Below are 123465 nucleotides of genomic sequence, written 5' to 3' on the forward strand. Positions count from 1 at the left end.
GCCCATCTGGCTGGGTTTCCCCAGCCACTCTGGGCAGCTTCCAAAAGAATATTAAAATACTGTGATACATCAAACATTAAAAGCTTCCCTAAACAGGGCTGCCTTCAGATGTCTTCTAAAAGTCTGGTAGTTGTTGTTCTCTTTGATATCTGGTGGGAGGGCATTCCACAGGGCGGGTGCCACTACCGAGAAGGCCCTCTGCCTGGTTCCCTGTAACTTGGCTTCTCGCAGTGAGGGAACCGCCAGAAGGCCCTCGGTGCTGGACCTCAGTGTCTGGGTAGAATGAAGGGGGTGGAGACGCTCCTTCAGGTATACTGGACCGAGGCCATTTAGGGCTTTAAAGGTCAGCACCAACACTTTGAATTGTGCTTGGAAATGAACTGGGAGCCAATGTAGGTCTTTCAAGACCGGTGTTATATGGTCTCGGCGGCCGCTCCCAGTCACCAGTCTGGCTGCTGCATTCTGGATTAGTTGTAGTTTCCGGGTCACCTTCAAAGGTAGCTCCACGTAGAGCACATTGCAGTAGTCCATAACACCCCTCCCCACCGAGATAAGGCGTTAGTTACAAGCGTAATGGTTTCCTTATATACAGCACTACATGTAATGGTTCAATTAGGCACAAAAGCATATCGGTTACATTTCACCTACTTCCATTAGACCAACAGTATTACATGTCCAACAACATAGTCCTTTAAATAAGTTGGGCGCTTGGAAACTCTGCCAGACCACTGGGGACTAGTACCCAGGTTCAGGGGGGGCGCGCCCAATTCTTGCTGAGGCTGTGGCGCGACCCTAGGTGGCGTTGAAACCAAGTCCCCTGGATCCGCTGCTGTGGGTGGAACATCCGCAAGTGGAGTTGGCGGAATGTCAGGCACGGCAGTGGTCTGAGTCTGTGGGAAGTCCAGCAGACTCTCTGAAGCGGCTTGGTTCGGCTCCACACCTGTAGTTTGTGAGAGAGGTGTAGGTGGAGCTTCACCATCTCTAAGTATATGTTCCATGGACTTCCTCTGGCAATGGCGGAATTCCTCTGATCGGGAGGAATTTACTCCATGGAAACAGGGTCTGGCCGCCACGGCGAAGGCGGAGATCCACTAAAAATCACAGGCGGGAGAAGCCTGTGAACCTGGGATTCGGCTGGCACCTTTTGTGCCTCCCCTACTTGCGGGGAGACCCGGTTTCGGGGATCCGGAGCGACGTGGGGTGAGCGGCGCGGTGCTTCGAATTGCGGAGTGAAGCCGCATTGCTGTTGCCGGAGAGCGCTGACTTTTTCCTGCGGACAATTCGATTTTAAACAACTACCCGTGAGTAGAACGGAAAATTGGATCTATAAATGTCTTAATTTGGCACCAAAACGGGAAGGTTTTAAACAGGAAGTCTGCCTTCCCCTTTTGTAAATAGATTGAAGCAAAGACGCTGCAAGCTAAGGTCTTGGAAAGTCTTCCGCAAAGGATTAAACTTCCATCGATTAAAACTATTAAACCCCCCTTGGAAGCAGGAGAAGAGGGGGGAAATTTTGGATCGCGCAAGCCTGCAGGAGAGAGTGTTGAAAATTAAATCAACACTGCTCTGAACCTGGAAAGGGTTCTGCCAGTAAGATTGACGTTTTGAAGTTCATTGGCTGTGAATAGAATGTATCTTGACAGTTAGCTAAATAAGAGAAATATATTGTTTCCATTGTCCTCTTCTGCGTTTAAAAAGGAGGAAAAGTAACTGAAAATTGAAACTATATTTACTGTTTGAACTGTGCTTAAAAGGATTGAAACAAATAGAAACTGTTTCCCTCTAGAGGGAGCTTTTGAAACTGTTATAAGAGCTGTGCTGGGGGAACCAGCTGCAAGATAAGAGACTGCGAGAATCAGGGATTGACCTTGGACTATTTGAGAATGTTGACAGAAGAAGCTTTAGTGATTGCATTATGCAAGATAAGTCACTCGTTGGAACAACTCCACAAGAAGACAGATGTCATGACTACTAAAATTGATAACTTGGGACAAAAAGTGACTAACTTGGGACAAAAAGTGACTATCAATACAGAAACTATTCAGGATCTGATACAGGAATCTACTTTGACAGGGCAAATTGTTGAGAAGGTGAAGGAGAAAGTTGCTGTTGTTGAACCTAAAGTAATACAAGTGGGAGTCCCAGCCTTACAGAGGCAAATTGAGGACTATAAGTTGAGGCCTTTTATGATTGATTTTAGAAAAAGTCAGATTTTGAGGATCGGAGCCCTGCCTGGACTGGAGAAGGAAAGTTGGACAGATCCCTTCATGCAGGGATTTACTGACCTTTGGGATTTGGACTTGGGTCAGGAGGAGATTGGAGCTGTGGGGGCCTTTGGATTTGGAGGAATTTTGAAACATGTCCTGAAATACCTTATGGATTTTAGATTTAACCATGGAGATTTGGTTGACCTGTCGAGAAGGAATAAAAGCATTGCTAGGTTGGAGCTTCCCCAAGATCTGCTCTTCAGTATCAAAGGAAGGAAAATAAGAACAAGATCAGTAGAAGACAAAGTAAAGTGCATGTATAAATATGAAGAAGACCTACAGAAGGGACTTGGAAAAGAGTTAAGAGCCTCGGACAGAAGATCACCAGGTTGATGGACTATTTGGAATTGACGAAAGACTGGCAGTATCCGAGACCAAGGAGAAGAGATGGTGGAAGAAGATTGGAAAAAGTTTTAAAGTTTATTTTCAGAAATAGAAATATTGTAAAATTACTGAGGGTTAGAAAAATGTTGGAATGAAATCTTATGGCTTTAGTTGAAATGTTATAAGGAGTTAAGCATAAATAAGCATTATAGTATTAATGGAAAATAAGGGTAAAAATAAGTTAAGATATTTATATGACAGAAAATAGAGAAAGATGGAAAGGAATTGCTGAAACAATTAATAGAAGTGGAATACAAAAAGGGAGGTGAGAGGAGGTTGATGAAACAAGGGTATGAAAGATAGACTGAAATGGTACAATGTATGTTTTTAAATTGTTTTTGTTTTGTTTTGTTTAGGTTAATGTTGTGTTTTGTATAATTTATATATTGTATTGTATTGTTTTTTCCTTTTCTTGTTTTTTTTTCTTTTTGTCTTTTTTCTTCTCTTTCCTTTTTGTAAGTTTTAAAAGTAATAAATATTATTTTTTTTAAAAAATAAGTATCTGTTCCAGAGCCACGAGTGCAGTTGGGGGCACCTCGGTAGTGTCCAAGTCCCCAACCCTACGCCTAAGCTGGTCTATATGCCAGCACCACAAATGTCCGTTTTCGAGTGCCACCTGGTACGAGCGAGGTCCAGTGACTCCCACTACTGTGGCTGGCACCCAAGGAATGTCCCCCACAAAGTTCCGAGCCTGGTTTCCTGGAACAAAGGACCGTGGCGCGTTGGCACAGCCCTGGGGTTCGGCCATGGCAAAGTCTGGGTGCAGCCGGTTGAGCGGGGACCTGAGGTGGCGGCCCATAAGCAGTTCGGCAGGACTCCGCCCTGTGGCCGCATGAGGGGTGACGTGTTGCATGAACAAGTATTCGGCGACCCGCTCTTGCCAGTCTCCCTGGTCCAGGCACGCCAGTGCCTCTTTTGCCGAGCGCACCATTCTCTCCACTTGCCCACTGATGGATGGATGAAATGGTGCCATTAGGGCATGGCGGATGCCCAGTCCCAAAAGGTACCGCTCAAAAGTGCCTGACGTGAACTGCGGTCCATTGTCGGAGATGAGGACATTAGGACACCCATGCATCGCAGAGGCCTCACAGCACCCAGATGACAGCCTCGGTAGTGGTGGAGGGAATCAGGGCCACCTCCAGCCATTTGGAATAGGCGTCCACCACTACCATAAAGGTCCGGCCGTGAAAGGGGCCAGCCAGATCGACGTGCACCCTCGACCAAGGTGTCTTGGGCGTCTCCCAGGTTTGTCCCTTAGCAGGCCTAGATTCTTGGCACGCTTGACAGATGGAAACCCAGGCAGTGATGGCATCGTCCATGTTAGGCCACCAGATGTAACACTGAGCCAACGCCTTCATTTTGACGATTCCTGGGTGGCCAATGCGCAGAGCCTCAAGGACACGTTGACGGAGTCTTTGGGGAATCACGACACGGTCTCCCCACAGCAGACAGCCGTGATGAGCCAAGAGTTCATGTTGTCTGGTTGCGAACGGCTGGAACTCCAATGCAAAAAGCCCTTGTGGCCACCCCCTCCATGCCCAGTTCAGCACATGGCTGTTGGTGCGATCCTGGGCAGATGCGGAGGCCACAGTGGCCGCCGAAATAAGCGCTGCTGGAAGATCCTCAATCAGGAGGAGCGATAGAGCAGGAGCCGGGTCTTCCACAAATGCTGGAAGAGGGCAATGGCTGAGGGCGTCAGCATGGCCCATCAATTTCCCCAGGCAATGGACAAGCCAGTAGTGGTAGGCAGCCAGGAAAACAGTCCATTGCCAGATGCGCGGCGAGAGGACCGGTAGAGTTGGTCAATCACCGGCAAGGAGGCCCAGGAGCGGCTTGTGGTCGGTGATGAGGTTGAAAGTTCTGCCGTAGAGGTATTCATGGAACCTCTTCACTCCAGCCACAAGTGCCTGTGCCTCCTTGGTGAGCTGGCTGTAATTCCGTTCAGTCGGAGATAGCGTCTTGGAAAAGTAGGCGAGCGATGCTTCTTTTCCATCTGGAAAATGGTGACTAAGGACAGCGCCAATGCCAAAAGGTGAGGCGTCGCAGGCAAGGACCAGCGGCCTGGCTTCACTATACTGTACCAGCACACTGTCCGATGAAAAGAAAGCCTTGACCGCGTTGAAGGCTGCCGTCTCCCGATGACCCCAGGACCAAGGTGTCTTCGTGCTGAGGAGTTGGTGAAGAGGCTCAGCCACCGTGACTTTGTGGGGCAGGAACATGTTATAAAAGTTCAGCAGTCCCTGGAACGCCTGTAACTCCGTCTTGTTCTTTGGGATGGGGGCCTGCTGGATAGCGCAGATCTTGGATGTGGTCGGGTGAAGGCCGGAGGCGTCGATAAGATAGCCCAGGAACTCCACCTGTGGAACGGCGATCTGGCACTTCTCTCTCTTTACCTTGAGCCCAGCCTCCTGGAACCTGGTCAGCCTGGCACAGAGGCACTCAAACAGCTGCTCGTGTGAGTCTGCGGACACCAAGACGCCGTCGAAATACAGCACCACGCCCGGAAGCCCTTGCAGGAGATGCTCCATAAGGCTTTGGAAGATGCCAGGAGCCTAAACTGCAACCGCTGGCAACGGAATGCCCCTCGGTGGGTGACAATCGTCTAGGCTTCAGCAGTGGCATCATCGACAGGCAGTTGTTGATAGGCTTGGGCAAGGTCCAGCTTAGCGAAGACCTTACCCTCACCCAGGGAATGCAGCAGGTGTTGAACAACAGGAACCGGGTAAGCGTGCTGCTGAAGTGCCTTGTTGATCGTGCACTTGTAGTCAGCGCAGATTCTCACCGACCCATCTGGCTTGACAGACGTGACGATGGGGCTTTCCCACTTGGCATGGTCAACCGGCTCCAAAACTCCTTGGGCGATCAGCTTGTCCAGTTGTTCGTCCACCTTAGTCTTGAGAGCAAAGGGAACCCGGCGTGGCTTTAGCTTGATGGGGGCAACTTGTGGATCAGGGCTAAAGGAGATGGGCATACCTGTATATTGACCCAAAGTGGCGTCCAAAACCTGTGTGGGCCAATCATGGGGCAGCATGAGCTGTCCACGCGTTGATCATGCTCCAAGCAATGCTGTCAGAGCTGCCTCCAGGTCCCAGCTCACAGAGGACCAACGCTAGGCTGTAGTTATGTACAAAAGTCTTTATTGAGATTCAGTCTCCATTTTAAAGCCGCAGCGTGCAGCTCTACGTCCCGACCTTAGACCGGCGAAGTCCTGTCTGAGTCTCCTCCCCCTCCACACCAGTTTAAGACTCTCGCTTTGCTCCACCTCTTCCTAAATTCCTTTCTCCTCTGGGCCCTCCTGCCCGCTAGGGTCTCATCCTTCCTGGACTCCTCTGACGCTGACCCTGACGATTCTTGCCCCTCCTTCCGGCGGGCTTTAGGACCTGGTTCCCTATCCGGGCTACCTTCTGTGCCGCTCGCCTGTACCTTTGAACTTGGCGCGCGCGCCCAGCCTGCAACTTTCCTCTTAACCGTTAACTCGCTCTCCGATGGAGGCGTGGTCCACCCTGACTCATCTTCTCTCGCTGGTGGTGCATATGTGGGCTCTGACACCTGGGACTCCTCCCCCCCACTACGCTCTGGTGGGGAAGCTGGTCCTGATTTGCAACTGCTGCTCTGGGAGTCCCCGCTGGCCCCTTGCTTCTGGGGTGTCCCCCTTGGGTCGCCCCTTGCCCTGCCCATCGGCGCCCCCTTCTGTGAATCTTCCGATTCGCTGGAGAGGCTCATGGAATCTATCGGGCTGCTGTCATATTCTCCTACGCTGCCCTCGGATTGCTCCCCCTCGCTTTCCATCTCCTCTCCTCCCTGCGCTCCCGCTGAGTCCCTGACAAATGCCTTTTGCTATGAAATCACCTTGCAATAATAAACTTTCGCCCATGCTCTTATGTGCAAACAACCACCACACTCCTTGGCAGCAAATTCCACTGTCAAACAGCTCTTACTGTCAGGAAGTTCTTCCTAATGTTTAGGTGGAATCTTCTTTCTTGTAGTTTGGATCCATTGCTCCGTGTCCGCTTCTCTGGAGTAGCAGAAAACAACATTTCTCCCTCCTCTATGTGACATCCTTTTATATATTTGAACATGGCTATCATATCACCCCTTAACCTCCTCTTCTCCAGGCTAAACATGCCCAGCTCCCTTAGCCGTTCCTCATAAGGCATCGTTTCCAGGCCTTTGACCATTTGGGTTGCCCTCCTCTGGACACGTTCCAGTTTGTCAGTGTCCTTCTTGAACTGTGGTGCCCAGAACTGGACACAGTACTCCAGGTGAGGTCTGACCAGAGCAGAATACAGTGGCACTATTACTTCCCTTGATCTAGATGCAATACTCCTATTGATGCAGCCCAGAATTGCATTGGCTTTTTTAGCTGCCGCGTCACACTGTTGGCTCATGTCAAGTTTGTGGTCAACCAAGACTCCTAGATCCTTTTCACATGTACTGCTGTCATGCCAGGTGTCACCCATCTTGTATTTGTGCCTCTCATTTTTTTTGCCCAAGTGCAATACTTTACATTTCTCCCTATTAAAATTCATCTTGTTTGTTTTGGCCCAGTTCTCTAATCTGTCAAGGTCGTTTTGAAGTGTGATCCTGTCCTCTGGGGTGTTAGCCACCCCTCCCAGTTTGGTGTCATCTGCAAATTTGATCAGGATGCCCTTGAGTCCATCATCCAAGTCGTAATTCAAATACAACATTAAAATATTGAAATATTAAAATGTAGCCTCATCGCAGGAGGAGAGGAAAGGAAAAAAGAAAGAGAGGGAGGGAATCAAACTGGCTCCAAGCCAAAGGCCAGGCGGAACAACTCTGTCTTACAGGCCCTGCGGAAAGAAATCAGATCCTGCAGGGCCCTGGTCTCATGAGCGTTCCACCAGGCCAGAGCCAGAGTTGAAAAGGCCCTGGCTCTGGTTGAAGCCAATCTAACTTCCTTAGGGCCCGGGACCACTAGGGTGTTGCTATTTATGGACCTTGAGGCTCTCCGTGGGGCATACCGGGAGAGGCAGTCCCGTAGGTACGAGGGTTCTAGGCCATGAAGGGCTTTAAAGGTCAAAAGCAGTACCTTAAATCTGACCCTGTACTCTACCAGGAGCCAGTGCAGTTTGAAAAGCACTGGGTGAATATGCTCCCATGGCAGAGACCCCCTGAGGAGCCTCGCTGCAGCATTCTGCACCCTCTGGAGTTTCTGGGTCAGCTTCAAGGGCAGCCCTGCGTAGAGCGAATTACAGTAGTCATGCCTGGAGATAACCGTCGCATGGATCACAGTGGCCAGGTCGGGGCGGGAAAGGTAAGGGACCAACTGCTTGATGCGGCGAAGGTGGAAAAATGTTGCCTTGGCTGTTGCTGTAACTTGCGCCTCCATGGAAAGGGAGGCGTCAAGGATTACACCCAAACTCTTAATGGAAGGCAATGGCACTAATTGGGCCCCCGCAAGAGAAGGGAGTTGGTCCCTCATCCCCATGCCATCCCGACCCAGCCATAGGACCTCTGTCTTCGAAGGATTTAGTTTCAATCGGCTCCCATGAAACCATCCAGCCACAGCTTCCAAGCATCTGGTCAGTGTGTTCGGGGCCGAGTCAGTTTGTTTTGTTTTTTTTTGTTTTTGGTTTTTTTTAAAGTTTTTATTAAGAGTTTTGTTAATACAATAGAGAAAAGACAGAATAAACAGATGATAGACAAAAAAAAACCAAACAAACATAAAATTTAACATCTTGTAGTACCCATCTTTTCTTCATCCTTTGGACTTCCTCACATCTCCCGCTCTTGCGTTCCACATTTATAAAATTTTAGCCAGCAACTTATCACCATGTTTCAATTCTTATTATACACATTTCCAATGTTTTGTCCCTAACTTTGAATATTTTTATCTAGATCTTAAAACCTAATTTTAACACAATATTTATTCAAAATTTATTTTTCTCATGAAGTTCACTCATTCTCATTGTCGTATCAACTAACTTTATGGGCCCTGAGTTCTGGCGAGGGAGCATGGCGGCTGCAGCAGCAGAAAAGAGCTCCTGAAGCCAGCCAGAGTAAAAAGCTCTGTCTGGCCGATTCCCGGGCTCCCAGGTCTGCTGCTGCCAACACTGCCAACGGAGAGGAATTGGGGGTGCCCGGGGCGTCTTTCAAAGGAGCCAAAACACCCCCCACGACCTTGATTGAGCCGGAAAGGCACCCGACCCCCCCCAACAGCCGAGAGGAGCTCCAAATCCAGGAAGACAGTGGAGCTAACGCAGAGAGGGAGAAAAAGAAAAGGGGGAAAGAAGAAGGGGGGAAAAAAGAAAGAAAGAAAAAGGAGCTCTAACTTTACCGCTGCTGCCCCCATCTCTGCCGACAAAGAAGAGGGGAGGTAGGTGAACACGGGAAGGCAAAAGACGCTGCAAAAAAACACGTGGCTGAGCCGACCGGAGCCTACCCCTCCATGCAAAGCCGCATGACAAAGGAGATCGCAGAAAGGAAGAAACTACCCCCTTCTTTTCTCCTTTTTTCTAAAAACAACAACAAACAAACAAAATCCTTTTTTTAACCCCTTCCTACCCCTCTCCCTCCCCCTTTTTTTTTAAAAAAGAATTTCTTTTTTATTCCCCCCCCATATACATACTTTTATCATTTTTCTTTTTAAAAGAGGGGCCACTGCTGCTGCAGCCACCCTTTATTTGAATCTTTATTTTTATTTCTATCTTTTCTACACACTATTTAAAGACACACTTTCCCACACACACACACCCTCAATTTAAACCTCATTTTATTTTCACCTCAAACTCCCCTCTTAAGAATTAAAATGGCAGTACCCAGAAAACAGCCCTGAACCATCACAGGCCATTCCCTGGGACTGCCACTTCGCCCCAGACTTTCCACTCTCTTTTACCTATCCTCTTTTACCTATACTTTACTCATTTTTATTTTCATTTTTAAATAAAAAGCTCTATCTATCTAAAGACAACCCCCCCTTTTTTTACCTTTAATTCTCATTTTTATCTTTTACCTGTACATTTTTAATTACTTTTTTACAAATAAAAAATAATAACAATAATTAGGGGGAAATATTATTATTTGTTGTTTTTTTTTTAAAAAAAAACCACACATTTCCCCCCCCTCTCTTTTTAAAGCCTGTTCTTTTCTATTTGTTGGCTTGTTCTTGAGGGGGGAATCTTTCGTCCCCAGCTACGACCACCACTCTCTTTTAAAACAAAAATTTCCTCTATATCACTGCTATTGTTATTGATACTCTCCCCCTCAACTCCCCCCTTTTATTTTTCTCTCCCTTTTTGCTCTCCCCTCTCTCTCTTCACCCCTCCTCATTTTTTCTCTTTATCCCACCTTTCATTTTCCATCCCCAATTTTATTTTCTATCCTTTTTATTTTTTAAAATCAACCCCCCCCCCTTTTTAGCCTGCCCGTCAGTTTGTTTTTGAGAGGGGAGCCCTTTCCCCCCCACCCCCTCTTTTAAAATAAGACTTTCCCCCATACCATTGCAGCAGCTCACCCTCCCTCCCTCCTCCCCTCTCCCCCTCTCTTTTCTTCTCCTTCCCTCCCCCACCCTTCCCCCTCCTCCTCTCATTTTCTCTCCCTCCTCCCTCTCTCCATCCCCCCCTTCCCCTAAAGGAAACACATACACACATTCATATCACCCTATCATAATTTGCCCCCTCATACTATAGCTAAAACTACTGCTGCAATCTAATACCTCTGATATTACTGTACTATCTCTCCTCTCTTTCAACTCTCTTTTTGTCTCTCTCTCTCTCTCTCTTCTCTCTTCTCTCTTACTCCAATCTCCCCTCTCCCCCCGCCTCCCCCCTTCTTCTCTCTTTCTTCTTCTTCTTCTTCCCTTTTCTCCCTCCACCCTTTACATATAGCCTATTTGTCTGTCTCCGTTTCTAAGCGCACTCCCAACCCCAATTTCCACCTTAACTGGACCCCAGTACCCCTTTGGGGTATATACAACCCCCTCCTAAACACATATTTCCCCTGGCCCCACGCCTCTAATCTCTTGCATCTCTACCTGCTAACCCCCCTCCCTTTATATGAACTGTCTGTCCGTTAGTCTACCCACCTCTGCTTACCTGCCCTCCCCCTCAGCCTCGGCGGCACCGCTGAGGCAACTACAGAAAACCCAAGAGAAGTTCTTAAAACAGAGGCTAGAAGTGACACAAATGACCGCCTAATCCAAACGCTCTGTAAAAGCCACCAGCCAACAAAGCCTGATCAGCTCAACAACCCAACAATACCCAGGAATCACCACTGGCACAACTCCTAACCACCACACGCCCTACCCCAAGTATCAGGGAGACTGAGATGACACCAACCAGGGAGATGGCAAACAATGCTAAGATGGTAACTCGCCTCCAAGATGATGACCACCCAATAACGAAACGAGATCTGAGGGAAATGGAAGCAAGAAAACACTGAAGGCCACAATGGCTCCCATGCAGGTACTAATCAACAATCTAACCTCCAAAGTGGAAGCTCTAGAGAACAAAAACCAAATGCAAGAAAAAATAATAGAGCAATACCGGGAGGAGAACGCACGTGTGAACAAGAAACTGGACGAACTGGTAAACCAAATGGAAGCAGAACACAGAGAGATGAAAATTAAGCAAGCCAACCTTGAAGATCGCAATAGACGCTGTAACATCCGCTTCCGCAACTTTCCTGAAAAAACAGAGGAGAAAAGCCCAGCAGACCTAATTATACGCTGGCTGAAAAACACAATCCCAAGCCTGAAACTTGAGGCAGATGACTTGGAGAGGGCTCACAGAGCCCTAAAACCTATGCCAAAACCCAGCACCCCCCCAAGAGACATCATTGTATGCTTCACACGCTACAAAAAGAAGGAAGAGATATGGCACCACCTCAGAAACTCAAGCAACCTTCGATATGGAGAAACCCCCATTCTGGCCCTACAGGACCTATCTCAGGATACCCTAAACCGGAGGAAAAGCCTGCGCCCATGCACCCAGCGTCTCCAACAAGCAGGGATCAAATACCGATGGGGCTTCCCCTTCCGCCTCATTGTAACAACCAATACAACACAACACATGGCTACCAACATACCTGAGGCCCTGCAACTACTAAAGAACCTTGAACTCGACCTCCCACCGGAATGGCAACCGACAAACCCACCAAGTGACAGCCCCAACCACGAGGAAACAACAGCAAACAACTGGACGACGGTACAGAGCAAAAAGAAACAACAGAAGTGGCAGAACAACGCAAACCAATACAGGCAAGCACAATGCTCGGAACCGTCCCGCCGGCCATACGACACAAGAAACCAGACCAAGATTAACCAAACCAATTCATCGCAGATGGACAACCCTACAACAACAACAACAACCGCAGCTGAATGAAGCAACCAGGAAAAAAACCCACAAACCGAAGGACTGGTGATTTCTCCCCCCCTTTCCCCCTCTCCCCCCCCAAAACATAGATTTAGTTAACACCATCAACATCCCCCCCAGCCCCGCACCCCCACAGAAACCCCCACCCCAACACCAGTCCAGACGACCTCAACCACATTCCCCATCACCCACACCTTCAACATCCTCATACTCCATACTAAGGAAAAACAACTCCAACCTTAAAAGCACAACCCACAATCAGGCTAAAATCTGATACCCAACCAGCACTATGGTGGCACCAGAGCGTACCAGCACCCACATCCCCACCCCAACACACCAACAATGTTGCTTATAACATTAGCAACATTGCTTACGAACCTTATACCTGACAGCGACGTTACAAAGTCACTTCACACTATCTCGCTGATCACCCCCTATCGCAGACAACAGGGGGGATGGCCTGTCCTTGAACATGGCCTTCCACACCAGCTGAGACCTAGGACCAACCGGCTAAATGCCAGATGGCCCAAAATACCCCAAACAAACACCTATATGACTACATATAGGAAACTCCCTACAACTTACCCCCTACTCTTTAACCCAAATCTCACTTTAATCCCACTAGCCCACCACACCCTAGGTCAGCGCAACCCCACTGGTTCTTTAAACAACACGAAGAGAGAGGCACAAGACAACCCGAACGGGTTGGCAGGGAATCGCCCCACATAATAGATAAGCAAGATGGCTAACCTAAAAGCAATTACATTAAATGTGAGGGGGCTGGGAAACCCCATCAAAAGAAAACGCATCACCTCATACATAAACACCATGAAACCACACATCACCTTCCTACAAGAAATACACAACCCACCCAAAGGCAGCAAACTCCTGAGCGACGCCCGCTTCAGTCAACAGTGGGTCGCACAAGGCTCAGGGAAAGCACGTGGTGTAGCCATAATACTCAGTAGAGACCTGATCTTCACTGCCACAACAGTCCTCAAGGACAAAAAAGGCAGATTCATTTTCGCTAAAGGGACACTAGACGGCAAAATCAAACTGACAATCGGCTCCATATATGCCCCAAACGTGAAACAATTAGAATTCTTCCAGAAGACACTAAACAAATTCCTCTCCTTCTCTGAAGGGGAAGCAATCCTAGGAGGGGACCTCAATCTAAATATGAAAGGTATATCCCTGAAAGATATCCACCCTACAACCCCATGGGCAACCTTCCTCCGAAGGAAACCCCCAACAACTAGGAACTCTTACAAGTTACTAAAAATGCTAAAAAACAGGGGTCTCTACGACATCTGGGGTGAGCAAAACCCGGGAGACATCAGCCATACATTCCAATCGGGACGCAATGATACAGTGTCCAGACTGGACAGCATTCTACTCACACAGGGTCTGATCCCCTCAGTAGAATCAACAAACATAGGTAACATTAAAATCACAGATCACGCCCCAGTAGAAGTCATCCTTAAAATAGGAGAAGGAACACAAACCACCCCATCATGGTCCTTCAGTCCCATCCTAACTACAAACAAACAAATTAGAGAGAGTCTCACAAAAACCCTCCAAAACTACTTCAAGGAAAACGATGTAAACAATATAACAACCCCCCTCCTATGGGACACAATGAAAGCGGTCACCAGAGGAGCTTGCATAAAAGAGAAAACATTCCTTAAAAAACAAACCTCCTCAAAAATTAGCAAAATAGAACAAGACATCACAGCCCTCTCATCACGCTACAAACAAATAGGATCTAAAAAACTCCTCAAACTTATAGAACAAAAAAGGAGAGAACTAGACTCCCTAGAAATTAACAAAACAATGATCAACATTCTATACTCTAAACAACGTTTCTACGAATATGGAGGGAAAAACTCCAGATTACTAGCAAATAGATGTAGGAAAAAAGCACTCAAAACAAGAATACACTGCATCACCAAAAAAGACGGCAACATAACATTCTCCCCCGAAGAAATAACCTCAGAATTTGCAGAATTCTACTCCAACCTATACACCTCCCATAACCCACCAGAGAAGGAAATCAGAACATTTCTAGCAGGACTGACCATGCCTACCCTAACTGATGAGGAACAGGAATTCATGGACAGCCCTATCACCCCAGAGGAAATAGATGCGGTCCTCAAAAACCTGAAACCACACAAAGCCCCAGGCCCAGATGGCTTCACAGCAGAATTCTATAGGAAATTCAAAGAACCCTTGATGCCCTACATGACCCGCCTATTCAACGACATCATAAAAGGGGGCCCCATCCCCAAAACCTGGACCCACTCCAAAATAGTCTCCATCCCAAAACCACTAAAAGACAGCCTCAAAGTAGAATCATACCGCCCAATCTCATTAATAAACCAGGACTACAAGATATTCACATCAATCTTGGCCAACTGCCTAAAAATCTTCCTACACAAGTTAATAGCCCCAGACCAGACTGGTTTTGTCCCTGGCCGCAATATAACAGACCCCATCAGGAAACTACTGAACCTGATCGAACACAGCAAGGCAACCAAACTCCTATTGACAATTATGTCCCTAGACATCCTCAAAGCCTTTGATTGCTTGGAGTGGAAATACATATTAGCAGTACTAACTAACATGAAATTTGGCCCCAACTTCCTACAAATCCTCAAACAAATATACTCCCAAGCCTCAGCAAAATGCAGAACTAACAATATGGAGTCTAATACTATAGCTATCCAAAGAGGCACGAAACAAGGATGCCCACTGTCTCCCTTCTTATTTATCCTGGCTCTGGAACCCTTAGCAATCCGCATCCGAGCAGCCACAGACATCAAGGGAGTGGAAATAAAAGGCAGAACGTATAAATTAGGGCTCTTTGCAGATGACCTAATGGTCACAACACCAGACCCCATAAGCACAGCAACCTCCCTAATCAGAGAACTCAACACATTTGCAGTGGTGTCGGGCCTACAGGTAAACTTCACAAAGTCAGAAGCTATGTGCTTCAACACCCCTCCTCACACCCAAAAAGAACTCACAAAGGTCACCAAAATAAAACTCTGCCACACCAAGTTCAGATACCTAGGGGTACAAATAACCAGAAACCTCAATAAATTGTACCTCCACAACTACAAGCCCCTGTGGCAACAAATTAACAAAGACCTAAAGAGATGGAATAACATGAATTTCACTCTCTCAGACAAAATAGCCATGATCAAAATGATCACACTCCCAAAACTAACCTACCTATTCCAAACCCTCCCAATCTGGATCCCCTCAACCCAACTTCGCAGTTGGCAGAGAAAACTACACTCTTTCATCTTCTCACATAAAAAACCAAGAATAAGCCCCAAATACCTGCACCTCCCCACCTCAGAAGGAGGATGGGGAATCCCCAACATAGAAGCATATTACAATGCCAACCAAATACGCCATATAATCCCATATATACTCAAAGATGAGACAAAACAATGGGTACACCTAGAGAGGGACACAATTGAAAACACCTGCACCACAACATACCCACTCCTCCCAAACAAACTAAAGAAAATTCCCACAACACTTAACAGGTACACACAGACCATGCTCAAAGCATGAAAAACACAAATAGGCAAACTATCCCCAACCCCATCCCCACTAATCCCCCGGCGTACCACCCATTATTCTACCATGCAGCACAAAACCTCCAGACAAAAACCTGGCGAACCAAAGGCTTATATCGCCTAATAGACTTTTATAAAAATAACAAACCCTTGTCAACACAAGAAATACAAGACAAACTAGAAGACACCCAAATGACCTGGTTAACACAACACCAACTACATGCCCTCTTAAACAACCCAACAGTAAAATCAGCAGCAACTAGGCCCCTGACAACCTTTGAAAACCTCCTCCTAACAACAAAGGGAAATGGTAAAGGGACGGTATCCGCAATATACAAAATACTACTCCAAAATCCCGCAAATCCCCTAGACACAATCAAAAAACAATGGGAGAATGACATAGGCTATGAGATTAACCCCACTCAATGGACCAGAATGTGGTCTAAACCCCCCTTTAAATCCATATCAACGAAAAGAAAAGAACTCACACTGAAACTCACCTACAGGTGGTACCTAACACCAAGGAAACTAGCGCTAATACACCCAGGAACCTCACCAAAATGCTGGAGAGGGTGCACCTCCTCAGGCACATACCTCCACATGTGGTGGGAGTGTCCCAAAATTCAACTATTCTGGACAACAGCCATACAAGAAATATGTAAAATAACTAAGCAAGTAATAGACATCACCCCAGAATTGGCCCTACTAAACATCTTCCAAGACAACAATGCCCATTTACACCACAAAGAACTCATAACCCACCTGCTCTCAGCAGCCAGAAACACCATAACCAGACACTGGAGAGACCTGTCAGGAGTAAGCATGGACCAATGGTACCAAATAGTATGGGAAACAGCCCTACTAGAAAAATTAACTAATAAACTGAAACTGACACGGGGACAAACAGAAGAAGACGCCTTCACCCCGGTATGGCTCCCCTTTATCACATACACAGCCCAACAGGACAATGACAATAATCCACCAACAGCATACAAATCAATATGGCTAACCTGATCCAAAACACCCACCCACCTCACTCACACACGAAAACAAAGATCACCACAGCCAATCACAAGCAAACAATCACACCCTAAGCCAACCCCAACCTCTCTCACCACCAAAGGAACACAATCGAACAACACAAGCAACGCTGACACCAAACTCTACATACATTAAACATAATAGAAACACCACCACCTGACCCCACCCCCATCCATCCTCCCTCTCCCCACCCCCCCTTTCTTTTTTCTTTCTGTTTTCTTCTCCCCTAATGCCTCAACAAATGAAACGGATTTGTAAAAACGTTACATGGAAGAAGAAGAAAAAAATAATAATGAGGCACTACACTTCTGTAAAACAAGAAAATCCTTAATAAAAAATATTTTTTTTAAAAAAAAACTAACTTTATGGGCCCTGTTATTTTCAAATCTCTCATCCTTCTTAACACTCATATAATTTACAATGTTTTTGCAGATAGTCCTTAAATTTCTTCCAATCCTCTTCCACGTCTTGCTCTCCCAGGTCTCGGATTCTGCCAGTCATTTCTGCAAGTTCCATATAGTCCATCAGTTGCATCTGCCATTCTTCCAGCGTGGGCAAATCTTGAGTTTTCCAATACTTAGCGACGAGTATCCTTGCTGCTGTTGTTGCATACATAAATAATGTTCGATCATTCTTTAACACCCTCTGGTCAACAATGCCCAAAAGGAAGGCCTCTGGTTTCTTGGGAAAGGTATACCTAAATACCTTTTTCAGCTCATTATATATCATTTCCCAGAAGGCCTTAACCTTAGGGCAGGTCCACCAGAGGTGGAAGAACGTTCCTTCAGTTTCCTTACATTTCCAACACTTATTGTCTGACAGGTGATATATTTTTGCTAGCTTGACTGGGGTCAAGTACCACCTATATATCATTTTCATAATATTTTCTTTCAAGGCATTACATGCCGTAAACTTCATACCGGTGGTCCATAACTTTTCCCAGTCAGCAAACATAATATTATGCCCAATATCCTGTGCCCACTTTATCATAGCTGATTTAACCATTTCATCCTGTGTATTCCACCTCAGCAGCAAGTTATACATTCTTGAAAGTAATTTAGTCTTAGGTTCTAACAGTTCTGTTTCCAATTTCGATTTTCCCACCTGGAATCCTAACTTTTTGTCCAATTTAAAAGCCTCTTTACGGGGCCGAGTCAGTTTGGATGGCTTTGGCGCGTACTGGTTGCGGAGCTTCTCTTGAATCGTGTCCCATGGCGCTGCCTGGACTGCTTGAGGCGTAACCAATGCTTGGGCCGTCTCGACCACCTTGTGCCCACAGAGGCTGAGGAATAGGCCTCGCTTCCGCTCCTGTGATACTTCTGTCAGCTCGTTGGCTTGGAGGTAGCAGTCGAACCGAGCGAGGTAGGAGTCCCATGATTCAGAGGCTGGCGCAAATGGCAGGAGAGGCACAAGTGAAGCCATGATTCCGATGCCGGTGTGAAGGGCGATGGCTGGAAGACAGTACTCTAGCCAGAACAGTCAACTCCAAATTGGTTCTGTTCAGTGATTTCGCTCAATGATTCAGCCAGTGATTCAGCTCAGTTCAGAGGATGGCCACATCTGGCTGTGCTCTGATGTCCATCCATCCCATCCTCATCGCCAGTGTTAACTTGTGGGTGAACATATCAGACGACACAGCGATTCTTCAAACAGCTCTTGTTTATTCACAGGCCAGAACTGAACTGAACTGAAGGGTTCAGCCAGCCTGCTTCTATAGAGCTCCACCACAACGCAACAGTAACCATTTTCTGTAACTATCCAATCACTGAACGCCACTTTCAATCCCTTATTTGCATATGTGGACCTGAGTGAAAACTATCTACAGTATCCCCCTGCTGGCCCAGGGTGAGAACTTCAGTACATAGCAGACTCTGCAAAGGTTGAAAAGAAAGGCATGAAACCGAGATGATGCTCTCGAACAAGCGGCCCCATGAAGTGGCGTGGAAGGCCCCCCCTCCCCGCAGGCCAAGCCGGGCTGCAAGTCCTCCGAGCCCCCGCCCGCCCGGGCTGTGGCGTTTCCTCCGGGAAGTGCTGCCATTCCCAGCCCCGCGTCGACCCCACACTTCTGGGGCACTGGCGGGGGGCGGGGGGCGTGCTGGACAGGCAGCTGGACTCCGGCCCGGGGCTGCGCAGCCCCCAGGGAGACCTGGGCAGGGCCTCCGTCCCTGGGCGGGCGCCTCGCCGCCGGCCGGGCAGCAGCAGCTGCTGGGCTGGCGGGCCGCCTTCCTCCTCCCGCCGCCGCCGCCGAGCCAAGCTCAGCCCTCTTCCCTCCTCCGCCCCCTCCAGCCCGCCCGCCCGCCCGCCGGCCTTTTAACGCCGCTTCCCCTCGGCGCCTCGGGGCGGGCCAGCCTTTCCTCGCCGCCGCCGCCGCCGCCGCCGCGCCTCTCCTTCCTCCGAGGGACGCGATGCTGCTGCTGCTGGGTCTCCTCGCGGTGCAAGGTAAGCAGGTGCGAGAGAGCCGGCCCGGCCGCCGCCGCCGCCGCCGCTCTCTCCCGGGCCGCGCTGGGGCTCCTCCGGGCTCCTCCCGCCGACTGAGCGCGCTCGCTTTGTCCCCGCAGCCTTGCGCGTCTCCGGAGCCCTGCGCCTCCCGCCCGCCGGCTCGTGCGCCTTCGACGGCGGCAGCGCCTGTGGCTACGCGTCCGAGCCGGCGACCCTGCCGTGGACCCTGAGCGGGGAAGGTAAGGAGATGCTCCCGGTTCCCGCTCTGCCTCTCCGGCTCAAAGATGGCAGAGGAAGGGACCGACCTCTCGCTTCTTCCCCCTTGCGAAGCCTCCCAGAAGAGAGAGACGTCTGCTCGAAGCCGGGGAGAAAGCCGCCCCAAGGCGCCTCAGGGACCCCCTGGCAGCTTCCCCGGGGAAAACCCCATCAGCTCTGCTTAAGCCATACAAGAAGAGCGCAGACTAGATCCCATCCAAGGGCTAAGCTAACGAAAATGCTTTGGGAACTAGTCTGCTGTCAGGCAGCTGCAGGTTTAAAAAGTTTAAAGAAAGTTTTCAAAAGCCCTCTTTAGCTGTTCAGTACAAAACACATGAAGGAGCACCCAAGCCTGCTCCAGGGGGCTCGGCCTCCAGACACTGACATACATGGTTTTTTTTTGGGGGGGGAGTATTAATATTTTGCTGAAATAATTTGAATTACCTATAAAGAAGTAAAGTGATGCAGAAAAAAGAGAAAAAGGGGGAAAGTGTAGATTCATGTCAGCTGTGCTGCATCATTTGGAAAGGGAGACTAGTGCATGTGCAGATGCACATAAGTGGGGGTTCCTTCAGCTGGGAGGGAAAGGTTACTGTGTGCACACTGGCATCTAGCTAATGCTTTTTTAGAAGTCCCTTTCAAATGTCTGAAAAGGGTGAAAATGCTTTGCAGAATAAAAAATTATTTATGACATACATACACACAAAGTGAAACCAACAAAACATCCTAAAATCCAAACAGAGAAAAATAAAAGCAGCAGAAAAAATACCACCAGAATGTATACCCAAAACCAGCAATTTGTCACCTTGTTTCCAATCTTATTATACACATTTTCAATAACTTGTCCCTAACTTTGAATATAATCTAAATCTTAAATACCTAATTTTGACATATTATTTGTTCAAAATTTATTATTCTGATAGAATCCACTCATTCTCATACTCTTTTCGACTAACTTTATGGTGCCCTGTTGTTTTCAAATCTCTCATCCTTCTTAACATTCATATAGTTTACAGTGTCTTTGTAAATAGTCCTTAAATTTCTTCCAATCCTCCTCCACTGCTTCTTCTCCCAGGTCTCGGATTCTGCCAGTCATTTCTGCCAGCTCCATGTAGTCCATCAGTTGCATCTGCCATTCTTCCAGCGTGGGCAAATCTTGAGTTTTCCAATGTTTCGCTACATCATCATCATCATTATTATTATTATTATTATTATTATTATTATTACATAACAACCTAGCATCCAAAAAGGATGAGAAGCAATTGTCTGGGGTGGGGGGAACCATTTTGTTGAAAACATTCCATGAGATCTAAAGCTTTTAACTTTCTACAGTGGTACCTCAGGTTAAGAACTTAATTAGTTCTGGAGGTCCATTCTTAACCTGAAACTGTTCTTAACCTCAGGTAACACTTTTGCTAATGGGGCCTCCTGCTGCCACCGCACAATTTCTGTTTTCATCCTGAAGCAAAGTTCTTAACCCGAGGTACTATTTCTGGGTTAGCGGAGTCTGTAACCTGAAGCGTCTGTAATCCGAGGTACCACTGTATTTGAAAGTGTTATGCAACCTGACTGCTACAAAAGTGTTGTTGTCTGCTGTGGAGGGACAAGTTGGTGGTGAAGTTTGGGCTGTTTGGCAGAACCAGTGGGAAAACCAAGTTGGCTCTGTCAGCGCATCCACATGGCCCTGGCTCCTCCTCCTCAGTACCATCCAGGTAGGCCAGGTGTGGGGAGCCTCTGGCCCTTCAAATGTTGCAGAGGTACCCTTCCTAGTATCCCTGGCCACTGGCTATGCTTCCTGGGGCTGATGAGAGATGCAATTCCGCAAGCTCTGGAGGGCTAAAGGTTCCCCACACCTGAGGCAAGCTATGGCAACGCCAGGGTCAGAAGAGTGTGCCCCACCACACTGGCCGCTACTGCTCTTCTGTGGGCAGCCCCCCACCAAGCATGTCAGGGGCTCCATAGCCTCTAATGCTTGAGAAGATGCAGAATCCTTTTCAACCCGAGAGCCATATTCCCCCCGGAATGGGCAACGATTTGGGGGCCACATGGCAGTGGTGGGCTGAGGCAGAGGGACAGGAAGCATCAATCTTACCTTTCTGTGGTAAGTGAGTTCCTATATGTAATTATTGCAGCCTTTTTTAACTTCTTCCAGCAAAGAAGCTCTTTGACGCCTAGTCTCACCCTACTCTCTCCGCGCAAAAGCCTTCTGCTCAAGGAGGGCGTAGGCAGCGGAGGACCCCTACTCTCCCCGCTGGTCCCCGGCAAGGAGTCATGGGACCGCCTCGCCGCTTCCCCCATCTGCCCCCCTTCTCCACTGGTGCTACGCTGATTCTCTTCCCCAGAAGATGGGCTGCCTCTCCCAATCCCGGGACGCTCTCTGGGACCCCTCTGGATTTTGCTCTCTCCCTCCGGCACTGATGGCAGTTCCCTGACAGGTCTCCTTGCCTCAAAAAGCAGCTCTCCAGTGAGGCATGGCAGCAACATGCGGAACACTTCTGTTTAGAGAAAAGTGAGTAAGAGAAGACATGATAGAGGTGAATGAATTGCGCGGTAAGATGAAAGTGCTCTCTCTGTCTCTCATAATACTGGAACGTGGGGACACCAAGAAGGCTGAATGTTGGAAGTATCAGGACAAAGAAAGTGTTTAGCATGTAGCTGGACTATAGAATTCACTCGCACAAGAGGTGGTGATGGCCAGCAGCTTGAATGGCTATAAACGATTAGACAAATCCGTGGAGGATAAGGCTGTAAGTGGCTGCTCCACTTTTGGAGGCAGTGTGATCTCCATAGACCAGGTTCCGGGAGTTGCACTCAGGTTCCTGCTTGCAGGCCTCCCATCAGCATGTGGTTGGTCACTGCACACCGAGTGCTGGACTACATGGGCCACTGGCCTGATCCATATAGACCACTAAGCATTAGCAAGTAGTGTAGCGGTGTAAACAATAAAATTGCAAAAAAGAAGACAGGTAAAAACAGTTTTCCAAAAGACATTTGGTGCCTCCTTGAGTCAACTCATCCTTCTGGGAAAGCCTGTAGAAATAGGAGAGTTGTGTTTCCTATTAATCTCTCAGTAGTATGCAACCATGTCAGAAGCACAGAATCTATACCAGTTACCGTATTGGCCCGAATATAAGCTGCACCCACAACTAAGCCGCACCTTGAAAAATGAAGGGGGGGGGAACCCCACAATACCAAGGCTGCTTCCTGGGGAGGAGTCACACCGCTTTGCTGGCGACCTCCCCGCTTCTTTCCGGCAGCTCAGGGGAGGCTGGGGAGCGGTGGGCGGCCGCACTCCCAGGCTGCTTCCTGGGGGCTGCACAACTCCCCCCCCCCGGAGCAGTCTGGGAGCGCAGGGCAAAGGCGCGCAGCCTGCCACTGGAGATAAGGGGGGGGGGAGCTGCCAGCAAAGCAGTGTGGCTCCCCCGCTTCCCCCCTTCATTTCCACGGCTTTTGGGAGGCTTTGGAGCAGAGAGTAGCCACGCTCCTGGGCTGCTTCCTGGGGGGGGGGGGGGAGCCGCACCACTTTGCTGATGGCATAAGGTCCCGAATATAAGCCGATGCGGGTGGCGCTGTGGTCTAAACCACTGAGCCTCTTGGGCTTGCCAATCAGAAAGTCGGTGGTTTGAATCCCACAACGGGGTGAGTTCCTGTTGTTTGGTCCTTGCTCCTGTCAACCTAGCAGTTCGAAAGCACATCAAAGTGCAAGTAGATAAACAGGTACCGCTCCGGTGGGAAGGTAAACGGCATTACCTCCGAACTGCCAACCTTCCAATCGGCAAGCCCTAGGCTCTGTGGTTTAGACCACAGCGCCACCCACATCCCTTAAGGATATTGCTTAAGGATGTTCAAATACTGAATGAACATAACAAGGCAAATTGTCTTATTATTCTTAAACTTGCACTGAATCGTTCAGTAAAATTAGATGGGCAGATGTGTTTTAAAAACATGACTGATTTTGTTTTGTTTTCTTCTCCAGTCAGGAATATAATCTGAGATCTGCTGATTTGCCAGTTTGCTAGTGCTGGAGATAGGTTGCAATAGATGGGCAGCTTGCAAAATAGACCTTGTGTATTATGCCATACTTACTTCTCCAGAGTTTAGTGATGTGAGCTGTGGGGGAAATTATGTGTTTTGTGTCCTTCTGTGTGTGTGCCTCCAGTTTATGGGCACATCTGCTTGTCCAGGCAACATACTGAAATAATAAAGCCAGCATTATGATTTATAAATAGATTGTAATATTTATAAACATTTCTAAAATAAAAAAGGACTTTGTAAATTATGCTGCAAAATATTTCAATATTGAGTGAGCATTTGTTAGAAAGATTTTTACCAGAACTATTGAATAGACTTTTATTTATTAAGTTTTGAGTTAATGTATAGATGCTTCCAGATAAAAGGTTTGTCGGATGTCAGTTTTTCTTAATTGGTGCACCTGACTCTCAGAAGCCTCTTTGAAAGCAGGACAGTCTTGGTGCTCATTGCAGCTCAAATGGAAGACTGTTCTCTTTGCCCTACATTGGGCAAAAGGTTTCCTGCATTGCAGGGAATTGGACTAAATGACCCTTGTGGCCCCTTCCAGCTCTACAATGCTATGATTCTATGAATACTGCTTTAATTGTGTTTTAAAAAGTGATTTTGTGTTTGAATGTAACACAAGCTCTGGGAACTTCTCAGCTAAAATAGCCTAAAATAAATGCCTAAAATAAACAAATAATACAACTTATTTATTTATTTATTTGTTTATTTTTAACACATTTATATTCCGCTTAATATCTCAGAAATATTAAACCAGGGATTTGTGAAACCAGCACAAATGGGACACTCCAAATGCAGGTGTAGCTCAGAATACTTGAGGGAACTTTTATATTTCTGACTGAAAGTTCAAATGTTAACTTATTCCATCTCTCTAGCCAAAAGAGAAAAAGAAGGGACACAAATGGTCAGATTAAACTGCTGAAGATTCAGAACAGAAAAGGCTAAATTAGTTGCCACTCTCTGAGGATACCACAATGTCTTCAGGTCAGCTTTTTACAGCTAACAGATGCCTGGATTTTGATCTTCCCTGAAGGACTGCTTCAGAAGTTTTCGTGTTCTTATGGCTCCTTCTTTCTCAGCTTCCATTTACATAAATTCATTATTTAGCTCTCCTCCTGCTGCTTTTCTCTCTTCTCTGGACAATCTTGATATCTCCTGTCACTCTGAAATCAGATTCACCTGGCTTGTGCCATAGCCGCGCGCAACGCCTCCTGCAGGGAGAGGCTGCACGGGGCTGTGGCTTCTTTAGCTCCACGCAGCCTCTCCCGGCAGGGAGAGGTTGCGTGGGGCTGAAGGTAAAGGTAAAGGTACCCCTGACCATTAGGTCCAGTCATGACCGACTCTGGGGTTGCGGCGCTCATCTCACTTTATTGGCCGAGGGAGCCGGCGTACAGCTTCTGGGTCATGTGGCCAGCAGGACTAAGCCGCTTCTGGCGGACCAGAGCAGCACATGGAAACACCGTTTACCTTCCCGCCGAGCGGTACCTATTTATCTGCTTGTACTTTGATGTGCTTTCGAACTGCTAGGTTGGCAGGAGCAGGGACTGAGCAACGGGAGCTCACCCCGTTGCGGGGATTCGAACTGCCGACCTTCTGATCGGCAAGCCCTATGCTCTGTGGTTTAACCCACAGCACCACCCGCGTCCCCTGTGTGGGGGTAAAGAGGAAGCCAAAGCAGTGAGCAAGATCCATCCCGCTCGCTGCCTTGGCTTGTGCCATAGCCGCCCGCAACCCCTCCGGCAGGGAGAGGTTGTGCGCAGCCTGTACACTGCTCTTTGGGGCTGGGGGGGGGAATATTTTTTTTATTGATTTCCCTGTCTGAAAACTAGGTGCGCCCTATGGTGCAAAAAATACGATACTTCCACTTTGGTGATCAGTTCTTCCCTGTTGGTGAGAACCAGGTCCAAGAAGATGATCTCCTTGTTGCTTTTTCCACCTTCTGGAAAATGAAATTGTCAGCAAGGCAATGGATTCAAATTCCACTTTGAATTTGAATTCAGGCTGTCAGATTAAAAGGAGAACAGTGTCAGATGAAAAGGAAGAGCAAGTCTTTTTAACTCCTGTGCCAAGACATCCATTGATCCTGACATTTAGCTCCTGGTAAGGCAGTACTCCTCTTTGGCTTTTGAAGACTGTGGAAGCACACCAACCCATTTAAGGCAGCTCCTCCATTATATTTGGCCGTCCCTATCTTTTCCATCAGTTATCTGAGAATGACAAGCAGGAGTTAAGAGAATCAAAGAGAAATTGTACTAAAGAATTTCCAGCTGGGATGGCCCTGTTGGAGTCTAATTACAATGTTGTGTTTTGGGGAGTCTTGATCATAGTACTTTTTAAACATTCTTTGTGGGACAATTTTAATATAAACAATGGGATTTACCTTTGGCTAATTAGCATAGTGTGCCCATCAAAGGGGCATTTTTCCATCTCCGCCATGCTATAGTTGGTCCCTCTCTTGCCCTGATCTTGCCACCGTGATCCATAGGACAGTCACCCCAAGGCTTGATTATTGTAATTCACTCTACGTGGGGCTGCCCTTGAAGCTGACCCAGAAACTCCAGCGGGTGCAGAATGCTGCGGTGAGGCTCCTTACGGGGTCCTCGCCGCGGGATCACATTCACCCAGTGCTATACCAGCTGCACTGGCTCCCAGTGGAGTACAGGATCAGGTTTAAGGTGCTGGTTTTAACCTTTAAAGCCCTATACGGCCTAGGACCCTCGTACCTACGGGACCGCCTCTGCTGGTATGCCCCACGGAGGACCTTACAGTCTGCAAATAATAACATCTTGGAGGTCCCGGGCCTCAAAGAGATTAGACTGGCCTTGACCAGGGCCTAGGCCTTTTTGGCCGTGGCCCCACCCTGGTGGAACACTCTGTCACAAGAGGCCAGGGCCCTGCAGGACTTGACATCTTTCCGCAGGGCCTGCAAGATGGAGCTGTTCCGCCAGGCCTTTGGTTGGGGTTCAGTCTGACTCCCCTTTCCCCCATAAGAACTTGTATGAAAGTGACCTTCCAACTTTTTCTCACAGGCTAATATAAGTTCAGTATAAGCAGTTGGGCCTGGTGAACATTTAAGGTCCCCAAGCCTAATCTGCGGGTTGCTATCTGATTAGATTTTACTCTGATTCTGATTTGATTCTAGGATGCATTTTAATTGATTGTTTGATTTTATCTTGATGTGTTATATAATTGATGTTAGCTACTCAGAGCCTGATTTTGGCCGGGGAGGGCAGGGTATTATTAATAATAATAATAATAATAATAATAATAATAATAATAAATATTTTTATTATTATGATTTCTTGCACAGAAAGCAATTACTCAACTCTTGTTGTTAAGTTGTGGGCGAACATATCAGACGACACAGAGATTCTTCCAAAGCAGCTCTTTATTTGTAAGCTGGAACAGAACTGAACTGAGGAGCTCAGTCAGCCTGCTTATAAAGAGCTCCACTAGAACGCAACAGTAACCATTTTCTGTAACTATCCAATCACTGAACGTCACTTTCGATCCTTCATTTGCATAACTATCTACAGTATCCCCCTGCTAGTCAAGGGAGAGAACTTCAGTACATAACACCCCTCCCCACCGAGATAAGGCGTTAGTTACAATCGTAATGGTTTCCTTATATACAGCACTATGCGTAATGGTTCAATTAGGCACAAAAGCATATCGGTTACATTTCCCATACTTAGACCAACAGTGATACATGTCCAACAACATAGTCCTTTATATAAGTTGGGCGCTTGGAAACTCTGCCAGACCGCCGGGGACTGGTAGCCAAGTCCGGGGGGGGGGGGGGCCACACAATTCTTGCTGAGGCTGTGATGCGACCCTAGGTGGCTTTGAAACCAAGTCCCCTGGATCCGCTGCTGTGGGTGGAGCCTCCGCAAGTGAAGTGGTCTGAGCCTGTGGTAAGTCTGGCAAACCCTCTGAAGTGGCTTGGTTCGGCTCCACGCTGGCAGTTTGTGAGAGAGGTGTAGGTGGAGCCTCACCATCTGTAAGTGTCTCTTCTGGAGCCACGAGCGCAGTTGGGGGCACCACGGTAGTGTCCAAGTCCCCAGCCCTGCACCTAAGCTGGTCTATGTGCTGGTGCCACAAGCGTCCGTCTTCGAGTGCCACCTGGTACGAGCGAGGTCCAGTGACTCCCACTACTGTGACTGGCACCCAAGGAATGTCCCCCACATAGTTCCGGGCAAAGACCTGGTTCAGCCACAGCAAAGTCCGGGTGCAGCCGGTCGAGCGCTGACCTGAGGCGGCGGCCCATAAGCAGTTCAGCAGGACTCCGCCCTGTGGCTGCATGAGGGGTGATGTGTTGCACAAACAAGTATTTGGTGACCCGCTCGTGCCAATCTCCCTGGTCCAGGCGCGCCAGTGCCTCTTTTGCTGAGCGCACCATTCTCTTCGCTTGCCCGTTGCTGAATGGATGAAATGGTGCTGTTAGGGCATGGCGGATGCCCAGTCCCAAAAGATACCGCTCAAAAGTGCCTGACATGAACTGCGGTCCATTGTCGGAGACAAGGACATCAGGACACCCATGCGTCGCAAAGAGGCCTCACAGCACCCACATGACGGCCTCGGTAGTGGTGGAGGGCATCAGGGCCACCTCCAGCCATTTGGAATAGGCGTCCACCACTACCATAAAGGTCCGGCCGTGAAAGGGGCTGGCCAGATCGATGTGCACCCTCGACCAGGCCTCGATTCTTGGCACACTTGACAGGCGGACACCCAGGCAGTGATGGCATCGTCCATGTTAGGCCACAAGACATAACACCGAGTCAACGCCTTCATTTTGACGATTCCCGGGTGGCCAACGTTCAGAGCCTCCAGGACACGTTGATGGAGTCTTTGGGGAATCACGACGCGGTCTCCCCACAGCAGACAGCCGCGATGAGCCAAGAGTTCATGTTGTCTGGTTGCGAACGGTTGGAACTCCAATGCAAAAGGCCCTTGTGGCCACCCCCTCCACACCCAGTTGAGCACACGGCTGATGGTGCGATCCTGGGCAGATGCGGAGGCCACAGTGGCAGCCGATACAGTCGCTGCCGGAAGATCCTCAATCAGGAGGAGCGATAGAGCAGGAGCCGGGTCTTCCACAAATGCTGGAAGAGGGCAACGGCTGAGGGCGTCGGCATTACCCATCAATTTCCCCGGGTGATGAACGAGCCGGTAGTGGTAGGCAGCCAGGAAAACAGTCCATCGCAGCATGCGCGGCGAGAGGACCGGTGGAGTTGGACGATCACCGGCGAGGAGGCCCAGGAGCGGCTTTTGGTCAGTGATGAGGTCAAAAGTCCTGCCAGACAGGTATTCATGGAACCTCTTCATTCCAGCCACAAGTGCCAGTGCCTCCTTGTCGAGCTGGCTGTAATTCCGTTCCGTCAGAGATAGCGTCCTGGAAAAGTAGGCGAGTGGTGCTTCTCTTCCGTCTGGAAAACAGTGACTAAGGACAGCACCGATGCCAAAAGGTGAGGCGTCGCAGGCAAGGACCAGCGGCCTGGCTTCACTGTACTGTACCAGCACACGGTCCGATGAAAGGAAAGCCTTGACCGCGTTGAAGGCTGCCGTCTCCCGATGACCCCAGGACCAAGGTGTCTTCATGCTGAGGAGTCGGTGAAGAGGCTCAGCCACCGTGGCTTTGTGGGGCAGGAACATGTTATAAAAGTTCAGCAGTCCCTGGAACGCCTGTAACTCCGTCTTGTTCTTTAGGATGGGGGCCTGCTGGATAGCGCGGATCTTGGATGTGGTCGGGTGAAGGCCGGAGGCGTCGATAAGATAGCCCAGGAACTCCACCTGTGGAACAGCGATCTGGCACTTCTCCCTCTTTACCTTGAGCCCAGCCTCCTGGAACCTGGTCAGCCTGGCACAGAGGCACTCAAACAGCTGCTCGTGTGAGTCTGTGGACACCAAGACGCCGTCGAAAGACAGCACCACACCTGGAAGCCCTTGCAGGAGATTCTCCACAGTCAACCGGCTCCAAAACTCCTTGGGCGATCAGCTTGTCCAGTTGTTCGTCCACCTTCGCCTTGAGAGCAAAGGAAACCCGGCGTGGCTTTAACTTGATGGGGGCGACTTACGGATCAAGGCTAAAGGAGATGGGCGTACCTGTATATTGCCCCAAAGTGCCATCAAAAACCTTGGCAAAGTCTTGACCAGACCCTCAGTCTCTGTGTTAGAGATGCAGTTGATGCCGGTGACTTCCAGGCCGAGAGCATCAAATCAGTCTAGCCCTAGGAGGCTTGGCCGCTGACCTTTGACCACCACCAGTCAGAGCAGGCCCGAAAAATCCTTGAAGGCGATTCGGAACCGGCCAACGCCTACCACGGGAAGGTCGTTTCCTTGGTAGTCTCTCAGGTGTACGTGGTGAGAGTCGAGTTGCCTTTTGGACACTCTGGGTACCAGTCTTTTGATGGTGCTCCAAGACACGATGGACAGGGCAGACCCGGTGTTGATCTCCATGTCACACGGAGCTCCTTCAATGAGCACCGTGACGTTCTGCTTGCATCACGTAGGCGAGTCAGTTTGGCCAATCGTGGTTCCAGACGGGCAGCTGCAGTTGGTGAGAGCGAAACAGCTTTCCTTGGCAGACTGGATTGAAGACCTGGACTTGCGAGTCGGTGAAGGGGGGTTGTTGGACAGAGCCGATCGCCAGACCTTAGCGATGTGGCCCCTTCTGGAACACTTCTGACAGATGGCGTCTCTGAATTGGCACTTGGCACAGGAATGGTTGCCTCCACAGCCGGCACATTCCGATTGGCCCTTGGACTTCTGTTTGAACTTCCCGTGCTCCTGCTTTGTCTGGTGCACGTCATCGTCTTCACTGGAGAATGCCCCGTCACTGCTGGCCTCTTCGTGATGTACTGGAACTGGCTTCCTAGCAAGACGCGGGCTGCTGGCCTTGCGGATCTCCTGGGCGGAGCATTCAGCAGCTTCTGAGGCCACAGCCTCCTCAATGGCTTTCTGCAGCGTGAGGTCTGGCTTGGCGAGGAGACGCTGTTGCAGATGGATGTCCCGGACCCCGCAGACGATTCGATCCATCAGGGCATCGTCTAAGTCTCGGAACTTGCAGTGCATTGCAGCCTGTCGGAGGGCAGTGGTGTAGTTGTTGATTGACTCCCCCTCTGCCTGGTTCCGGTGGTAGAACGCATGGCGGGCAGCAATGTTGGACGGCTTTGGTGCGTAGTGGTTGCGGAGCTTCTCTTGGATCATGTCCCATGGTGTTGCCTAGACTGCTTCAGGTGCAACCAATGCTTGGGCCGTCTCAAACACCTCAGGCCCACAGAGGCTGAGGAATAGGCCCCGCTTCCGTTCCTTTGATACTGCTGTCAGCTCGTTGGCTTGGAGGTAGCAGTCAAACCAAGCGAAGTAGGAGTCCCATGATTCAGAGGCTGGTGCAAACGGTGGTAGAGGCACAAGTGAAGCCATGATTCCGATGCCGGCGTGAAGGGCGATGGATGGAACACAGTGCTCTAGCCAGAACAGTCAGCTCTGAATTGCTTCTGTTCAGTGTTTTTGCTCAGTGATTCAGCTCAGTGATTCAGCTCAGTTCAGAGGATGGCTGCATCTGGCTGTGCTCTGATGTCCATCAATCCCACCTTCGTCGCCAGTGTTAAGTTGTGGGCGAACATATCAGACGACACAGCAATTCTTCCAAAGCAGCTCTTTATTTGTAAGCTGGAACAGAACTGAACTTAGGAGCTCAGTCAGCCTGCTTATAAAGAGCTCCACTAGAACGCAACAGTAACCATTTTCTGTAACTAGCCAATCACTGAACGTCACTTTCGATCCTTCATTTGCATACAAACTATCCAATCACTGAACGTCACTTTCGATCCTTCATTTGCAAAACTATCTACAGTATCCCCCTGCTGGTCCAGGGTGAGAACTTCAGTACATAACACTTGTGGTGTTGGTTTTTCCTACCATGATAACCAACAATGAATTTCCTGGATAACATGCTGTCAGAGCTGCCTCTAGGTCCCAGCTCACAGAGGACCAACGCCAGGCTGTCGTTATGTACAAAAGTCTTTATTGAGGTTTAGTTTCCATTTCAAAGCCGCAGCGCGCAGCTCTACGTCTTAAAGCCTAGACCGGCGAAGTCCCGTCTGAGTCTCCGCCCCTTCCACACCAGTTTAAGACTCTCGCTTTGCTCCACCTCTTCCTAAGTTCCTTTCTCCTCTGGGCCCTCCTGCCCACTAGGGTTTCATCCTTTCTGGACTCCTCTGACGCTGACCCCCCTGATTCCTCCCCCTCCTTCCGGCGGGCTTTAGGACCTGGTTCCCTATCCGGGCTACCCTCTGTGCCGCTCGCCTGTACATTTGAACTTGGCGCGCGCGCCCAGCCGGCAACTTTCCTCTTGACCGTTCCCTCGCTCTCCGATGGAGGCGTGGCCAACCCTGCCTCATCTTCTCTCGCTGGTGGTGAATACGTTGGCCCTGATACCTGGGACTCCTCCCCCCCACTACGCTCTGGTGGGGAAGCTGGTCCTGATTTCCAACTGCTGCTCTGGGAGTCCCCGCTGGCCCCTTGCTTCTGGGGTGTGCTTCTGGGGTGTCCCCCTTGGGTCCCCCCTTGCCCTGGCCATAGGCGCCCCCTTCTGAGAATCTTCCGATTCGCTGGAGAGGCTCATGGAATCTCTCGGGCTGCTGTCATCTTCTCCTACGCTGCCCTCGGATTGCTCCCCCTCGCTCTCCATCTCCTCCCCTCCCTGCGCTCCCGCTGAGTCCCTGACACATGCATAATTTGATGGCTTCCTCTTTGCTCTTTTTGCATTGGTCCCCCCCCCCCCATGTAGGAGGTGGTTTTCACTGGCATGTGAACTTTTAAGGATAGTTCTGGTGTCTTGGTTGTATCTGGAGATTGTCTAATTGTTTTCTTAGACTCACATAATTAACTGTGGAGTTCTATTCTTATCAGCATATATTATATTGGCTCATATCCTAATAAACAAAAGCAGAATGAGAAAACTACAATACCTTTTTTATTCTAATTTATTTTAGTGTACGTATTGTAAACTGCTATATAACCAAGTCGTGGTGGTGGCTTACAACAGTGCTGATTCAACAGCAACTAGGGCTGATTCATTTTTATACTATGACATTTTAAACGGGCTTTCTCGGTGATAGTGCCCCGAATGGCCCCCCATTTGGAAGTTCAGCTGGTGCTTGTGCGGTTATCCTTTTGTCAGCTGCTTGAATATAAGCCACACCTTTAAAATTGAAGGGGGGAGGGAACCCCCCCAAAAAAATCTGAATATAAGCTGCTCCATTCCTCTCACTCCTGGCTGCATACGTGGCCGGGGGCTTGTGGGGAGCCGAGCTGTGTTGCCGGAGGCCTTTTCCCTTTCTCGCTCTCTCCCTTCCTGGCCTTGGGGGAGAGGACAGGGGACTACGCAAGGGGCAGGCACTGCTTTGCCACTCTCCTGGCACTGTTTGTCCCGCGCTCCTGGTTGCATACCATAAGGTCTCGAATATAAGCTGCACTTTAACTTTTCATGGTTGGAATTGGGGGGGGGGGGAGTGAGGCTTATATTCAGGCCAATACAGTAATTACCGTACTTTTCTGTGTATAACACGTCCCCCTATTTTGGGGAACTGCAATTTCAGAAAATGGCCCAAAGTTGTTGAGCTTTTTTTATTTTTTGGCCATTCTTCAGCAGCCCTTGACACAGCAACCAATCACACACCAATTTCCCACAGCCAACTCGCGGCTGCAACCAATCACCCATCACCGCTACCCACTACCCGTGTAGAAGACGCCCCCACTTTTTAAACCTTCTTTTTGAGTAAAAGAACCTAGTCTTATACATGGAAAAGTACAGTATTTCCCCAGACTTTTAAGTATTGTGATTTTATAGAGCCATCTATAGCATTTTATGGTTTTATGCATTTTAATTGAATCGAGTATTGGTTCTGCTTCTCCCATGCATTATGCTTTTATGTTTGTTTGTTTTCCCATAATACATTTGTACACCACCATGGGATCAATGATGATGAAAAGTGGGATAAAATGTTTCTAAATAAATAAACTATAACTAAAACTAGGAGATTCCCAGTAGCATCAAAGTCCTTTCTTGTAATTTTGATGGCAGTAATAGTTGATGCAAAACCAAAATTTAGAAGCTGAGCAATGAGTGCTGGATGTTGGACCACATTTATTTCAGAACCAGGTCACAAAGGTAGAAAAATTATCTAGGTTGCTTTGTGAAGTCAGTGCATGATGGACTCGATACAGCACATTGAAAGTATTCCTGCTGTTGCTAGCCAGATGTTTGGGAACAATACTGTGTTTACAGATATGAAATGATGATGATGAATATGCTTTCCCCTTCCCAGAACTTGTAACGTTCACATAAATGACCTTTTGGTTTAAAGTCATAGGGTTTTAATTAGCAACTAATCTGATCAAGACGATGAAATAAATTTGACTTGATTAATCATTTGGTTTTTAATAGATTAATCCATTATTTTTAAAAAATACTTTCATAGCACCAAGCCATCAGCACATGTGCCTAGAAAGATTCCCTATTAGGTATACTTATTCCCTTTACCAGAGCAGCACCTTCCCCTTCCTCTGCAAATTTGTCAATAAGCAAAGATAGAAACTGAGCTGCTCTGCTGAACCCCAGCTGCCTTCTGTCCACCTCATTGATCAAATGACTAAAATAATAACTGTCCTGAGTGGAAGTGGCAATTTTAAAACATTTCACCTTCCAGAGGCCCACAGATGAGGAGAGATGAATTAGCTGAGACCTCCCGCCAAGAAGATAAGCAATGGCAACCAGAGCAGCTGCCCTGTGATGGCCTGGGAATCTGATTCAGAAGCTGAATCTGAGGAATCTCAGCCTGCACAGGAGTCCCCACCTCCAGGGCCGGCTGAGCCGGGGCAGGGGCTTGAATCTGAAGGGCCCTCACCTGTGCCGGATCCTCAGGAGCAGGCACCAGATGTATCCGCTCTGGCTCCGGAGGTGATTGAGGACCCATTGCCCCCAGGTCCTCCACTCTCAGCCCCGTCAGGGGAAGAGGAGGTTGCCCCTGGGTCCAGTAACCCTCCAGCCTCTCCTGAGCTGCAGAGGCTCAGGGCAGAGAGGCGGAGGCAACTAAGTTCTCTCAGGAGGAGTGCTCGCCTTAAGGCCAGGGGAGGCGGGTCACCTGTGGTCAGGGGGAGTCCTAGTTTAAAATCTTTGCTAGCTTTAGTAGGTTTGTCATATCCTTGGTTCATCCTCAGTTCCCACCTAGGGGGCCCAATCTGGATGAGTTAAATGGTTAAAAGTCCCTCTATATCCCCAAGTTCTGATTCAGAATTTTGATTCAAATCTGGCCCTTTGCACTGGGAGTTTGTAAAAGCACCTAGAAGACAATGTGTCTAATGCCACATGGATTTGGGCCCTTATTATTGCCTCCACAAGGTTATAATGGAGATGAATAGCATCTGGGTTATTGTTAATTATAAAATGGGAGAAATGTTCTTTGTGATTATGTGAAAATTATGGTTACATGAATTTTTCACTTAAACTGGTACACTTTAATATAAACCAGCTTAGTCTTATTTATTTGAATGCACTTAGGTTAGTTATATGATTTATTTTAAGTTATGTGGATTACAAATAACACCTGTAAGGTCATAGTAATGTTAATGGGAGTTTAGGAATTTGTTCCCATATATATTTTGCAGGTTCATTATTTTTCATAAGAGTGTATTTATGCAATTGAATGGAAACATCAGAGTATTTTTTTTTAAATCAGTAACAGACTGTTCCCTAAATATAGCTACTTTAGTGCTTATTTTAAACTAAGTGTTAAGTCAGGATTGTTATGATTCTACCTTCTATTTTAAAAAGGGCTTTTCACTACAGCTGTCTTATATGGTCATGAAGGCATGAAGAGGTCTTAGTGCATGGTGGTAAAAATAACAGAAAATGAAGCACCATTGTCAAAACTTTCTTTTATTGCTATCCCCTTATTTATGTTTTTACACACCATCTGCTTTGGAGAATGAACAGAATGTCTAATGCTGTGGTCTTCAAACATGTTGCCTCCCATAAACCTTGTCCATATCAATTCATGTGCCTCTGAATAGCTGCCAAGGCATCCAGGGTACCCTGGACCACAGTTTCAAAACCAATGGGCAGATGCATTCAAAAGACTCAGAAACTGTACATGTCAGCAGAAGGCCTGTGCAAGGACTTCCATTTGTACAGTGGGGCTTCCATTGAGCCAGTGTGGTGTAGTGGTTAAGAGTGGTAGTCTTGTTATCTGGGTAACCGGGTTTGCTTCCCCGCTCCTCCACCTGCAGCTGCTGGGTGACCTTGGGCTAGTCACACTTCTCTGAAGTCTCTCAGCCCCATTCACCTCACAGGGTGTTTGTTGTGGGGGAGGAAGGGAAAGGAGAATGTGAGCCGCTTTGAGACTCCTGAAGGGGAGTGAAAGGCGGGATTTCAAATCCAAACTCTTCTCTTCTTCTTCTTCTTCTTCTCCCTTCCTCCCTGCATGCCCCCAAATTAGCTCTTGAGTGGTCTAGTGGAACCCCCTAAATAGTGTGCAGGGCCATTGTTCTGTATGGGAAACAGAAAAGCTAGTCCTGACACAATGATTGAAAGAGATGACGTTGAATTCCTCCTAAATAACATCTGCAAAGAAACAAAACGCCACAAAACGAAACAAAAAGCCGGGTAGGATGATACACAATACCCTGACATGCAACTGGATGACAATTACATCCTCTGCACACTCTATAAAAAATGGAGGAAAAAAATATCCAGTAGCACCTTATAGACCAACTAAGGTTGTTCTGGTATAAGCTTTTGTGTGCATGCACACTTTTTCAGATACAGATACAGATACAGATACAGATAAAAAACTTGTGTACAAATAAAAAAGATTAAATATATAGCTTAAGTTAATCCTATTAGATATTAGAAATACAAGGTATTGTGTGGTCAAACTAGGTTTGACTCCAAGTAGACCCACTGAAAATTAATGAACATGACTGTTAGTTCCATTAATTTCAATAGGTCTACTCTGAGTAACAGTTACTTGAATTTCACCCATTACTTATAGATGGTAGAAGTTCTATTCAAAGAAGATACCAGCTGTAAAGGTAAAGGGACCCCTGACAGTTAAGTCCAGTTGCTTTACAGGCCGAGGGAGCCGGCATTTGTCTGCTCTGCAGACAGTTTTTCCAGGTAATGTGACCAGCATGACTAAGCCACTTCTGGCGCAACAGAACACCAACACCAGAGCAGCGCACGGAAACACCGTTTACCTTCTTGCTGGAGCAGTACCTATTAAACTATGTTCTAATTCCTCACCCACAATTCAGCTGCTGCTGAAAGGATATTTTATTTTTTCCTTTATTCAATAAGCAGAAAAATACTGTCATCTTCCACAAAGTAGATAGAGGATGCTACTTTAATGCATTAAATGGACTTATTAAGTGCTAGTAGTTTCTCACTGGGCCAAGATACAGTAGTTTGAGCATGTAATGCCAGTCCTGGCCTGACTTCACTGGCTGCCAATTAGTTTCTGAGCCCACTTCAAAGGCCTTTAAAGCCTTAAGTGGCTCAGGACTGCAATACCTCAAAGATGCCTCTCCCCATGTGAACCTACCTGCAAAGATCTGAGGCCCTTCTTCATGTGCCTCCTCTGCAAAAGGTCTGGAGGACAGCAACATGAGAAGGGGCCATTTCTGCGGTGTCCCCCCTTGTGGAATGCTCTCCCTAGGGAGACTCACCTGGTGCCTTTGGTACAGATCCAGGTGCCAGGCTTTTGGCTAATGAAGCAATCTATGGCCTTTATACTGGGCAGGAAGTATTGCTTTGTTTGTTACTTTGTTATATATTTTTTTGTTTTTATATTGTAAACTGCCCTGTGATCCAATTATCACACTGAAGGGCACTATATAAATTTAATAAATAGGGGGAAATAACATTAATTGCATCTTTAGTGCATCTAACTGAATGACTGGGGAGAAAGTTTAGTAGTAGTCTAGTTAAAACTTTTTAAAATAATTGACAACTTATTCTTGACTGCATCCAGTAATTTAAGTACACTTAAATACACTTAAATCAGTACCTCTTATTTTAGCCTGGGACAAGTGTTTATTATAAGCAGAGTGTTCAAATGCATGAAGTCATGGTGCATAATTGTATGCAGAACTGGCAAACTAGACTGCATATGAAAATGTGTGGCAGCTGATTCTCATGCAACATTTTCCATCTACAGTGATCACAAGAGTGCTGTAGTTGTATTTGTGTTTAAGTATTTGTGATGAAAAGGGCTCATGTGGCTGAGAGGAGAAATGGCAGCTGCTTGCATATAAAGAAATCAGATTGGTGAGAGAACCCTATTAATTTCAAAGCTGGTTTCAGCAACAAACCTTTCTCCCCACCCTCCGTCCATCCCTCTGCTTTTTAATATGTTAGCGGCAACGCTTTTGGCTTAAGAATACAGCTTCTCCTTTCAGACAGCAAGAAAACTGGAGCATGTCTGTGGTTATAGTTCCAACTGTCTACACCAGTAGGAGTTTGCAAGCAATCTCAGTTTTTCCCAAATGATTTGTACTCTTTTTTATAACCACCAATAAATTAAAAACAGAGTTCCATTTCCCCCCTTTATATTGTTCATTGAACTCTAGTTTTCTGACTTTATTTTCTTTAATCAAAATCCATCGCAGTGCTGATAAAATATGTTTCACCATACCCAAGAATTTTGCTTTTGTTATTGTTATAAGTTTTGTTGTATGGTATGATTTGGTAATGAACATGTTCATTTTGTTGAATCTTTTTTGTTAGCATCCAGATCTTTCTGATGCTTCATGAAAACTTGAGTATTGGATTTTGAAAACACCAAGGTTAGCTTTAAAAAAAAAGGGGGGGGGAGAATGTGTGCCATACATGTTCTATTGTGTGTGTGCCTTTTTAAAAAGCAACAGCAGTATGACCTAATAGTTTTGAAATAGCTGCTTTGTCCATATTGTATTGAGCTCATTGAAGCAACCTTCAAGGTATTAATTACAAAGCTGGCTCATTTTATTTAACCATTGTTTGTTGAAAACAATAGGTAAAGGTATCCCTGCCCGTACGGGCCAGTCGTGTCCGACTCTAGGGTTGTGCGCCCATCTCACTCAAGAGGCCGGGGGCCAGCGCTGTCCAGAGACACTTCTGGGTCACGTGACCAGCGTGACGAAGCTGCTCTGGCGAACCGGCACCAGCGCAGCACACGGAAACGCCGTTTACCTTCCTGCTATAAAGCGGTACCTATTTATCTACTTGCACTTAGGGGTGCTTTCGAACTGCTAGGTGGGCAGGAGCTGGGACCGAAAGACGGGAGCTCACCCCGCCGCGGGGATTCGAACCGCCGACCATGCGATCGGCAAGCCCTAGGCACTGAGGTTTTACCCACAGCGCCACCCGCATCCCCTGTTGAAAACAATAGTTACCCCATTTATGCATACCGAATAATCATTAGATCAGAATTCAAAATGACATTAAAAGATTAGAGAACTGGGCCCAAGCTAACAAAATGAATTTCAATAGAGAGAAATGTCAGGTTCTGCACTTAGGCAGGAAGAACCAGATGCACAAGTATAAGATGGAGGACACCTGGCTTACTAGAAGTACATGTGAAAAGGATCTAGGGGTCCGTGGACCACAAGCTTTTCATGAGTCATCAATGTGATGCAGCAGCAAAAAAAGCTAATGCTATTCTAGGCTGCATCAACAGAAGTCTAGCATCCAGATTAAAGGAAGTAATACTCCCACTTTATTCTGCCTTGGTCAGACCACACCTGGAATACTGTGTCCAGTTCTGGGCACCGCAATTTAAGAAGAATGTTGAGAAGCTGGAACGTGTGCAGAGGAGGGCAACCAAGATGATCAAGGGTATGAAAATCAAGCCTAATAAGAAATGGTGGAAGAAGTTGGGTATGCTTAGCCTGGAAAAGAGAAGAAGAAGAAGAAGAAGAAGAAGAAGAAGAAGAGGAGGAGGAGGAGTTTGCATTTGATATCCCGCCTTTCACTCCCCTTCAGGAGTCTCAAAGCGGCTCACATTCTCCTTTTCCTTCCTCCCCCACAACAAACACCCTGTGAGGTGAGTGGGGCTGAGAGACTTCACAGAAGTGTGACTGGCCCAAGGTCACCCAGCAGCTGCAGGTGGAGGAGTGGAGACTCGAACCCGGTTCCCCAGATTACAAGACTACCGCTCTTAACCACTACACCACACTGGCTCTCCCAGAGGAGACATGATAACCATCTTCCACTATCTCAAAGGCTATCACATGGAAGATGGAACAAGCTTGTTTGCTCCTGCTCTGGAGTGTAGCATTCAAGTCATTGGCTTCAAGTTACAAGAAATGAGATTCTGACTAAACATCAGCAACAATTTTCTGAGAGTAAGAGCTGTTTGACAGAGAAATGAACTCCCTCAAGGGGTTGAAAACTCTCCTTCCTTGGAGGTTTTTAAGCAGAGGTTGGATGGCTATCTGTCATGGATCCTTTGGGTTTCTTCCAGCTCTACAATTCTATGATCGACTTATGGAGACTTGTTCATAGTTCAGTATTTTGTGCAAACACAGCCATTAAGTTTCATCATATTGAGAATGCATCATGTAGGGAAAGTTTTTTGGAAAAATTGCTAACAATATAATAAAATTGTAAGGTGGCTGTCAGGTTGTAGTTCCCATGGCCACCAAGAGGCAGCCATGGCAACCCTAGTGTGATGACAGCCCAGCAGGCAGGTGAGCAAGCGGTATGGGTGGCAGGAGGCCAGGGTGAGGGGGAGGTGCTCAAAGAGCAGATTGGCAAAGCACTGATCATGGTTACAGTGGTGTTTAAAGGAGACTAGGATGAGTTTCAGAAAGCAGCGTCATGAGCTGGCAGGACAGTGGGGAGGAGGAAGAGGGTCCTGGCGAGGGGTGCTGCCGTGACTGGGACACACCAGAACAAGCTGGGGATGGATAAGGAGAGGTTGCAGGCAGGTGTATTTGTGGCATCAGAAGGCAAAAGTACACAAAAGCTTCCACAATCACATAATAAGAAATGCAATTTTTAAAGTCTTGGAGAAATAAAAGGATTTGTTAGAACAAAAAACACCATGGTGGCTTTCCCCACTGGAAGCAATTATCTGTGAAAAAAATAAATATGAAATTTAACTGGGCAACATATACAGTGGTACCTCGGGTTAAGAACTTAATTTGTTCCGGAGGTCCGTTCTTAACCTGAAAGTGTTCTTAACCTGAAGCACCACTTTAGCTAATGGGGCCTCCTGCTGCCGCCGCGCCGCCAGAGCACGATTTCTCTTCTCATCCTGAAGCAAAGTTCTCAAACCAAGGTACTATTTCTGGGTTAGCGGAGTCTGTAACCTGAAGCGTATGTAACCCGAGGTACCACTGTAGAGAGAGCTGTTAACGGAGACAGATTACCAATTAAAATTGAAGGATTTTCAAGAAGTAAAAGGAAAGTTTACAGATTGGTTACAGTATTTCCAGTTAAATTAAATATTTAAAAGTGATAAAAAGAAATGATTTACTTATGAAATTTCAAATTTTCAGAGAGAAATAATTGAAAGTGGTACTAAATTACTATTAAAAATGTATAACTTGCTGTTAGAATGGGAAGCTAAGGATGAAGAGGTCAAGTGTGTTATGATAAAGTGGGCAAAAGATGTAGGACATAATATTCAGATAACAGATTGGGAAAGACTGTGGAAGAATGATCTAAAATTTATGTATCTTACTTAAAGAGAATTATATGAAAATGATCTATAGGTGGTATTTAACACCGGTTCAATTGGTAAAAATGTATAAAACAAGAGAAAATAAGTGTTGGAAATGTAAAGAAATAGAAGGTAAGTTTCATGTGTGGTGGCAATGTAAGGTTATTAAAAATACTGGGAAATAATATATAATGAATTGAAAAAAATGTTAATAATAACCTTTGTTAAAAAACCAGAAGCTTTTTTATTACAGGAATGGTTCTACCTAAAGAATATAAGAATTTGTTTATGTATGCAACAATGGCCGCCTAGATATTGCTAGCCCAACAGAAGAAGAAGTCTCCACTAAGGAAGATTGGCAAATTAAGTTAATGGAGTATGCTGAAATGGCTAAATTAACTGGGAAACTTAGAAATCAAGATGATAACAAATATTTAAAAAATGGGAAATGTTTATTGTATATTTACAAAAGCAATGTATGCAAGTTAATTCTTTAGCAGGATTTTTTAAAAAACACTTGTCATATTATAGATAATGTACAAAAACTGGAAGTATTCAGAGATAAAGATTTTATTGATATACGTGAATGAAAATATTATAAAGGAACCAAGGGAGGGGGTGGAGAAAATTCAGGGGATTCAAGTAATCCCATACAGCGGATTCAATATGGATTGTATATATAGTTGTTTAAAATGTTTTATTTTATGCTTTTTTTCTTTCTAAAAAGTAATGTTTTTGTGAAAATTAGTAATGTTATACAAAAAGAGAGCGAGAGAAGGAGAGGTTGGTGAAGAAAGTACTGATGGGGCGAGGGAGGATGGTGATGGGATCAGGGCCAGGGCACAAGACCCACCCAGCAGCACCCAGAGCCAGAGGGAGCTCATCAGCAAGGGTGGGGCTGTTAGCTGAACAACATTTAGCAAATCCACTTAACTCTGTGATGCACAATAATTACTTAGCTTTTGTAGCTCTCCACTTTTATCTCTCAGTCTTTAGGTTAATAAATATGAAAGAGTAAAGGGAACTGCATGCAGTGACAAAATTGCTTTACAGAGCTAACATAACTGCAGTGCAGAGACTTCATCTGCATTTCTGGTTTGCCAGACAGATGATATAGCTTGGTTCTGATTAAATGTCACATTCAGTTGAGAACAAACACATTCTTGCTGTATTTTGAGAAGGGGAACAACAAATTCTATAGCGGCATTGACATTTAGATAGGAGACCCCAGAGGACACAATTTTAAACAAATGGCTGTTTGAGACAGAGAAAATGCTATGCTGCTTAGAATGAACAAACCATTTAAACCCTGAGGGTGCCACTTAAGATATAATTCTGACTGTGGTGCTGTTGTGAATGTACCAAAAATGTAAAATGTCATGGTTTGCATCTACAGAAAAGCTTTCTCATATGTTTAAAGCCAAAATTCTAACCTACAATTGCAGTATGGATTTCGAAGCATATGCTACTTTGATAATAATATGTTGATCTTGGGTAAAAGCAAGATTATTTTGGAATACTTTGTTTTAATTTGAATGTTAACTGATTACTGCAAGCAGAAATCAATCAGAATTACCTTTTAAAATTCTATTTAGGAATTAAAATACAGTATCTCTTGGCATTTGTTTTTACCTTTTAGGCCCTAACCAGATTTCATACTCTTCACTTCACTCTGAGGAAATAAAATTCAATTGATTTTAAATGGAGATTATATACCTAAGTTAAGTGTGCCTGCAGTTATCAACTTCCTTGGACGTGTGTTTAATAAAGCTATGGGAATAAAGACTGATGGAAGTGTTTCAGTCCTTATGTGGAGGCTGCCAATGAAAAAGGTTTCCGTGTAATGGCGCAGCCACAGGATTGGGACCAAAACATGGTTTGTAGCAACACTGGGGAAGCTTTCCCTCCACCAGCCCAATAGTGTGGAGAGGGCTGCACTTTCAGATGTATTTTGAGATTGATCAAACTGAAATCTGGGGTTAGAATGATCGTGTGGATTCCTGGATGCTTTGTTTTCCTTTGGCTCTCTGATTCAGGCCTGGAGGGAAGCTCTTCAACTTCACTGCTAGCTGGCAACTGTCCCGAGAGAGCCTCTGGGCAGCAAAGGACAGAGCATGCTGTTCTTTGGGATAGGACGTCCACTCTCCACAGCGACACAGTGCCCTAGTTGTGTTGGAAAGAGAGCACATTGTGTGAAGAAATCATTACAGATTTATAGTTTTATCTATCAGGTGACATGATGCCAGCCTCCCTTTGGTCTTGAACTGCTTCAGCTGTTACTCATGCAGTGCAGACTTGGGCCTATTTACCGACAAGCAAGTTCTAGTAACCTCAGTGGAGCTCACAGCTTTGAAGCATGCTTAGTATAGTCATAAACATGTACATGTTCCCCTAGATTGTTTATAAATCTGCACAAATTGCTGGGAAATTACTATTATTATTATTATTATTATTATTATTATTAATTTATATCCCGCCCATTTGGCTGCGTTTTTCCCAACGCTCTGGGTGGCTTCCAACACATAAAACCATAGTAAAAGATCAAACATTAAATACTTCCCTATACAGGGCTGCCTTCAGATGTCTTCTAAAAATTGTATCGTTATCTCCTTGACATTTGGTGGGAGGGCATTTCGCAGGGCGGGGGCCACTGCTGAGAAGCCCCTTGCCTGGTTCCCTGTAACTTTACTTCTTGCAGTGAAAGAAATGCAGGAGGCCTTCAGAACTGGACCTCAAATACATATTTGTGTTCTATGCTGAGTGATACTTTTATGCTGAGTGATACTTTTTACACTTTAGTGTTTGTGTGTCTTTTTTTTTTTTAGGGATGGGGAATTCAGCATATTTTCTAATTTAATTATGGATGTCGCACATAGTTTCTCTGTTACAACTGAATTTTGTTTCTGCATTTCTAGGTCATTATATTTCTGTGGACACCTCACAGGGAACAAATGGTGACACAGCTGTACTCCTCAGTCCTGACCTATATAGCGAAGAGTGGAGCTGTCTTAGACTGATATACCAGATTGCAGCATCTTCAGAGTTACCAGTAGATCCTACTGCCTTAAACCTGTACCTAAGGGTGGAAGGTGAAAGTTTTGACCATTTGCTTTGGACAACCACTGAGCGCTCCGAGAGCTGGCTCATAGCTAGTCTAGATATACGAAACAGTACAGACAAATACAAAGTAAGTATAACATTTGTATGCTTGAATATAGTCTACATGCATTGAACAGATATGGGGGTGGGGAGGCTGTGCCCTCAAGGCAGCAGTAGAGCTGTGGGGATTTCCTGCAGAGGTTGTAGTTGACCTGTGTGTGTGAGGGAAGTGGCAAATGCTACCCTGTGTAAGAGAGGGGTCTGCTGTCTCTCTTGTGCATTCATTGTATCCCAATGAACACCTGAAAAGAGCTACAGGAATTGTATTACTACTGCTGCTGCTGCTGCTGCTACTATTTTATATTTTCTGAGGAAGACAACTGTTGCAGGAGCTACCAAGGTAATCATATTGGAAAAATCAAAGCTTTTTTGTTGGAATACAAACAGGATTCCTTCCCATTTTGACCTCTGACCAGCGGCAGAGCGCATGCTACCACTACCCAGGGGTGGGCATGCAGGGCACGGAGGGGCACGGAGCTCGCTCGCTGTGCTTCCGGACCAAGACCTGGGAGTGGAGCTGTGGGCAGGAGCAAGAGAGCTGCCTCGGCAGCATCCTCGCCGAGGATGGGGTGGCAAAGTTGCCACCGACTTTCCTTTTCTCTGCCCTGGTGGCCCTGGGCCATCGCGCAAGGAAGCTGTCTCCATGGTTCCTTTGTGCGCCAGAGCCAGGCTCTGGTGAGGCAGCTTGTTGTAGGGGTGCCTGGGTGTGCCCCCTCAAAAACATGTTCCCGGGGCCACGGCCCCCTGTCAGCCCCCCCCCCCGTGCTACACCACTGTGACTGACTTCATTTATACGCAAAATGAGATTGTGAAAATGCAGATTTTCAGAGTTTATTTTGTTGCCAAAATCAAATCTTAAATTAAATAGGGCTATGTATGGTATGTCAGTGTGTGAAATCATGAGCAATTATTTCTCTCTTTCATATACATGTAATCTCTGAACAGATATTCAGGGACTGTACTAGGTGAAGGTGTTAGGCATTGCCCTTTGTTAATAATAATTAATAATAATTTTATTATTTATACTCCGCCCATCTGGTTGGGTTTCCCCAGCCACTCTAGACTGTTCTTCAATAGAGTCTTGCAAGGAAAAGAGTCATTGTAGAGTCTTAATTCCAAAACTGAGATCTCTGCTGCTTCCTTAATTTTAATAAATGTTATGAAAAATATTAGCACTAAATTCCTGTTTTTGTCTTATTTTGTAGATTGTTCTAGAAGGCATCTTGGGAAGAGATATTTTTGCCAGCATAGCAATTTTTGAAATTAAGATAACTACTGGCTACTGTATAGGTAGGTGACTCTTGTAATAATCGGCCCTAGTTAAAATGAAAATTTGGTGTTTGTCTGTGAAACTGGGACCATTAACTCACATTGGTATAACATTAACATATTCCTTCAGATTGTTTTTGTAGCAATTTATTATTATTTTTTAAATCCAGAACAAAGTCAAAGTATTGTAACTAACATTTTATTTATCTTAAACTGAACAACAGCCTAATTACTCTCATCTGTCTAGGGAATGTTGCACCAGTGCAAAGTTGCTACAGCAAAATATCTGGGATGTAACATTTACTGCAGAGCAACTTCACGGTGTTGTCATGCAACAAATGAGGATGCAAAATATTTATGGCAGTGGCAAAAAACTTAATAGAGAGAGACGAAATGATTCACATGTGTCTGTAGTTGCTTGGGAGGTCTGGTGATGTTATTGTGGGGGTATCGAACTGCAACAGAACAGAGGGGGGGCTCCTTCTCAGAGGTCACTTTTATCACATATTTATCAATTGAGATAAGCCGTCAAGTTTGGAGGCACTGATCTAATTTACTAGAAAAGCAGATTTGGAGATGAGTTTTACTTTTGCCATTTTGTCTTGCTGAGAATCTTGAACCATGGGCAGAGCTTGTCTGAGGCCCTTGATGGGACTCTTGTTAGAACAAAGTTATAAACTCAAACTAAAAAGCAGCTGGTCCCTGGTGGGGGCCCCTGGCCTCTGAGACCTGGAGCAAGGGTACCCGGCTACCTTTCCATCCCCTGCTGACATGGGCCTGCATGTGGGATTTGGGAAATTTGGTTTCATATCCCAAATCTGCCTCTGATTCCCTGTGTGGTTTGAACCTCAGGGAGCCCTTTGTAATAGTGAGGCATTGTACAAAACTGTTAAATACTTTGTTTTGAAAGCAAAATAATAAACACCAAAGTGTATGGAAATGTGAATGTATAGATTTGCTTCCAGCCATTGCTGCTATTAAGTGAAAATTGGCTATCAATGGTGCATTTGAATTTTTCAAACAACAACTCCTGTAGCACTGGAAAGAAAGAAACCAGCCACATATTGACAGTTTGGTTGAAAGTTTAATGAGTGGGTGATGATGGTAACAGGTGGGAGGAGAGTATGGCTCAACATTTGTATATCTTTGTGAATAAAATAAGAAACATACTTAAAAAAAAATTATTAAAGGACTGTGCTGGTTATCGCTAATGCACCAGATGTTTAGGGATATTGTGCAATGAACGGTTGTGCACCATGCTCTCAGAGTTTCATTGTATGCTTTGCAACTGCAGAATGTAATTTTGAAGAAAACCATCTGTGTGGTTTTATGAATCGCTGGAACCCCAATGTAAACTGGTTTGTTGGTGGAGGAAATGTTGGAAATTCACAATCCATCCTTCCAAGAGATCACACTCTTGATGATGAGTTTGGTAAGCAAGAAAGATCATTTGCTTGTTCACTGGAAAAGTGTTTTCATTTCTTGTTTCATCTATATGAGGGTCCTTGTTCTCATGGGAATATAAGAGCACAATTGATTTTTTAAAAATAGCATACAGCTTTAGAAAGTACACTGGAAGAAAGAGGGAAGGGAGGAGAATATGCAAACTAAATAAGTTAATGGCATTTCTTATATAAAGAGGGCATTCCTCTTTCTGGGGAAAACATCTGTTAACAGTTTTTCATGAAAGTCTGCTCCCTAAAATACTTACATATATGACATACATTAGTGCAACTCTGCTCTTGACTATTTTCCAAGTAAATTGTGACCTACATCTTCACTAAATGTTTTCAGGCTTGTTTTTTTTCAAGGGCTGATAGGTTTTTAATTGTATTCCCATTGAATAAATTCAGATACAGTGACTTATCTAGGCATTTTTCCAAAAACAATTTCTCTGGAATGTTGTCAACTGTGCATATAGTCCAGACTAATTATTAATTAGCACTGCTAATTAATTAGAACTTTGCTAATTCTAGATTCTCCTGTTTTTTAAGGAAGCTGAGGCTTTGTAGTAGAGCACAGGAAGCCAGTCTGTTACCCTTCAGATGTTGTTGGACCACAGTCCCCAGCAGGCCCAGTCAGCATGGCCAGTGGTCAGGGATGACGGGAGTCATAGTCCAACAACACCTGGAGATGTTGGCAGAAGGTCCTAGGTTCAACCCCAGCATCTTCAAGTATAATTGGAAGAGGCCCTGGAGACCCACTGCCAATTCCTATGCTGACCAAAGATGTGAATCCATTTGTACCTTGGTCATTACTTGTTACTATGAAGAAACTCTATTCCATGAACCACACCATTGAGAAAGTGTTAACTGTAACATACTGTGTAAAGAAACATGAACAGAAAGAATATGTAAACCTGTTCTTCATTTCTGTGGAGACTGGCTTTTCTGGGCCATAGTATTGAATAACCACGCAAACTCTCTGGGGCAGGTTGGATCTTCTGCTTTTAGGCACTACAGACACAACTAAGAGATGCCTCAGGATGTCCTCTTGGTTTTAATGTATCATGTGGGATTTACTGTTGTTAGTTGTAAGTTGCTTTGAGTTGCCCTGAGCACATTTAATAAATAATAATTCAATAAATAATAAATAAAAATCCAAAAGCAGAAGTTGCCCTTTACTTTCAGTGAGATGTAGATACAGATTTTTATTGGGATGCATATTCCCATTCTGAAAGGCAAATTAGACATAATGTTAAATGCATTTGCATTTAATGTACACCATCTGCGCTGTGTGATAATTATTGTTATCATACCTGGTAGGGACAGGAAATTTAACCCCTTTCCTGCTGAAGTCCTGACCATCATTGTTCCCAGAAACTGCTATTTGCATTGGGATTAAATGGGTCCACACAAACAGAACCACAATACAATGGTACCTCTGGTTGCGAACACCTCTGGTTGCGCACACTGTGGGTTATGAGCGCCGGTAACCCGGAAGTAGCCGCTCCAGATTGCAAACTTTGTCCTGGGATGCGAGCAGAAATCTCACGCCAGAGGCGCACACGCAGCAGGAGGCGCACTTTCACTAATGGCACCTCGGGTTAAGAGTGGTTTCCAGTTACGAATGGACCTCTGGAATGGATTCGGTTGTAACCAGAGGTACAACTGTATTCACTTGGAATTTTAATCTGTTGGATTACTGGCCATCCTTAATATATAAAATGTACAGCAATTTATATCTAGGCATTGGCTTTGAAAACACATTGAAATACTTATGTTGATTTCAGCAGAAGTTATTTAGATATAAAAGATTGGATCCAGCCTTGAATTGTGTCCCTTGAAAACATTTGGGCAAGTTAGTCATCTCTTACACTTTAAACTGGATTTTTAAATCATTTTGTGTGCTACAGAAAGAAAAAATATGAGGTGAATATAGACTAATAGCACAATCCTAACTTTGTCTACTCACACATAGGGCCTACTGAACTCAATTAGCGCTTTGTTATTAAGCCCATGGCCTTGTTGAACAAAGTTCCCTAAAACTAACTTCCCAACTAAATCCAACTCATAGTGTTGTGTGTATGTACTGGATGGCTCCACTTAATGGATCCAAATGGTTTCCAGAGAGTGGTAGGGGATGTTTAATCCCACCTTGATAGCCTTTCAGCTGATTCCCTGGTGGCCCGCTGGAATGTGGAGTTAACTAGGTCTATTGACTGTTTTGCTCCGAAGCGCCTTCTCTGATTGCATACAACCCGGACAGCTCCGTGGTTTTCCCCAAGGCTGAGGGTGATGAAACAATCGCTGAGACAACTAGAGCACCGGTAGTGGAAAACTCATTTTGAATCAGACCGGACACAAAGTTAGAGCTCAACATCGAGCCTATCAAGTGGCGATAGCAATGATGAATAAGAGGACCTTATTTACCGCCTGTATTGCATCTGCAGAAAATAGCAACAGGAGACTTTTTCAGGTAATTTGCAATCTAACGGAACTACCTTTGCCATCGGGACCCAGTAAGTTTTTTGCCCCAAGTTTTTTGCAGATAAAGTTGCTCAGATTTGGGAAGAAGTAGACAGAGTCCTGTTTAGTCAAGTAGCATGGGATCAAAGGCTAGGGCTAGGGACAAAGGTGAGAGCTATTTCCTAGTTCTGCTGGATCTCTCAGCGGCCTTAGATACCATTGACCATGACATCCTTCTGGACCATCTAGAGGGGCTGGTAGCTGGGGGCACTGTTATACAGTGGTTCCACTCCTTCCTCCTGGGTCGTGTCCAGAAAGTGGTATTGGAGGATGAGTGTTCAGACCCCTGGGCTCTCACTTGTGACCCCACAAGCCTCAGAGTTCCGTCCTCTTGCCTCATGCCTTTTAACATCTATATAAAGCCGCTGGTGGAGATCAGGGGGTTTGATACCCAGCTCAACCTCTCTTCTAAATAAGAACCAGTGAAGGTGGTGAAGGTCCTGCTTGAGTGTCTGGAGGCGGTTGGAGGATGGATGGTGGCTAACAGATTGAGGTTGAATCCTGACAAGACAGAAGTACTGTTTTGGGGGGACGGGGTGGGCAGGTGTGGGGGACTCCCTGGGGTAACTGTGCCCCTGAAGGACCAAGTGTGCAGCCTGGGAGTCATTTTGGACTCACAGCTGTCCATGGAGGCTCAGGTCAATTCTGTGTCCAGGGCAGCTGTCTACCAGCTCCATCTGGTCCACAGGCTGAGACCCTCCCTGCCCGCAGACTGTCTTGCCAGAGTGGTGCATGCTGTAGTTACCTCCCGCTTAGACTACTGCAATGCTCTCTATGTGGGACTAACTTTGAAGGTGACCCGGAAACTACAACTAATCCAGAATGCGGCAGCTAGACTGGTGACTGGGAGCGGCTGCCGAGACCACATAACACCAGTCCTGAAACACCTACATTGGTTTCCAATTCAAAGTGTTGGTTCTGACCTTGAAATCCCTAAACGGCCTCAAAGACCCAGTATACCTGAAGGAGCGTCTCCACCCCCATCGTTCAGCCCTGACACTGAGATCCAGTTCCGAGGGCCTCATTGTGAGAAGTGAGGTCACAGGGAACCAGGCAGAGGACCTTCTCGGTGGCGGCGCCTGCCCTGTGGAATGCCCTCCCATCAAATGTCAAGGAAATAAACAACTACCTGACTTTTAGAAGACATCTGAAGGCAGCTCTGTTTAGGGATGTTTTTAATGTTTGATGTTTTATTGTATTTTTTAATATTTTGTTGTACGCCGCCCAGAGTGGCTGGGGAACCCAACCAGATGGGCAGAGTATAAATAAATTATTATTATTATTATTATTATTATTATTACACGTACATACACATTTGCTATCTAGGAAAGCAGTCTAAATGTCTGCGAGATGAAACTCTTTCAAATCTAGGCTTACTCATGAAGCTCCCTTCATGTGCCCTAAGGGTAAAATAAAACAAATTGCCACCACTCTGAGTCTTTGCAATAAAGCCTGAAACACATCAAAATAAATAGTGAAAGAAGAATATTCTTCCTTTTCTTTTACTAAAAGATAAACATTTTAAATTGAAGCAACTTGACCAGAAGTAGAATTTCTGGCCTCTTTAAACATTCAGAGAATTGTATTTATTGATTTGCCTTTATAAGAAGAATTTGCCACCTTCTGCCATGCTGAGAAGAAAATAGAATATATTTTTGGTTACAAATAATGCATCTACTAAATAAACAGAGCAGTGTTGAGATGCCGGCATTGCAGGGAGTTGGACTAGATGACCCTCGGGATCCCTCCCTCCTCTATTATTCTGGCATGTTGTAGCCCTAAGAAGAAATACATTCACAAAAAAGAAAGTGAGGGCCATGTCATCTTTTCTCCTACAAAAGTTTATATTGCCTGTGAAGTTTGTTTCCTCTGTTTCACAATCTAGGGATGAGACGGCAAATTAGAGGCTTCTTCAGAGATGTTAAACCACAAAGTATTATATTTGTTCACTGGAAAGACTGAGTGCAGCAGATGCATTTTGCTCTAAAACTAGAGCAGATGTCAACTCCAGAGGCTACTTTTGCTCATTCAGCAAATTCTGCTTTTTTCATGTGATCTTTTGATGACAAAAGGGAGTTCCACAGCTACGTTTGCAGAACTTTATTTGGCAGAGGCAAATAATATATGCAACCTTATGTTAGGATGATTCTTTCTGCATTTTTCTTTTCCTGCATAGTTGAGATATACCCTGAACAAACAAAAAAAAAACTTGATTTTTTTTAAAAAAATTAACAAGTAATGACGACTGAATTTTAAATTTTAAGGTTTTTTATGTTTTTCATATAATTGTTTGTATTGTTTTATTGTTCTATTGTGTGTTTTTTGTTTGTTTTTTAAAGGTTTTGTTTTGTTCTTAAGGGGAGGGGTCAGGGCTGCCGGGGAGTGGGTCCCAGCCAACAAAATGGCTGGGGCAGGTTACACATGGGGGGGGGGGATGCACTGAGACAACCAATCTCAGTGATCATGGGTAGGAGGAGGAGTTACGCTGAGACCAGACTATCCCTGCCTCCGGGTCTGGTCCTGACCGGACGGTTACTAGAATCAGCAAGGGATACCCACATGACCTGAAGGTGCTGCTGTGCAATGCCAGGTCAATGATTCATAAGACAACTGCCATCCATGACTTGATCATGGATGGAGGACTTGACTTGGCATGTGTGACAGAGACTTGGTTGGATGAAGCAGATGGGCCTGTCGTTGCCGCTGCTTGTCCACCAGTTTTCTCTTACGCACAGCAACCCAGGCCTTGTGGGCGGGGAGGGGGGTTGCAGTGATTTTTAGGAAGTCATTAGTTTGCACCAGGCGTTCTATTGGGAAGACCCAGTTCTCTGAGTGCATGTTCTGGAAGCTGGGCAATAGGGGCAGTACAGGATTCCTTCTGGTGTACTGACCTCCCCGCTGCACCAAGGATTTCCTGCCCGAGCTGCTTCAGGTTGTGGCAGATGTTCTCCTGGAGACACCTAGTTTGGTTGTCCTAGGGGATTTTAACATCCATGCCGACACGACCTTACAAGGGGCCCCTCGGGATTTCGTGGAAAGCATGGCCTCCATGGGGCTGTCCCTGAATAATTTTGGCCCAACTCATAGCCGCGGACATGCCTTAGACCTGGTGTTTACCTCCATGGATGTTGGTGATCTGACATTAAGTAAAAGCGAAATGAAAGAAGTGCCATGGTCAGATCACTTCCTGGTGCAACTGGACTTCTCTGCGACCCATCCCCTCTGCAGGGAGGTGGGACCAATTCGGATGGTCCGCCCCCGCCACTTAATGGATCCAAATGGTTTCCAGAGAGTGGTAGGGGATGCTTTATCCCATGTTGATGGCCTTTCAGCTGATTCCCTGGTGGCCCGCTGGAATGTGGAGTTAACCAGGGCTATTGACTGTCTGGCTTTGAAGCGCCCTCTCCGATTGCATGGACCCCGGACAGCTCCGTGGTTTTCCACGGATCAGAGGGCAATGAAACAGTTGCTGAGACAGCTAGAGCGCCTGTGGTGGATAACTCATTCTGAAGCTGACTGGACACGGGTTAGAACTCAACGTCGAGCCTACCAAGTGGCGGTAGTGACAGCAAAGAAGACTTTCTTTGCCGCCTCTATTGCATATGCAGAAAACAGAAGCAGGGGACTTTTTCAGGTGATTCGCAATTTAGCGGAACCACCTGCTATATCGGGGCCCAGTACGGGCCACATGATCTCCTGCAATGATTTTGCAAAGTTTTTTGCAGATAAAGTCGCTCAGATTCGGGAAGAGGTAGACTCCACCGTGGGAGCAGGGCCGGGGCCGGGAGAGTGCTAGAGTTCTGTCTAGTCAGGTTGAGTGGGCTCAATTCCAATCTGTGGATGTGGACAGGCTGCTTGGACAAGTGAAACCAACCACCTGTCTCCTTGATCCTTGCCCATCCTGGCTTATAAAAGCTTCTCTCTGTGAGGGAGCCTTCCCAGACCCGCTGAAAGAGGCGGTTATTAAACCGCTTCTTAAAAAAAATATCTTTAGACCCAGCCAATATGGCCAACTATCACCCAGTCCCAAATCTTCCATTCTTGGGCAAGGTGATTGAGTGGGTGGTTGCTGAACAACTCATAGAATCATAGAGTTGGAAGAGACCACAAGGGCCATTGAGTCCAACCCCCTGCCAAGCAGGAAACACCATCAGAGCACTACTGACATATAGTTGTCAAGCCTCTGCTTAAAGACCTCCAAAGGAGACTCCACCACACTCCTTGGCAGCAAATTCCACTGTCAAACAGCTCTTACTGTCAGGAAGTTCTTGTAAGTAAGTTCTCTTACTGTACTGTCAGGCACGCCTGGAGGATGCGGACCATTTGGATCCCTTCCAGTCGGGATTTAGGCCTCATCATGGGACTGAAACTGCTTTGGTTGCACTGGTCGATGATCTCTGGCGGGCAACGGACAAAGGTGAAAGCTGTTTCCTAGTTCTGCTGGATCTCTCTGTGGCCTTTGATACCATTGACCACAACAATCAACTGGAGCAGGGGTAGGCAACCTAAGGCCTGGGGGCCAGATGTGCCCCAATTGCCTTCTCAATCCAGCCTGTGGACGGTCCAGGAATCAGCGTGTTTTTACATGAGTAGAATGTGTTCTTTTATTTAAAATGCATCTCTGGGTTATTTGTGGGGCATAGGAATTCGTTCTTTTTTCTTCTTCTTTTTCAAAATATAGTCCAGCCCACCACATGGTCTGAGGGACAGGGGACTGGCCCATGGCTGAAAAAGGTTGCTGACCCCTGGTCTAGAGGGGCTGGGAGCTGGGGGCACTGTTATACAGTGGTTCTGCTCCTTCATTCCGGGCCGTGTCCAGAAAGTGGTGTTCAGACCCCTGGGTTCTCACTTGTGGGGTGCCTCAGGGTTCTGTCCTCTCCCCCATGCTTTTTAACATCTTTATGAAGCCTCTGGGAGAGATCATCAGGGGGTTTGGGCTGGGTGTCCATCAATATGTGGATGATACCCAGCTCTACCTCTCTTTTAAATCAGAACCAGTGAAGGCGGTGAAGGTCCTGTGTGAGTGTCTGGAGGCAGTTGGAAGATGGATAGCAGCAAACAGATTGAGGTTGAATCCTGACAAGACAGATGTACTGTTTTGGGGGGACGGGGCAGGCAGGTGTGAAGGACTCCCTGGTTCTGAATGGCGTAATCATGCCCCTGAAGGACCAGGTGCGCAGCCTGGGAGTCATTTTGGGCTCCCAGCTGTCCATGGAGGCGCAGGTCAATTCTGTGTCCAGGGCAGCTGTTTATCAGCTCCATCTGGTATGCAGGTGAGACCCTACCTGTCTGTGGACTGTCTTGCCAGAGTGGTGCATGCTCTAGTTATCTCTCACTTGGACTACTGCAATGCGCTCCATGTGGGGCTACCTTTAAAGGTGACCCAGAAACTACAAGTAATCCAGAATGCGGCAGCTAGACTGGTGACTGGGAGCGGCCGCCGAGACCACATAAAGATTAAAAAAAGAACTTTTATGGGGGAAATAGTGCAATGTAGTGATAATCTTATAGAAATCTTATAGAAAGAGAACCATTGTTTTACCTCAAGCAAAGAAATAATGCATTTTCCAGGGATTTTTGACATTTATTTCAGCACTGATTATAGAATTGATGAAGCGCCACAGGCTAGGAGGAGGTGTTTTATTATCATAAACTTCTTCCAGACTCCAAGCCAGCACTCAAGGGTACGCAGTCCTGGCACCTTTTTGTTGTTGCTGTTGTTAAAATGCGTGGCACTTACTTAGGGTTGCTATATCTTAAAGAGCAAAAAAGAGGACAGCCCAAGCTGGGAAAGAGAGGCCCAGAGCCACCAGACCTGTAGCCGCTTTCTTTGGCTGGGGCTGTCAGTGGCTGCAGTGTGCAGAGCAGCCCGAGCCAAAGAAATCCAGAAATAAACAACAAATTTAATCTCCCCCAACACCCAGACATTTCCTTTAAAATTTTAAAATCCCCTGGATGGGCATGTTGGCCCCCCAAGAGGGGACATGTCCGGGATTTCCCAGACATATGGCAACTCTAGCACTGCTCCAAGGCAGTGCTAGAGTTGAAGAGTGCTTGAAGTGCTGCTTGAAGAGCAGGAAACATTAAATGCTCGATGATGCTGAAAGATGAAAGGAATGATTTACAGAGCTGGCTCATAAGTAACAGTAGCCTAACTACTGTTGTCTATGTTCTGGTAACCTCAAGGTTAGATTACTGCAATGTGTTATACGTAGGGCTACCTCTGAAGACAGTTTGGAAACTTCAGCTGGTGCAGAACTCAGCAGCTCACTGGGACAAGACCATTTGAACGTATTGCAACAATCCTGGTCCAACTGCACTGGCTGTCGATTAGTTTCTGGGCCCAATTCAAAGTGCTGGTTTTGACCTCTAAAGCCTTAAATGGCTCAGGACCACAATACTTCAAGGACCGCCTGTCTCCATAAGAACCTACCTGGACCCCGAGATCATCTTCCGAGGCCCTCCTTTGTGTGCCTCCCCCTTGAGAGGTGCAGAGGGTGGCAACTCGAGAATGGGCCTTCTCTGCAGTGGCTCCCCCTCTGTGGAATGCTCTCCCCTAGGAAGTTCACCTGGCGCCTTCACTATACACCTTTAGGCGCCGGGCAGAAACGTTCCTTTTTAACCAGGCCTTGGGTTGACCTGATCAACATCCCCATACCCTTTTAAAATGTGCTTCTTTTGGAGGAGGGTGGTATTATTGGGTAATTGCTTTTATTTTTATTTTATATACTGTGATCCTTTTATGTGAACTGCCCTGAAACCTTCAAATATAGGGCAGTATGTAAATTCAATAAATAATAATAATGACTGCATTTTAAAGACACGTGGAATTATTTGATGTTCTATCAACACACGGTAATATAGCATAGTTCTTTGTCACCTTTTTGCACTAAAAACACATTTTAACAATGAAAAATACTAGAAGTGGGATGTCTCAGGGCTAGTTTTGAAGACATACGGTACTCTGGTTCAGATACTTGATTATAACCTATCAATGCAGTAAATTAGTTATAAAGATCTGTTTATTTACTTTGGGTAAATACTAACAAATTGAGCTCCTGTCTTTGTATTCTGTATGGTCACAGAATACAACTTTCTGTGTATAGAATTAGAAATGGATATTGCAACAAACTCCCATGAGAATGGTTACCATAGAGGGGAAAAGAATAAATAGGTGGTGAGTGAGTTCTTAGAATTCCAGAGAGGTAGAAAGTGGCTCCAGCTCCTTGCCTGGACAGTGGTCACTGGTCACACTTTTTGGTGCTGAGTACACATAGCCCAGACATTTCTAAATCTTTTTTGATCCAGCATTATGCTTTGGTTTTGGACAAAATTGTTCCATTTAATTTGGCTTAGGTTTTACTAATTGGTTGCACCTTTAAAGAAGGGAAAAAAGATGTCCTGATCGAATTATGGTCAACATAAAATCTGTGTTGGAAATGCATTGGGAAGCAGGAGTTTGCCAGCACCATAAAAAGAGGCACCCACTGTAAAGCCAAGCCTTTTCATAATCCAGAAGAGAAGTGGCCAATAACTAAAAGTTAACAGTTTGAAAAAATGAGCCAGTTACTTCCGCTACCGTTGTATAATTCCTCCCTAGCAACAAGTATACACAATACAACAGAAAACTTTTCATGATGAAACATGTTGTTGTTTTAGTATCTAGCGCCACAGTTTTTATGCACGTTAGCTTGACTAATGTCTGATATTTTCCTCTCTCCCTCTTTACCCCATCTCCTCAATGAAATAGTTTTTAAACTTTGAGACTACAAGCAGCCGTGGTACTTAACTAGGTCAGTCTGGCCCAGTATTTTTGTATGTGTGCCTGAGGTGGAAAATCTAAATGGATCGCCTTTCTGCATATGTATTAGTCCATCAACCAGTACCCATGGTCTCATTGTCATGTCACACTAAGCCAAACAATGGTTCAGTGCAAATGTGCTGGCTCTTGAGGAGATGGTAGCTGCTTTGCTCTTCCTTGGTCCTTTCAGGTCAGCATGGTGGGGCAGCTAAACCATAAATTTCATGCACTCTGATACCACTGTAAACAGTCATTGCTGCCCCCAGGGAGTTCTGGGCGCTGTAGTTTGTTATAGAGAGAAGCAAGGACACCCCTGTTACCCTCCCTGAACTACAATATCTCAGAATGATTTAACAATCAATTCCTCTTCATAGGGAACTCTGAGAACTGTAGTACTGTGAGGGGAACCAGGGTCTCTTAACAACTGTCGGCACTTATAACAGCCAACTGTTCCCAGGAAGCTTTGGGGGAACCTTAGTTTGTTGTTTGAACCAGGGATCCTGGTTAAGCTCTCTCCTCATTACCTGTGACCTGTAGCCAAGGTTTGTTTGGATGATATGCTGTATGACACAGAACTAAAAGGATTCCAGGGAGTTCCAGGGTTGTATTTTGGCTGGAAAATCAGGACACAACGGTGGCTACAATGTCTTTATGAACTAAGGTTTATTTACATTGGCTCCCAGTACGTTTCTGAGCACAATTCAAAGTGTGTGGTGTTGACCTTTAAAGCCCTAAATGGCCTTGGTCCAGTATATCTGAAGGAGCGTCTCCACCCCCATCATTCTGCCCAGACACAGGTCCAGCTCCGAGGGCCTTCTGGCAGTTCCCTCACTGTGGGAAGCCAAGTTACAGAGAACCAGGCAGAGGGCCTTCTCGGTAGTGGCGCCCGCCTGTGGAACACCCTCCCACCAGATGTCAAAGAGATAAACAACTACCAGACTTTTAGAAGACATCTGAAGGCAGCTCTGTTTAGGGAAGCTTTTAATGTTTAATAGACTATTGTATTTTAATATTCTGTTGGAAGCCGCCCAGAGTGGCTGGGGAAACCCAGCCAGATGGGCAGGGTACAAATTAATAATAATAATAATAATAATAATAATAATTACACATATTTATACCTGAGCCTTCATGGAAGGAGTGCAGAACATTGCACCTCAAGGTGCCTGTTGTTGCATCTTCCATGGCTTCAGCAAGCTTGGGTCCAGAGCAGAAGCCAGCTATGCACCCAGGTTTCTCCATGAAGCCTCTCCCAGCATCCCACATGGAGTTCTGTCCCTCCTTCCTTCTTGCTCTTTTAATAAAACTCCTGCAAAGGCCGCTGTTCTCTCCTGTGGTTACATCATGTCAACCTCCCCCTCCCAGTTCTCCTGTCTCTGTCCACGCATGGGGGTGGGGACAGTATTTGCATTGTCAATTAATCTTAATGGCCTGTTACTGTTGCTGTCTCTTTGTTTCTTGATGGCACTTCTGTCAGCCAACCTGATCAGGAAAACTGGTATAGCCTGCATTTTTACACTGTGTCTGGCATCTTCCCATAATGCTCCAAATATTTGCACTGGCATTCCTGAAAAACTTGAAGTAGAGTGCTCAGTATTTGTTGTTTATAAAAAATAACACATCCAATTTACTTCCCACTGTTTATATGTTGCAGAAGCCATTTCATTAAGCATTAAAAGAAGCTTCTCTGATTTTTAGGTCATTATATGTATGTGGACTCTCTCTATGTCAAACATTTCCAGGAAGTGGCTCAGCTGGTCTCACCTAGGACAACAACTCCTATGTCGGGCTGCTTGTCCTTTTATTACCAAGTGCAGCAGGAAAGTGGAATTGTATTCACTGTCTACATGAGAGACATAAATGGCTTTTATGAAGAACTTTGGAAAGCAGATGGTTCTGTGAGTAAGGATTGGGTCTTAGGAGAAGTTGACTTCAGTGCACCATATCCAATGGAGGTAAGGCTCCAAATACTGAACTGCACACTTGCATATTCTACAGTTTGAAAAGTACTATCACACGAAAGTGACTTTTTTATGCCATTCTCTTTTCTTCAATATGAATAGTTAAAACTCATACAACTTGAATGTTCCACTTGGAAGTAGATGTCTTCTGACAAATTGCTCTCTCTCCAATATTGCTGTGAAAACTATGTTTAACATGCAGCCATGGAGTGTGTGTACAGACTTGATGCATTAAGCAGTGTATTAATATACTAAATAGAATTTTCTAGAAGATATGATCAATTTCTAGGATGAACCCTAGAAAAATTATGGGTGATCAGTGCAGTTCAGACAGCTTTGTGGAAAGTTCTTCTTCACAATGTTCTGCATGGAATGACCATACGGCTTGTGATGGCTCAGGGTGGGGAGGGGTCTTCCCATGCTGATGGAATCACATGTTGTTTAAGGGTCCGTCCCAAATATATTTTAATAATTATTTTTATATTTATAGCCTAACTTTTCTCCAAAGAGCTCTCTCCTTATTTATTTTCATAACAGCCCTGTGAAGTTGGTTAGGCTGAGAGACTGTAACTGACCCAATATAGTGACACATTGTGGTGACAGTGAGCCTCATGGCAGATTTGAACAATGGTTTCCCAGGTCTTAGAACAACACTCTAACCCTTGTATCAAACTTTCCCCAAAAGAATATTCATACAGTGGTGCCTCGCAAGACGAAAAGAATCCGTTCCGCGAGTCTCTTCGTCTAGCGGTTTTTTCGTCTTGCGAAGCAAGCCCATTGACGGATTAGCGGATTAGCGCTATTAGCGGCTTAGCGGCTTTTAGCGGCTTTTAGCGGCTTAGCGGCTTAGAAAAAGGGGGGGGGAGGAAAAAAAAACCCGCAGGAACTCGCAAGACATTTTCGTCTTGCAAAGCAAGCCCATAGGAAATTCGTTTTGCGAAGCACCTCCAAAACGGAAAACCCTTTCATCTAGCGGGTTTTCCGTCTTGCGAGGCATTCGTCTTGCGGGGCACCACTGTATTGGATTTCTTCTATAAGAAAAACACCTTGAACTTTGATAGATACACATATTTCTATTTATGAGCACAATCAAGTTTAGTTTCGCTACCAACAGTTAAATGCTGGCGAATAGACGCATGTGCAATTGTCACACATTATGCTGTACATATGGTGTGCACTTATGAAATCTTACACAAGCTGATGTATGCACAGAGCAATCTGTATACACTACTGTATATCAATCTGCCTGCCATTGTTGGTCATTAGTTGCCTTTTATTTGAGTTATATGAACATCTGCCCCTGAAACAGGCATGAAGAACCTTGGCCTGCAGACCAAATTAAGCCCGCCAAGGATCTAATTTGGCCCATGAGGCTTTTTCCCAAGCCACCGCCATCTTCTCCACACGTCCTGTCCTCCTGCCAGACACCTGGGGGGTGCAGTTTCAAGCATTCCCTCTCATGTGTGGTATTGGGAGTTACGTAGCTTTGTTGCAATGAAATAATAAAACTATCATTATTAAGCTATTAGTTAATGAATGATTGGTACAACAATGAAGTTTCTCTACTTGGGTTTTGTTTCCAGGTGATTTTTGAAGTTGCTTTCAACAGTGCGAATGGAGGATATATTGCTCTTGATGACATTTCTTTCTCTCCCGTTTTCTGCAGCAATCGGACAGGTATGAATTTCCTCCCTGAGTTTTCTGATTTGCTGTTAGATTTCAAAATGTTGCATGAATTTGCAAGTGCTGTACTTAGATGTATCTTATTTAGTGCAACTTTTTTATTTAATTAGTCGTGTAAATTGGGACCATCAGTAACTCAATAACACAACATTAATGGGGAATAATGGTAATATGTCACCTATATCAAATGACCACTGAGTTAAAAGAACTCTCTCCATTTGTATTTACATTGTACAGTGGTACCTTGGGTTAAGTACTTAACCTGAAACTGTTCTTAACCTGAAGCACCACTTAACTAATGGGGCCTCCCGCTGCTGCCGTGTGATTTCTGTTCTCATCCTGAAGCAAAGTTCTTAACCCAAGGTACTATTTCTGGGTTAGCGGGGTCTGTAACCTGAAGCGTCTGTAACCTGGAGCGTATGTACCCGAGGTACCACTGTATTTCTGTTATGTGTAATCCCAAACGTAGCAAACGTTGGTGATTTGGTGTCAAAATTGCATATAGCTAATCTTTTTAAATTGGGTGGTATATAAGTATTTCAACAGTTTCAAATTTTGCCAAGTTTTGTTAATACTTTGTGCATGGTAGAGAAGGTACCACCTTTTCTATTTTAGTGCTAACATGATCCAGGTGCCATTTATCACAGAAAAATATGAAGCAGGCCAAACTGTGCTCTTGGTATTCTCCATATATGTGGATATATAACAATTCATCTTTATTGATTTTTTACAACAGAAATGCTTTCTTAACATAAGATCACAATATAAAGTTTCAATTTCTTCTTGATGTACAGTGGTACCTCAGATTACATACACTTCAGGTTACAGGTTACAGACTCTGCTAACCCAGAAATAGTACCTCAGAGGCCCCACTAGCTAAAGTGGTACTTCAGGTTAAGAACAGTTTCAGGTTAAGAACGGACCTCCGGAACGAATTAAGTACTTTACCCGAGGTACCACTGTACAACTGTTTCTAAATCATAATAAAGAAAAAACAAAAATATATTCTTTATTCTTTGACTTATTGATGTTCTAATTACCTATGACTTCCCTCCCCTTCTTACTTGGTTCTTTTAGAATTCTTTGTCAAATGTATATCATTGTGAATATAGATTGTTGGTGACCAGCTTATCCACTACTTTTAGATGTTTCTCATTACAATAGTTAATCTAAACCAGGCAAAAATTGTAATTCTCCACAGTAGTCTTTCACTTTGAATGTATTCCAATCTTTGCTAAATTTTTGTTTCGCTTGATCCCTTCTCTGTCCAGTCAATTTATCCATCTCGGTGTATTCAATCAGTTTGATCTGCCAATCTTTTATTGATGGTTTTGTCTCACTTTTCCAGTTATTTAGATCTCTTGGGAGCTCCCTCCCAATAATCACTAAAAGAAATGCCTCAGGTTTTGGGGGAAATGAGATTTTAAACATTTTTTTCAACTCGTTATAAATTAAGTCCCAATATTCCTTCATTTTTTTACAGGTCCATCAGGCGTGATACATCGATTCTACCGCCTCCTTACATTTCCAGCAAAGATCTGAATTATTTTTGTACATTATTGCTAATTTCCTCAGTGTTATATACCAGCGATAGAAGACCTTCATGTAGTTTTCCTTAATAGAATAACAAGCTGTAAATTTAAGGTCTTCCCTCCACAGTTTTTGCCAATCTGAAAGTTGTATGTTATGACGTAGATCTCTTGCCCACTTTATCGTGGCAGATTTTACCTCCTCATCCTTCACCGACCATTCTAATAAGATTTTATACATTTTGGACAGTGTTTTATCGTCATTGTATATCAAGTCTCTTTCAAACGTTGAAAGTTCTTTGTTAAAGCCCCTTTTTTATCTTGTTTGAATAGGTCATGTATTTGGTCATACTGTAACCAATTAGTCACTCTACTTTTTATTTCTTCAAAATTTTTTAGTTTTAATTGGTTGCCTTCTTCACAGAGAATTTCTTTATATGTAACCCAATCATTCATCATGTTAACCTTTTTTTACTGTCATGGCTTCCGTCAGCGACAACCACCAGGGTGTCTTTTGTTCCAAGATACCCTTGTTTTTTAACCTGACTGCATATAGGGACCTTCTTATTACATGATTCGTAAAATCTGTGTGAACTCTCGCTTTGTCATAACATAGGTAAGCATGCCAACCAAAATGATTGTTAAAGCCCTCTAGGTCTAGTATGTCAGTGTTCTTCAATACTATCCATTCCTTAATCCACGATAGGCATGCACCTTCATGATACAACTCTAAGTTTGGCAGTGCAAAACCTCCTCTTTTTCTGTAATTTATAACTTATTCTCGACCTCTTGCCCTGCCAAATAAATCTTGTTATATCTTTCTGCCAGGTCTTAAAAGGTTTTTACACTGTCCACTACTGGGATGGCTGGGAATAGAAAAAGCATTTTAGGCAACACATTCATTTTTATTGGGGAGGTCCTACCCCAGAATGATAATTTTAACCTGTCCCATATTTTCCAAGTTTCTTTTTATTTCCTTTCAGGTTGGTATATAGTTGTCTTTATATAGATTTATAGGTAAAGGTAAAGGTAACCCTGCCCATATGGGCCAGTCGTGTCCGACTCTAGGGACTCTAGGGACTTAGATGGACTCTAAGCGCCCATCTCACTTAAGAGGCCGGGGGCCAGTGCTGTCCGGAGACACTTCCGGGTCACGTGGCCAGCGTGACAAAGCTGCTCTGGCAAGCCGGCACCAGCGCAGCACACGGAAACGCCGTTTACCTTCCCGCTATAAAGTGGTACCTATTTATCTACTTGCACTTAGGGGTGCTTTCGAACTGCTAGGTGGGCAGGAGCAGGGACCGAAAGACGGGAGCTCACCCCGCCACAGGGATTCGAACTGCCGACCATACGATCGGCAAGTCCTAGGCACTGAGGTTTTACCCACAGCGCCACCCGCGTCACCATTAGATTTATATTCTTTGCCAATATCCAGATTCCTAGATATTTGATTCTTTTACAAGTTGTCAGTCCTGTAAGTTGCTGTAGTTCTCTTCTATCCTCCTCCCTCATATTTATTTTACTAACATTTTGGTTTTTTCTTTCTTGAGTTTGAAACCTGTGACTAGCCCAAATTCTGTAATCTTTTCTAGCACTATTGACACACTTTCTTTTGGGTTTTCTGTTGTTATAGTCAGGTCGTCAGCAAAGGCTTTTACTTTGAAGGTCTTATTTCCGATAACTATACCCCTTATGTTCTTTTCTTTTCTGATGTTCATCTTCAGAATTTCCAACACCAAAATAAATAGCAGTGGGGATAAAGGGCACCCCTGTCTTTTACCTCTCTTAATATTATAGTTTTCTGTTAGATTGTTATTTATAACTAGTTTAGCTCTTTGTTGCGAATATATTGCATTTATACCTTTATAGAAATTCTCTCCCACTCCTATCATCTCCAGTGTTTTTTTCATAAACCTCCAGGAGACATTGTTGAATGCTTTCTCAGCATCAATAAACAGCAACGCTGCCTGTTTTTTGTTTATCACTTCTAGATACTCTAGAGCAGGGGTAGTCAACCTTTTTATACCTACCGCCCACTAATGCATCTTTCTTGATGGTAAAATTTCCTTACCGCCCACCAGTGCTCGATGGAAGGAGGATTCAGCTTGTGCCATAGAACCCCCTACAGCCCACCTAGAATCCTGAAACGCCCGCTAGTGGGCGGTAGGGACCAGGCTGACAATCCCTGCTCTAGAGTATCTATTGCATATCTTATATTATTTTTCATGTGGCACCCTGGGAGAAATCCTGCTTGATCCTCAGGGATATACTCTTTCAATATGCATTTCAATCTATTTGCTAGTATGTGTGCAAATATTTTGTAATCCTTATTAAGGAGATATAGGCTGGTAACTCTTAACTGATGTTGGATCTGTTCTCTTAGGGAAATATTGATTTATGTATTTTTAAATGTTAGAGGGCTGTCACATTGAAAACTTTAAATTTCTACCATATATCTTTAAAATGGAGCAACAGCACAAAAATGGATCTATTTAAGCATGATATCTTGAAGGAGTTTTCATTCTTTTTGATATGTTATTTATTTTTATGGGCCATTTTTTTATACTTAAAAGAAATAAAGACGACTCAATTTGTCATACAGATGTGAGAGGTTTATATCCGCTTGAGTTTTGCCATATTTATTTAGAGCAGGTATTCATTCTGTCCAGTGTGGAGAGACAGACTTCCATAGGTTCACTGGTTTGATTTCCTCTTTCCATGTGTACACAAGGCCATGGGCAGGCAATGGGACCTTAGGTGAAATGGGAGGTCTGGACACATCTCCCCAGAGCCTCCCTTCTTACTTACTTGTTCAGACAACTTGCACTGATGACCTGAGTGGGAAGGCTGCATGGGAGCATGGGAGGCATGCACAGACCTCCCGCCCCCCTGTTGGCCCTGTTGCATGGTTTCCACATATGCACAGGTGGGTGCAGAGGACCCTTTTAACCCAAAGAGAGTCTTCACATATGTCTGCCTTGGATAATATGCACAGCTGCCGTTAATGAACAAATAAAACAACATTGATTGTTGTCTTGATGCATTGTTGTTCTAATGCTTGTATTGCTCTGTGTACGCTTGCTTACCATGCAAATTCATTTTATCTCTTCCTTTCTCCTAACTTCCTTTCAGAAATTTCCTTCAGTCCTTCACAGGCAAGTTGCAGTTTTGAGGAGGATCTGTGTAATTTTTATCAGGATCGCAAGGATGGCCCTGGCTGGAGCAGGGTCAAAGTAAAGCCTAATGCATACAGGCCAGGAGACCATACTACTGGCATGGGTAAGTGACAAATCTTCACCTGAAGAACAAGCAGAACATACAGATGAAGTACCTCAATGTGCTGAATCCAATCGCACATTGCCATGAAAGTTTTGTGAGAATTCTGGAACTCCCAGCAATTTTTCCAAACTATTTTTCTTAGTCAAAACAAAATAAAAAAATTCCTTCCAGTAGCACCTTAAAGACCAACTAAGTTAGTTCTTGGTATGAGCTTTCGTGTGCATGCACACTTCTTCAGATACACTGAAACAGAAGTCACCAGAGCCTTCTATATAGTGAGAAGGTGGGGAGGGGTATTACTCAGAAGGGTGGTGGGATTGGGTGATTGGCAGATAGCTGTGATGAGCCTGTTGACGACTCTTAACGACTGCAATAGGTCTTACAGGAAAAAGCAAGGGGTGAGAAGGTGAAAAATGGCTTTGTCATGTATAATGAGATAAGAATCCAATGTCTTTGTTCAGACCAGGTCTCTCCATGGTTTTAAGTTTGGTAATAAGTTGCAATTCAGCAGCTTCTCTTTCCAGTCTATTTCTGAAATTCCTTTGTAATAGAACAGCTACTTTGAGATCTTGTATAGAATGTCCTGGGAGATTGAAGTGTTCTCCTACTGGTTTCTCTGTCTTGTGGTTCCTGATGTCAGATTTATGTCCGTTTATTCTTTGGCGTAAGGTTTGGCCTGTTTGTCCAATATAGAGAGCTGAAGGACACTGTTGGCATTTGATGGCATACACAATGTTAGACGATGAGCAATTAAATAGTCCCGAGATGGTATGTGTGATGTTCTTGGGGCCAGTAATGGTGTTGTCTGGGTGTATGTGGCAGCAAAGTTGGCATCTGGGTTTATTGCAGGCTCTGGTGCCAGTGTCCGTGTTAAGTCTGGTTGTAGTATTATTGTGGGTTAGGAGTTGTTTAAGATTGGGTGGCTGTCTGTAGGCAATGAAAGGTCTTCCTCCCAGAGCTTGAGAAAGAGAACTGTCATTGTCCAGGAGAGGTTGTAGATCTCTGATGATGCGTTGTACTGTTTTAACTTGGGAGCTGTATGTGATGACTAGAGGTGTTCTGTTATTTTCTTTTTTGGGTCTGTCTTGCAGCAAGTTCTCTCTGGGTATCAGTCTGGCTCTGTTGATCTGTTGTCTAACTTCATCTGCTGGGTATTTTAGTTCTAAAAAGGTTTGCTGTAGATCTCTTAGGTGAGAGTCTCTGTCTGTAGAATTGGAACAGATGCGGCTGTAACGTAGTGCCTGGCTATATACAATGGACTGTTTGGTATGTTTGGGATGGTAGCTAGAGGCATGTAGATATGTTTGTCGGTCAGTTGGTTTGCGGTATAAGGTGGTGTCTATGCGCCCATCCTGTATTTTTATAGTAGTGTCCAAAAAATGTATTTCTTGCATAGATTGATTCATTGTTAGGTTGATTGTGGGGTGAAAATCATTGAATTTCTGGTGGAAGGTGTCCAGGGTCTGTTGACCATGTGTCCAGATGATAAAAATATCGTCAATGTATCGCAGGTACAAGAGAGGTTTGAGTGGGTAGGAGTTTAGGAAACGTTGTTCTAAATCCGCCATGAAGATGTTGGCATACTGTGGGGCCATGTGGGTGCCCATTGCTGTGCCGCTGATCTGAAGGAACAGGTCATCACCAAATTTGAAGTTGTTGTGGGTAAGGACAAATTGGCAGAGTTTGGTAGCAAAGTCCGCTGTGGTTTCATCAGAAATGGTGTTCCTTATAGCTTGTAAACCATCATTGTGTGGGATGTTGGTATACAGAGATTCCACATCCATAGTAGCTAGTATAGTATTGTTGGGAAGATTATTTAAAGATTGTATTTTCCTCAGAAAATCTGTGGTGTCATGTACATAGCTGGGAGCACTGATGGCATATGGTTTCAGAACAGAGTCCATATAACCGGAGACACCCACTGTAATAGTGCCAATACCTGAAATGATGGGGCGTCCTGGATTTCCTGGTTTGTGTATTTTAGGTAGAAGATAGAAAGTTCCTGGTCGAGGTTCTGTTGGTGTGTTTGTGAGGACCTGTTCTTGGATGTGTGGGGGTAGCTCCTTAACAATCTTGTTCAGTTCTTTTTTGTATTCTTGTGTGGGGTCCGAGTCCAATTTTATGTAAAAGGCGGTATTGGAAAGTTGTCTCTGAGCCTCCTGAATGTAGTCAGTTTTGTTCATGATGACGACAGCTCCACCTTTCTTAGGTTGGCACAAAGAATAGACAACAGCAGCCCATAAAACAAAAGCCAGAGCACCAAAACAGGCATCACTATATTCTGGTGAAATGCCTTCGGGGGGGGGGGGTGGAGAAGCTGGTATAAATAGGAGGGGACAGGGGATCTAGCACTACTGTAAGTCTGTAAAAAAACAATTGCAGGGGATTAAGGTACTGAGAAGCTGGTGGGATGGCTCGGTTTGGACCTGTGGTAACTGCCCAGCCTCAGAAACGCAATTCTCCCTCAGCTTAATGTTTCTCAGTTACAGGGTACTTTTTAGGGGTTTGGGAAACACTGGACATTCCTCCAAAGAAGAATGGGTAATGAAAGTGCGGGACACATGATAAATTGCAGATATCGCATACATTGCAGATGAGTAAATTCAAGTTTGGAAACCAATAATATAACAAATAATATGATACACATAATAAGATTTACTTACCTGAAAGGCAAAAACAGAATCAGTGATTTACTATGGACAAACACCAGAAAATATTGTTTCTGGGCAGCTGGAGGAGATGGCACACATGGGCTGAGGTTTGAATAGCTATTATAAAAACTGACTAAAAGGTGTTTAGCTCGGCTTTCATGCCCCATCAGTTTTCTGAGAAGAGAATCAGTGGTCACATGGTGGTGAATGAAATCAAGATCAAGTGATAAATGCAATTCCTTGATATTCTGAAGTTGCTTTAAGTCCAAAATCCCCTGTTACCAGCTGCTTCATTAAAGGCTTAGTAAATGAAGTACTATTTAAGAACTCTCAGAAATAGCATTTTCTCTGACCTCATTCCTCTCTACGTATCTGGTGAAGTGGGTATCTATTCTCTTCCATAATACATACTATAGTATTTAAGGTGCCATGAGAATCTTTGTTACTTTACCTCAGAATAGCTTTTCTGGTAAAAATGAATTTTACCAAACTACTTCAGATAGAGACTGGTTTAACCGGCAGTCTGTACTCACCTGGGAATAAGCCCCATTGAACTCAGTGGGTGTTACTCACTTCTGAATAGGATTGCATAGGATTGCACTGTCAGTCTGGTGAGCAGTGAAGTATGGTCAGTGACACAGCAATATGATCTAAACTATAATTCAGTATCCAACAATGTGTTCAATAGAGCTTTAATATCTACTGAGGAGCTGCTTGGGGAAAATGTGTTGTGTGATTTAGCGTCACGTCTGGATGGCCTTGGAGCCGAGTCAGCTGCCACCTGAACTGGTGAAGCCAGGGCTTCCTGCAGAGAAAGAAGTTCTCTCATTGTGTAGCACCCTGCTTGTGGTTAACGCTTAGCTGGAATGAAATATTCAACGCAGCAATAGAGAAATTAAAATAATAATTTATTTGTCAGACAAATAAATGAGAGGCACAGTGGTATATGGTTACCAAGCTCTGGCCTGGCCTCCTGCCGTTATGGCCAGCACTTATATTTCCTTAACCCAGCCCCCTTGCTCCTCCTGTGGCTGCCTCTGTCCAATCAGCCTGGTTGAAATTCCTATTGGCTGTTTGCTAGAACCAATCACAAAAGATACACCCATTTCCTTTTGCCCTTTTATGGGAAACAAAAAGCTATATATTCTTCTATCTATAAATGACAAATAAGTAGTAATATATCTTACATGTGTCTCAACAAGGAACCTTAATTACCAGCTCACCTCGCCCTATTGCCCTCCAAAACAGATGGTTAATCTTAAATTTTTATCTTAAACAGATGTCAAGGATCATCATTGAAAGATCTCCTTCCTTTGGAGGTCTCTAAACAAAAGCTTGACAACCATATGTATGCTCTAATGATGTTTCCTGCTTGGCAGGGGGGCTGGGCTGGTGGCTGATGGCCCCTGTGATCTCTTCCAACTATATGAAATAAGAATCCATCATTTCTTAAATCCTTTGCATATTACATTTAAGCCAATATATTTAATACATAACATAAATAACCTTTTAAAAGGAAAAGAAATCTTAAAAGGATCTCAGTTTAAGAAAGAAACAACTTTAGAAAAAGACTTCCCAAAATACTCTCTTCCTTTCTGCCAGCTAGATGCTTTTCCATTGCTCTTGACCTTTGAACCTTAGGAAAATATGGCTCAAGTTTAATTGGAGTCACATGGTTTTATTTTACTATTTACCCACTCTTAATTATGTTTACCTCTGCTTTTTTTTATCTTCTGTAATATGTAGGGTCAGTGTCCTCGCTCTCAGCCTGTAATTCCCTTTTTGACTTTGAGAATTTTTTTCTGCTATAAATCAGGGGGCCCCCTTGTCTAGGAGGAAAAACATTGCCAAGGTTCTTAGGTAGCTGCTTTTCTACCTGGCATGAAACATTTGAAGATCTTTAAGCTCATTTTAAGATACAGGCCCTGATCAAAATATAAGCTTGATAAAAATGCAGGCTTATGATTAGATGCCTCAATTGTAAGATTGAAATGTCTTGATCTTCAGTAACACCTGGTAGTTGTCTAAATGCAATATAGGTGAAACTTATTTGGGAGGTTTTCTTTCAAACACTCATTTAGAAACATGGTGTTATATAATCAGTAATGGTTATAACTTGCAACTTTGCCAGCGGAAATTTTCTGTAACTCTAGAATCCAATGAAATGCCTAAAAGTGTCCTAAAATGAGGTGATGGAATGAGTTGGCCAGAAATGTTTTTTAACATTTTATTGTTTTGCAGGTTACTACTTGCTAGCGAATACAAAGTTTACATCACAACCTGGGTACATTGGCCGTTTGTACAGCACTACTTTGCCAGGAAATTTACAGTATTGTCTGCAGTTCTATTATGCCTTATATGGCTTTTTCAAAATGACTGATGCCCTGGCTGTTTACATCTTTGAAGAGAACCATGTGGTACAAGAGAAAATCTGGTCTGTCTTGGAAACTCCCAGAGGAGTCTGGACGCAAGTGAAGATCAGCTTCAAAAAGCCCATGCCTGCCAAGGTAATGACCAGTAATTTCTGTATGTCAGATTGCAGGGTTCCAAAGTAAGGCATGATATTTCCCCCCTTCTATTATTTTCCATTGAAACTTCCCTGACAGATGGGAATGTGATCACAGATAAAGATTTAGCCACTAAATGGGTTGAGTAGCAATTGGTTCTAAAGGCAATTTCCCAATTAATCAAACCAAAATTTGATATTTAAATTGGATACAATATGAGCACCTCTCCCAGGAAAGAGCCACCAGCCACTACCTATTTGCTAGAGGGCTCACCTCAATTTATACTTTCCTATTGAGAACCCTACAACTGAGGTTAAGAAAAGAAAGGAGCCAATAATGGACAATATAGTTTTGCCTAGTCGTATGACAACCTTATTGTGTTTGGCTGCTTGAAGGCCTGGACAGGGGGGCTGCAATTATTTACTTGTGGAATAATTGAGCACTGATAAGTCTCCATTAGCACAAGCATTTCTGGTAGGGGTGGTGATGTGCTGCACTCTCTGCAAATTGTTTGTCTATTACATGAAATAAGGCTTCTTCTCCTCCTCCTCCTCCTCCTCCTCCTCCTCCTCCTCCTCCTCCTTCTTCTTCTTCTTCTTCTTCTTCTTCTTCTTCTTCTTCTTCTTATTTATTATCTATACCCCACCCACTCTGAGCGGCTCCCAACGGAATAATAATAATAATAATAATAATAATAATAAAGCAACATCAAACATTAAAAACTTCCCTAAACAGGGCTGCCGTCAGATGTCTTCTAAAAATCAGATAGTTGTTTATTTCCTTGACATCTGGTGGGAGGGCGTTCCACAGGGCGGGCGCCAATACCGATAAGACCCTCTGTCTGGTTCCCTGTAACCTCACTTCTTGCAGCGAGGGAACCGCCAGAAGGCCCTCGGCGCTGGACCTCAATGTCTGGCCTGGACGATGGGGGTGGAGACGCTCCTTCAGGTATACTGGACCGAGGCCATTTAGGGCTTTAAAGGTCAGCACCAACACTTTGAATTGTGCTCAGAAATGTACTGGGAGCCAATGTAGGTCTTTCAGGATTGGTCTTATGTGGTCTCAGAGATATTCTTGGCAGCCTGCCCAGAAACATAAGTCCTCCTCGCCTGTTGATTGGTTAACAGTAGGTATAAGATAAGGATTGGTTGAGCTCAGCCAATCAGTGTTATACTGTAACAGAGCATATATATATATATATATATATATATATATATATATACGCCTGCATTCTGAGAGAGTCTTTCTGTCTGTGGTGGTTAGAGTATGAGGGATTGGTTAATGACAGTTTGCTGAGAGAATGTACATGCTGTTAACACTCTGTATCTGTATATAGTAATCTATGTGTTTCTTACTGTTTTCTACAATAAACACTAGTTGTAGCTTTCAAGCCGTTCTTTCCTTCATTGTCCAGAAGGACAGTGTTCAGACTTAAATTGGCTTCCAATGACATTGCGTATTCTGCGAAGCTCACACCAAAGGAAGTGTGTGGGTACAAGATTTATTAGCACACTTTGCTTGCAATAAATCTCTCAAAGTTATGTGGTCTCGGCAGCCACTCCCAGTCACCAGTCTAGCTGCCGCATTCTGGATTACTTGTAGTTTCTGGGTCACCTTTAAAGGTAGCCCCACATAGAGCGCATTGCAGTAGTCCAAGTGAGAGATAACTAGAGCATGCACCACTCTGGCAAGACAGTCCACAGACAGGTAGGGTCTCACCTGCATACCAGATGGAGCTGATAAACAGCTGCCCTAGACACAGAATTGACCTGCACCTCCATGGACAGCTGGGAGCCCAAAATGACTCCCAGGCTGCGCACCTGGTCCTTCAGGGGCATGATTACGCCATTCAGAACCAGGGAGTCCTGCATACCTGCCTGTCCCGTCCCCCCAAAACAGTACATCTGTCAGGATTCAACCTCAATCTGTTAGCCGCCATCCATCCTCCAACCGCCTCCAGACACTCACACAGGACCTTCACCGCCTTCACTGGTTCTGATTTAAAAGAGAGGTAGAGCTGGGTATCATCCACATACTGATGAACACCCAGCCCAAACCCCCTGATGATTTCTCCCAGAGGCTTCATAAAGATGTTAAAAAGCATGGGGGAGAGGACAGAACCCTGAGGCACCCCACAAGTGAGAACCCAGGGGTCTGAACACCACTTTCTGGACACGGCCCGGAATGAAGGAGCAGAACCACTGTATAACAGTGCCCCCAGCTCCCAGCCCCTCTAGACCAGGGGTCAGCAACCTTTTTCAGCCATGGGCCAGTCCCCTGTCCCTCAGACCATGTGGTGGGCTGGACTATATTTTGAAAAAGAAGAAGAAAAAAGAACGAATTCCTATGCCCCACAAATAACCCAGAGATGCATTTTAAATAAAAGAACACATTCTACTCATGTAAAAACACGCTGATTCCTGGACCGTCCACAGGCTGGATTGAGAAGGCAATTGGGGCACATCTGGCCCCCAGGCCTTAGATTGCCTACCCCTGCTCCAGATGGATGTCGTGGTCAATGGTATCAAAGGCCACAGAGAGATCCAGCAGAACTAGGAAACAGCTTTCACCTTTGTCCGTTGCCCGCCAGAGATCATCGACCAGTGCAACCAAAGCAGTTTCAGTCCTATGATGAGGCCTAAATCCCGACTGGAAGGGATCCAAATGGTCCACATCCTCCAGAACCTTATAGCTTGTAAACCATCGTTGTGTGGGATGTTGGTATACAGAGAACTTCCTGACAGTAAGAGCTGTTTGACAGTGGAATTTGCTGCCAAGGAGTGTGGTGGAGTCTCCTTCTTTGGTGGTCTTTAAGCAGAGGCTTGACAACCATATGTCAGGAGTGCTCTGATGGTGTTTCCTGCTTGGCAGGGGGTTGGACTCGATGGCCCTTATGGTCTCTTCCAACTCTATGATTCTATGATTCTATGAGTTGTTCAGCAACCACTCGCTCAATCACCTTGCCCAAGAATGGAAGATTTGAGACTGGGTGATAGTTGGCATATTGGCTGGGTCTAAAGATATTTTTTTAAGAAGCGGTTTGATAACTGCCTCTTTCAGCGGGTCTGGGAAGGCTCCCTCACAGAGAGAAGCATTCACCACCCCGCAAAGCCCATCTCCCAGCCCTTCCCGGCTAGCTTTTATAAGCCAGGATGGGCAAGGATCAAGGAGACAGGTGGTCAGTTTCCCCCGTTCAAGCAACCTGTCCACATCCTCTGAGGTAACAGATTGGAATTGATTCCATGCAACTTGTCTAGACAGGACTCTAGCACTCTCCCGCCCCGGCCCTGCTCTTTCCAAATCTGCATGACTTTATCTGCAAAAAACTGCAAAGAGATGACAGTACCAATAGCCATATTTTAAAGCACTCAGCATTAAGTGCCTTCAGCATTTTTGCTTCAAGGCCAGCTAAAAAGACAAGTAGGAGCAACATGAACAGTTTTCGATGAGCAATGGGAACTACTACCGATGACGAGAGAAGTTATCTGCTTTGATATGGGTGCTCTGCAGAATGGGAGAAGTAGGAGAGATCTTGCCTCTGTGTAGCTGCGGCTGTTCATGTGTGTATGTATCTATGTGCTGTCCCTATGGATGAAAGTTGTCAGGGAGTATGGTATGACTTACATATCAAAATCATGTGAGGTGTACAAAGTATGTTTCTGCTTTAGCTCTCCATGTTCCTTACTGGTATTTCTACCTGTTTCCATATTCTAGATTTGCTCTTCTCAAAAGAAGCAATGCCTCAAGGTCATTTTATTATTAGGAGTAGGAGTAGAAGTAGAAGTAGTATCCTCATCACATCTTTAAGATTTCTTCAACTAAACAAGTTAGTAGCATGGTCGTGTGAGTTTCATTCTGTTTGCTATAAATATAAATAGTGCACCCTCACTCTCTCTCTCCCCTTTTTTGGGAAAAACCTAAAATATTACAATAAGAAAAATGAACTAAATATGCAAGCATTAAATGGCACTTCTTGAAAACATTTAGGGGTTATAGTGGGTGGCAAAATAACAGTATAATGCTATGAGTCGAAAGACCAATGGCATATTAGGTGTCATCAACAGGAGACTCATTTTCATTATTGCTACTAATAATGTAGCACCCTGCTTGTGGTTAACGCTTAGCTGGAATGAAATATTCAACGCAGCAATAGAGAAATTAAAATAATAATTTATTTGTCAGACAAATAAATGAGAGGCACAGTGGTATATGGTTACCAAGCTCTGGCCTGGCCTCCTGCCGTTATGGCCAGCACTTATATTTCCTTAACCCAGCCCCCTTGCTCCTCCTGTGGCTGCCTCTGTCCAATCAGCCTGGTTGAAATTCCTATTGGCTGTTTGCTAGAACCAATCACAAAAGATACACCCATTTCCTTTTGCCCTTTTATGGGAAACAAAAAGCTATATATTCTTCTATCTATAAATGACAAATAAGTAGTAATATATCTTACATGTGTCTCAACAAGGAACCTTAATTACCAGCTCACCTCTTGCCCTCCTTGCCCTATTGCCCTCCAAAACAAATGGTTAATCTTAAATTTTTATCTTAAACAGATGTCAAGGATCTTGAGTTCACATCATCATTGAAAGATCTCCTTCTTTTGGAGGTCTTTAAACAAAGGCCTACAACCATATGTGTGCTCTAATGATGTTTCCTGCTTGGCAGGGGGGCTGGGCTGATGGCCCCTGTGATCTCTTTCAACTATATGAAATAAGAATCTAGCATAAGGATTTAACATTTCTTAGCTTCTAAATCCTTTGCATAATTACATTTAAGCCAATATATTTAATACATAACATAAATAACCTTTTAAAAGGAAAAGAAATCTTAAAAGGATCTCAGTTTAAGAAAGAAACAACTTTAGAAAAAGACTTCCCAAAATACTCTCTTCCTTTCTGCCAGCCAGATGCTCTTGGCCTTTTAACCTTAGGAAAATATGGCTCAAGTTTAATGGGAGGCACATGGTTTTATTTTACTATTTACCAACTCTTAATTTAACCACTCTTACAGCTTAATTGTACTTTGCAACATGCAAGGTCAGTGTCCTCGCTCTCAGCCTGTAATTCCCTTTTTACGACTTTGAGAATTGTTTTCTGCTATAAATCAGGGGCCCCCCTTGTCCAGGAGAATAAACATTGCCAAGGTTCTTAGGCAGCTGGTCTTCTGCCTGGCATGAAACATTTGAAAATCTTTAAGCTCATCTTAATATACAGGCCTTAATCAAAAATATAAGCTTTGATAAAAATGCAGGCTTATGATTAGATGCCTCAATAATACTAAATAAGGTAACACCATGTATGTACACAGTGCTTTGCAAAGTCAAGAGGGGAGGTCCCTGACTCAAGGGGATCACAGTCTATAGTGCAATCTTCTTCTTCTTCTTCTTCTCCGGCAATCACTCATAGCTGAGTAAGATTGTCTTCCATAAACACGGTTTTAACATTGAGTCCGTGAGTGACTGTGGAGGCCAATTCTGGATCCACACGTCCTTCCACAGTGGGGACATAGGTTTCTGGATGGGAGTTGATCACAATGAGGGTTTGCCAAACGTGCCTTTCTCTTAGCTTGTTTCTCCTTTTCGCTCTGACTTCAAGCATCTTCAAAGTCCATGACGCCTTTGATAAAGGCTGTTCTCCAATTGGAGCGCTCGCAGGCCAGTGCTTCCCAGTTATATATAGTGCAATATAGGAGGCATTACAGAAGAGACAAAGGGTCCACACAAGTAAGATCACACCCTGAGTGCTGTGTCACCAGCAAAGGGGGCGGCGCATGATTGTGGTTGCAAAACTTTTACACTGAATGAAGAACATGTAGAATTTATAATTTAGTGCACAGCATTTTCTTACAGGTCCCATTTGTAATTTCAATGCAAGCTTAATGAAAATCAGTTTATATTTTCCTGTTCTCCAGCTTTATTCCTTCTCATGAATCTTCATGCCTAGCACTTGTTTGAGCTGGCCTGTGGTTGATTTATGCAACTTTGATTTCCTGGTTGTCTATGGAAATAGTAAATAGTCTATACCAGTGTTTCCCAACCTTGGGTCTCCAGCTGCTGTTGGACTACAATTCCCATCATCCCTGACCATTGGTCTTGCTAGCAAGGAATGATGGGAGTTGTAGTCCAAAAACAGCTGGAGACCCAAGGTTGGGAAACACTGGTCTATACAGCCAAGTTGTATTTTGGCCATCCTTGAATGTCAAATAGAGTGAGAGAATCCATTCCATCCTTTTTAGAACCGTCCTGGTTACATAACTTTTGTAGTTGGAAAAACCTTCTAAAACTTTTTAGCAACTTATTTTACTCCATGCTCCTCCACACTGTAAAGAGTACATCATGCAAATATTAAATGAAGTCCATACTTTAGCTTTTGGTGCAGCGTTTTGTGAACATATTTGTTCTCTGAGTCAAAACTGCGTAACGCATGAATGGAAGAACTCTTGTTTCTGAGGCTGTGTAGGGTTTTCCAAGGTATGTTTGAATTAGCTGTTTCAGGCAGTTACTGGCTGGAGTATTTTGTACAGGAAAAGTAGCAAGTAGGCCATGGATACAAAATGTGATTAGCCATCTTAGAAAACTCTTGAGTGTGAGTTTAAACAGATAAGCGATAAATCAATAAAGATTTTTAACAGTAAATACAGCTAACAGTTCAACTTAAAACAAAAATAAGAGTATCTGTAGTTAATAGTTCATTCTCTGTCCATCAACAAAGTAAGGACTTAATGCTAAAAAAATCCCTACCATCATGAGAGTTATTTTGCTGGAACCCAAGGATGAAAAGGGGCAGAAACTACATGTTTTCCTAAGGAATTCTACCCTGTCCAGTCAACACTGTTGCTTTTTGGAGGAACAGGGATCTAGGCCTGATTAAGCAGTGAAGATCCCAGTATGTTCCAAATTTCAGGGGGCTGTAAAAACACCAGTACAGTGGTACCTCGGGTTACAGATGCTTCAGCTTACAGATGCTTCAGGTTACAGACTCTGCTAACCCAGAAATAGTACCTCAGGTTAAGAACTTTGCTTCTGGATGAGAACAGAAATTGCGTGCTGGTGGTACGGCAGCAGCAGGAGGCCCCATTAGCTAAAGCGGTGCTTCAGGTTAAGAACAGTTTCAGGTTAAGAATGGACCTCCAGAAGGAATTAAGTTCTTAACCCGAGGTACCACTGTACTAACTTAAAAACAATAGATCATTTATAATAAACATAGACAGTTATGTCTTGAAACTGGTTTGTCCCATAACTGCTCTAAAGGGACCACTTCCATGTTGTACTCTTGCAATAGTTTCTCAAGTCAGAACTTGTATCATTTGCTGTCAGTAATTTTTCCATTGTTGTAGAAAAAATTGGGATTGGCTTTTGCATCCCAACCTCCCAAGGCACAAGTGCATGATTGGTCAGAGAAGAATGAATGGAGGCAGGAACCAGTAGAAGGAAAGCAGGGAAGATCTTTAATTTCCTGCTGCAACAGAGTTCCCCTTCTCTTGCAAACAGGTGAGGAACCAAAACAAAGGTGTGCAAAAAATTTTTAAGACTTTAGAAATTGCCCAACCCCTTGTCTCCTGGGGCTTGTCTCCTGTCTTACAAGCTACCTGATGTTGTTGTTTAGTCGTTTCGTCGTGTCCGCCTCTTCGTGACCCCCTGGACCAGAGCACGCCAGGCCCTCCTGTCTTCCACTGCCTCCCACAGTTTGGTCAGACTCATGTTTGTAGCTTCGAGGACACTGTCCCACCATCTCGTCCTCTGTTGTCCCCTTCTCCTTGTGCCCTCCATCTTTCCCAACATCAGGGTCTTTTCCAGGGAGTCTTCTCTTCTCATGAGGTGGCCAAAGTCTTGGAGCCTCAGCTTCAGGATCCGTCCTTCCAGTGAGCACAAGCCACTCCAGTATCCCTGCCAAGAAAACTCCATGGACAAAGACAACAGGCATATAAAAGCTACCTGATAATGGCTACTAATTGCATTACCTGGCCAGTCTGGGGCATTCTTTTGAGTTGGTAAATTCTTCAGTTCTTGAATCCAGGTCATAGGCCTACAGTAGTATCTTGGTTTATGAACTTAATCCATTCCTGAAGTCCGTTCTTAAACTGAAACCGTTCTTAAACTGAGGTTTGCTTTCCCTAATGAGGCCTCCCGCTGCCAGTGCCCTTCCACCGTTTGGCTTCCATTCTTAGACCAAGGTAAAGTTTGCAAACCAGGACACTACTTCCGGTTTTGTGGAGTTCGTAAACCGAATCGTTCGTAAACAGGATTGTTCTTAAACTGAGGTACCACTGTACTGGGAAAGTTTCTACAAGTTATTTCCTTCTGCAGAGGAAATATTTAGAGTCATTAGGAGAGCCAAAATGGCTTTTGGGATTGTTCTGTATGCTAAAATAAAGTGTAATTTTCTCAGGGACTATTTCCTAAATTCTGAAGGGTAAAGGATTAGTTTTCTGGAAACTAATGTGAGTTCACTATGTGTGTGCCCCCTAAAATTTTATGATACCATAAATATATTGTAAAACATTGATTTTTCTCCTCAGTTTCTTGTTGGTGACTGTGTAAGAAAGGGGAAGGCTAAGATTAATTTCTGTTTAGGACAAAATATTTCCGTTGTAAAAAGAATCAAAGAGGTATAGTTTCACCAGTGAAGAAACAGACTTGTAAAATTAAGACACGGGAAGTCTAATTGAATGCTGAGGACTTGCTAAACACATCACTATCCTATTTTTCTGTTCAGGTAGCCATTTCTGTTGCACTGTGTAACTGTTTGAATATACAGGAGATGCAACAAGAATAGTCTCCAGCCTTGGTTTTCTCTCAGGGCTCTTTTCTCCTTCATTCTTCAGTGCTGCAATTGCTGTTCCTTTTTTATCCTTGGACAGAAAAGCATCTGCATAATTTGTCCACATTATACTTTAAACATTGGGATACTGGAGATCTGATATCTGTGACTATATTTTATTTTGGGGTGCATTTATATACAACACAATCGGCCATGACTTCTGGACAATTCACATTACAATTCAGTAACCAAGAAATACAGATACAACCAATTAACATCTACTAAAACAATCAGTATGAAACCTGTATCAGCACAAAGTCACTGATAAGCCAACACAAAGCCTTATGAAGCAAGAACAAAACAGTTGCAAGCATGTGGTCATTATCCACTTCCTGCTGCACTCCCAATTAAATTATTCCCATAGATACTGCCCACATAGCACTATATTCACTCACAAATAAAGTGACATTGTTGGATTTTCTGTTGCAGAAGGGGAAATGGAGTCTCAAAAGCAGTACAGTGGTACCTCGGGTTAAGTACTTAATTCTTTCTGGAGGTCTGTACTTAACCTGAAACTGTTCTTAACCTGAAGCACCACTTTAGCCAATGGGGCCTCCTGCTGCTGTCGTGCCGCCGGAGCACAATTTCTGTTCTCATCCTGAAGCAAAGTTCTTAACCCGAGGTACTATTTCTGGGTTAGCGGAGTTTGTAACCTGAAGTATATGTAACCTGAGGTACTTGGTTGACAAGTGGGTCCTGAAAGAATAACAAGTTGAACCAGTTTAAAAACATTTGAGAAGTACTGGTATAATGGTTAAAGTGTCGTCCTAGGACTGGAAATACTAGTATCAGACATTGGTCCAGTATTTCTACTGCCTCACCAGGACCAGATTAAAAAGGAGGAAGGCTTACATGGCTTCACTCAGCAGCTTTATGTAGTAGTTGCCACAGGGGAAATGTAGATGCTGAAGATGGAAGCCTCCTGACCCCATAGAGTCAGGAAGGAGGGAGCAAAAGGCTAGGTGAGAGCATAGCTGTCAAGTGTCCCTTATTTGAAGGGACAGTCCCTTATTCCAGCGCCCTGTCCCACTGCTGTCCCTTATTGATGGATGTCCCTTAAATGTCCCTAAAATGATGTCCCTTAAATTTCAAAGGAAGCAGCTCCTCTCCCTCCCTCCCTGCCAGCCAGGGAGGAGGGAGGCTCCAACTGTGTTGCTTGGCTGTGTTGCTCACCCAATAAGAAGTCTAAGAACCACTGGGGGGGTGCAGCTTGCATGCCTTGTGCTGATCAAATCGGCTGCATTCCCTGGGGACTCGCCTTTGCTCAGCGCTTCCCAGTGGAGAGGTGACGGTGGTTTTCCTTGAGGCTTCGTTTGGCTGCTGGCTGGGCTTTCTGCCTTTGGCTCAGAGGGGCTCAGAAGTTGAACATACCTGTGCTGAGTGCTCGGATCGGGATCGGATGGATACGTCATCGACGGCCCACTCACCCTTGCCGGTGAAAAGGTCTGTCTGGAGCGGGGGCACATGGTGGGGGAAAAGGAAAGGAGATCTCGTAGGAGGGGGGGAGGCTGTGTGTGTGTGTGGCTAGTTAATGCAAGCTGAGGGGGTTTTTGAATGCTGGACGCCATTTTGTTGCACGTGCTGCTGCAAACTTTGCAGTACAAAGCCAGGCCGGGGAGCCATTTTCAGTTGAGGCTGCATAGGCCTTGTGGTGCATGTGATTCAGATTCTATTCAGTTGAACCTCTGGTTACAAAGTTGGTTGGACAGTGTTCTCGAAGCTACCAGCATGAGTTTGACCAGACTGCAGGAGGACAGGAAGACTGGAGTGCCTGGAACAGGTCCCTTTTTTTGGCTGCTGGTCCCTTATTTTCAAATCTGTAAGTTGACAGCTATGGGTGAGAGCCATCCCCGGACGGGGGCTGGTGGTGGTGGTGGGGTGTTGGGGGCACTCCTCACTGTCTTTGGTGTGCACAAGTCAAGGGTCTGGCTGGGCCCTAGAGAAGAGGGATCAGTGGGGTGGGAAGGAGCGGCAGGGGTTTGGGGAGATTGTGGCAGGTAGGTATCAGCTGTGCAGAAAAACCTGTCTGGTGGGGGAAAGCAAACTCGGACTCCTGTTTTTCGATTGGAGAGGGGAAGATTTTTCAGATCCCCTCTAGTGTCTCTCACATCCACACACACACATTAATAAGGAAAGGGGACCTTTGGGGTCACTTTGACTCCTGCTCTGTGCACTTGGATCTTCTCTGGGCGGGATTCCAGGGGCTGGATTCTCTTTTACACACACAAATACTGGGTTCTCCTGCATTTCCGTGCAGTGCATCTGCCAGGGACAGATTAAATTTGCTTAATAAATAAATATATTAAATCTATTAATTGTGTATATTAAATAATATTGACTATGTTGTGAACACTTTAATTAATGATATGGAGCTGCCTGTATACTTCTGTGCTCAACTCATCTTCTAAATCCTGTTCTTCTTTCTGGAATTCAAAGTTCTACCTCTTTCCTAGCCTCTTCTTTGGCAGTGAGGCTCAGAGCAGAGATCCTATTACAGCATTTTGACTCATCCATTGTAGGAAGGTACAAATGTGTGTACTCAACACATTTACAAATTGTAACCATGTTTTCTGATAATTTAATATAACCTCTGTGGAGGGAAAAACAGTATCATTGCAGAAGTGAAAACCCTGATATTTAAAAATTATTCTAGGTTGTGTGCATACGTGCAGTTCATGTTTCTATTTGTGATTTGTTTGGTTGTGCCCCGTGAGCTTGAAAGTACAGATGATAAACAACTGGAAACTCTCACCGATTTTGTCCTCACATCATAGATTTTTAAAAAAATCAAACGAGAAGACACATTAGATCACAGTAGTTTTCAGATACTGTGGCATGAAAGAACAACAAAGATGGCTGAAATAGCTAGTGTGGGTATCCTCTGGGAGACCAGGGTTCAAATCCCCACCTATGCATGAAGGTCACTGAGTGACCTTGGGACAGTCACCACCTCTCAGCCTGTCCTGCCCCACAGGAGGGTAACATGGGGAGGGGGAGAACCATGTGTGCCAGCTTGAGCTCGGTGGAAGAAAAGTGGGATAGAAATGTAATAATAAAGAAATAATGGCTAGGGTGTTGGGTCTGAAGAAACATAATGAAAGGGCAAATCACTACATTAGCTTCAGTAAGAATGGAAATGATTTGTTGCAATAGTTTCTCATTTGATGTTGAATATATCACAGAAAGCAAGATACGGTACTTCATGCGGTATGATTAAATGTGAGATATTGTTCAGCTGTCATGCTACATTAAATTGAAAAGACTATGCAGATTTAAATCCTCTTGAGAATTTGTAATTTAATTCATGTGATTGTTCATTGGCAAGTTTTTGAGGAACTGTTTGCTTGGAAACTTAAAGTGTATCTGCCAAAGGGCCAACAGAAATAATTCGTGTTGGCAGGTCATCTGCAAGATACATTAACCAGTTGAAATGGCAAATGGAAGTATGTAAAGTCAACATTTGAACAGCCCCCACCCAGATTCAAAGTTTTTACAAGGTGCACAGGGATTTCAGTTCCATCTGTTATAGATGAAGCAGCAGAATAATTGCAGAGATTGTTCAGATGCTGTTCAGAAAACATATTTATAATTGTATTTGTTGCCTCTTGCAAAAGGGCTTCTTGCTTCAAGCATAAACCTGTCAAGTATCAGTGGAAGAATTACTACCTACAGTGGAGTCTCAGCCAGCAGACTTTGGCCTTTACAGTGGACGCTCGGGTTGCGAATGTGATCCGTGTGGGATGCACGTTCACAACCCGCAGCTGCGTGTCTGCGCACGCATGGGTTGCGATTCGGTGCTTCTGCACATGCGCAAAGCACGATTTAGCACTTTTGCGCATGCGCAACCACCGAAACCCAGACGTAATCTGTTCCAGTCCGTAACCTGAGAAAACGCAACCTGAAGTGTCTGTAACCCGAGGTGTGACTGTATTTGCCAATTCTGCTACTAATTATCCTAAAAAAGAATTAGCTTTCTGGTTTATAAAATAGGAGGGGGAACAAATGGTCTTTTGTTGAGGTCTGGCATGCAATTTGCATTATTCACTTGCCTACTGCCTTTCAGATAGTACATGGAAAAGAATTTTTTGTTTCCAAATACATTAACCCAGCCCCGGAAGCAATGTTTATTTACTTTAGATTATTCCCCATGGTAGCTGTGTTCCCATAACATGCCATTTGTGTTCAGAGGCTTACCACGGATGGAAGATTTTTTATTTATAGGAATGGAGAAACTCCCCCTTTCTCCTTCAGTTGTTTCATCTTTTAAGTATAGGGTAAAATTGATCAGGTAGCTCCCCTCACACCAATGTAATAATCTAGTTAAATTGTATAGTGTCCATCTTACTGTATTTCCATTCCGGAGACCCAATAATTGCTTCACCTGTCTGCCCATAAGCTTTGCAATCTTATACTATTGGCTTTAATATTTATATGTTGTGATTAGTGATGTTATGAGAATACATGCCCCCATGTATAAGACGACCCCTATATTTTGTGACCGGGGGGTCACTACCGCCAGTCGCTCTACAGCCTGCACACCACTGCAAATTGCACGCATTGCCATGGCCACCAATCATATGCATGGTCGCCACTCAAAGCCCACCTGCCCACTAGACGCAACCACACACGCCTCAACACTGCCGTAAATCAACGTCCAGTTGCCACAGTTGCAGCCAATTGTCAGCAGACCTTGCTGCAGCAACCAATCACAAGCTGAATTGCAGCTGCCAATCTTCTGGCTACTGACACCAATTGCCCAACCCCCCCTATGCTATCCGTGTATAAGAGGACCCGCTATTTTTGCCTAATATTGCTAAGGAAAAAATATCTACACTGAAAAATATGGTAATATTTTGGAGAATATTCTCGATTAATGAGAATATTAGAGAATTTTCATTTAAAATAGAATCTTCATTTTAATGCATTGAAAATTATATAATAATAATAAATTTTATTTATACCCCGCCCTCCCCAGCCAAGGCTGGGCTCAGGGCGGCTAACAACCAATAATAAAAACAAGTTGAATGAATACAACTTGAAAAACAAGATTAAAATACAACATTAAAACATTAAAATGCAGCCTCATCACAGGAGGAGAAAGGAAAAAAGAAGGAGGAGGAGGGAATCAAATTGACTCTAAGCCAAAGGCCAGGCGGAACAACTCTGTCTTACAGGCCCTGCGGAAAGAAATCAGATCCTGCAGGGATCATGAGGCAGAGCGTTCCACCAGGCCAGAGCCAGAGTTGAGGCTAATCTGACTTCCTTAGGGCCTGGGACCACTAGGGTGTTGCTATTTATGGACCTTGAGGTCCTCCGTGGGGCAGACCGGGAGAGGCGGTCCCGTAGGTATGAGGGTCCTAGGCCGTGTTTATTCAAAAACATGTTTATTCATGGGTAAACCTGTTAGGATGGCAACCAAAATCTGTACAGATACTTTTATTCAATGAGGCAATGCAGTGAATTCACGTTCTTTGATTTTTTGCACCAAACTTGAAATTGAAAATTCAACGTGAAAGACTCACATTAATCACTAAGCCTGCCACTAACCATATATTTTCCATCAATTTGAATTCTAATTATGTTGTGTATACATCACTGTATGGCCAAGGGTATAGAATTGCTAAGAATAAGGTCACACCAAAATAGAAAGAAGGCTGTTACACAGGGGTCGGCAACCTAAGGCCCATGGGCCACAAGCGGCCCACGGGGGTGGTTTTACCGGCCTCCGAGCCGCCTGCTTGGTGAGTCCCCGTGCACTGCGCTAAACCGACAGCACAGCGTGGGGACTCACTTTTGCAGTCTGCACAGATGCCAGAAATGGCACGCACTCAGGCGAGGGATCTCCACTGGAGTGAACTGGCCCAGACAAGGTAAGCCTTGCTGACCCCTGCTATTACATATAGTTGAAATTACTTACACTAGCAATATCACAGCTTGACTTATTATTTACTAGATTTTTTAAATGTGGGTTGTAAAACTGGTTCTTACATTAGAATTTAGTTTGTGGAGAATATTCGCACCTCCCATCACTAGTTGTGATAAAATATATTTTATTGCTGTCTGATCCTTTGGGATGAAGTACTGCCTAAAAATGTAAATAGTAAAGAATATTTTGTACTAGAGCTAGTCAGAATTTATCATACATTCAGAAAAATATAAATGTTACTTAACATAGGCTTGTGCTGAGATGAGACTACATAGGAACGCCTCTCTTTTCAGACTAAAATTGTTCAGATGTCTTCAGCAGAGAACACTAAAAAAGAAATGCAGGAAAGCTCTCTTCCTAGAAAAGGGGGACAGGACTGATAAAACAAAAGCATTTAAAAAGTAACATCTTTTCTATAAATTTCAGGTGGTGTTCGTGAGCTGGTGTAGAAGCTTTTGGGATTGTGGACTAGTGGCGCTAGATGATGTGTCAGTGAGTTTAGGAAGCTGTCAAGCAGCTGGTAAGTTAAATATGCCAATGCAATTCTGGGCTGCATCAATAGGAGTATAGCATCTAGATCAAGGGAAGTAATAGTGCCACTGTATTCTGCTCTGGTCAGACCTCATCTTGAGTACTGTGTCCAGTTCTGGGCACCACAGTTCAAGAAGGACACTGACAAACTGGAACGTGTCCAGAGGAGGGCAACCAAAATGGTCAAAGGCCTGGAAACGATGCCTTATGAGGAACGGCTAAGGGAGCTGGGCATGTTTAGCCTGGAGAAGAGGAGGTTAAGGGGTGATATGATAGCCATGTTCAAATATATAAAAGGATGTCACATAGAGGAGGGAGAAAGGTTGTTTTCTGCTGCTCCAGAGAAGCGGACACGGAGCAATGGTTCCAAACTACAAGAAAGAAGATTCCACCTAAACATTAGGAAGAACTTCCTGACAGTAAGAGCTGTTTGACAGTGGAATTTGCTGCCAAGGAGTGTGGTGGAGTCTCCTTCTTTGGAGGTCTTTAAGCAGAGGCTTGACAACCATATGTCAGGAGTGCTCTGATGGTGTTTCCTGCTTGGCAGGGGGTTGGACTCGATGGCCCTTGTGGTCTCTTCCAACTCTGTGATTCTATGAAATATGCATATGGTGTCCACAGGGTTTCTAAGAATTATCTCTTAATATGTCTCTTATAGAATTCCCTAATTAATTCCATAATTTTCTTTCAGACTATCTCACAACATACCACAGTACGTTATCCTTTAAAAAAATGTTTTAAAGATTTTATTTTATATATTTCAAATTGTTATTGGTACATTATTTTCCAATTTACATTTAACTTGACCACCCCTCCCTCCCTGGTTTCCCCCATTTTCCAAAATATGCTCCATTTTGTAGTTACTCTATACCTTGCCTTCACCAGTGTTTTCAAATATATATTTTATTGCTGATCTTACTGTAAAGCCACTTGCGTTTTAGCTTAGTTTACAGTAGTTTTTTTTAATCCTCGATTTCTGTTTCTCACCACAGTACATTATCATTGCTCAGTTAGTTGTAAAGATACAAATTATGTCAAATAACTATGCATCTGAGCCTGCCTTTACTCAGTAATATGGAAATGATAAACGGATTCACAGGCTTTACTCATATGTGTATTGTGACATATGGGTTACATCAGTCCCAATCCATGAGCAGCACATGCATGGAAATCTCACCATACCAAGCACATTCCCAGCCTAAACCCATAGGGACACCCAAACACACCTGAATATGCAGGCGTGCTCTGTCCTGAGTGTTCTCCTATTAGTGATCTAAAATTAAGTAGTGTGGGAACAGATAAGCTGTGGCTGTCCAAGACATTGTTGGACTGAGCCCTCCTCGGCCCCCAGCCAGCATGGCCAGTGGTCCGCAATGCAGCGTGTTGTAGTCCAGCAAAATCTGGAGCGCCAGAGATTCCCCAGCTCTGAAATATATAATAGAAAATACTTGCAATCTTCTGGACAATCCTCCCTGTCTGCTTTGAAAGCAGGAACTTATGGAAGGCCAGAATGAACTGTGCTTTCTGCATTGTGCAAGATGCAATTTGAGTTCTCCCATGCCAGTAATGCTTACTTTCTGGGGTAACACTTCCTAAATGTCCACACTGGCATTAGAGATCCAAACTGTGAGTAGGGAAAAAAATCCTATGCAAATGTATAATTAAGGTCATATTCTTTTTTTTTTTTTTAAATAATTTTTATTCATTTTTCAAACAAATAATAAAAAAACAGAAAACAAAAAATCAGAACACAGAACAAAAACATACAAAACATTTAAACCAGTATAACTTCAAAATTATATTTTCATACCCTTCTTTCCTTTGACTTCCCCATACCTCCCCATCCCTGCATCCTTGTTTAGTGATTCTTTAGCAACCCTTTGGTCAATTTATCCTGATTCCCTTTCATTAAATTTCCTTTAGTTTTTTAGTTACAGCTGTAATTCTCTGTTTCTTACCCCTTGACATCTTAGCATTCCTCAATTTTGCAACAGTTTTTAAGATATATTTTAAATTTCTTCCAGTCCTCTTCCACTGTCTCCTTCCCCTGGTCACGGATTCTGCCCGTCATCTCGGCCAGTCCCATAAAGTCCACCACCTTTGTTTGCCATTCTTCCAGAGTAGGTAGTTCTTGCATCTTCCAATACTTCGCCAGTAGAATTCTTGCTGCTGTGGTGGCATACATAAAGAAAATCCTATCCTTCTTTAACATCAATTGGCCAACCATGCCCAAGAGAAAAGCCTCTGGTTTCTTAGGAAAGGTCCACTTAAGGACCTTCTTAATTTCATTATAGATCATTTCCCAGAAAGCTTTAATCTTCGGGCAGGTCCACCAAAGGTGGTAAAAAGTACCTTCAGTCTCATTACATTTCCAACATTTATTATTTGGCAAATGATAGATTTTTGCAAGCTTGACTGGGGTCATGTACCACCGATAGATCATTTTCATAATGTTTTCTTTTAAAGCATTACATGCAGTAAATTTAATACCGGTAGTCCATAACTGTTCCCAGTCAGCAAACATAATATCATGACCGATGTCTTGTGCCCATTTAATCATAGCTGATTTCACCGTTTCGTCCTGTGTATTCCATTTCAACAGCAAGTTATACATTCTTGATAAGTTCTTAGTATTGGGTTCTAACAATTCTATTTCTAGTTTTGACCTCTCTTTCTGGAATCCTATTTTCCTGTCCTGTTTAAATGTCTCATTTATCTGATGATAGTGCAACCAATCTCGAACTTTGGGCTTTAATTTCTCGTAACTCTGAAGTTTAACCCTTTCACCATCATATTCTAAAATTTCACAGTATTTTGGCCATTTAGAGTCCATATTAAGCTTTTTTACTTCCCTAGCTTCCATTGGTGACACCCACCTGGGGGTTTTACTTTCCAACAAATCTTTGTATCGAATCCAAACATTGTACAATGCTTTCCTTACAATATGGTTTTTAAAGCCTTTATACACCTTTGCCTTGTCGTACCATAAGTATGCATGCCAACCAAAACTATTATCATACCCTTCCAGATCCAAAATGTCTGTGTTCTCAAGAAGTAGCCAGTGTTTCAACCAGCAAAAGGCTGCCGATTCATAATAGAGTCTTAAGTCCGGCAGGGCAAACCCCGCTCTATCTTTTGCATCAGTTAAAATCTTAAATTTTATTCTGGGCTTTTTGCCCGGCCAGACAAATTTTGATATGTCTTTCTGCCACTTCTTGAAACACTCCATCTTGTCCAAAATCTGCAACGTCTGAAATAAAAATAGCATTCTGGGCAATACATTCATCTTAATAGTAGCAATTCGGCCTAACAAGGAAAGTTTCAACCTTGACCATATTTCTAAATCTTTCTTTACTTCTAACCAACAGTTTTCATAATTATCCTTAAATAAATTCACATTCTTAGACGTTAAGTTTATCCCCAGGTATTTCACTTTTTTCGTTATTTCCAAACCTGTTTCATTCTGAAATCTCTCTCTTTCCTCCATTGTTAAGTTTTTCTCCAACACTTTCGTTTTTTGTTTGTTCAATTTAAAACCTGCTACTCGACCAAATATTTCAATTAGTTCTAATACTCTTTTAGTGCTAGTGTCTGGCTGTTGCAGAGTCAATACTAGGTCATCTGCAAATGCTCTTAGTTTGTAGTGTCTAACTCCGACCTGAACTCCTTTAACCAACTGGTCCTTTCTAATCATGTTTAACAAAACCTCCAGGACTGATATAAAAAGCAAAGGGGATATTGGGCATCCCTGCCGTATACCTTTTTCTATGAATATTTCTTCCATTACCACATTGTTTACAATTAACTTAGCTTTTTGTTTAGAATATATTGCACCTATACCGTTTTCAAAACCTTGGCCTACCCCCATCCCTTGGAGATTCTTCTTCATAAAACTCCAACAAATGTTGTCAAAGGCTTTCTCCGCATCCACAAAAATCAAAACAGCCTTCCTGTTAATATCGACTTCTAACAACTCCAAAATGTCTATAATGTTCCTCACGTTATCTGACATATGTCTCCCTGGGAGAAAGCCCGTTTGGTCCTTATGAATCTCCCCTATCAACACTCTTTTCAATCTTTTTGCCAAAATGTCTGCAAAAATTTTGTAATCCACATTGAGTAAAGATATAGGGCGGTAGTTTCTAACCTGGTTCTTCTCAGTCTCTGTTTTCGGTATAAGTGAGATGAAAGCCTCTTTCCACGATTCAGGTGCCTTTTTCCCCTCCAGAATTTCATTACAAACTTCCTTCAGTGGTTGTATTAGCCATTCTTTCAGCACTTTATAATATTTAGCCGTCAAGCCATCTGGTCCTGGTGATTTTCCCAATTTCATATTCTGAATGGCACCCTCTATTTCTTGTTCTGTTATTTTCTCGTTCAAGATCCTTTTACTTTGTTCTGAAATTTTTGGTAAACCATATTTTTTAATAAATTCTTCTATTTCTTGTTCGTTGACTGGCCCTTGTACATACAGTTTCTTAAAAAAACTTTGAAAACAATTACTGTCAGGGACTCAGCGGGAGCGCAGGGAGGAGAGGAGATGGAGAGCAAGGGGGAGCAATCCGAGGGCAGCGTAGGAGAATATGACAGCAGCCCGATAGATTCCATGAGCCTCTCCAGCGAATCGGAAGATTCACAGAAGGGGGCGCCGATGGGCAGGGCAAGGGGCGACCCAAGGGGGACACCCCAGAAGCAAGGGGCCAGCGGGGACTCCCAGAGCAGCAGTTGGAAATCAGGACCAGCTTCCCCACCAGAGCGTAGTGGGGGGGAGGAGTCCCAGGTGTCAGAGCCCACATATGCACCACCAGCGAGAGAAGATGAGTCAGGGTTGACCACGCCTCCATCGGAGAGCGAGTTAACGGTCAAGAGGAAAGTTGCAGGCTGGGCGCGCGAGCCAAGTTCAAAGGTACAGGCGAGCGGCACAGAAGGTAGCCCGGATAGGGAACCAGGTCCTAAAGCCCGCCGGAAGGAGGGGCAAGAATCGTCAGGGTCAGCGTCAGAGGAGTCCAGGAAGGATGAAACCCTAGCGGGCAGGAGGGCCCAGAGGAGAAAGGAACTTAGGAAGAGGTGGAGCAAGGCGAGAGTCTTAAACTGGTGTGGAAGGGGAGGAGACTCAGACGGGACTTCGCCGGTCTAAGGTCGAGACGTAGAGCTGCACGCTGCGGCTTTAAAATGGAAACTGAACCTCAATAAAGACTTTTGTACATAACTACAGCCTAGCGTTGGTCCTCTGTGAGCTGGGACCTGGAGGCAGCTCTGACAATTACTTATCTCATTAGGTTTGTGGATAATTTTCCCATCCATTTCTAGACTTGTCACAGTATTCAATTTCTGTCTTTTTTTCAATTGCCATGACAGAAGTTTCCCACATTTATCAGCTGATTCAAAAGTCTTTTGTCTCATTTGCTTTATCTTCCATTCTATCTCTTGATTCATGAGTTCCATGTATTGCATCTGATAGAACTTTATTTCTCTCAGGATCTCATGGGACTTTGGTTTAGACCTCAATTTCTTTTCTCCTTCTTTCATTTTTTCTAAGATTTTTTCTTTCCTCTCATTTTGTTTCTTCCTCTTTATAGAGTTCTGTTGAATTAGGAAACCTCGCATCACGGCTTTGCTCGCGTCCCAAATTATTCTTTTCTCCACTTCTGTTCTCAAATTTATCTCAAAGTAATCTTTCAATGTTTTTAGGGCCTTCTTATAAATCTCTTCATCTCTGAATAGGGTGTCATTCATTCTCCATCTAAAGGATCCAGTTGTTGTTAATTTCATCTCCATCTTCACGGCGTTATGGTCGGAGCAGGTTTTTGGGCAGATTTCTACTTTTTTTGTTCTTGACGCCAGGCAACTAGAAATCCAAATTTGGTCGATTCTTGTCCATGTCATTTTTGCTTCAGAGAAAAAAGTTCCCTCTCTCTCAAGAGGGTTCCTTGTTCTCCATATGTCAATCAGGTCCATAGTTTCAGTCATTTCAAAAAAAGTCGTTGGTAGTCTCCCTTCCTTTGAAATCACTTGTCTCTGTGCTTTATCCATGTTTGTGGAGACGACTCCATTCATATCTCCCATCATTACAATTTTATAGTCTAAAAAGTCCATTAAAGTCTCATGCAGCTTCTTAAAAAATTCGGCCTTCCCTTCATTTGGCGCATAAACTCCAACTATCAAAATCTTTTCTCCTTGAATTTGAATTTCAGTTGCCAGGTACCTTCCTTGTTCATCTTTAAATATCATTTTTGGAGCCAATTTTTCCTTTGCATAAATCACAACACCTCTTTTCTTCACTTTGTCTGATGAAATAAATTCCTGTCCAAGTCTCTTGTTTATCAGCAATTTCCTGTGTATCCTGGCAATGTGGGTTTCTTGCAAACATATTAGGTCTAATTGTTCTCTTTTCAGAATATGAAAAACTTGACGTCTTTTCTGGGGAAGGTTCAAACCATTACAATTCCAACTAAGAAGTTGCAGAGACATTTTGTTTTTAAGTGCCTGTTCCTCCGACTGCTCCAAGCTTTTGTTCTTCCTCCGATGGTGGTGGTAAAAGTCCAAATGATAGATTTGCAATGTCAGGTGGTTCTTTCTCCTCTACAATTCCTTTCTGCAGGTCTTCCGCGTATCTCTCCAGAAACTGTTTGTCTTGAATTGTTCTTATTTTGATCTTCCTTCCTTTAAAGTTAAAGGACAGTCCTTGTGGAAACTCCCATCTAAAGGGTATGGTATTTTTCTTCAGCAGGTCAACCAAATTTTTATAGAGGGTTCTCACCTCCAAGATATATTTAGGGATGTCTTTAAAGATCTGTATTTGACAATTTTGGATCACCAGTGCCTTTTGGTAGTGCAGGTTCAATATTTTATCTCTTTCTTCCTTTGATCTCAGTGTAATAAGACAATCCCTTGGTTTCTTGTCCTGCCTCCTGCCCAGCGGAAAGGCTGTTGTTATCTCAAATTCATCTTCTTCCGCCCATTCCTCTTGCCAAAAGGCCGTAAAGTTCTCTGTAAGGAAGTCCACAAGGCTGTCCCCCTCCCTTTCAGGAACCAATCTTAATTTCAAATTTTTCTCTTTCCTCTGGAGTTCCAGTAGAGAGAGGGTTGCATCATGCTCATTCACTTTTTTTATGATCGGCCCAAACTTTTCCCTTGTCTCCTCTGCAGTATTTTTTGCACTTTCCGCGATCTTTCGTGTTTCAGAGCTCTCCTGAATTAATCTATTTATAGAATCTGTGTTAGATGTTACACTTGCTGTATTCACATCTAATCTTGCTGTCAGCTCTGTCAATTTTTTGGAATTTTCTGTAGACAGCTTTGTCAGTGCTTCCAAGGATTGATTTATTTTGAGCAGTGCCTGTGTCATAGGATCCATAGAGGCTGTTGCTGCTTTTTCCTGTGCAGCTGGTGTTGTGCCTGATATTGAGCCCCTTTTCTTCTGTGATTGCTTTGCTTTAAGCCTTGTTACTATCTCTTCTGTTGGGCCACTCATATCCTCAAGGTCGTTCTCACAGAAAGAGCTTCCAAGTGGAAAATCCCACTGTTTCTTTTTTGGTGCAACAGTTTCACTTAAAACCCTCTAGAGGGAGCATTCAATTGTATCCGAATGGCAAGAAGCAACAAAGGAGCAAGGAAGCATAAAACAGTAAACAGCAATTTCCAAAGTCCACACTGTAAATTCTCAGTCTTTCAATGTAACCAAAAATGCAGCAGGCTGAATTAAAGTCCAGTAACTTTATTTCAGACAAATCCCCACTTTGTATCCAGTTTAGTATGACAGTTCACTTTCCCGGTGCCTTGTTTGGGCAGCCCGACCTGGGGGATTTGGCAGTGAAAGATCTTATTTTCCCGTTAATTTTCCCGCAGGTTATCAATGTCCAAGTCTCTTCCCCCCTTCTCCTGCCTGTCGGGGGGAAGCCTAAGTCCGATGTCAGGTTTGACAGCTTAAAAAAATTATTTTCCCTCAAATACAGCTTGCTTTTTTCGTTGCTTTGTTTATCATGCAGCTCCGGGGAGGCAGACTTCCTTAGTTTATGCCTTTCCCGTTTTCAGCCAAATTTCCAAATTTCCAAATTTCCAAATTTTGGTGTCCCGTCGATCTCTCAATCTTACTCACGGGTGTTGTAGTCAATTTTCAGTTTCAGGAAGGAATCGGCGCTCTCCGTTCATGGCGACGCGGCTTCACTCCGTGGGCTGGGTGACGACTCTCAGCACCGCGCTTACCCTGATGCCGCTCCAAAGCCTTTAAAAAGGCTCCTTCACAGTACCGGGGGGCGCAAAAGGTGCCCACCGAATCTCCTTTGTTCACAGGCTCCGCGCCTGTGATTTTAGGGGTCCCCCGCTCGCCGTAGCGGGTCAGACCCGAACTTGCGGAGCAGTCCTGCCTCGGAGCTCGAGGCTAGGACCGCCATTAAACGCTGGCGCCGACCGGAAGTCAATTAAGGTCATATTCTTAAGTCTTCAGGACCAAGGCAAACTATATTTTCAGTCAGGCCTGCATTTTCCTCAAGTACATTATTTGTCCATAAAGTTTATTTTAGAGTGAAAAGCAGGTGTGTTTTATGGTTTATGTAAAGGGATCCAAATCTGGGGGTTAAGGGGCACAAATCCACGGGTTAGGGGGCGCAAATTACTTGCCTTGCCCTGGGTGCTGACAACCCACGCTACGCCACTGCCAAAGCCATTTTGCTTTCATAATTTCAGAAAGTAGAAAACCTTGGAATGTGTCATCTGTGTTGCTTTTTAAAACTGACAAATTCAAATAGATTAATGGATACTGCAAATTTTAGGTAACAGGTAAAGTTGGTGATGACTTCCAACCACAATGCCATATATGTGTGGTATTTCAGACAGGGTTGGACCTACTTTGAACTGTAACTCTGTAAATTCTTTGCTACAGATATATTGCCTGCTTTTCCTGGAGAATGTACTTTTGAGCGAAATGAATGTGGGTTCATTCAGCAAAATAGAAACCGGAGTGGTTGGCATAAGAGAAGAGGTCAGACACCAACATCTTATACTGGACCCAAAGGAGACCACACTTCTGGGGTAGGTGAGTTAAACTGTAAATTTTTAGCTAGAGGGCATTGACTAAAATATGGAAGATCAGAGAATAAGACAGAAAGTTTTCTTATCCAATACATTTTAGGTAAGGCAGGACATTTTAGGTAAGGCAGGACTCAGAGTTTTTAGAGGGGATAATTTCTTTTATAATGTACACGGGTCAATAAACCATAGTTGCTTATTCTGCAAAGAGGACTTACACAGTTAAGAACCCAGACAAACCCCTTTAAACAGGTTTACTCTTTTCCTTTTAACAAACAAAAAAGCTGATCTTACAATGTAGGTTGCTTTGTGCATTAAAGAGACCTGTAACGTATTATTGACAGTCTCATTTCTTTTTCAGTCACTTCCAATAAGCCTGGGCAGGAAAAGAACAACACTTGAACACTCAAGCCATTATAAAATCTGGATTATTTATTCCAGTACCTTGACATTTTGCAAAGAGTCTGCCTGGTGAGATCTCTGAGGTGGCCAAATTATGAAAAGCTAAGAAATAGGTTGATAATAGAGCTGTGAAGATATTTTCCCATTAAGTGCAATTTTAACCTGTTGGGATGTCCATATTTTGTGCACCCATAACATACCACCAGTTGAGATTCGATCAAAACTTCAGAAGAGCCAAAGGGAAATAATTCACAGAATTCTACAATTTTGCCTCTACTGTATCTTCAGTAAAAATATTTAAAACATGGGTATAAAAACAGCTAGAATTAGTAATAAGTAGTACTGAGGCAACATCAGATGCTATTTCTACAGTTCATAGTTCTGATTTTTAAAATGATGCACAAACTTGTGTTTTAATTTAGATGATCTTGGATTCCTAAATTTTCAATTTTCTCAGCTTCATTGTGTCACAGAAGACTAGCTTAGAAACCAAATAAGGTGTTGTTTAACGATCTGTGTACCCCAGTCGGTTTTATACCATCTTCAATGGATTCTGTGTTGTTGCCAAAAATAAATTTCAAATTAGGTTGAAAATATGATACAGATTACCATATTTTTCGCTCTATAGGACACACTTTTCCCCCTCCAAAAATGAAGGGGAAATGTGTGTGCATCCTGTGGAGCGAATGCAGGCTTTAGCTGAAGCCAGGAGAGCGAGAGGGGTTGGTGCGCACCAACCCCTCTCGCTCTCCAGGCTTAAGGAAGCTATCCGCAAGCCTTCGGAGCACGGCGGGAGTGCCTGCTGGGCTCCAAAGGCTTGCGGATAGCAGCCTGCAGCCCGAAGCCCGGAGAGCGCAGCGCTGCGCACCCCTGGCTTCGGGCAACTATCTGCAAGCCTTCAGAGCGCAGTGGGAGTTCCCGCCGGGCTCCGAAGGCTTGCGGATAGCAGCCTGCAGCCCGAAAGATTTTGTTTTTTTCTTTATTCCCCCCCCAAAAAAAAACTAGGTGCGCCCTATGGTCCGGTGCGCCCTATAGAGCGAAAAATACAGTACTTAAGAAAACCCTTCCCAATAATATTTCTCCAAGTTCAAAGAATCCTCAAGCACATTGTTGACTAATGCAATTCTGTGCAGCGATATCCATAGCACCTAACAGCTGCTCTTGCTATTCTTGGTCTCTTTCCATCTCCTGAGATTGCTATCAATTCTTATTTCTTTCAGGATTGACTGGGGTGGTCAAGAGGAGGTGGGAGAATTTTTTTCCTTGACAAAATGAGTAGCAAAGAAGAGTGGAATTGTAGCAATAGAGGCAGGAATATATGAACTTGTTGATTATTAGATGCAGTTGTAGTTTGAACATAAAAAACTGCTGCCACTGATGATTGTGAAATGGCGACCCTGTGAGAAAGCAATGCCTTGGTGCACTAGGCAGCTCCAGGAAAGTCTAACTGAACTGCGGACAAATTAATTCCTTATGCAGAACAAGCCCCAAGGGTAGGGTACTCATTACAGCATTTATGGAGGTGTGTATCTTTTTCTTTTAAAAAAGGACATTACATGTACATAGAGGCATCCAACATGATCTATGGACAGAAGACACAGCTTGTTTCAAGGGTATTACGACGGACTGTTGGACATCAGTGTCTTACATTTTTTTATCACATGTATGGCTCTGGAACAGGGCTATTAAATGTTTATATGAAAAAGCATGGTGATAAGGACGAGATCCTCCTCTGGAGAAGGCATGGTGAACAAAGCATCACATGGTTAAGAGGCCAAATAGAATATACATGTGATAGATCTCATCAGGTAAGTTAACACTGCAGCAATGGATCCCATGGGGGATGTTTATGACATGTTATAACTCACTTTTAGTTGCTAACACACATGCTGCAGTCTTGCAACAGAGTCTGAAGCAACTCAAATGAATGGGAAAGAACCACTGCTAGAATTGGGGTTCCTTAACTCACTTCACTTTCAGCTTGGGATTCATGGTAAGGAGGATTGTTACCTCTTTGCAATGCAGGTAAATCCACTGCAGGATTATGCGATTTGGTTCCATAGCCAAGGGAACAGTTTTTTCTTTATGGATTTAGGTAGCAATAGCCTGAGTAACATTGGGTTGTAGTCCCAAACTGGCCCAGGTGTGTTCCCATGTAGTCACTTTTAAAAGTAATGTGGGAAAAACCATGTACACATCTAGCTATTTAAACCAACACAGTGAAAATAACTCAGTGGAACAAAAATATTTTTTTCAGCGCAGTTCTCCTGATTGGCCTTGTCTGCAAGTACAAGTAACCTTTGAGTGGCCCAAGCAAGGGAACATGGTGACTCAAGTTAACAGTGAATAACTCTGAACCAGCTGATCATATAATATAGGTGGGCCTTCTTGGCAACAATGCCATCCTTGTACCTGTATGCTCAGAAGTAAACTTCATTGAGTTCCATGGTACTTACTCATAGACCTGGGATACTGCTATAATACAGACCTGGCTGAAGAAGCAGAAGGGATACAATCCTATGCAAACTTGGAGAAAGTTCAAATAAGCACAGTGGAACTTGCTTCTGTAAACATGTTCTGTATGTTGATCTAATGGTGCAATCCTAGGCATACCTGCTCCGAGGCAAGTCCCACTGAATTCAGTGGGACTTACTCCCAGGTAAGTGGGTATAGGATTACAGCCTTAACTGTAACTGAGAAGCTACAATACTGGTAATAATACTTGGAATTTTTCTTTAAGTTAAGGAATCTATCTGCCAGGCAGTCCTAAGAGAATATGTTTAATGTTCTGGATGCAATAAAGAAATAAAGATTTCATTAAAACACATTGGCCTGGATCCTAGCTAATGTGACTGGAAGGAAACCAGTGTAAGGGGACGTTTTGTCTTCCTTCCAGCACATCCAATGCTCACTGGAGGGTCAGAGAACCCTCCAGAATAACATGGAGTGGGAGGTGGATGCTGAAGTAGGGGGTGGGGTGGGAAGTTTCCCAAAATTCAGTAGGGTAGTTCCCCCTCCCAAATCACAAACCCTCCAGAGAGACTTTTCAGTGGGTACAGAGGGTTGGAGTGAAGGAAGTCCATTTGCATGAACTTCTTTGCATTAATTAGGTCCATGACATGATGGCTAAAAAATATTTCAGTTGACTGAAGAATTTCTTCTATATATACTTTTCAAATTATTGGAAACTTTACCTTCAAAAATATTTTTAAAATTGTATTTTTTTTAAAATACAGATTATATTTGAAGCAGTTCGTGGAATATCAGTAAGAAGTGACATTGCCATTGATGATATTTTATTTCAGAGAGGACCTTGTAAAGGTAAATTATATTTACTTTAAGTTCTTCTTCACTTCATTTCTAGTCCCCCCCCCCCCATTTCCTTGTGATAGATGACTATATGAACTACAAATAAAGCAGTACAGTGAGGCAGCTCCTAGTGGCACTTGTGTGTTGAATCCATGTAGATGTAAACATACCCTCAACTTGTTGGTGGGGTGCTTCCCCAGCCCTTCCAAGCAGATTTGGGGGTGCATGGCACGGAGGAGAGAAAGGAAAAGTCCTATTGCATGAGTGAACCTCTTAAGTCAAATCCCGCCTGATTCTTTTATCAAATGATACCAACTGCTTGAAATTCCACTAGGCCATTATTTGAATGAATTTCATTATTATGGCTGGAATACTATACCCTCCTACTTGGGAGTAAGCTCCATTAAAGCTGATGTGACTTATTTCCAAATAGACAGGTATAAGTTTGCACTGTGTTTGTTTTTCAATAGTAGCCCATGTTAAAATGATTATCTATAGAATAGTATGCTACTTCAAATATTCTTTTCCTCCACCTCTAGAAACAGGAGAAACCATACTGCAGTCTTCTGGTTATTCTGCCGATTTTAATGAAATTGAATACTGAGCTCCGCAGAAGCAGATGGAATATCACCTTGCTTATCTACAATAGGAACTGCACAGCTCCCTCCCTGCTCTCAGTTGTAGAGTGATACATACTGAACTATTTTGTTAGCAGCGTGAAGGTATGGCAAGAATTCAGCCTTGCCAATGAAGTTACTGACTCAGGGTTTCCCTCACTTTGTTTTTTATTGTATTTTATTTTGCATGTGACATCAGTTATTCTAAAGGGCTATTCATTTTGCACAGAGTGTGAAGTAATAGACAAATGTGTTTTTGGTAAACATTTTTGGGCACATAATTACAGAAAGCAAAATGGACAAAATGTATAATTTGTCATTGTGTTAACTAAAACTGCATTCAGTGAATGTCTTGTCTTTGGCAAATTATGGATTTAATTTTAGAATTTAGAAAGAATGGAGAAAATATTATTAAAAGCTAGTAATATTCTGTAGGTCAAATGAAATAGTTTTCAATTGTTGTTCAGGAAACCCAATCACTTCAGGGAACCCATTTATAAAAATATTAAGTATCACATATAAACAATTTGGGTAGGTTTTTTTGTTTTTGGCTATTCCTTGCCAAACAATTATTGTAATGAATCCATTTGTCATTCCAGCAGCTAACAGATGAACTGCTGTAAAGGTTCTGTTAAAGTGTTGATTACAATACATAAACAGTGACTTGCATACATTACAGCAGACTGGAATGCAGGTTTTTTTTTTTTTTAAATAGCTTTATAGACTTGTGCAGAATTGTCTTTATCATACTCAGCCACAAACAATCTGCCTTCCTGTTAGAAATAGATGATGCATATTTGATTGCTGAATATTTTATATTTTATAGATATGTATGGGTGTGTGTTTTGTGTGCGCATGCACATGTATTTACATCACGTTTTTCTATAATTTGGAACAAGGTAATAAAATACAATTTAAAATAATTTCTCTGACTCCACTTAAGTGACTAGAAGTGGCTAAAATATATTTTCAAACCTCACCCATGCACTGGTAGCTTCCAGACCAGACTATTACAATAGGCTACTTTTGAAAAAAAAATAATCTGGAAAATATAGCTAGCCCAGTGTATGGCAGCTACTTTCTTAACTAGGGCTTGTTGCAATGAATACAGTCGTACCATGGAAGGAGAACAGAATCTGTTCCGGAAGTCCATTTGACTTCCAAAACGTCCGAAAACCAAAGCACGGCTTCTGATAGGCTTCAGGAAGTTCCTGCAGCCAACTGGAAGCCATGGAAGCCTCGTTGGACATTCAGCTTCCCAAAATAGTTCACAAACCAGAACAGTCACTTCCGGGTTTGCGGCGTTCAGGAGCCAAAACATCTGAGAACTAAGCTGTTCCAAAACCAAGGTACGACTGTACTTAGGTTTCAAGAACTTCACTGGCTTCCAGTTGGTTTGCACATGTAATTCAAACTGTTGCTGTAAACTGTTGGGAGTTCTAGGAACACAAGACCAGCTATTCCTACATAAGTCTGCCTCTGCATGTTCCGAGACTGTAATGATCACTGCACGGATTGGGTTTGGATTGGAAGGCTCTGATGAAGAATGAATAAATGGGGTGGGAGGAGGCACTAAATGGTGGGAACTTGGGCTAGAAAGGGGAAATTCCCATTTCTTCCTCAACTTAAGCAACATCCAAAAGGGGAGCAAGAATGTTGGCTCTATTCCCCGCTCCCTGTGGAATGGGCTCAGGAGCATCTAGGGGGATGCTTTGAGCAGTGGGAGGTGGGGGGAAGCAGCAGCTGAGTAGGATGCAATATGGTGCCACCTTTACAGATGGAGCAGACACCCCCCCCCAGAGTACAGGCAATTCTCGTTTTGCACGGGGGTTGCATTCCGGACCCCCACACGCAGCAGCAGGGCCCACATAAAGCCTTCCGCCCTTTTAGTAACATTTTAGAGTTGCTTCTGGCTTGGGCGCCGTGAGCAATCATGCATCCATCGGCCACAGCATGTATGCATTTGCAATCCTGACATTCCCACAAGTAAGAATGCCACAACTTGTCTTTAAAAAGAACTTTTCAAACACCATTATCACTTCCATCCCACTTACCTAGATGGAAGTAAGATCTGCTTGCTGCTTTTGGGGTCGGAGCCTGGGATGACTGAAGGCCCTGCTCTAATGGGAAACACATAACATTTTAAGATCATACCTATTCCAGTGTAACCAGGAGAGTAACACAGCAAAGCTTCAGGATCTTCAACCTTTTCTGTTGTCAGCCATTTCAGAATTGATGGTGAAGAAAACTCCTTGCCCACACAGTTCAAAGTGAAGTGTTTCATTGCCTCAAGCCAACAAGACAGTTATTTACACAATATACATAGTTACAGGTAGGTAGCCGTGTTGGTCTGCCGTAGTTGAAACAAAATAAAAAAATTCCTTCCAGTAGCACCTTAGAGACCAACTAAGTTTGTTATTGGTATGAGCTTTATCTGAAGAAGTGTGCATGTACACGAAAGCTCATACCAATAACAAACTTTGTTGGTCTCTAAGGTGCTACAGGAAGGAATTTTTTTATTTTGCTTCAACAATATAGATATTTAGGAGATACTGGTGCATCATAGACTACAGACTAACTAAATAAGTAAAGCAGTACTTTCCTAACTTTTCATGTTGGTGACATACTTTTTAGACATGCATCATTTCAAGCCACAGTAATTCAGTTTTACTAACAAACCAAAGGTAAAACTAACCCTTTTCCAGCCCCGGGAGGAATGTGGGGAGCATTCGCACAACACACCTACATTCTGCAGCTGACACGGTAAGGTGTCCTGACACAGTTTGGAAAGCTCTGAAGTACAGTAACTTGGTTTTAAAAGGTTGTGGTAAAAATGGTAAAGAGACTCAAACTGGAAAGAGATCCATACAAAACTGCTGGATGCTGCTGGTTATATGTAAGACACACACACTTTGGGTAAGAAAGCGGGGGTGGGGGGCTGAGTCATGCCAGAAGCCTGTGGCCTTGAGCTGTTTCAAGAGGCCTACCCCAGCTGGCGTCCTAACCCTGAACAGAAATCAGACATGGGGCAAGGCAACACAAGAGGCAAACCAAAGCATTCCATCAACGGCGTCTCTGAAAAATTTTACACATCACTTGGGAAGACAGGCAAACTAATATCAGTGTACTGGAAGAAGCAAAGATCACCAGTGCTGAAGCAATGATTCTTAAACATCAACTTCGTTGGACCGGTCATGTTGTGCGGATGCCTGATGATCGTCTTCCAAAGCAACTACTCTATTCTGAACTTAAAAATGGAAAGCGTAACGCTGGTGGTCAACAAAAGAGGTTTAAAGACTGTCTCAAGGCAAATAATAATAATAATAATAATAATAATAATAATAATAATAATATGCTCAATATATTACAGTATAAAATATACTACAGTATAAACACCGACAACTGGGAAACACTGGCCTGCGAGCGCTCCAGTTGGAGAACAGCCTTTACCAAAGGTGTCATGAAGACAGTCAAACTCAGGATGCAAGGGAGAAACGTGCTAAGAGGAAGGCACACTTGGCAAATCCACACCGTGATCAACTTCTGTCCGGAAACCAATATCCCCACTGTGGAAGGACATGTGGATCTAGAATTGGCCTCCACAGCCACTTACAGACTCACTTTTCGAAAACGTGTTTATGGAAGACAATCTTACTCAGCTACAAGTGATCACCAAAAAAGAACAAGTGCAATTAACACCAACATTTAAATTGCACTAACAGAAATGAGGGAAACAGGGCTTATTCTGTAATGGTACCACAACTGCCTGGCCATCCCTCTCCTTTCTTTTAGATTGCAGGTGAAAACAATCTGGGAGAGGAGGACAAATGGCTCGAGGAAGTGATTTGTTACTTGGAATTAAATATATTTAGCACATTTTGTTAGTTGGTGTTCGGTGTTATAGAAGCAGGAGAGAAGGCAACTCACACAATCAAACTCTCATTCTCCCATCTGTATCTCCCCTCTTAAATATCTGTGTCTCATAGGACAGAGAACTCTTGTAGTTGGAGAAGTGCAAGGGCACTGTTAAGTTGTAGCTCAGCCGGCCTGCTTTTATAGGCAGCCGGCTGTCAACATTGTAGCAACAACAACCCAGAGTTTCCTGCCTAAAATAACTGACGTGGACCTGAGTGAAAACTATCTACAGTATCCCCCTGCTGGCCCAGGGTGAGAACTTCAGTACATAACACCACTCCCCACCGAGATAAGGCGTTAGTTACAATTGTAATGGTTTCCTTATATACAGCACTACGCGTAATGGTTCAATTAGGCACAAAAGCATATCGGTTACATTTCCCATACTTAGACCAACAGTGATACATGTCCAACAACATAGTCCTTTAAATAAGTTGGGCGCTTGGGAACTCTGCCAGACCGCCGGGGACTGGTAGCCAAGTCCGGAGGGCCACACAGTTCTTGCTGAGGCTGTGGTGCGACCCTAGGTGGCGTTGAAACCAAATCCCCTGGATCCACTGCTGTGGGTGGAGCCTCCGCAAGTGGAGTAGTCTGAGTCTGTGGTAAGTCTGGCAGACCCTCTGAAGTGGCTTGGTTCGGCTCCACGCTGACAGTTTGCGAGGGAGGTGTAGGTGGAGCCTCACCATCTGCAAGTGTCTCTTCTGGAGCCCAGGCACAGTTGGGGGCAACACGGTAGTGTCCAAGTCCCCAACCCTGCGCCTAAGCTGGTCTATGTGCCGGCGCCACAAGCGTCCGTCTTCGAGTGCCACCTGGTACGAGCGAGGTCCAGTGACTCCCACTACTGTGGCTGGCACCCAAGGAATGTCCCCCACATAGTTCCGGGCAAAGACCTGGTTTCCTGGGACAAATGACCGTGGCGCGTTGGCACAGCCTGGGGGTTCAGCCACGGCAAAGTCCGGGTGCAGCCGGTCGAGCGGTGACCTAAGGCGGCGGCCCATAAGCAGTTCAGCAGGACTCCTCCCTGTGGCCGCATGAGGGGTGATGTGTTGCACGAACAAGTATTCGGCGACCCGCTCGTGCCAGTCTCCCCGGTCCAGGCGCGCCAGTGCCTCTTTTGCCGAGCGCACCATTCTCTCCGCTTGCCCGTTGCTGGATGGATGAAAGGGTGCCATTAGGGCATGGCGGATTCCCAGTCCCAAAAGATACCGCTCAAACGTGCCTGACGTGAACTGCGGTCCGTTGTCGGAGACAAGGACATCAGGACACCCATGCGTTGCAAACAGGCCTCGCAGCACCCGGATGACGGCCTCGGTAGTGGTGGAGGGCATCAGGGCCACCTCCAGCCATTTGAAATAGGCGTCCTCCACTACCATAAAGGTCCGGCCGTGAAAGGGGCCAGCCAGATCGATGTGCACCCTCGACCAGGGTGTCTTGGGCGTCTCCCAGGTGTGTCCCTTACTTGCCGGTGGTGCAGGCCTCGACTCTTGGCACACTTGACAGGCAGTGATGGCATCGTCCATATTAGGCCACCAGACGTAACACCAAACCAACACCTTCATTTTGACAATTCCCTGGTGGCCAACGTGCAGAGCATCCAGGACGCGCTGACGGAGTCCCTGGGGAATCACGACGCGGTCTCCCCACAGCAGACAGCCGCGATGAGCCGAGAGTTCATGTCTGGTTGCGAAGGGCTGGAACTCTGATGCAAAAGGCCCTTGTGGCCACCCCCTCCACACCCAGTTGAGCACCCGGCTGATGGTGCGATCCTGGGCAGACGCGGAGGCCACAGTGGCAGCCGATACAGGCGCTGCCGGAAGATCCTGAATCAGGAGGAGCGATGAAGCTGGAGCCGGGTCTTCCACAAATGCTGGAAGAGGGCAACGGCTGAGGGCGTCGGCATGGCCCATCGATTTCCCCAGGCAATGGACGAGCCGGTAGTGGTAGGCAGCCAGGAAAACAGTCCATCGCAGCATGCGTGGCGAGAGGACCGGTGGAGTTGGACGATCACCGGCGAGGAGGCCCAGGAGTGGCTTGTGGTCAGTGATGAGGACAAAAGTCCTGCCATAGAGGTATTCATGGAACCTCTTCACTCCAGCCACAAGTGCCAGTGCCTCCTTGTCGAGCTGGCTGTAATTCCGTTCCATCGGAGATAGCGTCCTGGAAAAGTAGGCGAGTGGTGCTTCTCTTCCGTCTGGAAAACGGTGACTAAGGATGCCAAAAGGTGAGGCGTCGCAGGCAAGGACCAGCGGCCTGGATTCACTGTACTGTACCAGCACACGGTCCGATGAAAGGAGAGCCTTGACCGCGTTGAAGGCCGCTGTCTCCCGATGACCCCAGGCCCAAGGCGTCTTTGTGCTAAGGAGTCGGTGAAGAGGCTCAGCCACTGTGGCTTTGTGGGGCAGGAACATGTTATAAAAGTTCAGCAGCCCCAGGAATGCCTGCAACTCCGTCTTGTTCTTTGGGATGGGGGCCTGCTGGATAGCGCGGATCTTGGATGTGGTCGGGTGGAGGCCGGAGGCATCGATAAGATAGCCCAGGAACTCTACCTGTGGAACGGCGATCTGGCACTTCTCCCTCTTTACCTTGAGCCCGGCCTCTTGGAACCTGGTCAGCACGGCACGGAAGCGCTCAAACAGCTGCTGGTGTGAGTCTGCGGACACCAAGACGTCATCAAAATATGGTACCACGCCCGAAAACCCTTGCAGGAGACGCTCCATAAGGCTTTGGAAAATGCCAGGAGCCACACTCACCCCGAACTGCAACCGGCGGCAACGGAATGCCCCTCGGTGGGTGACGATTGTCTGGGCTTCAGCAGTGGCATCATCGACGGGCAGTTGTTGATAGGCTTGGGCAAGGTCCAGCTTAGCGAAGACCTTACCCTCACCCAGGGAATGCAGCAGGTGTTGGACAACAGGAACCGGATAAGCGTGCTGCTGAAGTGCCTTGTTGATCGTGCACTTGTAGTCAGCGCAGATTCTCACCGACCCATCTGGCTTGACAGGCGTGACGATGGGGGTTTCCCACTTGGCGTGGTCAACCGGCTCCAAAACTCCTTGGGCGATCAGTTTGTCCAGTTGTTCGTCCACCTTAGCCTTGAGAGCAAAGGGAACCCGGCGTGGCTTTAGCTTGATGGGGGCGACTTGTGGATCAAGGCTAAAGGAGATGGGCATACCTGTATATTGACCCAAGGTGCCGTCAAAAACCTCGGCAAAGTCTTTGACCAGAAGGTCAGTCTCTGCGTTAGAGATGCAGTTGATGCCGGTGACTTCCAGGCCAAGGGCATCAAACCAGTCTAGCCCTAGGAGGCTTGGCCGCTGACCTTTGACCACCACCAGTCAGAGCAGGCCCGAAAAATCCTTGAAGGCGATCCGGAACCGGCCAACGCCTACCATGGGAATGTCATTTCCCTGGTAGTCTCTCAGGTGTACACGGTGAGAGTCGAGTTGCCTTTTGGACACTCTGGGTACCAGTCTTTTGATGGTGCTCCAAGACACGATGGACAGGGCAGACCCGGTGTCGATCTCCATGTCACATGGAGGTCCTTCAATGAGCACCGTGACGTTCAGCTTGCGTCGCATAGGCGAGTCAGTTTGGCCAATCGTGGTTCCAGACGGGCAGCGGCAGTTGGTGAGAGCGAAACAACTTTCCTTGGCAGACTGGAGTGAAGACTTGGACTTGCGAGTCGGTGAAGGGGGGGTGTCAGACGGAGCCGATCGGCAGACCTTAGCGATGTGGCCCCTTCTGGAACACTTCCTACAGATGGTGTCTGTGAATCGACACTTGGCACGGGAATGGTTGCCTCCGCAGCCGGCACCTTCTGGTTGGCCCTTGGACTTCTGTTGGAACTTCCTGCGCTCCCGCTTTGTCTGGTGCACATCATCGTCTTCACTGGAGGATGCCTCATCACTGCTGGCCTCTTCATGATGCACCGGAACTGGCTTCCTATCAAGACGTGGGCTGCTGGCGACTTCCGGCGAGGGAGCATGGCGGCTGCAACAGCAGAAAAGAGCTCCTGAAGCTAGCCAGAGTAAAAGGCTGTCTGGCCGATTCCCGGGCTCCCAAGACTGCTGCTGCCAGCACCGCCAGCGGAGAGGAATCGGGGGTGCCCGGGAGTCTACCAAAGGAGCCAAAACACCCCCCCAGGACTGAGATTGAGCCGGAAAGGCACCCGACCCCCCCCCCCAACAGCCCAGAGAAGCTCCAAAACCAGGAGAACAGTGGAGCTACAACAAAGAGGGAGAAAGAAAGGGGGAGAGAGGAAGAAATAGAAAGACAGAAAAAGGAGCCCCAACTTTACCGCTGCTGCCCCCATCTCTGCCGACGGGAAAAAAGAGGAGAGGTAGGTGAGCACCGGGAAGGAAAAAGAGGCTCCGAAAAAACACGTGGCTGAGCCCGACCGGAGCTCCAGCGGCAAGGAAAGCAGCGAAAAGCCGCATGACAAAGGAGATCACAGAAAGGAAGAAACTACCCTTTTTTCTCCCCCTTTCTTTTTCTTTTTTTTTTAACCCCCTCTTTGTTAACCCCTTCCTCCTCCCCCTCTCTCTCCCTTTCTTTCTTTTTTTTTAAATTAAAAATCTTTTTTATCCCCCCCCATATACCTACTTTTATCACTCTTCTTTTTAAAAGAGGGGCCACTGCTGCTGCAGCCACCCTTTACTTGAATTTTAATGGTTGTTTCTACCTTTTCTACACTATTTAAAGACACCCTTTTCCACACACACACCCCCAACTTAAATCTCATTTTATTTTCACCTCAAACTCCCCTCTTAAGAATTAAAATGGCAGTACCCAGAAAAGAGCCCTGAAACAACACAGGTCATTTCCTGGGACTGCCACTTCGCCCCAGACTTTCCACTCTCTTTTACCTATCCTCTTCGTCCCTTACTCATTTTTAAAAATAAAATAACTTTATATATATATATACACACACACACACACAAAAACACATTTTTTTAAACCTTTAATTCTCATTTTTATCTTCTACCCGTACCATTTTAATTATTACTATTATTTACAAACAAAAGATAATAATAATTAGGGGGAAATATTTTGTTTTTTTTAAACAACAACAACAACACACACACACAATTCCCCCCCCCCTTTTTAGAGCCCTTTCTATTCTAATTGTCAGCTTCTTCTTGAGGGGGGAATCCTTCGCCCCCCTGCTACGACCACCACTCTCTTTTAAAACAAAAAAATTCTCCAAATCACTGCTATTGCTATTGATACTCTCCCCCTCAACTCTCCCCTTTTATTTTTCTCTTTCTTTTTTCTCTCCCCTCTCTCTCTCTTCACCCCTCCTTATTTTTTCCTTCTATCCCACCTTTCACTTTCCATCCCCAATTTTGTTTTCTATCCCCTTTACTTTAAAAAATCAACCCCCCCTTTTTTTTAGCCGGTTCGTCAGATTGTTTTTGAGGGGAGAGCCCTCTCCCCCCACCCCTCTTTTAAAATAAGACTTTCCCCCATACCATTGCCACAGTTCACCCCCCTCCCTCCCTCTCCCCTCTCTTTTGTTCTCCTTCCTTTTCCCACCATTCCCCCCTCCTCTCCTTTTCTCTCCCTCCTCCCTTTCTCCCTCCCCCCTCCCCTTCCCCTAAAGGAAACACATACACTCATTCATATCACTGTATCATACTTTGCCCCCTCATACTATAGCTAAAACTATTGCTGCAATCTATTACCGCTGATATTACTGTACTATCTCTCCTCTCTCTTTCAACTCTCTTTTTGTCTCTCTCTCTCTTCTCTTATACTCCAATCTCTCCTCTCCCCCCGGCCCCCCCTTCTTCTTTCTTCTTCTTCCTTTTACTCCCTCCACCCTTTACATATAGCCTATTTGTCTGTCTCTGCTTCTGAGTGCACTCCCAACCCCAACTTCCACTTTAACTGAACCCCAGTACAGTACCCCTTTGGGGTATATACAACCCCCTCCGAAACAAATATTTCCCCTGGCCCCACCCCCTAATCTTTTGCATCTCTACCTGCTGACCCCCTCCCTTTATATGAACTGTCTGTCCGTTGGTCTACTCATCTTCTTACCTGCCCCCCCCCCCCCCGCTTTGGCGGCACCGCTGAGGCAACTACAGAAGCCCTACAGAAGTTTTTAAAACACAGGCTAGAAGTGACACAAATGACCACCTAATCCAAACGCTCTGCACAAGCCACCAGCCAGCAACGCCTGATCAGCTCAGCAACCCAACAATACCCAGGAACCACCACTGCCACAACTCCTAACCACCGCTCTACTCCAAGAAGATGCCAAGCCAACCTCAAACCAAAACCATTAGGGAGACTGAGATGACACCAACCAGGGAGATGGCAAACAATGCTAAGACCATAACTCCCCTTCAAGATGATGACCGCCCAGTAACGAAACGAGACCTGAGGGAAATGGAAGCAAGATTAGAAGCACGATTAGAAGAAACACTGAAGGCCACAATGGCTCCCATGCAGGCACTAATCAACAATCTAACCTCCAAAGTGGAAGCTCTAGAGAACAAGAACCAAATGCAAGAAAGAATAATAGAGCAATACCGGGAGGAAAATGCATGTGTGAACAAGAAACTGGACGAACTGGTAAACCAAATGGAAGCAGAACACAGAGAGATGAAAATTAAGCAAGCCGACCTTGAAGATCGCAATAGACGCTGTAACATCCGCTTCCGCAACTTTCCTGAAAAAACAGAGGAGAAAAGCCCAGCAGACCTAATTATACGCTGGCTGAAAAACACAATCCCAAGCCTGAAACTTGAGGCAGATGACTTGGAGAGGGCTCACAGAGCCCTAAAACCTATGCCAAAACCCAGTGCCCCCCCCAAGAGACATCATTGTATGCTTCACACGCTACAAAAAGAAGGAAGAGGTATGGAACTACCTCAGAAACTCAACCAACCTTCGATATGGAGAAACCCCCATTCTGGCCTTACAGGACTTATCCCAAGATACCCTAAACCGGAGGAAAAGCCTGTGCCCATTCACCCAGCGTCTCCAACAAGCCGGGATCAAATACCGATGGGGCTTCCCCTTCCGCCTCATTGTAACAACCAATACAACACAACACAACACATGGCCACCAACATATCTGAGGCCCTGCAACTACTAAAGAACCTTGAACTCGACCCCCCACCGGAATGGCAACCGACAAACCCACCAAGTGACAGCCCCAACTACGAGGAAACAACAGAAAACAACTGGACGACGGTACAGAAGAAAAAGAAACAACAGAAGCAGCAGAACAACGCAAACCAATACAGACAAGCATCACGCTCAGAATCGTCCCGCCGGCCATACGACACAAGAAACCAGACCAAGATTAACCAAACCAATTCATCGCAGATGGACAACCCCAACAACAACAACAACAACAACAACCCCAGCTGAATGAAGCAACCAGGAAAAAACCACAAACTGAAGGACTGGTGATTCCCCCCCTTTTCCCCCTCTCTCCCCCCAAAAACATAGATTTAGTTAACACCATCAACATCCCCCCCAGCCCCACACCCCCACAGAAATCCTCACCCCAACACCAGTCCAGACGACCTCAACCACATTCCCCATCACCCACACCTTCAACATCCCCACACTCCATACTAAGGAAAAACAACTCCAACCTTAATAACACAACCCACAATCAGGCTAAAATCTGATACCCAACCAGCACTATGGTGGCACCAGAGCGTACCAGCACCCACATCCCCACCCCAACACACCAACAATGTTGCTTATAACATTAGCAACATTGCTTACGAACCTTATACCTGACAGCGACGTTACAAAGTCACTTCACACTGTCTCGCTGATCACCCCCCATCGCAAACAACAGGGGGGATGGCCTGCCCTTGAACACGGCCTTCCACACCAGCTGAGACCTAGGACCAACCAGCTAAATGCCAGATGGCCCAAAATACCCCAAACAAACACCTATATGACTACATATAGGAAACTCTCCACAACCTACCCCCTACTCTTTAACCCAAATCTTACTCTAATCCCACTAACCCCCCACCCACCACACCCTAGGTCAGCGCAACCCCACTGGTTCTTTAAACAACACGAAGAGAGAGACACAAGACAACCCGAACGGGTTGGCAGGGAATCGCCCCGCATAATAGATAAGCAAGATGGCTAACCTAAAAGCAATTACATTAAACGTGAGGGGGCTGGGAAACCCCATCAAAAGAAAACGCATCACCTCATACATAAACACCATGAAACCACACATCACCTTCCTACAAGAAATACACAACCCACCCAAAGGCAGCAAACTCCTGAGCGACCCCCGCTTCAGTCAACAGTGGGTCGCACGAGGCTCAGGGAAAGCACGTGGTGTAGCCATAATACTTAGTAGAGACCTGAACTTCACTGCCACAACAGTCCTCAAGGACAAAAAAGGCAGATTCATTTTCGCTAAAGGGACACTAGACCGCAAAATCAAACTGACAATCGGCTCCATATATGCCCCAAACGTGAAACAATTAGAATTCTTCCAGAAGACACTAAACAAATTCCTCTCCTTCTCTGAAGGAGAAGCAATCCTAGGAGGGGACCTCAATCTAAATATGAAAGGTATATCCCTGAAAGATATCCACCCTACAACCCCATGGGCAACCTTCCTCCGAAGGAAACCTCCAACAACTAGGAACTCTTACAAATTACTAAAATTGCTAAAAAACAGGGGTCTCTACGACATCTGGGGTGAGCAAAACCCGGGAGACATCAGCCATACATTCCAATCGGGATGCCATGATACAGTGTCCAGACTGGACAGCATTCTACTCACACAGGGTCTGATCCCCTCAGTGGAATCAACAAACATAGGTAACATTAAAATCACAGATCACGCCCCAGTAGAAGTCATCGTTAAAATAGGAGAAAGAACACAAACCACCCCATCATGGTCCTTCAGTCCCATCCTAACTACAAACAAACAAATTAGAGAGAGTCTCACAAAAACCCTCCAAAACTACTTCAAGGAAAACGATGTAGACAATATAACAACCCCCCTCCTATGGGACGCAATGAAAGCGGTCACCAGAGGAGCTTGCATAAAAGAGAAAACATTCCTTAAAAAACAAACCACCTCAAAAATTAGCAAAATAGAACAAGACATCACAGTCCTCTCATCACGCTACAAACAAACAGGATCTAAAAAACTCAAACTTATAGAACGAAAAAGGAGAGAACTAGACTCCTTAGAAATCAACAAAACAATGATCAACATTCTATTTTTTTTAAAAAAAATTATTAGTTTTCCAATTTTAAGACAAGTCAACAACAACATACAAACATCAACAAGTACAAACAAACACACAAATATAATTTCTTAACCTCATTTTCATAAACCTCCTTTCTCGGACTTCCCCATACCTCACCCTTTTTGCATCCTTATTTTACAATGATCAACATTCTATACTCTAAACAACGTTTCTATGAATATGGGGGGGAGAACTCCAGATTACTAGCAAATAGATGCAGGAAAAAAGCACTCAAAACAAGAATACACTGCATCACCAAAAAAGACGGCAATATAACATTCTCCCCCAAAGAAATAATCTCAGAATTTGCAGAATTCTACTCCAACCTATATACCTCCCATAACCCACCAGAGAGGGAAATCAAAAAATTTCTAGCAGGACTGACCATGCCTACCCTAACTGATGAGGAACAGGAATTCATGGACAGCCCTATCACCCCAGAGGAAATAGATGCGGTCCTCAAAAACCTGAAACCACACAAAGCCCCAGGCCCAGATGGCTTCACAGCAGAATTCTATAGGAAATTCAAAGACCCCTTGATGCCCTACATGACCCGCCTATTCAACGACATCATAAAAGGGGGCCCCATCCCCAAAACCTGGACCCACTCCAAAATAGTCTCCATTCCAAAACCACTAAAAGATAGCCTCAAAGTAGAATCATACCGGCCAATCTCATTAATAAACCAAGACTACAAGATATTCACATCAATCTTGGCCAACCGCCTAAAAATCTTCCTACACAAGTTAATAGCCCCAGACCAGACTGGTTTTGTCCCTGGCCGCAATATAACTGACCCCATCAGGAAACTACTGAACCTGATCGAACACAGCAAGGCAACTAAACTCCCATTGACAATTATGTCCTTAGACATCCTCAAAGCCTTTGATTGCTTAGAGTGGAAATACATATTAGCAGTACTAACTAACATGAAATTTGGCCCCAACTTCCTACAAATCCTCAAACAAATATACTCCCAAGCCTCAGCAAGATGCAGAACTAACAATATGGATTCTAATACTATAGCTATCCAAAGAGGCACGAAACAAGGATGCCCATTATCTCCCTTCTTATTTATCCTGGCTCTGGAACCCTTAGCAATCCGCATCCGAGCAGCCACAGACATCAAGGGAGTGGAAATAAAAGGCAGAACCTATAAATTAGGGCTCTTTGCAGATGACCTAATGGTCACAACACCAGACCCCATAAGCACAGCAACCTCCCTAATCAGAGAACTCAACACATTTGCAATGGTGTCGAGCCTACAGGTAAACTTCACAAAGTCAGAAGCTATGTGCTTCAACACCCCTCCTCACACCCAAAAAGAACTCACGAAGGTCACCAAAATAAAACTCTGCCACACCAAGTTCAGATACCTAGGGGTACAAATAACCAGAAACCTCAATAAATTGTACCTCCACAACTACAAGCCCCTGTGGCAACAAATTAACAAAGACCTAAAGAGATGGAATAACATGAATTTCACTCTCTCAGACAAAATAGCCATGATCAAAATGATCACACTCCCAAAACTAACCTACCTATTCCAAACCCTCCCAATATGGATCCCCCCAACCCAACTCCGCAGTTGGCAGAGAAAACTACACTCTTTTATCTTCTCACATAAAAAACCAAGAATAAGCCCCAAATGCCTGCACCTCCCCACCTCAGAAGGAGGATGGGGAATCCCCAACATAGAAGCATATTACATTGCCAACCAAATACGACATATAATCCCATATATACTCAAAGATGAGACAAAACAATGGGTACACCTAGAGAGGGACACAATTGAAAATATCTGCACCACAGCATACCCACTCCTCCCAAACAAACTAAAGAAAATTCCCACAACACTTAACAGGTACACACAGACCATGCTCAAAGCATGGAAAACACAAATAGGCAAACTATCCCCAACCCCATCCCCACTAATCCCCCTGGGGTACCACCCATTATTCCACCATGCAGCACAAAACCTCCAGATAAAAACCTGGCGAACCAAAGGCTTATATCGCCTAATAGACTTTTATAAAAATAACAAACCTTTGTCAACACAAGAAATACAAGACAAACTAGAAGACACCCAAATGCCCTGGTTAACACAACACCAACTACATGCCCTCTTAAACAACCCAACAGTAAAATTAGCAGCAACTAGGCCCCTGACAACCTTCGAAAACCTCCTCCTAACAACAAAGGAAAACAGTAAAGGGACGGTATCTGCAATATACAAAATACTACTCCAAAATCCCACAAACCCCCTAGACGCAATCAAAAAACAATGGGAGAATGACATAGGCTATGAGATTAACCCCACGCAATGGACCAGAATGTGGTCTAAACCTCCCTTTAAATCCATATCAACGAAAAGAAAAGAACTCACACTGAAACTCACCTACAGGTGGTACCTAACACCAAGGAAACTAGCGCTAATATGCCCAGGAACCTCACCAAAATGCTGGAGAGGGTGTACCTCCACAGGCACATACCTCCACATGTGGTGGGAGTGTCCCAAAATCCAACTATTCTGGGCAACAGCCATACAAGAAATATGTAAAATAACTAAACAAGTATTAGATATCACCCCAGAATTGGCCCTACTAAACATCTTCCAAGACAACAACGCCCATTTACACCACAAAGAACTCATAACCCACCTACTTTCAGCAGCCAGAAACACCATAACCAGACACTGGAGAGACCTGTCAGGAGTAAGCATGGACCAATGGTACCAAATAGTACGGGAAACAGCCCTACTGGAAAAATTAACTAATAAACTGAAACTGACACGGGGACAAACAGAAGAAGACACCTTCACCCCGATATGGCTCCCCTTTATCACATACACAGCCCAACAAGACAATGACAATAATCCACCAACAGCATACAAATCAATATGGCTAACCTGATCCAAAACACTCACCCACCCCACTCACACACGAAAACAAAGATCACCACAGCCAATCACAAACAAACAATCACACCCTAGGCCAACCCCAAACTCTCTCACCACCAAAGGAACACAAGTGAACAACACAAGCAACGCTGACACCAAACTCTACATACATTAAGCATAATACCACCACCTGACCCCACCCCCATCCATCTTCCCTCCCTCCACCCCCTTTCTTTATCCTTTTTTTTCTTTTTTCTTTTTTCTTCTTCTCCCCCTAATGCCTCAACAAATGAAACGGATTTATAAAAATGTTACATGGGGGAAAAAAATACGAGGCATTACACTTCTGTAAAACAAGAAAATCCTAAATAAAATATTAAAAAAAAAAAAAGACGAGGGCTGCTGGACTTGCGGATCTCCTGGGCGGAGCGTTCAGCAGCTTCTGAGGCCACAGCCTCCTCAATGGCTTTCTGTAGCGTGAGGTCTGGCTTGGCGAGGAGACGCCGTTGCAGATGGATGTCCCAGACCCCACAGACGATTCGATCCATCAGGGCATCGTCTAAGTCTCGGAACTCGCAGTACATTGCAGCCTGTCGCAGGGCGGTGGTGTAGTTGTTGATTGACTCCCCCTCTGCCTGGTTCCGGTGGCAGAACGCATGGCGGGCAGCAATCTTGGACGGCTTTGGTGCGTAGTGGTTGCGGAGCTTCTCTTGGATTGTGTCCCACGGTGTTGCCTGGACTGCTTCAGGTGCAACCAATGCTCGGGCCGTCTCAAACACCTCAGGCCCACAGAGGCTGAGGAATAGGCCCCGCTTCCGCTCCTTTGATACTTCTGTCAGCTCGTTGGCTTGGAGGTAGCAGTCGAACCGAGCGAGGTAGGAGTCCCATGATTCAGAGGCTGGCGCAAACGGCGGTAGAGGCACAAGTGAAGCCATGATTCCGATGCCGGCGTGAAGGGCGATGGATGGAACACAGTGCTCTAGCCAGAACAGTCAGCTCTGAATTGGTTCTGTCCAGTGATTTCGCTCAGTGATTTCGCTCAGTGATTTCGCTCTGTGATTCAGCTCAGTGATTCAGCTCAGTTCAGAGGCTGGCCGCATCTGGCTGTGCTCTGATGTCCATCCATCCCACCTTCGTCGCCAGTGTTAAGTTGTGGGTTGACATAGCAGACGACACAGCGATTTCTCCAAAGCAGCTCTTTATTTTGTAAACTGGAGGAGAACTGACAAGCAAACAGCTCAGCCGGCCTGCTTTTATAGGCAGCCGGCTGTCAACATTGTAGCAACAACAACCCAGAGTTTCCCGCCTAAAATAACTGACATGGACCTGAGTGAAAACTATCTACAGACTTGAGTGAAAACTATCTACAGTATCCCCCTGCTGGCCCAGGGTGAAACTTCACTACATAACAGGCACGATCTGTTGAGTGAGCTTGTAATCTATTTCCACAGCATTGAAATTTATGAATAAATAAATGTATTGCTTGATTGTAAAAAAAACACCCCAACCACTCAAGGCTGTTTACAAAAAAGATAAAACAATAAAACTATCACTAAGGAATATCAACAACGATAATTGAAAAAAATCCAAAAATAAAAATAAAAAACTGAAATTAGAATCCACTGGATCCTAGGACAGGGTAGTAAAAATTACATAAAATTACCTAACAACCATCTAAAAAAAAAGAAAGAAAGCAACAGCAGCTGCCATTGCCTAATCATTCAACTTTCCCTTCCGTTTGACCAATGCTCAGGATTGGGCTTAGAAGATGACAGCGGGCAAGTGGCCAAAGACAGTGTGAGAAAGGAACTGGGGTCCCCTTAGGGCAAGAAACCCTCCCTGGAGTTAGAAAATCAAAGTAATTATTGGCCATTTGCCAATCTCCCCTTCTCATACAAGGTTTTTGAGCAAGTGGTTGCAGAGCAGATCCACAAGCTATTGAAAGAAACTGGTTTGCTAGATCAATTCCAGTCTGGGTTAGGCCTGGTTTTGGACAAGAAACTTCTTTGGTCACCTTTGTTAGGAGAGACAGGGTAAATAGGTCCTTGTTAATTCACAACCTCTCAGCAGCTTTTCATACCATCAACCATTGTATCCATCTGGAGCAGCTGTCCGAGTTAGCAACACGAGAATGGGCCTTTTCGGTGCTGGCTCCCCACTTGTGGAACGCTCTTTCCAGGGAGGCTCAGGCAAAATCATTCCTCTTCTCCAGGCCTTTGCCTAATTAAACAATCTGTGGGCTTTTAAACTGTTGTTTTTGTTGGGATTGTTTTTGTTTGTTACCATGGTATGTATTTTTATACTGTAATCCACCCTATGATCCTCAGATGAAGGGCAGTATAGAATTTTAATAATAGTAATTATTCTTATCTTAGGTGAGACCTCTCAGAATCTTAAATTGAAGATGCTCCTGAGAAAATAGTTTCTGGGCTAGAATCTACATTGAAAGCAGTAGTGGGCCAAGACTTTGAGAGTTCCCTTGCCTCCTGCTTAGGTTTGTGCTACTGCAGCTAAAGTCGGACCCAGTATATACAGCAAGTGGGGAAAGGTCAGCCACAATGGGGAGGAGGAGCATGACTGCAGTGTGAGATGTTATAACTGCTGGCATGTGTCATCTTTTCTCATCCAGTCCCCCTAACAGTTTTGCTGCACTGCTGAGTTTTATAGTTTCTTTTTTATTTATGTACTTCCTGCCATTTTGCCAAGGAATTCAAAGTTGTTTACAATTTAAAAATTATAAAATACACTCTCCCACACCAACCGACAATAAAGCAGTATTTGGTCAGGCAAATATTACTTCTTTTCAGGAGCTGAAGGCAAGAACTCTAAGGTCTGGGCTCCTCTTAGTTCAAACGGTCATTTACTCATTTACTGGTTTTGGGTGGCATCACTGGTCATGTCTCAACACCTCTTCAAGAGAACAGTTCCTATCTCTTGTAGGAACTACTGCTTGACAAAAGGAGACTGGTAGGATACAGAGAACCATTACTGCAGCTTATATATAGTAAATCATTCAGTAAGCTGGTGGTCTATATCATCTTGCAACGAGGATTTTGCCTGGTCAGATGTAAAATGGTCAAGCTTCCAAGTCACCATCGTAACTCCTAAGGCCAATGCTCTAATCATAGGCAGCATTATCTGGAGTACTACTGAACTCAACAGGACTTACTTTTAAGTAGATAGATATACGTAGGATTGTGTTGTAAGCTATGATATTTTGAATTAAGATGAAACAATGGAGTTTGTTTCAAAACCAGGTGAAGTGTCTAATGAATTATTTCTACTGAACTTCTTCCTTTTCTAAGTGCTTTTCCATTCCTATGTTATCTGCAATAAGGTTACAAAGAAAGGATAATTTCTTAAACTATGTGTTCAGCAGCACAACTTGGTGAGCATCTTGGTCAAATACAGAAAATGTTTATGTGAATTTGGGCCTTTCCAATACATATCCATCCATTTATCCACTATTTCTAATGACTATCCTTTTGATCCTTGATATATTTTTCTATGGGTTTTGCTACAGCCATTCTCTGCACTAGTGACTTCTTTTCTTAACTAAATTAATTCAAATACATTTATAATAATAATAAAAAATAATTATAATTTATTATTTATACCCCGCCCATCTGGCTGGGTTTTCCCAGCCACTCTGGGCGGCTTCCAACAGAATATTAAAATACAATAGTCTATTAAACATTAAAAGCTTCCTTAAACAGGACTGCCTTCAGATGTTTTCTAAAAGTCTGGTAGTTGTTTTTCTCTTTGACATCTGGTGGGAGTGTGTTCCACAGGGCGGGTGCCACTACCGAGAAGGCCCTCTGCCTGGTTCCCTGTAACTTGGCTTCTCGGAGCAAGGGAACCGCCAGAAGGCCCTTGGCACTGGACCTCAGTGTCTGGGCAGAATGATGGGGGTGGAGACACTACTTCAGGTATACTGGACTGAGGCCATTTAGGGCTTTAAAGGTCAGCACCAACACTTTGAATTGTGCTTGGAAATGAACTGGGAGCCAGTGTATATCTTTCAAGACCGGTGTTATGTGGTCTCGGCGGCCGCTCCCAGTCACCAGTCTAGCTGCTGCATTCTGGATTAGTTGTGGTTTCCGGGTCACCTTCAAAGGTAGTCCCACATAGAGCGCATTGCAGTAGTCCAAGCAAGAGATAACTAGAGCATGCACCACTCTGGCGAGACAGTCTGTGGGCAGGGAGGGTCTCAGCCTGCATACCAGATGGAGCTGGTAGACAGCTGCCCTGGACACAGAATTGACCTGTGCCTCCATGGACAACTGTGAGTCCAGAATGACTCCCAGGCTGCGCACCTAGTCCTTCAGGGGCAGTTACCCCATTCAGGATCAGGGAGTCCTCCACACCTGCCCGCCTCCTGTCCCCCCAAAACAGTACTTCTGTCTTGTCAGGATTCAACCTCAGTTAGCCGCCATCCATCCGCCAACAGCCTCCAGACACTCACACAAGACCTTCACCGCGTTCACTGGTTTTGATTTGAAGGAGAGGTAGAACTGGGTATCATCCGCATACTGATGAACACCCAGCCCAAACCCCCTGATGATGTTTCCCAGCAGCTGCATGTAGATATTGAAAAGCATGGAGGAGAGGACAGAACCCTGAGGCACCCCACAAGTGAGAGCCCAGGAGTCTGAACACCACCACTTTCTGAACACGGCCCAGGAGGAAGGAGCGGAACCACTGTACAGTATAAGGGACGCGGGTGGCGCTGTGGGTTAAACCACAGAGCCTAGGATTTGCTGATCAGATCAGAAGGTTGGTGGTTTGAATCCCCGCGACAGGGTGAGCTCCCGTTGTTCGGTCCCTGCTCCTGCCAACCTAGCAGTTCGAAAGCACGTCAAAGTGCAAGTAGATAAATAGGTACCGCTCCGGTGGGAAGGTAAACGGTGTTTCTGTGCGCTGCTCGGGTTCGCCAGAAGCGGCTTAGTCATGCTGGCCACATGACCCAGAAGGTGTACGCCGGCTCCCTCGGCCAATACAAGCGAGATCAGCGCCGCAACCCGAGAGTCGGTCACGACTGGACCTAATGGTCAGGGGTCCCTTTACCTTTTTACCAATGTATAACAGTGCCCCCAGCTCTAGACAGTCCAGAAGGATGTTATGGTCGATAGTTTCAAAAGCTGCTGAGAGATCCAGCAGAACTAGGAAACAGCTCTCACCTTTTTCCCTAGCCTGCCAGAAACCATCATCCAGTGCGACCAAGGCAGTTTCAGTCCCATGATGAGGCCTGAAATTGGAAGGGATCCAAATGGTCCGCTTCTTCCATGTATGCCTGGAGTTGTTCAGCAACCACTCACTCAATCACCTTGCCCAAGAATGGAAGATTTGGGACTGGGCGATAGTTGGCCATATTGGCCGCATCTAAGGATGTTTTTTTAAGAAGCAGTTTGATAACCACCCCTTTCACTGGGTCTAGGAAGGCTCCCCCCCCAGAGGGAAGCATTCACTACCCCGCGAAGCCCATCACCCAGCCCTTCCCGGCTAGCTTTATAAGGCAAGGATCAAGGAGACAGGTGGTTGGTTTCACTTGTCCAAGCAGCCTGTCCACATCCTCTAGCACTCTCCTGCCCCGGCCCTGCTCCCACGGTGGAGTCTACCTCTTCCCAAATCTGAGCGACTTTATCCACAAAAAACTTTGCAAAATCATTGCAGGAGATCATGTGGCCCGTACTGGGCCCCGATGTAGCAGGTGGTTCCACTAAATTGCGAACCACCTGAAAGAGTCTCTTGTTGCTGTTTTTTGCAGATGCAATAGAGGCAGTGAAGAAAGTCTTCTTCGCCATCGCTACTGCCACTTGGTAGGCTCAACTCTGAGCTCTACCCTGTGTCTGGTCAGCTTCAGAATGAGTTATCCGCCACTGGCGCTCTAGCCGTCTCAGCGATTGTTTCATTGCCCTCAGATCTGTGGAAAACCACAGGGTTGTCCGGGCTCCATGCAATCGGAGAGGGCGCTTCAGAGCCAAACAGTCAATAGCCCTGGTTAACTCCGCATTCCAGCAGGCCACCAGGGAATCAGCTGAAAGGCCATCAACATGGGATAAAGCATTTATATTTCTATGTCTGCCTTTGTGGACAGATAAAATATTCCACTATCTTTTTTCCCCTCTGAAAAAAATGGTATTTAAAATTAAGTCATAAATGTCTCATCAATAGACATGTAAAATTCTCTCTCCTGTAATGAATATTATGCTGACCTCTGATGGAGACTTCAAGAATATCTAGAATTCACAAGATTATAGGAATGTCTGCTGCTATGGAGTTAATAGAATGCAGATCAAAGGTCGAAAGGGGGCAGTTAGGAAACAGCAAGGGAAAAGAACTTGGGAGTGTGACAGTTGGAGAAGAATAAAAAACTGGATAAGAGAAAAAGAACAAAGGAGAGGGAGAAACACAGAAAATAAGAAAACTGCAAAAACTTTCTATGACAGACTATAAAGTCAGTGATGAGTAACTGACACTGTTGTCACATGACAGTGGTTTGGGGCTGGGTTTATGTTGTTGCTTAGTTAGCTAGTTGTGTTAATTATTTTACTCTATTATTTTTATTTCTAAAATAGCATGTTGGGTTTTAACATTGTACACTGCCCTGTTATTTCATTATAGTGTGATACAGAAACACTTTAATATCATGGGGTTAGGTATCTTAGTACCATTTAAAAAATCCTTTCATAAAGGTGTTACACTGCAATACTTGGAAGTTGAATGGAATCCGTTCTGGATCACTTCCAGGTTTGCAGCATTCGGGAGCCAAAACTTCTCAAGTTCCAGGGCATTTGGGATCCAAAGTATGACTACCAACTTCCAAAGACATCCACTCTGAGGACAAAGAACGGGGGGGGGGGGGGGAGGAATAGGCAGATTCAAATACAGATGTAGCATGTTTTATTCCAGCAAAAATGTAAGCCACATTCACTACTAATCTAGGACTCTCTATTCTAGTCGCAAAGTTTGTTTTAATGTGTGTGGCATTTGCATTTCTTTCCCCCTTTGTTTCAAGTGACTGCTGCCTTAAAATGATTTAATGGGTCATTCCATATCAAGTGATCGATATTTAACCTTGTGTCATCCAATTTTCTTAATATTTTGTATACTTTTTGAATGCTCAAAACTAAGTTAAAATCTAAAATGTTAAGTTTTAAAATCTCATTTTTTTAGTTATAAGGGTTTGAAATTTCAAAAAAATTGACAGTTTTGGCCTTCAAAACTAAAAACACCAATCTCATTGTATTTTTCATGTTCTTAAAATATGTCATATGATGGACCTGCTTTAATTTCAAAGTTAAATTCTAAAATGTAATTTTATTTAGAAGTATAAATAATATTAACATTTCGCAAAAATATTATTTAATTATTTCTAAGAGGTGCCTGATCTAGAGGTGTCAATGAGATCACAACTAGAAATAAATACTTCGTACATACATGTCTGCATTGTTGAGTTCTACTTAGAATAAATGGGTCTTCTTGGAGTAGAATTTAACAGAATAAACAAGACTTCAAACTTCAATTACTCCAGACATTAGAAAATTATTCAATTAAAAATTATCTGAAGGGGAAGCTAATTCCTGGATCCAAGCAAGGATTCCCATTGTCCAAAGAGACAGAGCGGCAATGGCCCTCAGAATGAGCCCTTCAGGCGACCACGGGAGAAGCAGGGCTTCCTGGGGCCCCGCGGGGAGCCCCTCCGCCCAGCCCGGAGGAAGCCGGAGCCCGAGAGCCAGCCCCCCCCCCCCCGGGACGGGGCCTCGTCTTGGGCGCCTCCTTCTGCACACGTCACACGACGGACGCGACCGCTTCCCGCCGAGTCACGCTCAGCCCGAACCCGCCCAACTGCATAATGAAGCACACGGCCGCCTGCTATTGGCCCTCTGTGACGTCGCGCAGAGA

General features: G+C 44.7%; 1 protein-coding gene across 7 annotated transcripts; it reads left to right on the forward strand.

The window, feature by feature from the left end:
- The first annotated feature begins 18928 nt into the window (after positions 1-18928).
- MAMDC2 (MAM domain containing 2) lies at positions 18929-100195 on the forward strand. 7 transcript variants are annotated; one of them, XM_079996090.1, is made up of 14 exons: positions 19008-19056; positions 19176-19295; positions 43970-44241; positions 45419-45503; positions 46777-46914; positions 58947-59203; positions 60793-60886; positions 65554-65700; positions 70593-70858; positions 86030-86123; positions 95016-95168; positions 97112-97371; positions 98800-98884; positions 99412-100195. In XM_079996090.1, exons 1-14 carry the CDS (start codon positions 19023-19025, stop codon positions 99474-99476), a joined length of 2070 nt encoding a protein of 689 aa, XP_079852216.1. In that variant the 5' UTR covers positions 19008-19022; the 3' UTR covers positions 99477-100195. The 7 variants fall into 7 exon arrangements, with proteins under 7 accessions (XP_079852211.1, XP_079852214.1, XP_079852215.1 ...); XM_079996085.1 differs by lacking the exon at positions 46777-46914 and having other exon boundaries at positions 18929-19056; XM_079996084.1 differs by lacking the exon at positions 19176-19295 and having other exon boundaries at positions 19003-19056.
- The last annotated feature ends 23270 nt before the right edge of the window (positions 100196-123465 follow it).

This window comes from Podarcis cretensis, assembly GCF_951804945.1.
Source record: "Podarcis cretensis genome assembly, chromosome: 11".
NCBI classification, from domain to species: Eukaryota; Metazoa; Chordata; class Lepidosauria; order Squamata; family Lacertidae; genus Podarcis; species Podarcis cretensis.

What these genes read in the sequence shown, in the direction of transcription:
- MAMDC2 (XM_079996090.1), top strand. Translation starts at nt 19,023, where the DNA reads ATGCTGCTGCTGCTGGGTCTCCTCGCGGTGCAAG. An exon ending in ACAGTACAGACAAATACAAA is followed by an intron (nt 44,242 to 45,418) that starts GTAAGTATAACA and finishes CTTATTTTGTAG; the next exon opens with ATTGTTCTAGAAGGCATCTT. An exon ending in AGACCATACTACTGGCATGG is followed by an intron (nt 65,701 to 70,592) that starts GTAAGTGACAAA and finishes ATTGTTTTGCAG; the next exon opens with GTTACTACTTGCTAGCGAAT.